Here is a 129,131-nt window from a genome sequence, read left to right on the forward strand (position 1 = left end):
GCGCACGGTCGTTCTTCACACGCGGAACTTGTCAGAGGCAGGACTGTTTTGAAAGCAAGAAGGAGCAAACCCAACTTAACATAAACAGCGTAACGTCGAGTGTTGAGGGGGAAGTTGAAGCACCGTGAGAGAAAAAGACCAATTTCCCTTGGCGAAAGCAGAGGGTAACTTTCACAGTAAACAGATCCACTGCCTTGACCACGTTGCATGATGTTCGCGGCAGAAAATGTAAGAAAAAAACAACGTGTTCTCAATTTCATTAGAAAAGTTTCACGCTAAATTTCTTCGCACCGAAAATGTAGCTGGTATTCTCGGGGTGAAATCAACACCGCCAGTGATGCCTTGCTTTCTTTGCTGGTTGCCATTTTCCCGTTTTGCCCTTTCCTCGTGCTTTCTGCGCGGTATGTAGAACAAGAAAAGCAATCAAGAAAAAGCAATTATTCGCAAATGAAATCATTTTAATCTGTTTGCTTATTAGTGGCGAAGTATTTGGTGTTGTTATACGGTTTCGCGTTGCGTTGCGTGCGTACCAACAAAAAGCGTTTCGCTTCACTGGATACGAGGCTGGCCGAACTGTGGCAACCAGAAACCCCAAGTGCCTTGCTTCGGAACCAGAAATCACAGTTTACGGAAAGGAAATAACCACTGTCTGGCTTGAAGATTAATATGGATGCTGATTCTTGGTATTTCCTTCGCACAGTGAACTGAGGACGGAAAAGAAGCATGGTTTTCTATTTTTCACCACGAGGGTTGGTGATTGCTGAAAGCTGGGTGAAATGTTTACGGACCCGGCGCTTCCGTCTGCCGGTTGAATGAAGCAACTGTTGGGTGGATAATTGTTTTAATTATTCTCCAACCTCGAACGATGGTACAGGCTGCCGCTTGCAAAGGATAGGAAGGATCGTTTGAAGCAAATAACCAACCGACCCTAAAAACAAAGAGTTTCAGCTTCTTTCAAGTGCGGGGCCAGTTTGTTTATGGGATGTTTATTTTTACCACCGAAGTAGACATTAAATTACCTCACCAGGGTGCCTTTTTCGGAGCGCATCAGGAGATTGTTTGACCAAAAGGTGATGTTTTAGGCATTATATTTGAGGCTGACGATTGCTGTTTGTTCGGTTGAAAGGGAATAATGATATTCCTAAATGATACTACTGAAAAAACCTTACATACAAACGTATGTATCTTTCATTCGGTGATTTTGTACTATAAAAAAATATGGAATTTTTCGTCCTTTGAGACTTGACCCTCCCCCTTCAAAATGGCCTTTGTACGTACAGCTCATGCGAAGGTCCTGGCGTTGACGAGGGTACCAAAGACGCAAAATGTTGTTGTTCTCAAATTTTCAAGCGTCATTTTCAACACCCAACTGATGGTGGGGTTCCTTTTAAGGATAATAAAAGCACTCGAATTTAGAGCATACCATAGTCAAAAATTGTCTGGATCAATGCCCGGACAATCAATCATATGCTGAATTTAAGTTGAATAATAGAAATAAAAAAGGTTCCCTTTCTTTGCCCAGCAGAAACCTTCACGCTTTAATGAATGATGCCCGCATTTTAAACGACAGAACAACGTTTAAGGGGAAGGTGAAGATAGCACACATGGTGATTACACGATGTCGATACCAAACCAACGCAAACCGTGACCCGACTAACAGCTACCCGGCTATTGATGGTTTCCAATGAAATGCTCTCCATTGAGCCAAGAAAGACCATGCGCCTCCATTCAGTCGAGAAAGACCATGCGCCTCCATTGAATCCCGGGGTAGACCCAATGAACTGGCACTTTTGTTGCAAGTTAATTTGGATATCTTTGTACCGGTTCGAACTACTTCACTTAACCCAGCAGATGCGATGGTTGTCTCGGTAGTCTTGGATGGGGTAAAAAGGTTTCCTTGAGGTTTTGATAACGAAAAGTTGAATACACTACGTTCAGACAAGCTCTCCCTGTTGATAACTCCAGATTGATTAATTGAGATTACTTAAAGTGGAGTATAAGGAAAACAGAGCTTTATCTACATCTCCAAAAGTCTAAAACATCTCCCAACGATTGGTTCACTCTGTATTAACAACTGGCTTCTGCTTCTATGGCTTAACAAGGTTAATAAAGCAATACCAAAAGTGATTATTCACTCTGTTTCAGGAACGTCTTCGGGGACCTTTTTCAGAATTTTTTTAGAAGAAAACAAAATCTTCAGCAAAATTTGGTTTTCTTCCTTCTCACCATGAGGATCATACTTTGCAGTTCATTCAGCATTAGTACTACTGACAGCATGCTGATTATATGTAAGGTCTTTTCATGTTGGGTTCGACTACCACCGACTCTTTTGCGTCTGGTTTGGCAATAATTTTATTTTTTTGACATCCCTTTTTTCATGACTCACTTCTGTGGGGTGATTAATTATTCATCGTGAGAAAATCTCAGGATCTTTTCGCGTGTTTTTGTGGTTTTGTAAGTAGATGTAGCCATAGAGGGATCCCTCTGCCCTTTTGTGTGACTGAGTTTTCGTATTTTTGTGTTTAAGATAGCTGACGATAAGCATCCGTTTCCGCATTGACCGATTCTGGACTCTTTTCAATCAATTTGACAAAAAACTCGCCATACCATTGCTCATCCAAAAATCGTCATCTGTTTTCGCAACGGGTGAGTTTTGCCCGTCGTTTATTCGAATGGCGCCTCCATTAAGAGTGGTTCAAACAATGGTAAAACTTATGAAATTTTTCATCATCAACCAGCGTTCGCTCTTGGAAGTTTGGGTCGATACACATCGCTTATGCAAGCAAAACAACTCCCAAAAGAGTACGAATATCGAATAAAACTAACCAATAACTTAAACAGTTTTATTGCACCCTAAAGCAAACGGCGTCGGTTCGATTGACGCCACCAGATTGTTGCACATTTATTTGCCAGCCTTTTGTGCGCCTGATAAGCTTTTCCGGGTGGGGCTACCGCTTGTCATAAAACGATCAACCGGGTGGTGGGCGGTTACGGTCTGAATAATGGTACGAATTTGTTTTTGTAATCAGTTCGACGCCCAATCGCTAGCGATAAGCGTCACATTTTTGTGTAAGATTTGAATTTGTTTTCCTCCCAAAGACACAATTTGATTGGCACTTGCGCATGAATAAACCATGAAATGCTGGAAAATGCCATCAGCGTTCACGCTGTTGTCGCTCCAAATGGCATTTGAGATGGATGAAAAAAGTCGGCTTTGCTCGGTTCATCCCTTTTTGCTCAATTTCTAGAAGTTCGGTATTTTTATTATTCGAACATAGCAACCTTCTCATCCACCAATCATCAAACCAATCCAGTCACCAGCGAAGCAAAGAACGCTGTCAACTTTACAAATACTCCAACTCCATCGGACGGAACTGAGGCAATTGTCTGTATCGTCTACCCTCCGGCGCAATGGATTCGAAAGTATCTCTCTCGGAGCTACAATGTCCCGACGATGTGCCACTCGAAGATCGTGAGACGTTGCTAGCGTTTATGTCCGCTTGTGACTGGAAAGCGCTAGCTGTAGAGACGGTGACGGGTGTGTTGCGTAGATGGCAGTCGAGCAGCAACAACGCACCTAACGCCGGTCGGCTGGGAGATTGCGAATGTAAGCAGCCGCTTTTACTGATTACGAGTTACTGGGAAAGTGAGTATACGATTGAAGCAAGATTTCTTCTTTCTTGATATTTTCCAGATTACAGCCTAAGCGATTCGGCCCCACCCAATGGCTCCCAGGCACGCGGTTAAAGGTTGGTCATACGAAAACATGCGATAGATAGAGTATTTTTTTTAGAAAAACTCGCATTGCATACGGAGAAACGGTTTCCTTTCGGTTGCATGGTATTTGAACTTCTATGTTAGAATTTGCCTGAAAATTACAAGCATTGTAGATGTCCATTTCTTTATAAACCTTCAGAAAACTCGTCGATTTGTGTTCAGAAATCATCAGAGATTTAAAAGCTTTTTATTGAATTTGATGATTGCCATTTGCTCAGCGAAACGTTGGTTCACTTGTACCTAACTAAATACTGTTTGTTAGAACCGAAAAAATATTCAAGATGGTATATGACAAAGGGCAAGGGACTGAAAAGAGCCATACAAACGATAAGAGGCTATATCTCAACTCAAACATTCATATAATCTGGTCCAGGATCTGCGAAGTAAGTTACCGTCACAATATGGGTACTAACAATTCCTATAAATTGCCGTCCCTCGTAACGAAGAATTAACTTCTTATTACTTTTCCTATTATTATCATTATTCTTCTTCTTATTCTTCTTCTTGCCATAACGACCGGCTTGGTGCGCTCGTTAAAGGGTTACAAAGCTTTTTCCCTTTGCGGACCGCTCGGCTGTTGCACCACCAAGTAGAGAAATTAACTGTGTGTCCCGTTTTTTAACCTTGCTAACCAAAATCATTTGAGCGCATGAGCGAATCATTTTATCCATCTCGAAATCTATCCACACTTACCATGAATGTGCCGATGTGATTACTCCGTATGAAACTTTCGATCGAAGAACTACACACCTTTCCGGTGCGTAATTGAACCAATTGTTAACTCATGATGATCTAGAATCGTAGTCACTTTTATATGCCAGTGGCTCAAGGTATATTGGAGCTGCTTCAACTGGAGACCTGGATCATCGAGATGAATGTTTCGTGCAGGTTGAGTTTTTCATTAAAAGTAAAGGAAGGAAAGAAAAGGAAAAATTTCAATTCAATTTTCACTCATCCATCAACAATAGTTTTCACAATCCCAAGCTCTTTTAATATAGCTCTGTGGTAACGACGTCTGTCACAAGGCCTCTATTTTGATTTTTCACAAGATGTTTCCCTTACACAGTTAGTAACACCTAAATGAACAAAAATTTACAAACATGTAATAGCGTGTTTTCAGAATAAGTGTACTTCGAATGAACACCGCACAACGTAAATAAAATCAAAACGGGCGACAAAACTAGTTAAAACTGTGAAGCGGTTACATCACATCACTGAGATGACTGAGAGAATGTTAATTCATACGTGTTTGGATGGTTAGAAACTCAAATGCACGCACACAATTTCGGAAATCCGCTAGTTCCAGGTGAAACTATTTCAAGATATTAGTATGATTTATTTTTCTGTATTTTAGAAGGATGGTTTCACTTTGTCTTCCATTGCAACTTTTTTTTAATAAATCTTCATAATTCATTCACTAGCACAAATCACATTACTCGAGCACATATTTAGCAATGGTTACACGAGAAGTAACGCAAACCGGCGTTTTCAAGGTTAAGCTCCCGGCAAAAATATCACGCTTTGCACCCGTGAGGAAAACAAAACACGTGATGTTGCTTAAGCAACCGATGACGCGAATCTCGTGGTACTCACTTCACTTTTACGACGAGCTTCGGCTTGTGGTAAAAACACGCCCTGAAATGGAATCACCAAGTAACACACTTCTCGCGAGCACAGCTGAGGATAAACTGACGAGCGAAAGCGATAAATACGTAGCAGTATGAGTGCTCCTGTTCGGAAAAACGATTCCGTGATTCCGTTCGGATGAACCTTCGACTTCTAAAAAGCGCGAAAAATAACCGCCATTGCTCATGAACATTGTGTGCTTAGAAAGCTCCGAATATTCCCGGGAAGCGGTTCTTTTTCGTTGCCGAAAGGACATATTTCCGAACGCATCACGTCGGCTCTCTGATATCTACGCAGGCGCATCCATGGTTTCGAAGTCCGATGCTGCACAGGTAAGACTAACGCCTTTTTTCGCCCCGGGTTTTGCCGAGCGAATGTAGTTCGTGTTGAGGTAGGACCGAGAGCTTTCGAGCGAAACACCCGGCTCACGATAGCAAGCTTCTTATGTGGATTACTGATGGCCTGATGATGATTTGTTTTCGTCTCACCTCGGACGGTCTTTACCCAGTGACCGAGAGAGTTCAATGATGAAGCCATTAATGATAAGCACAGAGCTGAGCTGGGGTTGTATAAACCCCACATTTTTCTGCTAATGTTGATTCTGTTTTAAGTTCTTAACAAACATAGGCATGGTGGGAAAAAAATTTAGTTTTATAATTAATACATTTTTCATAAGATATAAGGTTTTAAGGCTTTGAGTGAGTTGAAAAGGCTTAATTTATATCAATTTTTTGTTTTGTGGCACGACATCCCCAAGTGGGACAAGGCCGCTCTTCGAGGAGAATTTTCGGTGACCGAGAGACGGTATATTGTAGATCAGTGGTCAGCTGTTCGTAATACCGGGGGGTGCCAGACTCGAGATTCGATCCTACACCTGTGGCGTGGTGTTTCCTCGCGCTACCGCTACGCCATGGGCACCCCCTTAACCGTATATCAATATACGGTTTGCATTATTTAGCTTAAGTTTACTTCGATTTATTTAGATTCCAAGGAACTTGGTAATGACACCATATCAAACAAACACATCGGGAATCCTTCCAAATTAGAAACATAACTGTTTTGAGAGGAGGCATACTAAATTAATAAACATTTTTTTCCAATGCGACAAAACTGCTACAGCCGTCAAGCTGATTGAGTAAGGTCCGTTTCGAGGCTTTATGGGAAATGAATTTGATTGTCATAATTGTTCGAAGGTTTCCAATGGTTGTCGTGCTGGAAAACGAATACTTCACCTTCCGATGGCGCTCATTTCGGATGGGTCACATTTGTCTGAGGGCATAAATGCGGCGAAGGAATACCGCACCGAAGCGAGCTTTAAAACGGGTGTAACTTTTACGTGGCAGTAAGCATCTCATTTTATAGTACAACGTCTGCTGACAGTCCCCAGTACATGTTTGGTGCGGGGTATGATGGCAGGAAACGGTTGTTATCTTGTGCCCGGGGAGTTTTGAAAACCGACCCTATATTTTGACACTCGTGTGTATTTGATGGTCGTCGGCCTTTTGTTAGTGTTTTCGACAGGAAACAAGTGTATTTGCGATAATTTTCAATTGGCAGGTATAGCTCCGCTGCACCTCTCTGCACCGGATGCGGTGTAATAAAAAGGTACATAAAGTGTCCGCGACCTGCTAGCGAAGGTTTTCCACCATCGATATGGTCATCGAGCACAATTGAGCACTTTACTTTACGAACGAAGATATCTGCAAGATATGGTCCAGAGATACTGAACAAGACAAACTGAATAAACATTTTATTTTTACTGTTCACAATGTAATCCACAATAAATCATTCAATTGATGCAAATGAAACATCCAGATGCATGCGTTCCGAAGAGGGCAGGATGGAATGTATAAAAAGAAGTTTTCCATTTTCCGTTATGTTTATAGTTTGCGGAAGGATTACAGAGAAAACATCCATAAAACATGGAGATTTGAGGGAGTTTATCTGTATTTAATTGAACGGCATAACGAGTGTATAAAACGTACTACTCGACTGTATTTGTTCTTAGCCTTGGCTCACAGAAGCTATGAAATACCCTGCTGACTAATGTTCCATTACTTATTTAAATATTACCATGCATAACAAACAACCCAGTGCATCCTACATGCACAAACACTGATAGAAATGAAGGTAAAAAAAAGAATTTATGTTCAATTTATTACACGTAAACACAGGATATTACAGGTGTATTGTTTGTATTGTAACCATGGACGCATATCCGGTTTCTATGAAATTGCTCATGATAAATAAAAAGTTGTTTTTCTTGTATTTGAAAAGATTTCAATGATTATTTTCAACTTTTTACAACTACTGGTCCAAAACTGCTAGTAAAACATGTGTCCATCGCATTACCAAAACTTTCAATGAAGTGAAATGTTTCAAAATTAAAAATTCAATTACCAACAAATTTCAGCTGCAAGCACGCAAGTTCGTGTACCATCAAGAGGGGAGCAGAGAAGAAACGGGACAGGCAACGCTCAGATGAGAATGCTTCATCCAACAACTTTTGCCTTTCAACCTCAACACCGCCGAAATAATTTTCCTCAGACGCATCTTGTCAAAAATTTGACCGACGGTCTGAGGAAAGGACAAACGAAAACGAATGACCATAATAAGCAAGTGAAATTGAACCTAATTTAAATCTTGGAAAACTAATTTTGGACCGCTACAAAAATGCTTCGTTATTCCGACTTTTACCCTACGGCAGGAATGCTAATAAGTGTGCAAGTAGAAGCCAACAGGTCGGCTCAGGCTGTAGGGAGTCTGCTTGAGGCTGATCTGTTGTAAAAACGCAGGTTTACCGTTAAGATGAAAGTTTCAAAAGTTGTTGCATATTCAGTAGCATTTCTTGGTTTATTAATTTTATATTAAAATTCTTGGTACTGCCAATCGTTGGTGAATGTGTGCTTGTAAGAATTTATCACATAATTGATTACCTTTTCAAAATAACACATAATTGACTAACGAAATTTAGCAAAAAGTCACCAATCAAAATGATTTCTAACAAACATATTCTTCTCATACCCTAGTTTTCTGCTGTCTGCTGTTTAAGTTTATAGCAAACCAAACTAACCACAAAAATTTTTTATCTAGCTCATTGGTTTAACTGTAATTCTGTGAATTTTTTCACGCCTCCTTATTTTGAAAAAATTAACGGAAAGGTACTCGTTTCAATTTAATTACGCAAAACCTTTGATAATTCGAATATTATTGCTAAACCCACTCAGCGTGAGCTCATGTTGGCTGCAGCGATTTGGTGCTGGAAAGAGTTGTTTACTAAATCAATTAGACTTTTTCGACCACTTCCATTCGGCAAAAAACCGAAACAGGGAAAACAAACCGAACTGTTTCCATTTTTCAAATACCCTCGACTGCGCAGTCTATTCCTAACGAAACCTTCTTGCTCATATGATAGAGAGTTTAAGTTTTCCCTGCCACCTTGTTTACCCACGGAGGATGGTGGAACCGGACGATGTTTAATAATTTTTTGCAAGCCCTTTTCCTACAAGCTACCGGGACTCATAATCCCAACACAAGCCAAGAAAGATTTCCTGTTTGCTTGCTTTGCTGCTAATCGATTTTATCGCCGTCATATTGTATCGGCCCGTAGCCGATTTTCCCCATCGATGTTTGCTGCTCAACGTGGATCGTTTAAATCGACAGAATTGAACCGTTCGTACGTTTGTTAGTTTTATTTTGTTCTGTGAGAGGGATGGTGGAAAACAGTCCGTGAAGTAAAGCTGAACGTGATCGCAACTGCAATAACAACCAATATTGCTGTCCCTTCTGCCGACCGGAGCAACCAAACGGGATCATCTTACAAAGTGTCGAGAGTCATTAAACTTATTAAGCAGAATGATCTGATAATTATGTAATTCGAGTAATCTCAATTGCAATTGCTCTGAGTCCAGCGCCTGCTTTTACTCGGTGTGCGACTAAATTACTGAAAACGAAACGAGAGTCAATTTGTTTGTGCCGCCTAGGATTGTGTTGGAACATGGCCTCAGACGAATACGTGGTTGGAGATGTTGGAAGGCAATAATACTTTTGCCAAAGTGACAATAAACTAAATAGAAAATCAATAGAACGATAGTAAATGTTCGTTAGTTGGACACATAGTTGGAATCTGAATAGTACAAAGTTCAACGTTACATGGTGGGTTTCGGGATTGGTGATAATATAATGTTTTCTAAATTCAAAATTACACTTTTTTACACGCCCTAAGCGCTATATAAGGGGGTGCCCATGGCGCAGCGGTAGCGCGAGGAAACACCACACCACAGGTGTGGGATCGAATCTCGAGTCTGGCACCCTCCGGTATTACGAACGGCTGACCACCGATCTATAATATACCGTCTTTCGGTCACACAAACTCTCTTCGGAGAGAGGCCTTGTCCCACGAGGGGGATGTCGTGCCACATAAAAAAAAAAAAGTGTTATATAAACTTTAAATGCACAATGCTATTCTTACATTTTATCAATCTCTGATTGCTCAATTTTTATGTATACAAAAATGTGAGTTTTCCGAACAATAACTCCATCAGTTTTGCCAAACTAGCCATTACTTGTGGCCGTAATTAACCATAACGGTTCGGTATGTTGTGGTTTATTTAATTTTTGTTTTGGTTTTAGAACTATTCCCTGAGTTCTACAGAGAACAGAGATTCGTAAGAGCAACCTTCAATGTCCCTACAAGTCAAAGGTTCGACATGCCTGCTGTGGTGGTATGGGCAGGACCTGGAGAATTTATCCGTTATTCTTTATGGATTGAACCAGTCCAGAAAAGTTCCAATCAACATTCCTATCTGTTTGCTTTAAAAAATCATCTTTTCAACCAAATTCCGATACTTTCATGCATTTTAAATATTCGTATAGTTTATTCTTCCTTTTCCTGCAAAAAAAATATGCTACCAACATCCATAAACGTACCCAGGATTTCTATTTTTGCAGCTCTCGACGAAACTTACACCTGCATAAAATGGTTGGTTTCTGAAAAATGTTCAACTTCAATGAGTCTGCACCTATTTCATGGATATTTCTTTCTGATGGAATTGTCAACCGACAACAGAAGCACCATCACAAAGGAATGACAAAAAAAGTATAAAACGAACCACCAACAATGTTGGAACAGAACAAGGAAAACTGCCACGTCCATATCGTTTGTTTTGGAGCATCCCTTCATCACAGTCAACGTTTGCATAGATGGGCATAAGAGCGAACTAGAGTAACCAAACCGGTGGGTTTATTTGATTGATGGATGCAGGAAAGCGAATGCTCCAACCAATTGGTATTTCCACAAATTTCGGTCGGATGTTGGTGCTCTATTAAAGCCACAGAAAATGTATCAGTTTCGATCAACTCTTACTCAAAAGCGCCTTTTCTAGAATCGCTTTCTCGGTTGCTTTGTCACACCGGTTCGTTTTCAAATGGCCAATGGTACAGTGGCTGCGTCTGCGTTTACGGAAAACGACTAGACATATTCTAGCGCACACATGACTAAATGTTGTTTGAATATACGGGACTGCAAAGGACGATTTTTTCAACGTATTCCTGGTTAATCGAACAAGACTGATCCGACCATTACACGAACACTCGAGAAATAAATATCAAATTCATCCACATTCTTTCGATCACCTGTTTTTGATGGCTTCGTTTCCATTGCATGTTGCTGGAGCCTCCAGTTCTGCATTGAATTTTCCAGGTCACGTGTGTGCGATGGTGTGCAATACAGCAAACGTAGAGTGGTGTAAAAAAAACCACTATCACTCCCGTAGCTTACCCATTTATTTTCTATTCCATTTGACCCAAAACACGAAAAAAGGTCCACTTATCTTTTCATATTTTTCTGCTGACGTTCAAGGGCAGAACAATCTGTCAATTCGTCATCGTTATGCTATCGTTATGCGTTATGCGTTGAAAATGTAATGGATAAAAATGGAGCATGAGTAAAACTTCTTACTGAAAACACATCCACATACACTAGAAATAACGTTGGAGTGACAAGTGAAGGAAAATGAGAAATAACATCGGAATCACATGAAGTATAGAGGGCAATGGCTTACTATATAGGTGAAGCAATCACTTTTCAGTACTAGGCAGAGAGCTTTTGCAAACAATAAAACTCAACTTTACTTCTATTCTGGATCAAACTTTAGCCCTGCCTTCTTTTTCGTAAAGCATTCCTAACGTTCTTCGGGAGTAATTGGAGTAAATAAAATAAAACACCAGGCGTCTCCATTACCATGCCCACCCATTAGCAATGTTCTCTGCGAATATACTGGCTGTTTTTGTTTATTAATTTTCATGTTTTCAATGTCATGGCTGCAATTTCCATAACAAAAGTATTTCATATTTAATGATGAAGCGTAATTTTTTATTAAGATAACTTTCATTGTTCCAATATAAAGGTATTCCTGCAAACTTTAAACTTGTTCGTTTTACGCAACATCAAATCAAAGGAGTACAAATTATCGGTTATTAGAAAAGAACCGTGTATTTTCACAGGTACCAGGCTTAGTTGGGAAAATTTCAGAAATTTACGCGCACCACAATAACTTTCATTCTGCAAAGAATACATAATTCATATGCGATGATTGAAATTTATTGTAATACCACTGGGAGGGACGAATTCACATGGTAATCCTCTATCGTATAAAAACTTTGTATTGCTACTTCGTTGCTTCGTTTTCCGTTTGTTTAACCAGCAACTTTAGCACTCACATGTGCAAATCATGGGTCACCCGTTATACTTTCAACCAATCAAAGTTTCAACAAGTTTCAAGCGTACATCGTACATAAATATTCCATTCTTGCTCGAATCAATTGAGACTATGCAGCAGACAAAATAAGTCGATACGACCAGTCCATTTCATTCGCACCGCATCGTTTTGGCTCGAATGGTCACGTAGACCAATGAGAACGATTGATTATGTATGCAAATTATAAGTAAATGTTTTCGCTCGTTTCTCTGTTTAAAACAGTAAAAAAAATACCGTACAGTGGCAGAGATACAAAAAAAGCACTTGCCCGGTCCCATTGTTTTTTTTTCCTAGTAATACTAGACAACTAACGTCAGATAATTGACAACGGTTTGAACAAATCAGCTTAGGGTTGGAAATATAACGTTTGAGAAAGGTACCTAGGTGTCTGTTAGAAAACAAAAAAAGAAACAAACCGTTTTACTTACGGAAAGTTCTCAGAGGGACTACTTCTCTGTTGGCTTCTTTTTACCTTTCTTTTATATCATTTGATGTGAGGGTACAAACGAAATACTACGTGAAAATGCCGCTAATAAGGGAAAGCATAAATCTTACCCCTGTAGCGTGAAGCGCAACAAATTTGAAAGCTTTCCAAATAAATTTGCTGGTGCGGAAAATTCTGCGACCCATTTGTGTCGTTTTATGATCCCCCGCCAATAAAAAAGGTGATTCATTCACCCATCTTGGCGCACCCGTCGTCGGCTTAAACGTCAATGCGTCAACTGAGTTTGGCTGCTTGAGAGATGCCCAACGATTGGGGAAAATTTTGAACACTCTGCAGACACCGTTCGAATGCCTTCGTAACAATTGACGACGGTCATTCGGAAAGACCTAAGTAGATCGTTAGAGCCGGGAATTTTAAATGGTTTGGGAATTTCTGTGAGGAAAAAGTTTCCAATAGTCAAACCACTCTACGCATGACGCAGGAAAAAGTTTCAAGTAGTCAACACATCTACGTGTGACGTAGGGAGCATCTTCCATGCTAGAAATGACAAGAAATGCTTCATAGGTGATTTTAGAACTTAAATTTTGAATCTATTACTACCAACATTTTACAAGATTCCACAATTGCACGCACAAATATTCCTCTAAGCTTGCTAAAGCTGATTAATTTAAAGCATGAAAATTGGAAAAAGTTAAACGATTTGCTCTTCCTATTTGCAACTGTCACTGAAATATGCATAACAATGCCTCATTAGTTTTTAATTTTGAGTCGATTTTTCCATATGATTGCTTCATCTCGTCATCATTCATATTCAGTAAAACAGTAAATGAAAAAAGGACATTCTTTTATTCCAGTCATAGCTGGCGCATTCCTTATCCTGGCTGGGGATTTCCTGGCCTTTTGTTGTTTATTGGCCGTGCGATTAACGTTCTGAGTTATTAAATGCAGAAAAAAAAAACAATGAATCATGACAACAAAAACTGTATCGTGGGGCTAGTTTATTTGGAAAATATGGTTAATTTTGCTGCTTTCGTTCTTAGGTATCAATATGTAATCTTTTAAAGGTTCCAGTACATCAACAATGACTATTTTACAATAGTTTTCCATTTGCACCTTACACAGTTTTTGTTATGTGTTATAAACATAAAAAATCACTTTCAAAAAAGAATGGAGGAGGAAAACAAATCAAACATGAAGTAATGCACTTTTTTTCGTCTGAAGAAAACAATATCAAAGTGCCTTTTCTACATTGAAGATATCCATATGCTGACCTATAACTATTTTATGTATGCATATGAAAAATTAAAGTACAATCCTAAGTTGATAAAATCGACAAGGCATTTCCAAGCACTCTCCCTCCCGACCGTCTATCGTCAAAATCCGAATACTTTTTAATAAAGTCATAAAAACCCCTAATTCCCGGAACATGCACTAACCACTCGTTTACTTGTTTTTACACCCAAAATGCGGAAGAAAACTGGACGCAACCGTCGTATGCTCTTGCGCCCGGAATCGATTGCCATGGATTTCGGGTTTTTATGGTAGAATAAAAATATCATCAGCTTAATCACCAGTCCATAAAAAGTCGACGTTAACCATTAAACCGGAACATAGCACTGCTCCATATGGTAGGAGTCTGGCTTGTGAGTACCCACCAAAGGAAAGAGAGGGTAAGTAATACATAATACAAAAAATCAACACCCATACTCTCTATCCTTCCATTATTTTAATCGGAAAAACATGGACCGCTTAAAGGCACTGTCAAACTGTGAAACAACAGGCAACAGCGACACACTAAAACAGAAGCTTCTACCCCTTGCACCCGATGTGGTCATTAAATTTTCATATTCTTTATTGCATCCCACGCGTTCGATGGTGGCGAGTTGATTCAGCAAGTCAACAGATATCGAGCAATCCCGTCAACCCGTGGATTGGTATGATGGTTGGCCACTGTTCCTGGTTTGTTTTCTCTTATCCACGGGGATTCCTGAACGTTCCAATTGGAGTTTAATCGAGTCAGTCTATGCCCTCGGGTTCGAGGAAGCGGATTCAATCGCTTCCTGAAGCGTATATTTGGGTTAAGTTTTTCATTCACCTATAACTTTACCAATTCTACAAATAAATTACGAGAACAAAATTGGTGACATTATCCGCGTCAAGTCATTTCATGCTCTACTTTAATTCAACATAGGATTAGTCTGTCCATTGCTAGAACCGTTTAAAACTTCATAATCCACGTGACGGGTTAGATCGTGGTAAAAAGAAATGTCGTAACGGAAAATAACCGATCAATTTACTCAAGGTTAAAATTTGTAACAACCTGATGTTGCATGTCTAAAATTTACTTAACATGAAATCTACAGAAAACTTAACATTCATTCTGTTTCCAACACGTGCTTTGCTCTTTTGTACAAAATGGAGACGCATGGTGATTCAAACTACTTTAAACTCCTTACAGTTTTCAACTAAAGAGAAAGATTAAATTTACACTCCGAAGAGTTTTATGAGACGCAGTTTTGTTTATAATTGCTGAAAAACTAACGAATGGAAACAAGCTAATGATGAACCAGAATTAGAATTAGAAATCGTTAAAGCCAACTACACCCCAAGATTCCGTGCTAGGCTACAGGTGGTTCATTATTTATGTTAGTTTGTATATATATGTGGTTTATCAAGTGTTAACTATAAGGTAGCACATTCCAGATATCACGTAGGTCACGGTTGTTACAGTATCACGACTTTCGTTTCGCCAATTGGTCAACGTCGCATAAGGGAGCATCTAAAACGGTAGTGAAAAAGAGAATAGTGTACTTACTCTGCTCCATTGTCTGTGTTGCGAATGTGTATGAGATTGTTTGTTTGCATAGTTGATAAGGGTCACCGAGTGATATGCGACACTTGTGCGATAGAAGCTCACGCTCACGAATATCCATGCAAAAACTCGCTTTAGGCGAAGGAAACAGGTCGGGTCAAATTGCCTTTATCTGTGGGAGAAACTCCCTTTTTTGGGAATAACTCTCGATTCTCAGGCATCTGCTTCGGCTACATTAGGGAACCTTCGTTAACACGGACGAGTTAAGGTGCAACAGATCAAAATGAAGTACTAGAAAACTAAACAATAATTCGCACAACCTATCCATGAAAGAAGGCATTCTTATAATAAATTATTGATTTTATTGCTTGCTTATAATGGAGAATACTTTTAACATTATTGATTGATGATTTATAAGGCAATGAAAAGTTTCAGCATTTACGATTTAATATTTTCAAGAGTCTCGAAAGAAGAACCGAGAAGTTGAGCAAGTTTCTTCAAGAAATTTAACTTTCAGAACAAAACCTGATCTTCTTGCGAAGAGAGACGACTTTTAACAACGCAAAACACCGCGAGCAAAACCAAATTTTTTGATCAATTTTTCCCAAAAAAAAAATCATTAACTTCTAGTAAAACATGTCCGTCGATTATCAAGCGATTCGCGACAAAAAAAAAATAAAATTGACATCTATTCTAATACACAGGGCACATCATCCAGACATGGATTTTGGAATACCTGGAGATAATTATCAGATGGAGCAGATAAAACGGGCAATCATTCGGGGACCTATGTGTTTGTTCCTTTATGTTCAAACAGCTCCACTTGAAACAAGGCAAAGTGTTCGTTCAGCCGAAAACATTATAATTGCGCACACAATTAACGGCCAATCGATGTTGATCGTTGCAAATTAGATCGATTCTGGGGTTGGCAGGATGCGCGTCTTGTCGGATGGTTGAGCTTGCTTTGCTAAAGAAAATTCCGTTTCGTAGTGTTGGGCTATTTGCAATGCAAATGTTGTTTGTCAAACGACCACTTGTGTGAAAGAAGGAAGTGTCATTGAGGAAGGAAGGGAACGTTAGTGTGCATGCGTGCTTCATTCGATGGATGCACACTAAAACAATTTCCCAGCAATGGAAAGGTGTGGAGTAGAACGGTATAACCATGTTGTAGGATAGTTCGTGCATTAAATTGCATCATCAACGACGTCTCCTTGTTGTCTAGGTTTGTTTTAGCTTGAGCAATACATTAATTTCCCGATGAATTGGTCTATTAAACAGGCAGGTTGTTGCACCGACGGCCTCTAGCTGGCAACAGGACATTCTCGGTTGCAGTCTGAAGGTGGCACGTAACTCACTGTTTTAAAAATGGAACTTGAGGGAGTTTGTCGCCAGGAACAGGCAGGGTTCGAAAGAGCGGCTTGAAATAAACCGCAAATCGGCTGCATTGGAAAATCACGCCGAAGGAAATCGGGACGGGAGGATCGTTGAGAACGCTGAAGCCAAGAATGTTGACGCCATCATCGTCATCACGGATGCTCTCCCTCTCTCGAACCGGGAATAGGATTCCCTTGGGAGAAATTAGGCTTGCTTATGCTCGTTTATCAGACAACCGTTTATCGCTTACGGCGCACACCTTGTTCTCCGCTTCCATTTCGACACAATCTGCACAATCCGTGCCGTGGATGTTATCACGATGACGTTTAATCTAATACATTCGATACGCCAACTCTCACTCACAGACACCCGTCAAGACGGACCAGGAAATTCTACAGAACTCCATGCTCGAGGATGACCCGAACTCCAACACCATCCTAACCTGTTCCCGCGGCAAGGAAGCGTCAGACGACAGTGGGCGAACGACGGATGAGAAGCGGCCTCGTTGGGGACCACCGTACAAAGGGGCACAGGAACTAGCGAAGCTGTATAGTAGTGGTAAGTTTCTGATACGAATGTGTTCACATGTCGGTGTCTCCCTCCTTGAATTGGATATGTCATCGCCTCAGTCCCTAGGCTTGAATACCTCTTTAGCTCACAATCTCGTTACGTCGCGCGAACGAACTGTTTAGATCGCGATCCCAGAAATCTGAACAAGGGCCACTGATGGCATAATTATGTGGTGCATTGGGACGCAACTACCTCCCGTGCCCCTGGTTTTTGCTCGTGTTCCGTTGACCTCATCCCTCGATAAGATCTAGAACAATGGCGTTGACGAGTGTATCGGGCGTTTCGCGACCAAGGAAGAGTAATATATATTAATACCTCTTTAGCACTGCATCTGTCACTTGCACGAGTGTTCCGCAAATCTCAGCCCGTACGTCGAGTCGGAGATCGGGGGTCTTTGCCTGATTGAATCACCACCGACTCGCTGACGGTTGCCCAATGGTTAGTGACGTTATTAAATTGTCAAACCCCAAAGTGCCTCATTTCTACTCTCTTCTTGAACTCCTGCAGGGAGAAAATTCCATGTGGTATTAGTTAAGCCACAATCACATGCTTCTGTTGTGACGATTGAATCAGAATAGCATCATGTAATTGCAAAGCCATTACGGTAAATCCAACTACAGTTGAATAATATCTTGTGCTACAATAATTGTCCATGGCGATACTTGCCCCAACAGGTCAAAGTTGTTTCTGTTTTGCTTTTTCTCCTTGGTATCGGTTATAACATTAAGATGCCCGTTAGTATATTGTTACCTTTTATCCTTCACTTCACTTATCATGACCAAAAAAATGATCGATTCATAAAAAATACATTTCGGCTGTACTTTCTATTGCAGTTTTAACTCAAAACTTTACATCGCCTCATAAACCAAACTCCTGCCAGTAGTGGTGCTTTCAACTTTCCCTTTGGATCACGGCCAACCAAAAGACCGTCTCTTCTAGGTGCTTAGTCGTACGGAAAACTTTTCAACTTGGCCTCTTTATTTTAGTACGCAAAAAGGTCTTCAATTCAATTAAATTAGTTCCCCGCTTCTTTGACGGTATGAATGACGTATAAGAAGGTTAAAGTTCGGGCAACAGCAAAGTGTAAATTACGGAGAAAATTTACTTTACCGTTTTAATGGAAGATCATTTTAATTGTAAGATGTTTGCGTTGTAACAAACATAAAGACTAAAAATTTTCGCCCATTTGCCAAAAACTTCAACTATCTTTTGATGGGCAAAGTAAGTTTTCGATACCTGCCGGATTGGACGCTTTAAATTGATCAGTTTTTATAATGAAATTTACGAGATTAAATACTATACCGCCGAGAAATTGTCTAAATAACAGTGTCAAAAAGAATAATGATGAAGGCATTTCCAACCGTACTGTAGCCCAATCCCGGGGGATATTAAGTTGCTGTTTCATTTATTTGCACCAGGTATTTTGTTACATAATTAATTATCATATCAAGTTCCTCGAAAGCTTTACTGCACAGTTGTTTGATTATTTTTGGATGTATTCATACGGTGTTTCAAGGCATAGCTCATGATAGTACAGATTTCATTTTTTTTAACCATAGGTAATTTGTGCATTTTATGATCATTATACATAGGCTGTTTATTGGTACACAATTTTTGAAACAATTTTTTCCCAACTCAACTCAATTTGTCATGTCTGACAGGATGACAAATCGCTTTCGCTGCTACTTTCATTTTCAGAAAAACCAACCCTGGAACTCGTTTGCCTTTTCATCTGCATCAAAACTGCGACGCTTTCGGCATGCGATATCGGTTCCGGGTTGGTGCACTGGGGTGACGACACCTGACCCTCGGTCGATCTGCCATCGACAAGAAACACCAAAGAATATCACTTTTTCGACCATTACTCAGACTGTGTTCATTTAGATCTAGATAGTAGACAGTTTTTTTCATTGGCGCTAAACCGAAGAAATCCGATTCGAAGCATTGTGTTTAATAAGGCGTTTGTCTTTGCTAAATGGTTGAGAAAACTAGCATTGAACATTTTTGTAAAATTTATTCAGAAAAATTTACCTCCACTTCAAATGTATTTAAAAGTGTTAAGTGTTAAGTGATTAAGTAATCAACATCGCTATAACAGGTTGTCAACACGTATTCAGATCAATTGCGTTTTTTAAGTAGAAGATTATGTCGAACCTTGGTGAGATTAATTAAAAATTGAAAGAGATACATCAAACCTTTATGTTTTCAAGTTTTGTTGTGTTATGTTTTGAATACATAACATTGATGGAAAGTAATTATAAAAAATGTGTTTTCTCGAAATCCAACACACAACCTTAAAATGAGATTATTATCATACGTTGAATCTATACCATGTGCCGTTTTTCACGCAATTATAAGTAATTCATATGGGTATGAAACCAGCTGCTCACTAGAACAAACGGATGTTCCAGATTTGTTGAACATTTACGTTTCATTTGGTGCACAGAATTCATACGTTCATGGTGGTAGCAATAGTCTGCTCTATTGCCAAAATTTCCTTTTTCAGCATTACAGCTAGTTGTTGCGTGAGCGATTCAAGAATGGCCACTGTAGAAAGCTATCAGAAGCTACTGAAAATGTTATCCATTAGCTCAAAAATTGTTGGGGCAGAGATTTGGACCGCACCAGGCAGATACCAGCCTGCATCTTATTATCTTTTTTTTTTTTTTTATGTGGCACGACATCCCCTAGTGGGACAAGGCCTCTCTCCGAAGAGAGTTTGTGTGACCGAAAGACGGTATATTATAGATCGGTGGTCAGCCGTTCGTAATACCGGAGGGTGCCAGACTCGAGATTCGATCCCACACCTGTGGTGTGGTGTTTCCTCGCGCTACCGCTGCGCCATGGGCACCCCCAATCTTATTATCTATGCTTCCAAATAATAGTGTACTTCGTGAGTAACATCTACACAATGGTGAAGTATTCTACCGATTATCAGCACCTGATGAAAATTCTCGTTACTGTAGGAACTGCAGTGCAGGTAAACGACATAATTTACTCAAAAATAATATAAAGTTTTAAAAAACTACTCATTCCAGCTGTACGTCAAGTTTTTTGTTGCAATTAAACGAGGCTTCGAATTCAAAGAGTTTACGGAATCAGTTGAGCAAGTACTATTGGTGCCATTTCAGTGTGGGAGCCCGAAAGAAGTTGCTGTCCTGCAAAGAACGGGACGTGTGATGTGGTTTATATTTCGTTTGCTAGCGATCAGTTTCTCATGCTCGGGATTCGTGTTTGGATTGTACCCATTGTATGCATATTACGCCAACGATACGGTTATGCCACTGTTTCTTCATGAACTTCCGTATTACGATTGGAGCACAACTGGCGGCTACGTAGTCAACATGTTATTTCAAGTAAACATCTACACATTAGGTGTCGTAGGTGCAACATACTCAGATGTCTTATTTATTTTGTGTGCATTGTATTCGATGGCTCATGCCGACATTTTTATCTTACATCTCCACGAGCTGGAGGAAATATTGAATGATCCAGCATTTTCGGAGAATGACAACTCAGCGATGGATATTAAGTGGAAGCAGTGCATGTACGATCACCAACAGTCTGTCAAGTGAGTGAAAAATGTAAAACACACAATTCAACCCCATCACTAACCAGTTTTGCCGATTTTCAGGTTTTTCAATACCGTTGATGATCTTTTTAATGTCGTGACATTGGTACATGTAGGAATGGGATTATTTTCAATTTGCGACGGAATGTTGTTGGTTGCATTGGTAGGAGAAAAGTATTGATGGTTTCGTAAAGACCAAAGCATAAACTAACAAACCATTTCTTTTTCATGCAGACCGATTGGTACGCTGCATATTTTTTCCTGCTCATTATATTTTTTCAACTTACCTTATACTTCTTAATCGGACACTATGTAGAGCTGAAGGTACATTGTCGTGATAATATTGCAAAACTTGTTGTATTATTTTAATGAACCAATTTCCAGGTGGATGAAATGTACGACACCATCAACTCAGTGCCATGGTACAAGCTCCCGGTTAGCAATCAGAAAGAGTTTGTCTTTCTTCTCAGCCGCCAACAATATCCACTAACACTGATTATTTATGGATTCGCACCGCTAAACTTTACAACTTACATGACTGTAGGATAATAAGCAAGTTTGAATTATTTTAAGAATGTAACGACCTTTTTCAATTTCAGGTTCTACGAGGGCTGTATCAGTTTTTCGTTATTATCATGCGGTACGTCAGTTAAAGGCTGCAACAGATATACCTGATGATACTAATTTACATTGAACTGTTGTTGTTGTGTGCTTAATAAATTTAATATCAAACATTTCTTGAATAGTTTATGTTATTCCTGCTAAAGGATATGCAAAATCATACGAAAAGAAATAAACATTGAAAGTCACTCATAACAATCTTGTACAGCATGAAACATCCATTATCAAACAAAAGTATCTTTCCCAAAAAGTAAGCTAATAAGATTGATCTATATTATAAAGTGAAGTGTTTGATTACTTGGCTTGTCCATTCACATGTCTACTTTTCTTTTGATTTATTCATTGTACACTCTTCTTGCTAGAAAGCTTAACAATAATGCTTGACAAGCGACTTAATGTGATAAATCCATCAGCCTTGATTTTAATTGCACGTAAGATTTCACAATCTGATAAATAAAATGTCAAATTTTTATCTATTATGTTTTGCAATACGATTACTTACATTTAAATATTAATTAAGTTTTCTATGATACGATAACTATTTTCGGCTATAACGTTGGCCAACTATTTACTTGAAGCATGCATAAATTACATGCGAATCGCTATACAGACAGTGTTAGGTTCCAAAGGGGGCCATATTCCAATGATATCTGAATAAAACATGACACAGCTAGAAGGCCGTTCATCTGAAACGAAGCATCTGTAATAATATTGCAAAATTCAGAAGCATTACTACCAATTCAATCGACTGAAACAATTAGCCTCATTTATTTACAGACCGTTAAGAAATCAGGTTGTTTTTCATAGGAGTTAACACGATACGTTTATTCATGTTGTGACTTTCCTTTGGTTGCATTAAAAAAACCAAAAAGAACAGGTTAACAAAAATGGCCACTGTAGAAAGCTATCGTAATCTTCTAAAATTGCTGTCCATAAGCTCAAAAATTGTTGGGACAGAGATTTGGACAGCCCCTGGTAAATTTCTGCCTGCTTCTTATTATCTGTCCTTTCACGTGATAGTGTACTTCGTGAGTAGCATCTACACAATTACCAAGTATTCAAACGATCATCAGCACCTGATGAAAATTCTCATTACCCTGGGATCGGCAGTGCAGGTAAACGACATAATTTAAAATTAAATCTAAAGTTAAAAGCTACTCTTTATTGCAGCTGTATGTCAAGTTTTTTGTTGTCATTAAACGAGGCTTCGAATTCAAAGAGTTTACGGAATCAGTTGAGCAAGTACTATTGGTGCCATTTCAGTGTGGAAGCCCGAAAGAAGTTGCTGTCCTGCAAAGAACGGGACGTGTGATGTGGTTTATATTTCGTCTGATAGCGATCAGTTTCTCATGCTCGGGATTCGTGTTTGGATTGTACCCATTGTATGCGTATTACGCCAACGATACGGTTATGCCACTGTTTCTTTATGAACTTCCGTATTACGATTGGGGCACAACTGGCGGCTACGTAGCCAACATTTTATTTCAAGTAAACCTCTACGCACTCGGTATCGTAGGTTCAATTTCCTCAGATGTCTTATTTATTTTGTGTGCATTGTATTCGATGGCTCATGCCGACATTTTTATGTTACATCTCCACGAGCTGGAGAAAATATTGAATGATCCAGCATTTTCGGAGAATGACAACTCAGCGATGGATGTTAAGTGGAAGCAGTGCATGTACGATCACCAACAGTCTGTCAAGTGAGTGAAAAATGTAAAACACACAATTCAACCCCATCACTAACCAGTTTTGCCGATTTTCAGGTTTTTAAATAGCGTTGATGATCTTTTTAATGTATTAATATTGGTACATGTAGGAATGGGGTTATTTTCAATTTGCGACGGAATGTTGTTGGTTGCATTGGTAGGAATAAAGTATTGATGGATTCGTAAGTACGCACTAACAAACCATTTCTTTTCCATTTAGACCGATTGGTATGCTGCGTATTTTTTCCTGCTCATTTTATTTTTTCAACTTACCTTATACTTCTTAATCGGACACTATGTAGAGCTGAAGGTACATTGTCGTGATAATGTTGTAAAACTTGTTGTATTATTTTAATGAACCAATTTCCAGGTGGATGAAATGTACGACACCATCAACTCAGTGCCATGGTACAAGCTCCCGGTTAGCAATCAGAAAGAGTTTGTCTTTCTTCTCAGCCGCCAACAATGTCCACTAACTCTGATGATTTATGGATTCGCACCGCTGAACTTTACGACTTACATGACTGTAGGATAATAAACAAGTTTGAATTATTTTTAGAATATTACGATATTTTTCAATTTCAGGTTCTACGAGGGCTGTATCAGTTTTTCGTTCTTATTATGCAGTACGTCAGTTAAAGGTGGCTACAGATATACCTGACGATATTAATTTATGTTAGTTTGTTACAATGACTTAGTTTGTGTTTTTTCTGTCAGAGGATATTCGAAATCATTTGAAAAGGAATTCACATTAAATGTCACTTATAACAATATTGTTCAGCAAACTTACAAAAATGTAAGCTAATAGTATTCGTCTATAAAGTAAAAGATTTAGAGATATGGTTATTAGGCTAGTTCCTTTACATGTCTACTTATTATTTTGATTCATGCATCGTACACTCTATTCACTAGAAAGTTTAGCAATAACTCTTGAGAAACTACGTGTGTGAAAACCGAGAACTCGATGTTACTTTTCTTGTTTTAGATCTGTTAAATAAAATTTCAAACTTAGAAATTTATATTGATTATGATTACTCACATTTAAATAATAATTAAATTTTCCATCCTACGTTAAATAAAGCGTAAAGTCTCTTTTTTTATGTGGCACGACATCCCATAGTGGGACAAGGCCTCTCTCCGAAGAGAGTTTGTGTGACCGAAAGACGGTATATTATAGATCGAGATTCGATCCCACACCTGTGGTGTGGTGTTTCCTCGCGCTACCGCTGCGCCATGGGCACCCCCAAAGCCTCTTTACTACATTTAAAAATCAAAAGAAAATTATCTACGTTAACCGTTTTCCGCTACAACGTTGACCAACGATTTACTTTAATATTGCACGAATGGCATGGGAATCACTAATACATACAGTGTTAGGTCCCACAGGGGGCCATGTGTTATTTTCCAATGATATCTGAATAAAACATGGATGATACGTCTGAAAAAAATGCATCTGCAACAGTATTGCGAAATTCAGAAGCTACAACAATTCAATCGGCTGAAACAATCAGCCTCATTCATTTACAGACCATTAAGTAATCAGGTTGTTTTTATTCAATTCGTGACATTCCTTTGGTTGCATTAAAAACATAAAACAACAGGTTAATAAAAATGGCCACCGTAGAAAGCTATCGTAATCTTCTGAACTTGCTAACCATAAGCTCAAAAATTGTTGGAACAGAAATTTGGACAGCTCCCGGTAGATTTCGGCCCGCATCTTATTATCTGTCCTTCCACGTGATAGTGTATTTTGTGAGCACCATTTATACCTTGGCTAAGTACTCAAACGATCCACTGCATATGATGAAGATCCTTATAACTTTGGGCCCTGCGGTAGCTGTAAGTACTGACGTACAGCATTTCGTATGTTTCTATTTCTTATATTTTCACGGGAGTGTCCCTCTGTATAATTTCAGCTTTACATAAAATTTTTTGTTCTAATCTTCAGAAGTTTCAAGTTTAAGAGCTTCACTGATTTGATTGAGGAAGAATTATTAAAGCCTTTTGAAAACGGAAATGCCGAGGAGGTGGCGGTGCTGGAAAGAACGGGTCAAATTCTTTGGGTGATTGGTCGCCTGATGTTTATTTGTTTCGGCTGCTCAGGAATATTTTTTGGAATGTACACAGTTTACGAATATTACGTCAATGGTGCGCTGCTTCCACTATTTCTTTATGAACTGCCGTACTATGATTGGAGCACAAAGGGAGGCTATCTAACCAACAAGTTGTTTCAAGTGCACCTGTACGCCATTGGTGTGTTTGGGGCGTCATTTACGGAGTTTTTGTTTATTATGTATGCATTATACGCATCGGCTTATGTCGATATATGCCTTGTGCATCTTCGGGAGTTACGATATCTGCTGAATGATGTTGAATTTGTAGAAAATAATAATGGATCTGTGATACGTCAAAAGTGGATGGAGTGTATCCATAATCATCAGCAAGCCTTAAGGTAATTGCGGGAGGAGATGTTACTTGAATACGACCCTAATTATTTGATGTTGTTCTTAATCTATGTTGGCTCGTTTGCAGATTTCTAGACAGTGTCGAGGATTTGTTTAAGCTCATATTTTTGAGTCAGGTATGGAATGGCGTAATTTCTTTATGCGTTGGTGTGCTGTTAATCTTGTTGGTAAGCATGCGCATATGAAAAATTTAAATTTTTCATTTCTTATATGAGAGGGTTATGTACACATGCCTTACAGTATCTTTTCTCATACAGACTGATTGGTATGCAGCATACTTTTTCGTATTGATTATCTTTTTGGATTTTACCTCTTACTTCTTGATTGGACACTACGTTGAACTGAAGGTAAGAAGAGAAAAATATCTTCCCAAAGTAAATTATACCATTTAAAGTCAACCGTTTTCAGGTAGATGACATGTACGACACCATCAACTCTGTTCCATGGTACAACCTCCCGATTAGCAAACAGAAAGAGTTCATTTTTCTTCTTAGTCGTCAGCAACGTCCTATGATAATGACGGTGTATGGATTTGCACCGCTAAACTTTGCAACCTACACATATGTAAGAAACTATGCTATATCCATCCGTTAATTTCACTATTGAAAACAACAAATATGTTTCTTGTTGCAGATTCTTAGAGTATTATATCAGTATTCCGTTATGGTTATGCAATATGTTGTTTAACATTGCAATATGTTATGTCCCTTGCCAGCACCTTAGAAAAGCGATTTGAAAAACACAACTACAGATTTTACAGCATTAAATTTTTTTGTAATAGCATTGCAATGTATTCACAGAAAAACAAACTATGCAGTTTTAACATTCAAATAAAAATAGTTTTATGTGTTGCCTGAAAAAAAATGCTATCTTCCTTACCGCATGATAAATATATTCGACGGTGATGCATACTTGTTAACAGCAAATCCACAAAATAAGTAGCCTTCCATAACAGTGCTTTAAATTATGAATCATTACGGATCATTTACCCAATAAAGACACCAGCCTTGGAATGTTTGAGTTACTATTCCACCATTTCCCAATATTACATTTCAATAGAAGACAAACATCAACTCACTAGTTGATACCATTAGAAAATAATTAACAACTATCATATGTCTCTCTCAACAACAAGTAAATGTGTATTAAAAATACCTGAGACATGAAACATGTAAAAATTATTAATTTTATCCTACCCTTCTAAACTATATTCTACTCACAAACAAAGTAAGTGGTTTAATAGGGTATTTCGATTTCATACCATGCGGAATTGAATGAATTATTTGTTACAAAAAGTTTAATCTTACTGCTGATACCGAAACGAGTTCAACAATTCCCATCCGGATTGGATGACTCCGAAGGAACAGAGGTATGAAAGTATTCGTGTAAAACTGCAGCAGTAATTAAATTAACGTCGTACTCTGAGTGCGTATTTATGATACCATCGGGCACTTTCGGTGTTTAGTGGAGCTTCAGTCCGGTAGTAACAGCTTCAGCAGAAAGACCTGTAGACTCATGTCATTCGTTTTCTTTATCGTACCGTTTCCGTCTCGTTATCGATAATCGGTTGTGGTCAGGCGGGTGCAGTGTTTGGTTTGCGTTGGGTACGGTTTGGATGCCGGATGGCAGACTCTACGACAACAGATGGTGAAGTGGCCGAAGTGCGACGTCGTTCCCCTAGGGCTCGAGCCCGCGCGAAAATTGATGTTTGTGTGCCAACGCAGCCACACCGCCCTTCGTGGGCCAGCGAGGACTCGGACGGAGAGGAAAGTGAATGTGATGACGAACAAAGGTCCGGGTTGCTTCGGTTTCGTTCCGGATCTCCACGACCAGATCCACCGGGAGTAGACACGGTAGACCCATCGTTGGTTCCCGGCTACATCCGGCTACAGGAAGAATACATAGAACCATCGGTGGTGGTGTTAAAGAACGGTATAGTCGCTGATGAAGGCACTCCGGATGCACCGATGGAGTCACCGAGGGCTCCCGGTGGGAAATTGACTTTTAATCTAACCCCGGAGCAGCTTGGAACGAGGAGTGGTACCTCGCGGCGCACGAGTCGAGGTGACGGTGTATCTTCCGCGCTCCCAGTGGACTTGGAAAAGTCATTGGGAAGGTCGCTGGTTGGGATAGGCAGTCCACGAAAGAGTAGTCTGCGGCGTAGCTCGGTCTACAGCAATCAGTCAGAGCTGGACAAACAGCTACAGGATTCGGAGCAGCTGGGACCGCAGGAGCGTACACAATCACTTCCGGGCTGTACGGGGCTACTCTACGATGGACCGCAAACTATAGAAGCAGGTACACGGAACATGATGATGGTGATGACGATGGTAGCCGGTGCGAACGGTGGAAAGGAGGTACAAGGATCCAGTGGTGCGATGCACTCTAGAACAATCAGCCCAACACTGGAACTTGTCGGAGGTCAGCGGAAGGAACCGATGCAGGCGAATAAATTTGACGAGATATCGTAAGTATCCACCACCAGAGTCCAGCTTCACCTCGCAAGAGTCTAACGAATAAACACACCTGACTCACGAACGACACGCCATGTTGCATTCCCAAAAAATCTGAACTCTTCAGCACCGTTTATGACCACTTTCCGACCGATTTTCTGCCTGAGAAGTACCTGTGCGGACTCTGCCGGAAGCTGCTGCGAGAGCCACGTGTGCTTGAGTGCTTGCACACGTTTTGTCGAGCTTGCCTAGGCCGTGTGGCGTCGGAAGCCACGCGCGGACAGGACAGTGCCCTGTTCTGGCATCGGCTGCACAAGAGTGCCGACTTCGACTGGGACCGTAAGCAATAAGAGGTCAAAGAGCCACCACACACACTGAAAACATCTACCCTTTGCATTCTCCCAGTCGTTCACTATACACTTGCAATCTGAAAAGCTGTTCCTCTTTCCTTGGTATTTGTTGTTAGTTAGTTTATTTTTTTTCCCCGCTTGTCCAGGTGTTTGCTAAGTTTTACGGAGAACCGAGTGTACTGCGGCACCTTCGATAAGCATGGATTTATTGTGCCACATGTGCAGCACGTGCTAACGCCGCGGTTGGGTTGTGCCGAGACTTTTCTACGGCTTCGTCTGGTCGCGTTTCCTGAAGGCGCTTTATGTTTTTTTAATTTCACCACAATTCAAGTGTATAGCACGGCAGCAAAAGCGACAAATAAATATACATTAGACGTAAACCGATTCACCAGCTGAGCACATTGAGGGCAGTAGTGCATTTTAGAATAGAATGGTATAATTTAAAACATATTAATAATGGTTTTAGATTCACAGTACAAAGTTGGACCAAATATCATTTTATTGTAGTACGTATTCGTTATATCATGTTATTGTTGTAGAGGTCAACTTTTTCCCAAGGGTCTAAACTGTACGAACCTTATTCCAGCTTATCTAAAGTATTCCTCTAGCATCCCAATGTTTTGCTAGTATCCTTCAACACCATCCAGCTGATGAAATTTCCGGATCTTTACATTTGTTGGGGTTTTCAACTCCATTCTAATCAATTTGTTAAATAAAAAACAGCTTTTTTCTGTTCATTCTCAGTACCGGGGAACGAAAAGAGTGCAGAAAACTCTTTAAGGGTATCATTAAATAATCACATCGATGATGCTGGTGCAGCTGCTTCTCCAATCAGCCCCTTCTTGCTCAACGGTGGAAGCGAGTCACGCTTCGACCAGCTGCGCACCACATTTCAGAGCTTTCGGGAGCAGCACTGCTTACGGTCACCAGTGAGGACCTCCGAAAAGGTACGTAAACGCCAGAACAAAACCTTGCTGGCATTGTGAGACTTCCAATTCGTACCAACCGGCAATAAGCTTTATCTGCTAAGAGGCTTTTACAAGACATGCAGCGGATGACCGCACTGGGGCACAATTAATAATCATCAAGTTGCAGGGGGATTTGCAGACAAAAGTAATCACTTTCCGTCGAGCCAAAGAGTTGAAAGTGTAAGATAAAAAAGTGTCACAATCCGTCTTATTTCATTTTTTGTAGAATGATTGGTTGGTTGGAGTTAGTTTAAATAGCACAGAAAATCACATCACACATAGTGAGCAATGTAAAACTCATGCATATGAAGCGAATGTAATACAGTAATGTTGCATTTTTATGGGATCCTAGTTAAGCGACCGTAGAAGCAGTTAGGTAGAGCGAGAAGGAAATGAAAGGCGAGCCATTCCTTAGAACACATATTCCTTACAATTGCATCCCAACTAGCAGGTGTCACCCAGTTTCCCAGGTGCATTCTTCAAAAGCATATTTTCAGCAGCACATCCCTGCGATCGTCTTCGTATGTCACCACACATGTGCTCGTCGTTAGACGACGCCTTTGCTGTATTTTCTTTCTTTTCCTCCTTCCCTCGTATCGTTGTCAGGACGCCCCGGATAAAGTAAAGGCCCGCGTAATGTACGATGACAAAGAAAAAGTTCTCATCTGTCCCACCTGTAAGCAGCCGAGCGAGCTGCCGGCCGGTCCGTGTGGAGTCAGCCAGCTGCCGCAGCACTTTGTGCTGGCCAGGAAAATCGAGAACATCATTTCCCAACACGGTACATCGTCCGTCTCCACCTCCGCCCACGGGTCTCCCACATGCACACCTACGCTGGCGGTTGGATCGGCCCTCTGTGAGTTATGCTCCAGCGAGGTTACGGTAAGTTAAACAGTGGAGGAAACAGTGCTCTTCTTATCACAGGGATATCAGTTTTACACCACGTTTGTTTGAAGGCGTTGGTTGATGTTTTCGAACCCGCGGGGGAAAAGGTGCAATCGCGAGAAGGGGAAACATCTGGATTGGATTGGATTGGAAAGTGGTGCAAAGTTTTGACATTTATCATTCAACGCATTCTACTGCTTTTGTTCCTTTTTTTTCATGAAAACATTTACCATCGCATCCATGTGCAGTTGGAGTGATGTTCAAGTTCATATATAGATTTTTTTTTTTGCTGTTCTTTGCATAGAGAGAATGAGAATATAAAGCTACCGCAAACCGCTTTATATTCCACTGAGAGATGGTGTGGTTTTGAAATATCGCTCCGTATAAGTAATTGTCACATGAGAAAATATTGTAGCAATTCCCTTGTTTAACGTGTTCAATTTATTTTTTCTTTTTCTGCAGGGAAAACTTCTCACAGTGACACTAGATTCAATTATTTTGGAACTTACTACAATATAGTTTTTAAAACATCATGGACTATACCGAACAAAACCTTTTATTTTAAATTATGTCTAAATTAGTGTTGATTTGATTTATTCAAGAATTAATTATTTCGGTTCAAATACACTTACTTCCTTTAGTTCAGTCAATGAACTTAAATTAAAAGACGTTCATCATCACCACAACCTAAAATCGATGCGATAATTCACTTTGAAAGTACTACAATTGATTTAAAATTAGTATGCTATAAAAATTCAACGAAATGGCAATGCAAAACCACTACCCTTGATTTCAGAACTCAAGTAAAATAACTTGTTTACTTTTCCGAAATTGGTTTACAATATCGTTTCCTCCATTATGACAGAAAGAGCAAGAAAAACTAATGATAATTTATGCATGGCCCGTCACCCAATCCAATTCCATCGGTTAGATAACGATCAGCCACCATAACGTGGTCAACGCAGTCGATAGTAGATCGGGCTACCGCGAGACCAAATTCGCACACCTTCACCAGTCTTGTGGACTTGGGGATTTTTATTTCAGTTTCACACCTCTTTCCGGTGACATTTTTCTATTCTCGTTTCAGCGTGTTTTTTCAGTTTTGTGAATGCTTGTAGTGAGTAGCAGTTCGTTACACACGCTTCAGTTTGCCCGGACCCCGATCCGGAGCCAGTTTTAAACTAATTCGATTTCCCCATGTTCTTTCTCGCACGCTCACTTTTTCGATTCCGATGGGAAAATCGATTTACCAATCGGTGCAAAAACTACTATGTGAAAAAAAATCACAATGGACGATTGCATTGACATTGCGCGGATTTCATTCCCGGAATCTCGGATCCGCCAGGCGACCGTGTCCTGCCAAACGTGCTCGCTGCAGTTGTGCAACTTTTGCAAGGAAGCTCACAAACGGCAGCGCAGCACAGCATCGCATGGCATCGTCCGGCTCGGGGTCGGCGAGAGGCTGAGGCGGAGTTGCACCCGACCCGCACGGCCACGGAGCGTCGGGGAGGACGACGAGCGCGGCGAGTCGATTAAATGTCCGATGCATCCGGAACAGCAATTAAAACTCTTCTGCACCACCTGCCATCAGGTGATCTGCGGCGAGTGCAGCACGCTGTTGCACCGGGACCATCGCTGCACGACGGTGGCGAGGGCGGGCCGAGTTTACGGGCGGTTCGTGCGAAGCGCCATCGAGCAGACGCGGCCCCTGGAGGATTACGCGCTGCAGCAGGTGGGTAAGCTGAACGACCTGACCGTGCGCATCAACAGCCGGTGTGAGGCCGTACAGCGCGAGGTGGACGCATTCGTGGACGAGTACGTGGCCGCCCTCGAGGAACACCGGAAGGCATTGACCGGGCAGATCGGTGACATCCGGCAGGCGAAGACAGACATGATAATGGCGCAAAAGTTGGACCTCGGTAAGTCAACTGCAACACCTTCCATAGAAGCGTACGGGGGTCGGCAACCGTAAATAAAATATTGGACTCTCTTTATGAAGCAGAAAAAAAATTGCAATGTTTTAGGATATTATAAATTTCCTGGCCACTTTTACTCAATTGAGCGGTTTTTGATGATTTCCTGCTAATTTATTTGTATAAACTATAAGGTTGGAAAACACGATTATTGGGATCACGCACCAAAAGCACTATAATGTCAAAGAGAAGACTTGAATGCATGAATAGAATAAACGAAAAAGATCTATGGAACCTGAGGCGAACCTATCTTTCCGTTGAGAGAAAAACTTGCCGATGCATTATTATTTGAGAGATATTTCCACTAACAGTAATATTTGCAGTTGAAACATTATTTTCAAAGAAGCGACTAGAACTTACGTTTAGCAAATAGAAATCCGATATTCATCATGGCTTCTTTCTACACAATTTATAAGCATGCAAATATCGGATGGAACGGGTTTCCAAGAGTTGTTTTGCATAAAGAGTAAAACGTCCTTGAAATTAATCGTAGAAAGAAGTGCATTCTGTTCACACAGAGCAACTCCGTAATAGTATTCTGTCACCTACAGAAAATTTGGTGTTAGAAGCGGAGTTTTAAAAATACAACACAAACAATACCTCGATTGCAATGTGTCAATTAATTTAAATCTCGGCCTCTCTTTCTCTTTCTCTTTTTCTCTCTACAGAGCACCGTTCACAAAATGCCCGTGTGGCAATCGAGTTCGCCGAGGAGTTAATGGCTGAGGGTAGCGACGTGGAAAACTTGGTATTCGTAAGCATCCTGCTGAAGCGATTCGAGCAGTGCCTCAAGCCATCCCGTTCGGTCGACCGCACCGTCACCGACATGCTGCAGTTCCTGGCGGATGAGGAAGCCCCGAGTGCCCGGGTTCAGACCGGAGTTCCCTTGTATGGCATCGTGACAACCCAGAGCGCTGATCCGCGCCATAGCACCCTGGAGCATTCGGTCGGCGAGCTGGCGGTTCTGAAGGCCCACAAGCGCGTCCTGCTGACGCTGGTCGTGCGGGACCACGAGGGGCGCCGGTTGACACACGGTGGAATTACGGTACAGACGGATCTTCGCTTCCGGGACAACGAAGACCACTCGGTTGCGGTTTCTGTCGTCGATAACCGGGATGGCTCGTACGCGCTGTCGTTCGTGCCACCGCGTGCTGGCGTGATGCATCTGATGCTTTCGGTTGACGGGAAAATTATTGAGGTACGCTACGACGCACAACGAACCTCGGAAGCCTAGGGGAACCTACTGGAGATTTAATGAACAAAACACAAGCAGATTGATTGAGGAAATGACTATAGTGATCGATTGGATGATGCTTTCCATCTCGCCTTCCTTCGCAGGAGTGTCCTATCGCCCTACGGATCCACAAGCTGCGACCACACTATGGGGTGTTTCACTGCTGCACGTTCTGCTCGAGCAGCGGCTCGAAGGCGAGTACCTGCGCCTGTGGGGGCATCATGCCCGGAGGCTACCAAGGATGCGGCCATGGACATGACGGACATCCCGGTCAACGGCACTGGTCCTGCTGCGGGAGTCTTCAGCAGCATTCCGACTGCACCGCTAGCCGAATTGGAAGGAAACACAGCGAATAAACAACCGTCAGGACGAAAACAAAATCGTTAGCTCAGCAGGAAAGCGTGTTTGAGCACATGCCGGGTCGCTAAGCATTATCTCACGAGCAACGCCGAGTAACTCGTGGTGTCGTGAAGTGCCTAGCAACGTTCGACTTCCCATTTCAAATAACGTACTCACTCAATCGTGTCCTAGGCAAAACCATGTCATGCATATTCGAGGTGATTAGCCTAGGTTGGGAAAAATGTTTTAGAAACTTAAAGTAACTTTCATGCAATGTAAAGCAACAGAAACCTCCGTTAATAATGATGGACATCATCAGTAAAGTAGCTTTTCCGCTACTTACTTACGCACGGTACGAAGGATAAATTATTTCATTGGGCTGTTATAAATTTCATTCATTGTATTGAGCGCATAAAATATTGTCTCTAGTCAGAACATTTATGTACCGTATCGTTATTGCCTTTCCATAGAAAAGTACTGCTCCAGCAAATCATGAAGTATTTTTGAAGTTTAAATTTATTAAATACAATTGAACAATTTATTGCCTCCGTTCAAATGAAATGAACTGTCCCCAAATATCCTCTCCCACTGGGGAACACAAATGCATCGATGATTTATAACGAGGGTTATTCAATGTTTATTTTATGTATCTGCAATTAGAAGCGTCGAAAACAATCCAGCGCTAACACGGAATGCAATGGTGAAGTGAACATGTACGCAGTTCAGTATCGTAGAGATGAAACTGATAAAACTTGGCATATGGAAGTAAATTTACGTCCTGCAGGAAACTTTTATCATTACAAACGAGGATGAAATCAATATTGGTGCTGAAGTTTATTAGTCAAATGGCGCTGATTTACTTTCATTTCGTATTGAAATCATTGAAACCAAAACTAGGTTGAAGGGTGTTTTTCCTTACCAGGCTATTTAAATCCGGTGCCTTTTGTTTGCCATGTATTTGTTATAATTTTCATCATGTTTTTAATTTAATTGCAGTCGTTTGATACTTCACAAACTTATAAGTTTTTTTTTGTTTACGTCGAAAAACATGGACGTGTTCATGGTTGGGATTTTTATTTTCGTTTTCGCTACTCATCACATTTTTCATTCACAAAACTAACATAATGATGTATGCTTTGCTTATTTGAAAAAGGTTGGCCAATGAAACCGGCACTTATTCAGTTTTCGTTGACATTTATTGCATCCAAAAAACAATTAACAGCTACGTTTTTAGTGCAGTTCCATCTGAAAAGGTCATTTTGAAGATTAACTTCTACCTCGCTAACCCGAGATGGACAACACGGGATGGCAGTCGTGAAAGGTCATCAAATTGTTTCACGAGCAAAACAAGAAATACAAAAACGCAACAGCAATAACAAAATTCAACGTTCCTTTAAACATTAATTACAAGTATCCCTTTGTTTAGGTGTTGTTTGGGTGTTTGGGCCCGTTCGCGGTGGGACAACGGAATGGGCTAATTGATGAAATATTTTATCCTTCCTCATCCCTTCTCAGTTTGCGGAACGAAATGTAGAATCAGTAAATAAAACCTTTTTTTGTATGTTGATGAAAAACCCCATACATCGACCGGGAGAGCGGGTCACCAATGTCCCGAACATCCCAGAGTTAATGGTTTCGGTGTTGTGTTTCCTAATGCTTTTCGGTTCTCTCTTTGGTTCCACCTTCTCCCGGCGCATAGGGTAATTTATTGGACTGGTGTGCGTTTTTATTTCAAACTGTAGCACCTAGCAAAAAAAACAAAGTGAGAAAGTGTGTTTTTAAACGGACAGAGGATTCGGAAGATGTAATTTATGCTGTTTGCACTGGCAGAGAACAAGCTCACACTAAACTTTTACAGGGTCGGTTCGGATCATTTGGTGGGAAAATGATTTGTTACTCAATTAGAAAATGCACAATGTCCTTACGAAGGGTCAAGGGATGTGGTGCTCGTAAGCCGTCATTTTAATATACGTTCTATTTTTAACAATTTGATTACAACGAATCTGTTACTATTACAAATTGATTACTCTTGTTGACATTCTTATTGGAGTTCATCTAAAAGGAAAGCTGATTCGAAGTTTAACGGGCATGACATATTGGCGCACAATCAGTTACACTTTATAGCCTATCATGCGACTGTAGCTGTTGAAAGGCTTCGATTTCTTCAACCCTCTTGCGATGGATGAGTGCAATTTTCATCCTCGCCATAAGTTTCGTCCTCTCAATCGACGAGACATTGGTTCGGTGACACATGACTGCGTTGCGATTATGAATCCCTTCCTTCCGTGAAGTCTCGTGAAGGGATTGAGAAAGATTTATGTTCATCTGGCTCGGAAGAGATTCTGGTCTTCTTCTGCTGCTGCTACTGCTGACAAGCTTGAATATCGATTTCTGCAGCTTCACTGCACTGCAGTCAGTGCTGATTGTGAACTGTTCTACTACATATTTCGTCAGCGCAGGATTTTCCTACCATTGCACTTCTCGAGCTGAGCCCGTGTTATATTTCGATTTCCAACTATTACTCTGCCCGATGAATCAATTATTGATGATGAAGACTGCAGACAAATCAATAACATCCGAACGGGCTGACGGATAAAGCACCGAAGACAATGCACCAGTTTCTTCTGCAAATCGAACTGATGCAACAGTGTATGCAGTTTCCTTACGCCAGAGTATCAGGCTTCGTATGAGCAACGTAATATTGCAGCACACACTGAATTAGCATAAACACACCGGAGCAGGAGGTATGTAATATTCAAATCAACGATTGGATTAGTTTGTTCATGATTGGCTTCCGCCGGGACGCATGGATTTATGCACCCAATCTAATAGGTTATGTAATAAATCTGGATGTCAAAAGCAAACCCGGGGGCGATTTGATTACACGACAGCATGATTAATGCAGGGTTTTGTGTCTGTGCGTCCACTGTTGCGCAAATGTCATTTGAAGCTTAAAATAGTGGGGGAAGAGTGGAAAGCTTAATATGTCATACATATTAGGGCCGAGAATCTATTCGTCTTCCACGCATCTAATTTCAATGTTTATTTAAGCATGTAGCGTTACGTTTGAGTGTTTTTTATTTAATTTGACAATGTACAATTGTTGTCTAATTGTTGTTTTATCTATACTCATTTCTGTTCATGGTGACCGATCTTTGAAAACTTAAAGTCAGAACGAACAGTTAATAAAACAATTTTATTATCCATAAAACAAACAAAACCACGCACAGAATAGTAAAATGTACGATGGTGAGATTGAGGGTTGAGTAAACACTTACCTTTCGTTCGATTATACTGTCCATAAAAAAATTTACCCATAGATCCACAAACAAAACCGTGACCACCTCGTATACCACATACCAATCGGTCTAGTGAGATGTAGGTAACATAAAAGCTTGGTATTTAAATACTTTCGTCAGTTTGATGGCTATGAGCCTTGGGTTCCAGTTTCCTAATCTTCACTGTTCCTTTACCAAACATGTCCTGCTGTCGCTGTCCAATCGATGATAGAACATTCAATGAAACATATAGGCTCCTGACGCCCCTTTCTCAGATATACCAGCAGCGGATATGTTACGAAAAGGAACAACGCTCCGAAGTAGAGTGAGGTTAATGTGTGCCCGATAATAAACAGGGTACAACAATCCTGTACGTCACCAGCAAGCGATACTCGCTAATGGAGGAACTGTAAATGTTCTAAATCTTTTCCTCGAAACGATCGCTCAGTCGACAAATTTGTCCGCGGTTCTGAAAAAAGGAGAATTAATTGAAAGCCAACGTGAACATCGTGAAGAACAAACTCTAAGACAGGAGCATCTCCAGAGCCTTGCAATATCTGAACAGACTGGTAAGTGCAAAGAAACCTGACATTGCAACCAGAATCCGCACTTGTGCTGGAGTAATCCGATAGCTGCTCGGGCGACTCACCGTCTGCAGTCAGTTGACCCAGATTCTATAATGCTCTGAGGCGGTCGTCATTTTGACTTCTACTGTTCCACCACAACAGGCTAGGATAGAAGTTGGTAAGGATTTTCAAGGACGTTCTTTGTTGGAATTGTGGTTCAGAATTGTATTAACAAGGAAGGATTCACAGTGGTGTGCATTTTTGTTTTCATTGCGTTTTTGCAATTTCTTGTGTTTTAAGAAAATAATTGCTTGCTGTCATTCGAGACGACGGGACGAGACGATATTTTTTTCGATACGCCATTCAACATTAAAAAGGCAACTTTATGCATAAACAAATTTATCTTTGCTTTATTTTCTAACTGCTCTGTCGAAACATTTTTGGTTGCAGCTCGCAAGCGATGGCCTTGGCGAACAAAACTATGTTCATCTGTCTATATGCTATTACGGGCTTCGGTGTTGGTGTTGCCTTTCAGTTCCCTTCTTATAAGCCACAAGAGGTGATGCAATAACTAATCTTTCATGAGTTTAGTAAATTCACTCGCGTCATAATGCTACCTCTTGTAACTTTCTTCTTTCAACCTTCAGAAATCTTGCTAAGCCACTGCTCGTTCACACTGTTTTAATTTCCTTGAGTACTAATGTAAGAATGAAAACATCAACAACCTTTATGCGCCTACTGCTTTTGGTAGGATTTGACTTTTTTCTTTTGCTGTACGTGTCACAGTAAAACATTCTTGTATAAGCGTCAGATTTTACATTTGTAGCATTTTCATTTGTATTTGCCTCATTTTCTCGCTGTGCGTGAAGCGAGAGTCGCTTTGCAAAAAATAAAAACATGATTGTACGATTAGCTTTGCACTTGGTCGAAAATGACAAGGTCGCTTTTGTTCTTATTCATAGTGTCTGAGTATTTCTTATACTCTGTACATAACTTTATTTTTCTTACTCTGTTTAAATGTTGTATGAATGTTCTAAAGCATGCCGTATGCAAGCCAGGAACGTGTGTACAAATGTTTAATAAATGAGGTGATCGCCTGGCTAGTGCTGACCCAGATTGTGCCGTTGTGTGTTTTCATACCTATTCACACAAACACTCCCTACATTTGCTTTATTAAATTAACTATTAACGATTATAAAATTACCAAATATTCACAATCATTATCGTATCAAAACTGGTTTAGAAACATTTGAACATAACATGTTTTCCTCGTATACCTGTCCAAATGTAATGATGTCTCTAAGGCGTTGCACGTTAAACATAACGTAAAACGATTTTCACCAAAAAACAAGACATAGAATTAATTAAAAAAATGTAAATTATCTTCCCCAAAGCTGTTCACAGTACAGTAGCAAATTCTGAAGCTTTACTAGCAAAACAGTACTTTGGACTGTTCCGTTATCAGTTTCTACTCAAATAAATCACTTTAATAACATACGGTTGAAGCGTATTCGCAATGGTACTCACAATGGCGACCCAATGTTAGCCACCTCAACTGCGTACATGAAATAATCCACCCTCCAAAGTAAAGTCGACCAAACTGTTCCCTCATCTAAAGTACTTTTATCCACCGCTTTATATTCATTAACTAGCGCTCGAAAAGGCATTATGTGTAACTCATCAACCATATCTTGGTTCTGTTGTGTAAGCGCGCCATAAAAACGGCCAAAACGGTCAAAAGTTACAGTAATGTTGTGTATTAAAAAGTTTCCAAACGCCTGCCAATATCTTTGAGTACGAGTGTTGATGCGCTTCACAGCACAAATGTTGCGCCTCTTTTTACATGCTTCCTGCCATAAAGTTTCCTAATGGCTACCGATGTCCTCGTTCAACTCAGCAACGCCGACGTCACGTGGAACAATCCCGCCAGTAAAGCGTTGTGCCCTGGTACCGTGCTTAACTCGCCGCACGATCATGTTCGCTTTTGAGCCCACTTTAGGTCATCCGCGCGCGGTTTATGCCCGGTCGATAGTTCAATTATAGTCTCAAGCGTGGACCAGAACCTGCAAAGGGAAAATGAAACGTTAGTAAAACTAGCACGACTGAATGAAATCGCTGCGTTCGATTTACTTAATCTTTTCCAACGGCCAATTGAGCCATCCGGTCGTGATGCAGAAGTACGTTTCGTGCGGCGCCACGTGATGGATTCGATGGTGACGTCTCGGGAGGATGATGTGATGGTTTTGCAGAAACAGAACCCACTTCGGGAGACCCCAGTACGTGTGGGACCATTTGTGAATCTACGAAAAACAAACATTTATAAGCTAGGGTAATTATTGAGTGATTTTATTTGACTAATTTATATCTCTAGATGAGCAAGTAATTTTACTATTTAGCTTATACGAAAAACCACCCGAAAATGGTTCATCTCATCTAGATCCGGTTCAGAAGAATCCTTAAGGATCTTTTAAAAGATGATTAATCAAATAAGGATAAACTATCTTATTTGATTAATCATCTTTTGAATTGTTTCAAGACTTGGTAGCTTTCACTTCAACCAGTCAACTAACATATTACTATGCAACAGACGATTTTCTTCTGATTTCGTCCCATTTACCTCCCCCAAAACTTCACCCACCTGGTTTGTCATGGCTACGAAAATCGAGCACAGGAACAGATAAGCACTGATGGCATAGTCCTGTTGGATTTCGGCGTTCGTGCGGGTAAAGAAGTTCCACGCCAGCTTGCCGAGAATTGGCAGCGCCACCATAAAGTTGTCTCCGTTCGTTTCGATGAAGTCGTGCCGGGTGATGGAGGTCGGATCGATGTGATGCTCTCGGAATGGTCGAAGGAAATTCTACCGAAAGAAGAAAACAGCGTGAGTGAAGAAACAAGATGCGGTCCCCTGTGGTTTTGCTCGCCATCCCTACGTACTTTGCCAACGATGGGCAGTTCGACTGAGCCCCAGGTGTCGGCACCCCAGTGCACTAACCCGGAACCGAAGTCGGCCGTCAGGATGCCGAAGAAGGCCGCCACCACGACATTGCTAATCCGTTCGAGCCGAAAGTGCCGCAGTATCAGGCCGAGATTCAGCACCATCAGCGTGATGCAGATGTAAACGCAGATGAGTTCCTGAGTCCGTTTTCCTGAAAATGAAAGAAGCAACGAAAACAATTTGTCATCCAACCTGACACGACTAATTGAATTAAATTTACAAAAAAGTAAGATAAAATAAATTAAAACCACAAAGGAAACCCACGAAGCCGACGGCTGAGTTATTGTGACTCTATACCGCACAAATTAACCGCAGTAAAATCTATGCCGTCATAAGCAATAACTATGGCACGAAAACCACATAAATGAAACTACAAAATGATTATGTCACTACAAAGAAAAGCTTTTGAAAAAATTGTTATAACAATCAACTATGTGACACGCTGGGTCAAATTAACGTAATGGCATTAAAACCGCAACGTAATGCCCTCTGGGGTTAAACTATGTGGTTGAACAACATTATGCTTTGAAGTTCCTTCATCATTATTCGTTTCGTCACTTTAACATGTCACTTTCGTCCTGCTTCATAATTGTATGATGTTCGTTCCTTTTTCATAAAATAAATCTTTTTACCAAAAACGTTCTCAGCACGATGTCAAAATTTACCAATGAGCTGAAAACCTATGCCAGCAAGCAAATGGCAGTTAAAATTTTGCAAAATTGTCCACAAGCCAGTTAACTATGATTTTGTCACCATGCCAAAATCATTTGATAAACTTAACCTGACAATCAAAAGCTCTTCGCAACTTGCGCTTATGTGAAAGCTGTTGCAAAAGCAGTAACCCAATTACGTTTGGATCAAGAGATTGAACAATGGGTGATCTAATTTAGTTTAATTATTTTTGCCAACTAAAATTAACGAGCCAAGTTGAAAAGTTTTCCGTTTGATTGAGCGCCAAGGAGCAATGGTCTTTTCGGTTGGCTTAAAGCCACAAATGAAAGATAAAAACAGTGCGAACAGGTAGCTGGAGAGGCGATGATAAGTTTTGAAAACCGCAAAAAAAGTAAATTTATTTCAATGATTTTATGTGTTCATGAAATCAGTCAGTCATCAGAAGGGTTCTCTAAAGTAAAGCAAAGTCCATTTATCTGCTTACACCTCTATTTTAAAAATTACTTGCAAGTTTATACACGCTTCTCCATTCATGTTCAATTTCAAAGTAACCGGCAATCAATTTATGATATTCACAAATCCCGTGACCGACTAAGCATAGGCCATTAGTGTTGTGCTCCGGTAATGCCACCATTACGTTCATTTCGCCGGACGTAAGAAGGAACAACCCCTCTAACGGAACCACTGGCGAAGGTGGACAGGGTTCACTTGAGCTCTTTTCCGAGCAACAGTGCACACAACGAATAGGAACCCGACGGCCCGAACCCCTAATGGGAGGGTAAAGGGTAAATATCAACAGTCAAATCTCATTTACATAAAACAATCTTTAGACGCTAGCTAATGACCAGGCGTCACCACTGTTGGCCCCCAACAAGTGTTTCCAGGAACAACTCCACGGTGGTCGTGAAAGGGCGAACATGTAGACGTGAATGCGGTAGAAGTTGTTGACCACTGGGTTGCCTGTGTATGGGCTATTAATGTTCCGCCAGCTTGAGAACGAAGTGGGACCCTTGGCAGGATGTACGTTCAGAACGAAACATCACTTCAACTGTACAGCTTTCATTGGTTCTTTTGAAGAAACTTTCCATTGGGAAGGAAACGGAGGAGTTTAGGAAGGAGTTTAAACACATCCGGCTTCAGGGTACCTCGCTACTGACTCCGAGCAACATCGTGGTATTTGAAGGGCAATGTAAGGGCATGAAGTGTAGTCTAAAGAAAAATATAACTTTTTCCCTATTCCGTGAAAACAAAGAGTAAAAGTTGGGTACCATGAAACGTTGTTTGGATAAGTTAAAAAAGTTATGCTTTTTTTTCTTGTGTCTCATAAGTCGAGCTTTTGAAATATATTTGGGTTCTCGTTCTCGTACAGAAATACATTTGATGGTTTACACAACTAGTCGTCTAACAAATAGCTTCTAAGTTGTGTTGACCATCCAGCGTACATTCCGAGAGAAATACGAACGAATTTTTTTATTGTTACAACCGATGCCAAGAAGCCAAAACAATAGAAAGGCATCATACCAACAGCCTTGACCTACAGTTAAGTTCCCCCATCGACAAATATCGTAGCACAGGACATTATCGTACTGTAGCAGGGTTTTTCTTAAATAGCATTGCAGCTGTTTTATCGAAAAGATGCAACAATGATGAGGAGAAAAATGAGCTCCATCCTTCAAGGAAGACTAAATATTCTATGAACACTGAGTCTTTAAAAAATATTTTTAAAATGAAACAACACCAAAGGAAAAGGTGACTTTGATTAGAAAATTAGATATTCAAAAAATTTTATCACTGAAAAAAATAATCCATTTAGTATTAAAATGGAATTTAAACCTTTTGAAAAGTTGATGTTTTTCTTTTTTTTTCTAGTTGATATTTGAAATGTCTGAGAAATATTTTAAGTGTAGAAATTAATAACTATATTGAACTAACATAATAAAGAAGACAAGAGAAGGGTGGGTTTAAGTAAACACACTCGCATTTGTATCACTTAGCTCATGCATGATGTCATTCTGATATCATCAACAGAGGCGTGTGATTGTGGCCTAACTAATACCACAGGAGAGTTTGGTCTTTGGAGTTCAAGCAGAGAGCAGAAATGTGGCACGTTGGGGTTTGACAATTTAATAACGTCACTAACCATTGGGCAACCGTCAGCGAGTCGACGGTGATTCAATCAGGCAAAGACCCCCGATCTCCGACTCGACGTACGGGCCAAGATTTGCGGAACACTCGTGCAAGTGACAGATGCAGTGCTAAAGAGGTATTAATATATATTACTCTTCCTTGGTCGCGAAACGCCCGGCCCACTCGTCAACGCCATTGTTCTAGATCTTATCGAGGGATGAGGTCAACGAAACACGAGCAAAAGCCAGGGGCACGGGAGGTAGTTGCGTCCCAATGCACCACATAATTATGCCATCAGTGGCCCTTGTTCAGAGCTCTAGCATCGCGATCTAAACAGTTTGTTCGCGCGACGTAACGAGTTTGTGAGCTAAAGAGGTATTCAAGCCTAGGGACTGAGGCGATGACATATCCAATTCAAGGAGGCAGAGCGACATGTGAACACATTCGTATCAGAAACTTACCACTACTATACAGCTTCGCTAGTTCCTGTGCCCCTTTGTGCTGTGGTCCCCAACGAGGCCGCTTCTCATCCGTCGTTCGCCCACTGTCGTCCGCTTCCTTGCCGCGGGGACAGGCTAGGATGGTGTTGGAGTTCGGGTCATCCTCGAGCATGGAGTTCTGCAGAATTTCCTGGTCCGTCTTGACGGGTGTCTGTGAGTGAGAGTTGGCGTATCGAATGTATTAGATTAAACGTCACCGTGATAACATCCTCGGCACGGATTGTGTAGATTGTGTCGAAATGGAAGCGGAGAACAAGGTGTGCGCCGTAAGCGATAAACGGTTGTCTGATAATCGAGCATAAGCAAGCCTAATCTCCCCCGAGGGAATCCTATTCCCGGTTCGGGAGAGGGAGAGCATCCGTGATGACGATGATGGCGTCAACATTCTTGGCGTCAGCGTTCTCAACGATCCTCCCGTCCCAACTTCCTTCGGCGTGATTTTCCAAAGCAGCCGATTTGCGGTTGATTTCAAGGCGCTCTTTCGAACCCTGCCTGTTCCTGGCGTCAAACTCCCTCAAGTTCCATTTTTAAAACAGTGAGTTGCGTGCCACCTTCAGGCTGCAACCGAGAATGTCCCGTTGCCAGCAAGCCGTCGATTTGTTGCACCTGCCTGTTTAATAGACCAATTCATCGGGAAACTAATGTATTGCTCCAGCTAAAACAAACCTAGACAACAAGGAGACGTCGTTGATGATGCAATTTAATGCACGAACTACAATGTGGTCATACCGTTCTACTCCACACCTTTCCATTGCTGGGAAATTGTTTTAGTGTGCATCCATCGAAGAAACACGCATGCACACTAACGTTCCCTTCCTTCCTCAATGACACTTCCTTCTTTCGCACAAGTGGTCGTTTGACAAACAACATTTGCATTGCAAATAGCCCAACACTACGAAACGGAATTTCCTTTAGCAAAGCAAGCTCAACCATCCGACAAGACGCGCATCCTGCCAACCCCGGAATCGATCTAATTTGCAACGATCAACATCGATTGGCCGTTAATTGTGTGCGCAATTATAATGTTTTCGACTGAACGAACACTCTCCCTCGTTTTAAGTGGAGCTGTTTGTATATACAGCAACAAACACAATGGTCCCCGAACGGTTGACCGTTTTATCTGCTCTATCAGGCAATTATCACCGGCAAACTGGTGTTTCACGGACCATCTCTGCTTGATGTACTCAATTGTCCCGAAGTACAATTGAATGGCAATGTTATGAACAAGTTAAGCAATACAACTTGGAAAACCATCGTCAATTGATTAGCGAATCGCTTGATAATAATTTAGGATGATAACGACACGTTTGCAAGTATCTGAAGGGTTTCGATAAAAATAGACAAAAATTTAAACCTCCTTAGGTGTAAAGTTTTCCTAGCTTAGATTTCTAATTTTCCTTGCTTTAATTGTATTCTGTGCGATCTTTTGCGTAAAATTGTTAATTCAAGCGGTTTTTTACAGTAATTTGTTGTTATGATAGCAATTTTCTTCATTAGCTCCATATGCAATGTAAATTTAAGTAAAACTATGTTTGCTTTAAAAACTTAACAATTATTATGAAAAATTTTATTTGAAACGATTTTATTAATTTTGAAAACAAAATATGACAAAGAGAACGATCAAAAGTTCTACTGCTAATATATAATTGCAAATCACCCGCCCTGTCCGATCTGAATATCATTTCTCAACATTGTTCAAAGATTTAACACATTCTTTAAAGCAAGACAAGCCTGTTTCCTTCACTTCATTTCATTGGCCACTGCTGACCTATGAATGCCATGATGGCACCAGGGCTAATTATTCATTCCATGCCTACCCTACCGCACGCTGAAGCGCCTGTGTGTACATGGTTTCGTGCAGAAGCACAAAACGCAAGCGAACTATTACCCATCAATATCCCGTTTTACTACAAACGCTAACGAAACTGAGTCAACAAACCGGGGAAAATTCGTGAACAAGGGAAACGAAAAACAGATCGAGAAACATGGAAAGGAACCTCCGGGAGGGATGTAACCATTGGAGGGGAAGGTAAAGTTATTTGGCTCGGGTTTGGTCCGTTACGTACCTTTAAAAACGTCGTCGAGATCTTAATCGCCGAAGTGGACGCTGGCGACAGGGCCAACGGTTGTTCGGTCGCCATCGTCGTCAGTTCCAAGCGTCGGGAGCAGGGTGGGAGTGATATTAAATCCATGGCAAACGTTCCATGAAACCGAAACCACCCGTCTCGTTGGTGTCGCTCGTCCCGCTTCGCTTCCGGTAAAGACGCTCGTGAGTCGCTGCGAAGAAGCTGCACGTAATCCCCGCTCCTTGCCTTCCTTCCTACCACACGGGGTGGCTTCAATGGGAGTCACGATTTACGACCTGAAGCAAGCAGTGGTTGGGGCTTTCCCGTTTTCCTAGCACTTTACTTTCTTCTGTCACACAATTGACACAAATACACACACACACACGGCGTTGTGAGGATAGTAGCCCTCACACGCCAGTTCACACGAGGGTTCCCTAATCCACCCGCAGCAAACGCCCGAAAGTCGTGAGTTATTCCCAAAAAAGGGACTTCTTCCCACCGTCGTAGACTATATTTGACCGGACCTGTTCCTTCCGTTTTAAGCGAGCTTTTGCATGGATATTCGTGAGCTGGGAGCTTCTTTCAACAGGATCGCTTTATCCTTGGGCAGCACAAGTATCGCATATCACTCGGCGACCCTAATCAACTATCCCAACAAATAAACAAACGCACACAAACACAACACAGGCAATGGAGCGGTTAAAGTGCACTATTTATCCTTTTCACTTCCTTTTTGGATCCTTATTTCGATAACGGTAGGCACTCAAGCATTTGCGTAGTTATTTATCCAGTAGAGTGTACATTATATCCTTGCGGCGACCCGATATTATCACAGTTTATAATTTTTGTCTACAAAGGAAAATGAAAAATATAACCCTGATGATATGGTTTATTAACTCCGACTGCCATCCCAAAGTGCCTCTTCTTCGCCTTCTTTGTCTCCAACAGGTTTATTTATATTTTGTCCCCTCCTTTTTGAAGGGAGGTTCGTTTGAAACTCAGTCCCTTGGGTCTAGAAGATAAACGCCGAATAACTAACACGGCGGCAAATGGGTGGAAGGAAAGTTACGATACGAAAACTCCCTCAACAAGGCGAGAGGTCTTCATTATGCTATCCGGTGGTTGACACTTAATAATCCACTCAACACACACATACACACATCCCTGAACGAAGAGAAGGAGGGTAGACTTTTACTTTGTTACAAGGAACCACCTGTAGCATAACGCGAAGTCTTAAGGGAAAAAAGCTTCTACGAAAGTAAGGGGACTGGTAGATGTGTTCCACCAGGTAACTCCGATTTTTTTTATATTTGTTGTATTTGAGAAACGAACTGTTTTTTAAACTTGACTGAAAGTTTTCCACAGTCCTTTTGAACACCAGGGGAGAATCATGGCATTTTTCTTCTTCAATTCTAACACATTTGTAGATATTAGAATGAAAGAAAGAAAGAAAAATCTGTAACTGTAAAAACAATCAAAAAAAGAAATAGAAAGTTGTCGTGGATATGAAGTGATTCTACCGTTACAAAGTTCCTACGGTGTTTCCCAAAGCCTTAAACATCTTTGACTGTGTTTGTTCAGTTAATAACTTGAACCACCATGCGTCTCCATCGTTCGTAGAAACACGGAACACCTGTCATAGATGGAATAAAAAAAATTCCAATACAAACAAATTTTCCACTAAGGGCAGCATCGGGCGACACTTCTCATGATTAAAAATGCAACAACGGATACAGATACGGTACTTATCCCTAACACTCCTTTACTGTAGAGCACTTGGAAGGCGTCAGTAAATCGTAAGGGAGGAAACACGTTTTTAAATGTATTAATTTTTCATTGGGCGTTTTATGCGTTTACAGTAGGAAGCAGGTGTGTTGTTTCACATGTCCACTATCGAATTGAGTGAAGCATTTGAAACAAACAAAAATGCGGTTTGTTATAGATTAACTCGTTATAGCAATGAAAATGTATCATAAAGAAATTCTTTTATTTTTTATTGACTTCCGTTTAGAATTTTGTGATGCTCAATACAAGGGTTTATGGCTAAATGTCACCAATACTAACTTGAAATGCTAAAACAAACTCGACACGAGCTGGGAAACACAAAATGAAGATTTCCTAAAGAAAACCCATCCAAGCAGCTGATACATGTTGGCAATCGATAGACCTTTAACCGTAGCCAGAACCATAAAAATGCCGCTCGTCTGGAAGTCTGTGTCTGAAACCGGCCTTCTCGGTCCATCAACGATTGCCGCAATTCATGACCACACAATGTGTATGCTTTTTTAACAAACTCAATTTCCTTCCCCAACGTCATGCCAACGAATGCTTTCGATTGAAAAAAAAACCACAAAACCATTGCCAACCACTACATGCATACCCGGGACGAATTCATAAATTAAAGAGGTTACCGCATGGAGGAAAACGAGTAAAACAAAGCACTGCAACGGTGTCATTTGAGCTGCTACGACAAAATTCAGCCCTAGTTGTGCTAGAGAGCAAAAAAGAACGTAAAGAACGTACGTTGTTAAAGAGTCCGTGCACTGCTTACCAGCGCTGTATGACGTCACTCAACGAATTCGGTACGTTTGCGGGACATTCTTCAAGATCACACCGAACCCTTTTTTTTACACACCGCCAGCAGTAGCCAGGCTTGCGTGGAACTTTGTAGAAACATGGATCCATTTTCGTGTCCGCTCCCTTAGCGTGTCGCGAAGGCAGCCAGAACACCCAAAAACACCTTACCGCACTCGAAAGACCGTAGAAGTACCTTGACGTGATGGTGGAAAAAAGAGTCGTAAAAATGAAAACCAATCCCATGCCACCATGCTGACGGATTGACGGAGCGCAAAACGTAAGGTTAGGTTCAAGGCGGTCAGTTTTTCGCTACCTCTCCGCTACGCGAACATGAAATGTCAACTGAGCGGGCTGAGAAACAATGTGGCAAGTTGCGAGCGGGGCAACCAGAGGTGGCAACCAAAAATAAAACCTCCAAAATTAGTCTAAGGCAAGTTTATCACCCCAAAGTGTGTGCGAGCGGGACGCGGACGGCGTTTTGCGCGACTTCTTAGCCCGTGGACGCGTAGATGCAGGTGTCGAAGTAGAAGTAGTCGTCTACATTATCGAGTCTGGTGGGCGTTGACGAATGTGGGATCAATCACATGGTCATAAGGTAGAATGAGTAATATTTGTTAGCTATTATTTACCGAGCACGGTTCCAATCGTTATCTGACATGCAAGGTGGACCCAACTTTACTAAAAAATGTTACCAGTCGTAAACTCAATCTACCTAGAATGGATGAAAAAGAGTTTTTCTTAATAAATACGTTATAACGATCATATCCTCATTACACTACTGTATATTTAGCTAGACAACTTATTTTCTTCCACCTGGTCTATTATGAAGACTGATTCCAATGATCAAATTTCTTGTTGTTGTAATGTTATAGGAACGAGCCTATTTCAGTATTTTAACGAATAAAAACAAAACGTAATTTTCTTAAATAAGCTTGAAAAATGTTCCATTAATAAAAAGTAATACAAAACCTATTTATTGAACTCAGCTTTTGTTCCATGATGAGAAAAAAGCTTCGCCTTGTAAATAAAAGCGCTGCCGTATCAATCGTGACGATGTTACAGTGTGTTTATTTAGCGAATAAATGACAGGCAGAGAAAAAATTCTCTTAATTTTACAAACAAGTCATCAATGTAACCTCAAGGTAGGCTTCAATTCGTGGAGATGTTGAAGGAAGGGTTTTTTAATTTGTATTGAAAAAGCGGTGAATAAAAGTGCAAAACAGCAACCAATAAAAATGTAACAACGTGAAGAAACACAAATTTATTTGTATCTTTGTTTTTTTTAGTAAACTGTGAAAGCGTTCTGAGCGTACTTAGCATATGATCTAAATATTTAGTCGAGTATTACAGAGTTAAATAATTTGAAAATTAAAAACTCCAATATTGTATAACATTCTTTCAATTTCAACAAAGAATGAAACAAAACCGTACAAACTTTCCAGCTGACGTTATGTTTCTTGTTATACACTGGCCAACTCTCATTATCTTAATCTTGCCTCGTTTTGGCGACATTTCTTGTTTCATATTCCCTCCTATTCTCGATGTCGCACACTACTTTTCATCCTCGATCTTCATCAACGCGCTGCCAGTTGATTATTACTGTTGTGCCTTATTAAAGTTTTGAGTTTCGCTTGATGAGACATCACTTACCCGGGAGGGCGGAGAAATTGTTAAAACACACACACACTAACCAACACCCAGCCATGGGTAGAAGCGACCGTGGATTTTATGGCCTCTCGGTTGGCCAGTTCCTCGGTTTATTATCTTTCATCCATTAAACTTATGACCCACCCCGGAGGTTGACCAAAATACGTGCGTGATCGTGACACATATCGCTGGCACGAGGGAGGCTAAAAAGTTCCACCGTTTTATCAATTATTTGATCTGTTTGGAGAACTGTGCTTTAGCCACAAAAACCTCGTCGGATCGATGGAGTAACAAGGTCTGGGCAGGAAAGGACTCCTTTTAAGCCATTAGCGATGCAAGGAACGTACTCAGATATGGGCACCCATGTATATAATACCACAGATCGTAAAACTGTAGACATTTTAAAATATCAACATTAAAACTACATCGAAAGGCTAAAGAGAAGTCCAAGCCGAATGCTTGAGAATTTGTTCAAGCACCTTCTTTACTTTCATATCCATAAAGATAAATTACTTCTTTTGTGTGGTACATTCTTGTAATTCATTGCTCAAGTTATAAGACAAGAGGCGTTATAATTTATACCCTCAAATGAGACTTTTATTTACTGTAGAACAACCATAAAAGCAGACACCTGTGTCTTTCTGGAATTTATTGAAAATTGTTTTTACGCCACACTTGTTTCCATGCCCTTTTCGCTTGTTCAAGGGAGGACATTCGATGTTCAACTACAATATTGACTCCCCATGTTAGAACACTAAAGTAAGAAAAGAAATCTCCTTTCGAAGGACGTTTACGTACGAATGTAAAGTGAGAAGCACGTACAACAAGCAAAGGAAGAACAAACAGAGAAAACACAGCTCGGCGCAACGTTTCCGGTAGTCACTCGATGCATTAGCTCATGGTGGCGAAATAAAATCGTCAGAGCATCCACAAACTAACCCCGCTCCCCCTGGGGGTGCGGGGGGGGGGGGGGGCTACCACACAAAAAGGCAAGCCAAAAGTTGTGCCACTTCAACAGTTGGGAATTTTCGCTCGTTTATTTTTGCCCTGCAGTTCTTCCTGCCATCCTCATCCGATTCAGCTTTGCAGCATTATGCGGCACGCGAAAGGGTCCTTCGAAGTCATCCGAGTGCTCTGTTTATTTCGCTATTGACTGTGTAATTTGAAAGTTGGAAAAGTTACAGCTATTCAAACATCATAGCGTAAGAAGGTTGGGGGGGGGGGGGGGGGGGTAGTATGGCTGTGCTTTGAAAAATCAAAAAGGTGAAAAACACAAATAGAGTCGTTTGATGAACAAAAGCACAAACGGCTTTGTAGGATTTCGTTTTTTTTTCTAGGTAAAGAGTACTTGAAGTTTGAATGGCGTTTTTGGCGACCTTTAACGAGAGCCTAAGTGGATATAAATTCATTCCCATTGACGGAAAAATAGAGCTCCGTGCTTCAGTTTAATGTAGATTCAGTATTTAAGATTCTATTCAGTATGGTCGGAAAAGCAAATTGAAACTCAAACCACTAGTCAGCCGCAGCTCGTTGGTTGATCTTTTACGTCAGCTGTCCAACTGATCGATACCACCACTACCTGCTTGTGAAGGCATTGCAGACCATGGCCCGATGCTGAACCATCAGCAGACTTCTATTCTTGGAAGGCAGTTTCGCAGCCGGCCTGAGTATATCCTTTGACTTTAGGCGAAGGCATTTTTCTTGCTGTTTTTTTCCGTTCTGCCCTGCAGTTTTACTTTGCAGAGATTTTTCCATTACTTTTTGCATGTCTGAATAGCTGCGGCTTTGCGTCGCGGGTTTGAATTCCATTTCTAACCGGTCACATTCTTTTGTCGGTGGAGCGGTTTACTTTTTGCCTTTCCACGCAGTATAGTTTATTTCTTCCAAGGCCCTTTATGTGTTTTTTTTTTATATTTCTTCAAGGATAAAATGTCCAGGAAGGATGAATAAAGAAAATCTTTTCTTTATACCGTTTCCTTCTGTTCTCTTGATGTGTATGCACATTTCCCTCGTTGACCGAATTTCGATTGCCGAAACGAGTAAATTAGGTCACAAGTCGACACCTCGCACACTGACACACAAACAAATGACGTCCAAAAAAAAAGCACAACGCCACCTGGATCCCATTGAAACGCCCATTGGAAGGATATGGGTTGGGGGTCCGTTTCCTATTTTGGCTTCCTTTATTTCCACGACGACAAATGGAGGCACCAACAGTTCGATGTCCTCGCGTCAGGATCAACCTGCTAGAGGGGTTGAGTCGGATGGCGTGAAGGGGAGGAAGGGTTGAGTTGAGACGAGCAACCTGTGAACCATGCGACCCCATTCCAGGTTGACCTCTACCACACCAAACCACCAGCCCTCTTTCCCCCGTTGTGTGTGTGTGTGTGTGTGTGTGTGTGTGTGTGTGTGTGTGTGTGTGTGTGTCGCAACGGGGAAATGATTAATAATTCACCAACCACTCACTCGCTCGAATCCCATCGCAGAGAGTAGCGCAAAGCGGCAGAATACTTTTACGTGATGTTTGTCTTTTTATTTAAAATCAAGTTATAATTCACATCACTTCAATATTTCTCTTTTTTACTTTTCTCTTTTTTACAGTGCTAGTATTTTTTCACTTCTATTTGATATCCCTGCGAAAGGGTATCCCATTCGTTTGAGGCGGGACGGACGAAACGAATAAAAATCGAACACACATTTACGCTCCCTTTAAGATGGCCGTACCCAACGATGATCTCATCGTTACGGATTGACTTAACAAAAAAAAACCATAGGAAAACGAAGGAAAATCACAACACAACCATTGCTCATGGCTATCACTCTCACCATGCTCACCTTTCGTACGTCACACGGGAGCTGCACCCGAAAGAAAGTGTGCGGTGAAAAAAAAAAACAGCAAAACTTGGGCAAAAAATACTTGAGGTAAGCAGAAGAGCCGCACGAACGTATACACGCCAAGGGAACGCCACGGAACGCCGCGGAGACACCAGACCGACCGTCGTTACAACGAACGAACTCCTCCTAACCAGCGACAAACGGTGACTGAAAGTCGGTACGGAACGAAATGTTTCAAATCGCTCCAACGAACGCCTCGCGTGCGGCTCCACAACACGCCGTGATGACGCTTGGTTGCCGCCATCGCGACCCCCTCCCACCTCCCGCGACCCCGTTCCGATGGGTCGCCGGATCACCGAACGTGCTAACTGTTGTGCCGCCTCGCTGATGGTTGGTGTTGGTCTTTTTCCCTTTCGGTTGTTTTCTTTCCTTTGCCATGCTCGGCTGTCGAGACGGTTCGTAGCCGGGAACTTTACGGTCCGGAGGTAGCAGGGCGCTCGCTGACACACTGCGTTACGACTCGGCGTCGACGGCTGGACTACCCTGCTGGCCGGTGGTCTGGGACACGAAGGCACTGCAGAAGTATGCGAGAGAAACCAGTAGCTAGTTTAGAGGTCCAACCAGGACGCCCTTTGTGAGAGGGCTCTTCCAATACAAACACAACGTGGTCCACTCGAAATTACTCAATGGAGACGCATGGTCCGGAAAAGTCACGCTTCGCTTCGCTGACATGTGCACGCACACACACACATACATACGCAATCCAGTTGCTTTTCCCATGCCGCTTTTCTTTTTTCCCCACTGTTGCTCATCTGCGAATTGCTTCGAACTTCGATTTTCATTCGGCGCCCCTGTTACTGGCAAACGAAAACAAAAAAATACACTTTCTTAATACTCATACGCACCACGGTGTAAGAGAAAAAGAGTGCACGATAAATAATCGCGAAAAATCACAGCCATATAAAAATTCTTCATCATCCACAAATGGCTTTGCAATAAGGACTAACGTAAGGAGAATTATGGGTACGCTTCACACGACGGATGATATATGCTCTGCTACGATCAGTCCCACGCTTAAGCATTTCAAGAGGATGCCCGGAACGCAAAGTAATTAGTGCATCATTGTTTGTCGCGTATCGGGGTGAGAAAATCGAGACTGAAAGGCCTTGATGATGCACTGTTGACAATCGGTTCGTAATTGGCTGACATCATCGATGAGCAATAATTTACGGTATCTGAGACCGCCTTATCAGTATTTTGGTACGGCATGACCTGCGAGACCTGCGTACCATGTGAGCTTCCTCCACTCGTTCGCCTTATCGCTGGCTTATTCGATATAGCATTCTAAACATAGCTTCGATGATCTTCGACTATATCTTATCAATTTTTATGAGCCTTTAATTTCCACCGTAAAGCCTTAAAGCATTAGCTCAGTCATGCGGCATGCCAATTTTGTTGTGACTATTGTTTTTTGCAAACGAATTTCAAACTGTGTGGTTATAGAATCATATTGAAGTCAGAAAATGATTTTTTTTTGTATATTCCACGACATTTTGTTGTATATTGTGTTAGAGTAAAATTTGAAATTTTACCAATTTTTTATTTAATTTCAGTTAACTCTAACATTAAATTATGTTAACTAACTGATTTTTTTATTGGTAATTGTAATTTAAATCATATCTAAGCAGGCTGTCCACGACTATGGCACATGATTTTCTATTCATCCGTTTTGCCGAGGCAAACGCTTTTAACACATTACGATTTTAACACATGCACAGCCACTTATAGTTCTGCAGTAAATTGATGGCGCATAGATCATAAAACAACGACGATCAATCTCACTAAACATCTAATGACATCTGGTTTCATCTGAACCGTTGTTTAGCGGAACTATTTAGCACAATGTTTTATGTGCTTTTAGTTTCCAAACGCTACTAGCATTCAAATCTCGCCTGCATGTGATGCGTTCCTACGTTTGTTGGACAAAATTTTCGGAGCGTGAAGACAAACTCTTGTGCCATTCATTATCACCTTCGGTCTTGATTCAGCATATAGTAGAGAAAATCTTTTGCTAGCTTGTATGTTCCACATCTATTAACGATCAGAAATTTCTCCGCTAACATCATGCGACAAAGAGCAGGAAAATCTGTAAAGTTAACCTTGCCAAAGTTTTTTTTATATGCATGATTAATTGATTTGTTTTTTTTTCTTTTGTTACCTACAGAATCAAATGTAAATACAATTGAATGAGTAGAAAACTACTAAAGGCGTAAAAGTAGATTGTAATTAAAACATAAAGCTAAATTACGATGGCAGTTCTTAAGCAGATCTATACAATGGAGAATGTTTGAATGCCCAACCTCGCCACCAAAATACAAAATAACTATCAGAAAGTTACATAAAATTTCCTTGAAGATAGGTCAAGTCACTGATGGAGCCAGCCGTGATGGGATTCGATGTGTAATATTTGTGATTGAATGTTAATAATTCTTCAAAATTCCAAGCTAGCAACGGCCAGTTTTTACATAATCGTTTTGTTTCACATTTTAGAGGTTTATAGTGCAAATCAGCATAGGAATCCGAAATTTATTCTCATTTTAGCAATTATATTGGTTTGCTACCACCACTGATTTCAATCGAATTAATCCAATCCGAGGAAAAATCCAATCGAAGTCCGTGCTACCACCGGTCATTTCAAATTTGGACCAAAATGTTAGAAACTTGTTTAAATAACCTTGGTCACAAGCAAGGTTACTGAAACTTTCCATGTCAAACAAACCAAAACAAACAAAACATGTTTACATTTTCGTAAACACCGGCGATTCTTGTTTGCGATTCATAATCATAATGTGGGGTTCAATATTACGTGCATTTGTCGTGCGCCAAGCTCCAACGAGAAGTTTCCTTTCATCAGGATGTGTCCAATATTCTAATCAACGGATGGCCGTACCGCTGAGAAGTAAAAAACCGAAATCAAGCAAACCCACGGTAAGAACATCTGCTCGACGAACAAACAAGTGTGACATGTGTTTAGTCTTTTCATTACCTTCCCTACAGACACAATACTTTGTTGACTCGCGACACGTTCGAACGGTGGGTGGAAACGGTGGCGACGGTTGCGTGTCCTTCCTTCGACTGTGGTGTAACGAAAACGCCGGCCCCGATGGCGGGGATGGTGGCAATGGTGGACATGTGATACTGCAAGCGACACAGGACGTGAAGGATTTCAACCACATTACCGCGCTTCTCCGGGCGGACGATGGAGCGAAGGGTGCTACAAAAGATTGCCATGGAAAGAACGCCAACCACACGGTGGTCAAGGTCCCGATAGGAACCATCGTGAAGAGCACACTCGGCAAGGTGGTCGGTGATCTCGACGCCGAAGGAATGATGTTCGTGGCGGCACGGGGTGGCGCGGGAGGAAAAGGAAACCAATTTTTCAAGAGCGACCTCGAACAGGCACCCCAGGTTGCGGAGTTTGGAGCCACCGGGGAAGAGACGGCGTATACACTCGAACTGCGCAGCATGGCTCACGTCGGTTTCATCGGGTTACCGAACGCCGGGAAAAGCACTCTCCTTCGGGCTATCAGTCGGGCCCGGCCGAAAGTGGCTCCTTATCCATTCACCACGCTGAAACCACACTTGGGAATGGTACAATACGATGATTACGAACAGATTGCCGTTGCCGACCTACCCGGATTGATTGAAGGCTCGCATAAGAACAAAGGTCTCGGTATACAGTTCCTTAAGCACGCGGAACGATGCAATGCGCTTCTGTTCGTGATCGATGCGTCGACCGACGAACCGTGGACCCATTATCACACGTTACTGCACGAACTGGGCATGTTTAGCGAAGAGTTGACCATGAGGCCACGCATTATCATCGCGAACAAAATCGATCTGCCGGAGGCGGAAAACAATGTGGAATTGTTGGCACACCATGTGGACGTACCTGTGCTACCGGTAAGCGCGAAAATAGGAACAAACATTGCTGAGATGTTGCAAGAGATCAGGATTATCTATGAATCTAGTCGGGAACACGAATCGCCTAATAACACGAACGAGGAAGAACAAAAGCGGTAAAGTGAAACACATTGTAGTTATTGTTGAAATAAATGTAAATTTTTATTTAGCGATCCATTTTAGGGCTTGCATAAAATTTAATCGGAAAAAACGATAGCAGAAATATAAAATGCAATTGCATCAAATGCACTTAAGTTTGCGCGGGCAGTAAGCAGATCGGTCTTTAGGTTGGTCGGCGCTTTACTCGAGCTTCGAAACAGCGAAAAGACGAGCCAGCTCCAAAATCTCATCCGCCTTGTCGTAGTTGCCGCCGGATGCTTGCGCTGACTCCGGCTTTCCACCACCCTTGCCGCCCATAACCGGCGCAATGTGCGAGATCCATTCGTTCGCCTTCAGACCCTTGTCGACGGCCGACTTCGGTACACTCGCCAGGCAGAATATCTTCTTCGTGTCCTCGTCGACCGAGAGGAAGAGAGCCGACTGCTCGGGGTTCACCTTGCGTACCTCTTTGAGTGCCGAATCGAGTGCCTTCGTGTTACTGAAAGCTTCCAACCGCTGCACCAGGAACGGTGCGTCACGATGCGCCTGAGACAGCTCCTTCGCCTTCTCGACCACGCCACTCGCAACGGCTGCCCTGGCTACGCGCTCCTTATCATCCAGCGTCTTTTTCAAACCTTTCAGAACGGTGCGCAGTTCGTCCTTCTTCACGTACGGGATCGTCGCCTGCGAAACGTCCTCCGTCAGCTCGACGATCTTTTTCACGTGCTCCTTTGCCTCCTTGCCTGTCGCATCCGCCTCGATGGTGGTCTTCAGCGCGGCCAGCTCTTGCTCCAACAGCTCCGTCTTTTTCAGTGCCTTCAACGCTTCCGGTCCGGTAAGGGCAACGATACGACGGATTCCCTTCGCGATCGCCTCCTCGGTCGTGATGACAAAGTCAACCATGTGCCCGGACTGATGGAGATGAGTTCCGCCGCAGAATTCCACCGAGTTGATCACACCCGCTTCACCGGTCGGATCGGCCTCGAGCTGTTCGACCGGCACACCGAAGGAAATTACCCGCACCGGATCCGGGTAGACCTCATCGAACACCGACCGAAGTCCGTTGATCGTCTTGGCCACGGCCAGGTTGGCCTCTTTCGCGTACACCGGCACATTCTTGCGGACAACTTCGCGCGTCAACCGCTCCGCTTCGGCCACCTGCTCGATCGTCATGGCGGCCTTGTTGGTGAAATCGAACCGAAGCTTCTCCGGCACCACGAGCGATCCTCGCTGATCCGTGTCCTGTCCGAGCACCTTCAGCAGCGAATGGTTGAGTGCGTGCGTGGCCGAATGGTTCTTCATCGTCAGCTGACGCCTTCCGGTGTCCATGTGGCAGTGGACCTCATCGCCAACGCGCAGCGTACCTTCGACAACCCCGATGTGCAGCACGTATCCGCCCCGGTTGTACACGAGCGACACATTGAACTCACTGCTTTCGTCGTTCACCTTCACCAGGTAACCCTGGTCGTAGATCTGTCCACCGCTTTCCGCGTAAAAGTTGGTACGATCCAGCAGCACGCCACATTCTTGCCCGGCCAGTACCTCCTCCACGAACGCGTTGTTGTGACGCAGGGCCACGATCTTACCTGTGCACGGTTCAAACACGTACTCCGCCAGCGGATCGGTCGATTGGGCCTTGTAGCGGTACTTGAACGAATCGTCCGTCGTCGGAACCTTACGCTCCTGTAGGTCCGAGATTGCGTGCACATCCAGATCGATCGTGGCCGTCTTGGACTTTTCCTTGCCCTGCGAAATGATGTACGATTCGTGCTTGGCCTTCTCGTAGCCCTCCATGTCGATGGTCATCTGCTTCTCCTCCGCCATCAGCTGGGTTAGATCGACCGGGAAACCGTAGGTGTCGTACAGGCGCCACGCGATATCCCCCGGAATGACCTTGCTGTTGCCGAGTTTAACGACCGTTCGGTTGAGAAGGTTTCTTCCACGGGAAAGTGTCTTAAGGAACTGTTGCTCCTCCTCGTTGATGACGTTTTTGATGTGCTGCGGATCTTTGCGCACCTCGGGGAATGTGTCCCCGAGCAGTAGCACCACCGTATCGACGAGAGTGGCAAAGAATCCCGGCTTGGCGCCTAGCTTTTCCGTGGCGTAACGGACCGCACGGCGCAAGATTCGTCGCAGCACATAGCCACGTCCGGTGTTATCGGGGAATCCACCGTCGGCGAGTGCGATCGTGATCGTACGGGCATGATCAGCCAGCACGCGGTACGCCATATCCACACCATCCACGTCGGCATCCCCGACACGTCCCTGATACCCTGGTGCTCCCGTTCCCTTCTGGATCGCGTCGAAAAGCGGCACAAAGACGTCCGTATCGTAGTTCGACCGTTTGTCCTGGATGACGGACACAAGCCGCTCGAATCCCATACCACAATCGATGTGCTTCTTCGGCAGCAACTTTAGCGAACTGTCCTGCTCGCGATTGTACTGGATAAACACCAGGTTCCAGATCTCCAGCACGTCCGGATCATCCATATTGACCAGCTCCGGTACGCTGCGGCCTCCGATGCGATCGAAGTGCAATTCCGAGCACGGTCCACACGGGCCCGTTTCACCCATCTCCCAGAAGTTGTCCTTCATGCTGCCCGGCAGAATGTGTTCCTCCTTTACGCCCAACTTGAGCCAAATCTCGCGGCACTCCAGATCCGGCTCCAACCCGGACTCCGGATGGCCGCCGAAGTAGGTGACGTACAGACGCTCCTTCGGAAGCTTCAACCGCTCGGTCAGCAGCTCCCAGGCCCAGGTACAGATTTCTTTCTTGAAGTAATCGCCGAACGACCAGTTGCCCAGCATCTCGAAGAACGTGTGATGGTACACGTCCTTGCCGACGTCATCCAGATCGTTGTGCTTACCGCCGGCACGGATGCACTTCTGCGTGTTGGCCGTGCGCACCCACCGGGCCATGTCACTGTTCGGGTCGACCGTACCGAGGAAGATCGGCTTGAACTGGTTCATGCCCGCGTTGGCGAACAGCAGCGTCGGGTCATCGAGCGGAATCACCGACGACGAGTGCACGTACAGATGTTCCTTTTCCTTGAAGAAGTCCAGGAAAACGCTCCGGATTTGCGAAGCCGTCAGTGAGGTATCCATGTTGGTTGCCACGAAGATTTACTACTGCAAAAGAATGGAAAAACATCGAACGAAGAAAGGAACATGAAAACATTCGTCTACGTAAACCGGTTTTTCGGCCGGGGGAGTGGTGGGCCGGTACTTTCACTTCTTTATGCATTCCGAACGCACGTCTGGCGCAATGTGACACGCGGCTAAAAGGCAGTAGAGCAAGCACTTTTCTAACCACTATATTAGTAAGCCGACGGAATGATTTCGTCATGCACACATCGATCCGGTGAAGAATATTTCCTCCCGACACTGCTACCTTATGTCACCATTTTGCGGAAAGTACAATTCCATTTAATCACTTTACTTACCGTTGAGCGAAGGAAACAAAACTACAATGATCTCTGCGACACTTTCGACCTAAAAATAATCCACAGATAAGCCCCGCAATGCGTAGAAAGGTGTACGGATAAAAAGCGAGGCTTTTCCACGTTTCGACGTGTTTCGTGGATCCGCGAAATGACTGCACCAAGATCAATGGAAAAGAGGTCGCAGCATACCATGTAACGAGAGAAAAACCGAGGGAAAATGTTTGACAGTTGGTTGAAATGTTGTTTGCCTCCTACGAGCAGCCAGGGCACAACTGCAAATATGGCATGTCTCATCAACAGAGCGGTAATTGAGGCGTTCGGAATATGTTCTGCAGTTCCAGTTCGGTAGTGCATCAGAGCGGATGTTAGCAGTGCACAAGTTTCCTGAAGTAGTTAGCGGAAAAGTAAGGTTAGCTTACGGCACGACCGTGTGGTGACGCCGAGCTTGAGCTCAGGTCAGACAAATCCCAGCTGCCGCACATCTCGTGCTGTTTGAGTTAATCAAGCGGACCACGAGTGTTTGTGTCCTGACAACGGAAGGATTTATTCCTCCCGTGGACGGCGGGTGGATATATGGCTATTATAGCCGGTCCTAAAGGACGAGCCCCTTCATAGGAGTTCGGACAGAGTCGGTAGACCTCTGATTACGAGTAAGGGAACAAATTGTTCGACTTAGGCAGCGCTCTGTGAACAGTCCAACAAACACGACAAACACGACTTTGTTCGAAGGGTGCTCTGCGAATTGTCGTGAAGAACTGTCACTCTCCCAGCAGCAAGGTAGCAGAATAAACAAGGTATATACTGTTTCTCCGTGGAATACAGCCCTGCACGACAAAATCAAACTGTTTTGTTCTGTGTCGTGTTTGTCTGACATGTTCGATGCAGGTTGACAGAGCACCTCCATATGATTGCATGGGTTTGATCGTTTTTTTTTTTGTCGTGTTTGTCGTGTTTGTCTTGTTCGATAGCTGACAGAGCGCTGCCTTAGTCTAGGGGGATATACCCCGACTTGCATACCGAAAGAAGAAGAAGAAGACCCGACCTCTCTTTTTACTGATCTTGGGCTGCACGTAGCACACAAGGTGACTGCAATCAAAGTCGAGCTCAAATCCTCCTCGTTCTATTCACCTTGGAAAGCTGACGTCTAATGACAACTGTCACGTTATGCAAAATAGTGAACCTTCAAAAAAATTGTAACTTTGACCACGCCTCGATGCTGTCAGTTTTCCAGGCGGCGAAATATTCTGAAGTTTCTACAATCCTACGTGTCGTCGAAAGTAAACAATCCAAAGACGCGCAATTAATCGTGGAAAAAACTGGTTCTCGGTTCTTCGTTGTGACCAGAGTTTAATAGAAAAACCGGCAAAGTGGCGGAACCACCGAAAATGAAGCTGATCGACTCCGTCGTTCGAAGCTTCAAAGTGGCCAAGGTGTTCCGGGAAAACACGGACAAAATCAACGCCATCGACTTCTCGGCGCACGGCGACATGCTGATCTCGTGCAGCGAGGACGACCAGATCGTGCTGTACGACTGCGAGAAGGGCACGCAGATCCGGACGGTCAACTCGAAGAAGTACGGCGTCGATCTGATCCACTTCACACACGCCAACAACACGGCGATACATAGCTCGACGAAGGTAGACGACACGATCCGCTATCTCAGCCTGCACGACAACAAATACCTCCGATACTTTCCCGGCCACACGAAGAAGGTGATTTCGCTGAACATTTCACCGGTGGAGGACACGTTTCTTTCCGGATCGCTCGACAAGACGCTCCGACTGTGGGATCTCCGTTCGCCCAACTGCCAGGGTGTGATGCAGCTCAACGGACGACCGGTGGCGGCGTACGATCCGGAGGGGTTGATCTTTGCCGCCGGGGTCAATTCGGAAAGCATCAAGTTGTACGATCTGCGGTCGTTCGACAAAGGTCCCTTTGTAACATTCAAGTTAAACCAGGAAAAGGAATGCGACTGGACGGGCCTAAAGTTCTCGCGAGATGGCAAAACCATTCTCATCAGTACAAATGGTTCGATAATTCGGCTTATCGATGCGTTCCATGGAACACCTCTGCAAACATTCACAGGTAGGAAAAGAAACATCGTTTGTTCCGTGTCAACACTTCATCGTTGCCGTTTACATTTCAGGACACCTGAACAACAAAGGCATCCCTATTGAAGCCTCATACAGTCCGGATTCACAGTTCATCTTTTCTGGTAGCACAGACGGCCGGGTGCACGTATGGAATGCCGATTCGGGGTACAAAATCTGCGTCCTGAACGGCGATCATCCGGGACCGGTGCAGTGTGTTCAGTTCAATCCCAAGTTTATGATGCTCGCTTCCGCCTGCACGAACATGGCGTTCTGGCTTCCGACGGGTGACGATGTCTGAGGGGGGACGAAGCTTTACTTTTTTTTTATCTGCACACCGTCCCAAGGGAAACAAGGAACACGACACGGTTCCAGTTCGGAAGTACACTACCATCACCAAAAGCAACGTAGATTTTGGAGTGATGCGGGCGTAAAATGTGTACTGTTTCGGTGAATTTTTATTTCCGAGAGACACATGAACTAGTTTCTTTTTCAGGAAACCAACAGGAATAAAAATAAAACTAAAACAAAACCAGAACGAATTGTTTAGTTCTTTTTTATTCAAATGAGAAAATGGTGAGCCGTGAGCATGTGAGAAAAACTGACAGCATCACCGGCTTAATCAGCTGACGTTCTCACCTTCTCACGTTGCGGGCATAAACAAAACTTTCAATCGTATTTTATTTTTGTTTGTATGATTACGCAGTGCGAAAGTAAAGTTGTGAAACTCTTGTTTTGTTAATAAAGTAGTAAGCATTTAAAATGATGAGATGTAGTGCGAAAACTGTCTTCAATGTAGCAGTTCGATCTACATTTTGCAATGGTGCTACATCCCAGTCGGGACGGGTTGCATGTGATAAGATATCGTGCCACCGGTATTGGTCCCTAAGAACGGTATGTATTGCATCATGTGTTCCACAACCTAGCGAAACAAAATTTACCTTCAAAATGCACCTCATTATTACCAGCAACAAACCATCCGCATGCTGCATGTCTCCACATGCTCAAATCAACTCGGAAAACAAAAAACATGCTCCGAACTAAACGTATCGGATGGAAATGGCACACCGGCAGTTAATCAATTCACGAACCGATCACACAACTGTGGTGAGCTGCGAACGGAACACGTTGGCCAACAGGTGGTCCTATGTGGGTGGCTGGAGTTTTCGAGGATGAACAAGTTCTTCACTCTACGCGATGGATATGGAATCGTGCAGGCACTTATCCCCGAGGAGCTATGCCAACAGGTAACCCTGGAAGGGATGGCATTTGAGTCGATTTTGCGCGTAACTGGCACCGTTCAACAGCGTCCCGAGGGCCAGACAAACCAGAATTTACCGACCGGAGCGATAGAAGTGCACGTCAGTGGATTGGAGGTGTTGAACGAGGCCAAAAAGCGACTGCCAATCAACGTGAAAGATCACAATCGGGCGAAGGAAAACCTGCGTCTCGAGCATCGATATATTGATCTGAGGAATCGGCACATGCAGCATAACTTGCGGCTACGATCGCAGGTGATCATGAAGATGAGGGAATGTATGATCAACGATTATGGTTTCGTGGAGGTGGAAACACCAACCCTTTTCCGGCGAACACCTGGCGTAGGTAGAGAAGATAGTTTGTCAAATGCCATCCACTCACCAATTTTCCAATTCTTTTCCAGGGTGCGCAAGAATTTGTTGTACCATCGCGGAAACCGGGCCACTTTTACTCGCTCGTCCAAAGCCCTCAACAGTTCAAGCAAATGCTCATGGTCGGCGCCATCGATCGCTACTTCCAGATTGCCCGATGCTACCGGGACGAATCGACACGCCCCGATCGGCAGCCGGAATTTACCCAGCTCGACATTGAGCTTTCGTTCACCGATCGTGAGAAGGTGATCGCGTTGATAGAAAACGTGTTGGGCAAATCGTGGCCCTACCGGGAGGATCAACCGATCCAACATCCTTTCCCACGCATGACGTTGAGTGAAGCTATGGAACGGTTTGGAAGCGATAAACCGGACACACGGTTTGGGTATGAGTTGACGAACGTAACAAAGCTGATCGAGAAGCGGCTCGTCCCCGATGGTGTGAAGGAAAAGGATTTCCGATCGTATGCTGTCGTCGTGAGGGCAGAGGAAGCTCGTAAGCTTCCCACGGGGTTGAAGAAATCATTGGAAGAAATTGCGAAAAAGAGCAATTTTTGTAAGTTTACCATGAGTAAAATCACTCCCGATTGGTCCACCGGTTCCATCGTTCGTCTGCTCGGGAATCAGGGAACGGTTTCATTCAGTGAACAACTGTTCCTTAAACCAGATGATCTGCTTCTGCTCGGCTGGGGCAAGGAAACGTACGTGGTAAGTTTGCCTTATTCAATAATAAGCACATGCGAACTTGCATGTTGTATAGACTTAAAAATCGCTTTTGCTTCCCCAGCAAAACATGATGGGGAGACTACGACTGGCCGCCTACGAAGCCCTCGAGGAGTCCGGTGCCGTACCGAAGCGCCTATCGCACGCGCACAACTTCCTCTGGGTAATAGATTTCCCGATGTTCAGCGAAAACGAAGAAACGGGCCAGATCGAGAGCACCCACCATCCATTCACTGCCCCACACCCGGAAGATGCAGACCGCTTGCGGGCGATCGGCGACCCACACCCGGAGGACATCTTCAGCATCCGCTCGCTCGCCTACGATCTCGTGTGGAACGGGGTCGAAATTGGTGGGGGATCCATTCGCATCCACAACAGCCAGCTGCAGCGGACGGTCCTAAAGGATGTGCTGAAAATTGAACACTCCCATCTGCACCACCTGCTGGACGCGCTGGAAAGTGGATGCCCACCGCACGGAGGGTTCGCGATCGGGCTCGATCGGTATGTGGCACTGCTCTGTAATGCCGCCTCCATTCGGGAGGTGATTGCGTTCCCGAAGAGTCTCGACGGTAAGGATCCACTGTCGAAGGCGCCGGTACCGATCAGCGAGGAAGAGAAACGGATCTATCACATAAAAGTGGTAGAGTAGAATGGAAACCGCTAGGTAAATATAATCGCTTGTAATATAAACCCCACTGCCGTTCGTTGGCTTCCCTTGTGTATCGTTAAAGAGAAAGAACAAAATACTTTTTTATTACAAAAAAGGGCGAAAACGGATACAAAAAACATTTTATCAAATTATGAACAATTTTCATCAAAACAATGAACATTTTAGAATGGAATTTCGGGACAAACGGTTCGTTCAACCGTGACGCAGTCGGTCTCTTGTGATGTGTTTCGTGAATGACTGCTAACAGCTAATGGCTAATATCGGCATTTTGGTTTTGGCACAACAAACGGTCCAAAGGCACCCAGTGACCCAGTCTTCGCTTCCTCCTCCGGCTACACCAGCACGTCGTTGTAGTTGGTGATCACATAGTCGTGATAGTACATCATGATGGCGAGCGGTTGCCCCAGGATGATCGACGCCCAAACGAGCATGTTACCCCAGCGCGGCCCGTAAGTAGTTTCCATGTATTTTGCGATGAACGAGAGCGGTATCTGCGCCATCATGCCTGTGAAGGCCCACACCTTGAACGTCTTCAGCGGTACGCTTACCAGGTACTCGTGGAAGAAGGCACTGAAGAAGAACACGATCACCGACGCGCTGATTTTCGAGTAGCCCAATTCTACCACCGGGATGTACAGATGTCGTACGCACCATCTGAAGTGAAGCGAAGCGGGATGTTAACTCGCTACGAAACGTTTGTCCCGTGTGTGCATATACTCACTTATGAACGGGCATGTTCCAGGTGCGCCAGAAGGTGTCGATGTTGTTCGCGTTCCACCAGTCGCTGTAAAAGTTTCGGTCGGCAAAGTGCAACAGCTCGCCCATCAGGTTCAGGAACGAGTGGAACGTTAGGTAGAAGAAACACAACCACATTAAATGGTTCGGAATCTTGGGGTGAGAAAAAACAACTAATAGGTACCATCGAAACCAAGTGGTGTTATCTTCGAAACTTACAGCCAGCTTCAGCAAACGTTCGGCCGTTTTCGTGAGGTCCATGTTGGAGAACGGTACGAGCGAATTCCGTACCGACGGTATCATCCATTGCTGGAACAGACCCATCACAATGTGAACGCCAATGATCACCTCGAGCATGCGCTTGATGAGGAACCGCTTCCGGATGCGGGTCGTTTTGGGGAAATTCAGCTCGTAGCAGAGGGTCGGTGCGAGCAGGAAGTAGAACAGGTCGGCCGGATGCAGGTTGTCCGGGTAGTGTACCAGTTCCGGTACCTTGTCCTTGTCGTTACAGTAACCGGTCGCGCTACCATTGCTCCCGCCCCGTTCGTGCTCCTGATCGCGTCCATTCTCTGGGGAAGGGAATGGAGGGAAATTGGTTAAAAATAGAGAACTTTGTGCGCCATCGAACGTCGCACAAAGCTGTACACTTACGCAACTGAGCAATCGTTATACTTTGGCGCCGACCGGAGCGGCTGTGGCGATGTTGTCGTTTCTCAACACGACACCACAGGTTGACCTGCACGTAGCTCCAGAGCTTCAGGAACAGTATGCAATAGATGAAACATACCGTCATAGCTCCGACTGGAAGGTAAAGGAAGCAAAAAAACAACTAATTACACCAGAGAAGGGCTGCATTGCATGCTTACGGAACCCGGTTCCCATTCGCTCGGGCTTGAACTAATTATAGTTCGACAAGTTCAAGGACGGCTAGGTGCGCCCCGCCGGATGGAGACCGTTGCCACAAACAGTAATTAAAAACCAACCCTGACACGAGCCAGCGATAAGACGGTTGTTGGCGTTTGTGATTCGGATTCGGTAGCAACGACATACCTAAACTAAAGATATGACCCTTCACGTGTATCACAACCATCGGGATGAGCACCAGCACGATAATGTTGATGACGTGCACAGTCATTCCGGCACTGTCGGGGATAATTTCACTCGCCAGACCACGCTCCATCATCAGGCAGATCATGACGGGAACGAGGGCATCTAAAATGGGTTATAACGAAAGGTGTGTGAGGATCGAACAAGGGTAAAAGTCACGTAAAATGGACCGCTCGATGCGATACTTACAACTGACGAGTAACACCGACGGATAGCCTTCACCTTCACCCTTGCCAGTGAGCACCGTGAACCACTGAACCGGATCAACGCGAATGCCGTATCTGGCAAGATCGAACACAAACGTTACAAAGTGCACGTAATCGGGCGGCATTAGAGTCAGTACGTACTTGATAAAGTTCTCGAGCACTAGCCGGATGCCTCCCATCGTGAGCAGGAGAAAACCCCAATTGACTAGACCGGTGAAGTTGTCGAACCCGGAGCTCCAGGAGAACAGCGAATCCCGTGGCCGGTGGCATCTGTGGTGAGCCGTTTCGATGTGCATGTAGGAGAGATGGAAAAACATAATTCGGGGAAAATGTTGTCCCGAACAATGGGCCATTAATGTTCGCCATGGTGATGTGACGGAAGGCTCGTCTGGGCGGAAGGTACCATACTCTGGACTCAGGGTTCGGGAAACTTTGTTTTATGATCATAGGATCGAATGTCCCTTGGTCTTAATCTTACTTTTTAGCTGGATGGACCAGATCGTCGAGTATGAGAACTCGTGCTATTATTTAATTTTCGTTCACAAGTTTGAGGGGTTTGTTAAATAGGATAGAACCACGTAGAAGTTGTACAAATCTGGAATGGGTTGTTTTATCACCGAAATATCACTCGCTAGTCATTGACGAGCCCTGCAAGACTGTAGTTTTAAATCCACTTTGACCTTGGTTCTTGGTACTAAATGTTAAGTGACGAAACGTTAAGGCGGGATCGTGTTACTGGAACATTAAACTGTTGTACATATTTCGACGTTTATTTAGGAGAAGATCATGTGAAAAATGGAGATCGTGCTATTATTTATTTTTTTAAATGCATGTTCTTTTTCTATCTAATTGAAAACTTTCACGAGTATGTCTTTAAGTAATATTGTTCAACAAAAAGTTTTTATTAATAACAACCTTTTTGCTGTTCCAATCTATTACTAGCCTATCACCGGGCTCACGCTGATAACACGCCGAACTTCCTTGACCTGGCGAATCTATGTCATTTCTGCAGGCCGTAATTCATGCTCGATTGCGTGCGGAAATGAAAAAGCTATTTTAGAAAAATGACTGGACACTTTCTTCTTGCCGATCGGACAAAGTTCACACCGATCGGTGTCGCAGGTTTGAACAAGTTCTTCGGCACCGGTACATCAACCTTCGCATCCGCGACATCACCATGTGGCAGGCGTGAGTCATGCCGTTGACAACATGATCGTCCGCCTTATGCCGTACCATTTTGCCTTCCCATGCTGCAGATGCAGATATGTACGATTACTCACGGTTTGTCCGGTTGTGATTTGCGCTGTTCCGACTCCTTTTTGGTGATCTCTTCGGCTCGCGTTACACTTTGTGTCCGCCGGTACCGGACCTTGTTCTCCTCCGTCGCTGATTGTGATGTTTCGCCCGACATGATTTAACTTGGCGCTCTTCTTGTGGGTTTCTTTGGTATCGTATCGCGGTTTTAGGATTACGGACTGCGGGTCCCCTGCCCCGACAAATGGTCTGGAAAGATACGTCAAAACAAATCGGACCGGGCCGTTACCATGCATGGTGAGATAAAACCGAGAAACAGTTTCAATTTCTTATCAGCCAAAGTTGTAAAAGTGGGGGAACGAAAGGTTTCGCCTATCGAAGGGAAATGTTAGAAAAATTATTAGGGACGCAACGTAACTTATTATCGGCGAGAAGTTTGTTAGATATGAAAATCCCGAAGAAGTTAGGAAGAAGTACGCGCAAATGCTTCATTCACGATGACTTTGAAAAAACTCTTCAACGACTATAAGTTGTAAAATACTTCATTGAGATTAGACAGAATGCGAGCGGTATTTTCCAGCTTGAGAACGACTTTTTTCAATCGAACTGTAGTCAGTTTGGCTACTTTTTTTTGTTTCTGTTTGCAGGTAATCCATTTCTAATATGTTCGCATATATCGGTCCATTGCTGTTTTAATAATAATATTTTTTCATTATTTAAACATATTTCAATCACTTTACTTAACATTTTAGTATTGCAAAACTTTTTTTATGTGACACGACATCCCCTAGCGAGACAAGGCCTCTCTCCGGAGAGAGTTTCTGTGACCAAAACTTATGGTTATATTCAAATAAATTCCCAAATCGCATCGTAAACCTAAAAACAACCTTCCAATGCAAATGCAACCGAACAAAGCTTTCCCGCGTCATCAGGTGAATTGCCTCCCCCGTGCAGCTGGTAACATCTTCCCGAAAACAGTTGTTGTCTGTTGCTGATAAGCGGAAAGCAAACATGTCTGCAAAACGAATTCCTCAACTTGCGGTGGGTGGTTGAAATGAGGTCAACAAGATTGCGCTGAAATGCATCCCGTGAATGCACCTCTAAGTGTCGCAAAGTGAACGAAAAAGTGAAGAAAATAAAATTACTTCTTTTTGCCACGACAACCAAAGATGCGGTGAGAAAAGCGGTTCTATTAGCAGGCTTTGCTAGTTAACGTACATTTTAAATTAATGTATTGAATAGATTCGAGAACTCGACAAACGATCATCCATTAATCGCAGTTTATCGCGCCGAACGGTCAAAGCCGGCGTTGTGTTGAACTTGACCCTGACAATGACACCTCGGCAAGAAGGTGGACGGAATGCGTGCGTGATTATCATTTTGTTTGTTTCGTCTACGGGCGCCTCCATCGATTTGCGCTCGATTCTGTGATGTAACGCTCGGACGTGCGTCTGTTGAAACCAGCGCAGTTAAAGTCGACGCCTCGTGTAATCCCATAATTCAATTGCATTAGCCAACCGCCATTGTCCGTTGCTGATTACTGCGATATGACGCCTTCGTTGCCGGTTATTGTTATTAGTATATTTCGCTCGGTGCATTTCATTCGCGTGTTTCCGCTGACAACAATCGCGCCCGGAATATCCACTCATACAGGCACAAACGGTGACTCGTAAACACTAGCTCGAACACCGGCGACACAACCTTGGCACTTTGCGTCGTCCCGCGGGGAGCGATTGCTGTAGCACATTAAACTCCTCAAACCCTGTCCGTTGGCCACTCATTACACTTTGCTTGCCGTTCCAATACTCGCGACCATTCAGCGGTGGAAGGTCAAGCGAGCGCAAGGGCCAGCGAGGGTCTCCCGTGAACTACTAACTTCTCCAAAGATGGTCGAAAAACTGGTTTTTCGTTGCTCTTCAAACGTTGAAACTGCGGTCAGCCGGTACCTTGAGGTATTTTTTTCATTTGCACTCCCTCTTATGGACACGCTAAAATTACGGCCCAAACACATTAAATTGCGCGATGGCATTTCGAGTGTAAACGAAATGGAGGGGAGCTACAGACGTTGTATAAATTATTACTATAAACTCGTGAACGATGACGCTTCCTGCAGTTGAGTATGGACAACAATACTGTCATGCGCCATCTCTTGGTTTTGTCACCGAACGGGATGTGATTGACCTCTCATGCTGGTATTCAACGTTACATAACAAGTGTATACCGTTTCGTAAAGTTGTTGCTCTTCAGTCGTGCCGGATTCTCTCCAGACTAAACTGTTCAATTGTCCATTGGGTTTGAAGTAACACACATGTAGACAAACACTACACTTTCCGTGCGACTGACACGTTTCTAGGAGCACTGCACTGGCCTGCAACCGATGCAACACTGTGCGCCCTGTTTTGTGCCGGCCAAGGGGCATCATCACCATCATTACCAGTCTCTATCTCGCACACCGGGGGCAGGGTGTAAAGTCGAACATTGCTGCGGGGTCTCTTATCAACTTCGTACGATCAAGGAACAGTTTAGCATTGCCGCCCAGTGGCCCTTATCAGTGTCCGGCACACGAGCATCAAGCTGCGAGGGGCGCAGAGGAGGCACCGACAGTTGCGGGACAGAAACAACCAAACAAGAAAAGCGAGAAGCGCACAAACAGATCAATGCGGTTAAGCTACGCGAGACTGGGAGACCATCATCGTATACACTATATCTAAGATGGTTGATACTAACCGGTGTGGGTCAATATAGTACACTTGGTTCACTGGAGCCACCAACACGCTGCCGGGTTTCGGGACGTACACGTACACAGGAAGCGCGTTTCGGGGGGTCGTGCTTTACCGATTAAATTTGGGCCCACAACCCGCGGAAACGGCCACAACGAAGATAACGAACCGGCTGATACGGTGATCGACTGAGCTGCGTATGACGAGGAATTCCGGCCGGCGCGAGACCGCCGCACATTATTATCACTTTCGATCCCGGCGACGCCACCAACCAAACTGACACCGATTAACGGGCGGTTCCTACGGTCGACCGCGTTCCGTTCGATCGCAGGGTGCCCTCGTGTGTTGGTAAGATCACGCACGGCGCATTTATATGCCGGTCGATGGCGAACACAGTGCGTGGCGTATAAATAAGATGTGGTAGTTTTCTAGGTGCACCAAAATACAGGCAGGTTCTAATAGACATCCGGTTCCGCCGGTTAGTGTGGAATAGATCCTTGACGACGTGGGTTCGGTTTCCACCCGGCACACGGCTCCTCCAAAAACTGGCATCCAGGGAAATGGCAATATCGAAAAAGTCGTGATTAAAACATGCAAATTGCTTCTCAAATAAGTGTCCGATGTTGTCTTTCTCATTTTTCTTCATATTTTGTGTTGTAACTTCTTATGTCTCGATTTGCCTATATGGCTTACATTTACGAACTCTGCTGTCATGCTGGACCATTGAGTGTACAGTATACTATCCGTAGTTGCAGGGGAAAATGAGATAGCGGGCGTTTGTTTTTAATCCGATATAGGTTCTCCCGTTACCACCACTAGCACTCTAAAAACCCCATGGAGGGTATGTTGTAATTACGCTTACACCAGGGGTCGGCAAAGGAGCATTAAAAGTTCGGCCAATGATGATCCGTTTAACATCAGATAGTACATAAACACTGTTCTAAAAATACTAAAAATACATGTAACATATGCACCACTTGGGATTAAATGTTATAAAAAAGTTTATCAATCATCATACTTTCGTAGTACGATTTTAGATTTGCTTGAATTTTCTTGACTTTTTGTTTGTTTTTATTTATTTTTATTTTCTTTAATGTTTGTTTATCAATTGAAATAGATTGGGTGAAGAACGCTGACTTAAACCACCATGCACATACCTTTGCGTACCAATACAGCGACCTAATAAAGGATGCAGCCGGCGTTCTCTTGGGGATGAAGTACGAACTCTTGGGTCAAAGTGGGCAAAGAAATGATGACGATGAAGGCAAAGCATCTTGGGCAATGAAAAAAAAGGAAATAACCATAAAAACGTTTGCAAGAAACAGATGTTTTCCATTTCAGCAACAAGTCAAACTCGATAAGTGCATTTCAACACGCAGCGGTGCATGTGCAATTTGGTCGACTTGCTTACTCGCACTCACACTCATCATGTTTCATGCACTTTCTTTCTCTGTTGCGTCTGCTCTTCCGTTTCTCATTTTAGCCTTATCTTCAGGTTGATTTTTCTTTCATGCATATTCATGCATGCAAGTTCGCATGGCATTTGGTTGTGTTGTGTAAAACGAGATGTTGCACCAAACCTGTATACAAAACTTGAGTGCTATGTAAAAAGTAAATTTAAAAAAAGACCGGTAACCGGACGAGAAACGTTAACGTTAACATCAAATGTCCTGCTCATTTAGATAAGTGATTTATTGAGACAAGTGAAATATGCAAAAACTTAGCTATGAAACGGTGATTTTCTGTTAGCAGTATTCATAATTTTGAAAAAAAAATGTTCTGACAAGATTAGGGAAATTTTACATCTTACATCGTTTGTAAAACAATCGTTATTTCACATTTTGTTGGCATAAGACAACAAAATTTAATGTAAATTAATTTTCATATAGCTTTACCAACAGCTACTGAATACAATATTGTGGATATAAAACCACATATTTCCTCTCCTTTTTTTGGGTATTCTTTGAAAAAAAATATCGTCGACAATCCGCTGTTGGATGCCATTTCAATTTCGCTGCTAGTAATTTTCCCTAATCCATCCTCATAGTTTCACCAGTTTGAAGAGGTTTGTAAAAAGTTACCCCTTCCACTTACCTCCCACCCAAAATTGATATGTTTGCCTGGCATCTTTCAAACGTGTTTAATTCAATTGCGTTCGGTAAATGTATTTATTAAAGTTTACATTTAATCAGAAAGAAAAGCCTTCCGTTCGGTGGTCGATTTCGTTGGCGGAGAGAATCTCGGCGGTTCAATCCAATTTTGCATGCTTATTCCCCACACCCACTACGCAAATAAATGTCCACAAAAACTGGAAACTTACCGGCTGCACCTTGGGGTTGGGTTTGCGGTTAGGATGGGCCAACCAGTCCACCCACTCAAAACCACCCCATAATTATGGGCTGATACAGTTCACTCCCATCCCACCCGTGCTGTAAGCTGCTCCCCAAACAGCCCGCATCCATCTTACCTTATGGCGTGTGTCACCAGCCACCAACTCTGAGCCCGACAGACTGAGTTGTTATTAATGTGAAATAATTAAACTAATTATGATTTCGCTTCGCGCAACAGCGAATCGGCAAACTATTCTACCTGGACCGAGCTCCCCCCCCCCCCCTCCTCTCGGGTGGAAATGGGGGGAAATGTATGTGTAACTGGCACTGGTTGCAGAAAACTCGCACCCACACGAAGCGTTACAATACAGGTGCCGTTTTTGTTCGGAACCACCCCGCTGAAGGGAGGGAAAAGCATGGGCGTGCAAAGTGGGATCCCCAATATCATATATATATTTTATTACATCGTTAATTTCACCGTTTTCACTCCCCGGTGTACGGGGAACGGAGGGACGTTTTCCAGGCAACCGGCAAACCCACCGCCGCCAATTAGCGTTTCCCATTCGCGGTTTCCTATTCGTCGTCGGTTCCGTCGTGTGCGTGCGCCCGGGTGTGGACGTTTGTGAGCTTGCTCCCAGGACACGCGGGCCTCGTTAGGTTGCAACATTTCTTTTCAAATAGAATATTACCCTGCAACGCATTGCACTTTTCACGCTGCACTTAGCGTCACGGCGGGCGAAGAGACGGTGCTGCCGGTGCAGGACGTGCGTGTGCGTGTGTGAAGAACTGCATTCAATTAATTAGACGCGAGCGCCATGCCTAATGAGCACGGTGCACGGTGCACTCCGAACAGGGAGCGCTCGTTTTAAGTGGTCGAATTGAAACAATTGACTCGTTTATTGGCTGGAATGGGCACGGTTTCGGAGCCGAACGGGAAAGGAGATTGGGGGGACGGGGAAAACCGGCAGGATGTGGTCGTTGCCAAAGTCGTTGCGGGAAGGTTTGAAATATGGGAGATCATTTCCACGATTAGGTCGCCAACCGGCCGTGCCGAAGCCGAGGAACGTCCTTCCGGTAGGCTGGAGGTGAGTCGGTTTCCGTCCAGAGATTCTTTTCTCTCCTTTGCACTAGTCTTAGTCCCGGCTTCGGTCCGGTGGAAATTGCGGAACAGGAAGTGAAAGTTCTTCCAGTTGGCCCCGACTTCACCGAGCCGGACGACGGGGCCGGACGAAACGACAGGAAAAGATAAATGTTTACAGATTACGAGCCGACAGATTGATGCGGTCGAATCCAGTCTCACAGTGCAAGATGGCTTTGCGAGCCTTCGAGGCTTTGCAGGCAGGTCGGCAGGGAAAGTGTCCTCCTTCCAAGGACAAGAAACCGGAGATTCTACCCAGAAGTGGACGCTTGTAGGCTTGAGTGTGCGAGCTGTTTGTGTGTAACGATTTTGTCAGTAAGCGGTTCCCATCATCGCCTTCATTATTATGGCCATTAACGTTAACAGCTCTCGTCCTGTGCTGTGGGTCTGCCCGAGAAGTGTCACTCCGGCTATATATCAACATATAATTTGCAGAATATATGAAGCCGGAAGTCAAGCGGACGCACGCATGATGATGGCGTCGTTTGGTGGTGTGAAATATCACCACCAACACTCGCCCCCCCGGGCGGCGAGTAAAACAATTTGCCCCAATTTTCCGACCACAGCCGAGAGACTCAATCAATTAACTAAATCAATCACACCTCGACTGGTAGACCCCCGAATGTTTTCGGCCAGCTCGTAGGGCTTATTTCGCGCGAGCTTTAGTTTCGCAGCCTCCTAAGCCGACGGGCTTTAGGAAAACTAACTCATCGATTCACGCTGCCGGCCTTGTTGACTGGAAAGATATTGGATCGTTAAACAACGCTGGCGCCCGACGACGTGGAAAACGTGGTGGCATCGCGTTCGATTGACATTTAGTTTCGCCAACGCGGGAAATCACAAACGGTCGCATCCGGCGCGGGTAAAAAGCGCATAATGGAAGCGGAAACGCCGTGCGCCATGACGAGGTCTGCTTGTTTGCGGAAGACATACGTTGTTTTGTTTCAAAATCAACCGATCACTAATCGCAGGCTGGCTGTTCGTGCTGGCGGGTTTTTGCCCGCATCGGACATCACGTGGCGGTGCCGCGTGTGCGCCTTGATTGTGATCTAATAAGTGTAATTATTATTAAAATATAATCAATTCCCTGTCCCAAGAGCGGCCCCGGTTTGGTGGACGGATGTTTTGCGCACCCCCAATAATGATGCATGCCGGGGGAGGGTTTACTATGGACCTTTGAATGCAGTTTAAAGCAAAAATAGGAGAATCAAGAGAAGAAATGACATCAATGGGAGAACTCGGTTTGGGGTGGCGTGTGATTTGTGCGCGATTAGTGAGCCTTGTCACCAGGCGGAAAATGGCCCGTTTTCCGGGTTGACGTGCGAAAGGCGACAAACCCGTTTGTCACCTTATTTGTACTATCTATCGTTTTGCCTATCGAGCACCCTCGTGTTGGGCGGCAATTGTCTGGCAACGTACGCCCAGAATGTTGTTTCCTAACGAACTGTTGTTTACCGTTTTAATTACGGAGCCGGATTTGATGTGGTTTAGATATTGCATGTGGTTAATCGGGACAAAATTGAACAAATAATGTGAAACACTCGTTTGATGTTTCGTGTAATACTTTTCTTTTGATTTTTCACATCGAGGGTAATTCCAAAAATATTATTAACTTTATATTTATTTAATTTTTACTTATCGGTCTCTCATGCGTTTTAATGAAAGTAGCTTAAATTTAACATATCTATTTCGTACAAATAACTTCTTTATGAATTTTGTATTTGTTTATCACAAAATACTAAAAAGACTTGGAGCTTCGATGCCTAATTTCTTTTGCCTCATTAGGGTTTCGTTTATAACCCGGAACATACAATGCTATCCTCGTGCTTTTCCGAGTGGAATAAAATTCTACGACCGCCAATAAAAGGATTAGCTTGTAAAAGACTCTCGGCTACCATAGAACTTTGCTGGAAAGCTGCTCATTAGATGTGCATTTTTCCTGGCAACACATGTCTTACCTTTTTCATAGCTACCGAAGTCAAGCAAGTAGAAGCAATTTGAATCCAATCCAAAAAAAGGTCTAAACGATAATCCAAAGCGACCAACGATTAAAAAAGAAAATTTCTCTGGGTTTGAATCGCCGGGTGTAGGTTGTATTTATATAACAAACATAACATTTTATTACATCTGTCTGGATCAATTAGCGCCGAAGCATTTAAGTGAATCATTCTGTGCTTAAAAGCAAAAGCAGATCAATTTAATTTATTTTTCCCTCCCCACTTTTTGATATCGCAACAAAAACTAGAATAACCATTTGAAGATGATTCAAAAAATTTCGCAGAGTTCGTGCAAAGAAAACACATCACGTCTCTGTAATCACAGACGCACGCACGCACGCCCCAATTTGTGGTCTCATTTGTGCTGATGGTAATAAACTGATTACAATCAATCATAATCAACGCAATCAGCGAAACGCCAGCCCCGCGTTGCTGGTTCCAAGGAAACCTAGGGTGGATCCTATAATATGTTAGAGCATCAGTTGGTGCCGATGTCTACCCGTCGTATTCACATTTTGGTTTTAAATGGGCGATGCTAGAAAGGTCAAAATAAATTAGTTACGAACAGTTTAAGAGAATGGAAAATTATATAGAAAGCACAAAGAGAATCCCGGAATGACAGGTTGATGATTGTCAATTTCACTGTTACTCGCTTGAATATACAACAATAATTCAACGAAATTTTGTACCGCGCTGATCAAATTAAAATTTCTCAGAAAAACAATAGATAACAAATGCAATTATTAAAACTGAAGGATGATTTTATTAAAATAATCATATTTCATAATTCTTCTCCTTCTCGTTTCCAATTTATAAATTCATTTTTATCAAAGATGCAGTTATGTGTGATGTTCCTTTGTGCTTTGAAATGAAACAGTTAGTGTAAATTGAAGTGTTCTTTATTTGTTTAATAATCAAACGCTATTTTTTAATAGAAAGCCGTATTCTTGTTTCAAAACAAATTCCATCGATCATTTATCACAATCATCATTTTACAACCTGGCGATAAATCGCTCACAAGGTTTATGCAAATCAGACAATTAAATTATTGTTTCCTTCCCGCAACCCTCTCCAATGCTATCACGGGAGGATGCCTTGCTTTGCCCAAATCGACATTCCCATGCGCTGTGACAGTGACAAAAACGATATAAAACCGTCCCCTTTCCCAGCTCGTTTGAAGAGTGATCAATTGGTCCATTCGGGCCGAAATAAAAACGCAGCCCCAAATTATGAGCAAATTTAACGATAACGGCATACACTCACACATGATTCATGTGCGCGCACTTGTCACTCATCGTCGAAGGACTCCGGCCCCGTTCGAACGAACCCCGAGCCGACGGGGGTGGGGAGGAGAACGGGTGTCCGCCCGTGCCTAACGTTGTACCGGGGAAAAAAAACGAAAAAAGCAGGGAAAATGGTGCGGTGTGGCTTATATGGTTTACATGCTTTGAATCGGAGTAAAATTTATGAACGTACGCGAACGGGCCTTCCTCTCACATTCGCTTCGACTCCCTTCCGGAAGGGGGGAAAGCGCGGAAAAATTGGTCCCAAATGTCGGTCGCAGGATTTGCCCGATGCCTGATTGGCGAAGATAAAACACATGTGGTTCTCGGCAATGCGGAGCGTAATTGATAATAAGAATAAGGCGAGAAAGGCGGGGGGTGAAAAAAAAACCCATCGTCGTGCGAATGGCGGCACGGGAAGATGGTCCGAAATTGATTTAATAAATGGGCTCATGGCGTATTTATGCTTGTTTACACACGCCAATCGACGCGCCCGCTCTCGGTCGGTCGGTGGGACCGAAAACGGAATGCAGGAGGAGGTGGAAAACCGGGAAGACAAATTTGGCAAATGGCAGACCTTTTCGTGCGCCACCCGGGGGAGGGAAAAGTCAGCCGATATGTGGCCGGATGAGGTACGATGTGCTTCGGGGTATTATTTTCCTATACATAAAAATTGATTCCGTTGGAGCCTGATTCGATTTCATTTCATTCCGCGTTTTAGCTTGTTTCCTCTTTTGGCCCTTTGCGCGCGTCCGTCGAGCAGGACATAAAATACATTATTTTTATATATCCTTCGTGTTCGTGTTTTTTTTTTCCCTCTCGGGGGCTGGTTTTGGAAACTGCTACAATCGTTTTTCCTTTGGTGCGTTTTTGCGTACGCCGAGCTGGTCGGTTTTCTAGCTTCTTTTTTAACTTTAATATTAATAACCATGCGCCCGGTGCGTTTCGCAGTCCTTGTGATGTGTTTTCTCTCCCTCCATTCAGTGCTCGATAGTTTTCCACAAAATGTGTGTATGTCCGTATAACTTTTGGTACCTTTTTTTGCTGCTGCTCATTGACGAAGCTTATAGCGGGTTCGATAAGGCCCCAAATGGGGCGCCTTCACGCCATTCGTGCGTTCATGATTTATGGTATTTATCAAGCGCACAAGAAGGATCGGTTTGGAAAATCGGTTCGATTTTTCCGGTCCCATTTTTCCGCCCATTGCCGATGCCCTCGACAGCCTTCCTGAGCTAGGGGTGATAATTTTTGGACGGGACCGTAGGCTTCGTCAGTTCACCAAATAAAAAAAAGGGATAGAAACAACATCTCCTCGTGGTGTCATTTTGATGCGTTGTGTACATACATTTAACGCACGCGGATGCGCCCTTCGGTGTGTGTATTTTATCGTTGCGACTTGATTTATGCACTGCTGCATAATATGCTGTTGAGCCCAGGACGACCACGGGGGGTCGTGGGACAACTTTGCCGTGTAATCGAACCATATTATCCATGATCACTCTCTTGCTCCCGGAGCGGTGTGCTCGGGGAAAATTAACCTTCGTCAAACGTGGTCTGCACCAAAACAAAAAGGCGTGAAAATCGCAAGGACACACAATAAAATACACAATTTTCGGTTTCGCGTCCTTTCCGGAGTTAAATATGTGCGAGGACGTGCGCGCAAAATTATGGTCATCGATTTTCCATCTTGAAGTTTATTATTTATACCAGCCGTTCGGGATGGTAAACAATTCGAGTGCCGTCCATCCCCGGGTGGAACTCTTTAGTCACTCCAATGTCAACCAAGGATTGACCGTAGGAAGGTGCTGTACCAGCCGGGTTCATCCCGTGCAAACGAATGGTAACGGGGAAAAATCATCACGTTGTTTTCCGTCTTCCACTCCGAGGTGAGGAGCAAAAAATCCCAAAACGCAGGAAGTAAAGGAATCGGCACACGCGCCGCACTCACCGCGGGAAGGATGTCGATACCAATAAAAGAGCGATAAACGTAATTGACAATTGATCCCCCTAATCGTCTCTCCATAAAAGCGGTATCAACCAACCCACCCTTACGGGAGAAGGATAGAGAGAGAGAGAGACAGAATGGAACAGAGTTTGGAGAATTCGGAAGGGAAGAAGAAACAGCAGATTTGAAATCGTTCCACAAAACGTAGGATCCTTGGTCGGATCCTCACGCGGGCCGTGGGGGGGGTGCCAGGCTCTGAGCCCTAAGTGAAGGGGGGGATGGGTCTGTATGGTGACAATCGGCAGTGGTTTGAGGGAGCAAGCACCTTTGCATCCAGGCCCCGGAGTGTGACCCACGCTAGGCGTCGTCGGAGGGGTTTGCTCTTCATTCTGTTGAATATCCATAAAATCAGCAAAAAATCGACTGAACCATCCACCGCCTTACGACCCCATGGGTGGAGCAGGAAGCGGCATAGGGAGGGTAGTAAGCGGTGAAATCCTGGCGGGATGCCTGGTTTATGGATATCTCTTCTTTCTCGCTCCAAAATGGCACTTCAGGCAGTGTGTATCTTCTCGATTACTGTCATCGTTTCCTCCGGTTCGTTTCCAGTGGTTTTTTTTCGCTCCCTCCATTCTTCTCTTTGGGGTACCTCTCAGGCGGGGAGGGGATTTTCCTCGGCCTCCCGCGGTGGCCGGTGGTTGGGCACGTAAAGTGTCGTAACTGTCGTTACGGGGCGAGAATCGGCGATGAGTTGGCGATGAGGACAGCGTTATAATAGCATTACTTGGTTTTGGTACAATGCTATCTGAAGTGTTCTGTCGAGTGATTTAGTTTTCGCTTCAAATGAGCAATGATTGTAGGATTCTTTTTTCATTCTATTTTTTTTCCTTCTTGTTATTGCTGTGATTAAGTTCAGAGAGCGTAATTTTATTTTATTTCTTAAATATTGTTCTGAATGTTACTTGAACCATTATTGAACCAATATTGTTCTGAATGTTACTTGAACCAATAGTTTTATTGGTGTAAATTTTTTCTTTCGTTATCTTTTCGTGTGTGCTAACATGCTGTCCAAGGTTTTTCCTACAACCAATTTGATTCGGGTGGCGCTGGACTGACAGTCCATTTTCCAACAAAAACCATAAAGAAGAGAAATGGGACATGATTAAATCCACCCTCACGGAAGTGGACATTACGGAAATCCTCATGCATGTGACGGAGACAGTCCGGTAAGTAACTTTCCACAAATCGACTGCTACCGGCAGAATCTCGGAACAATCTTCGAGCTACGGTTTCGCAAACGCTAGACTAACGTTTGGTTGTTTGAAAACTCATTTCATCGATAAAATCTTTCGAACACTCTTCTTCCCCCACCCCCAGCCCCGCAGTGGTCGAATTGCTGCAGTGGCGATCGGACAAATGGGCATCATGTAATTTTATTGCTTTTGTTTCACCAATCCGGGAAGCAAGTGGAGTATCTTACGTCTTGATGTCCGGTGGTCCATTTGTTTGTTTTTTGTTTTACTTTTTCTGCCAACTTTTTCCGCCACCACTTTCTTTGTTTTGCTCGATGCGATCGTCCTTTTTCCACTCGGGCTGATGATGATGGTCTTAAATCCCGGCTCCGGATGATGGTGTTTACAGCAGCCCGCCGGGAGCGGACCGGACACTTTCGTTCTCGATGATAATTGTTGATGCTTATCGGAGGCTAATTTTGAGTAGTGTGGATGGAATGGAGAAAGCGCAACAAAAAAACCTAGTGCCAGCTAGGGGAAAATAAAAACGGACAAAGAAAATGGCACATGCCGACGAAAAATGACATCAGCAATCGTTCGAGCGCAAGAGTAGCAAAATGACGACAGTAATGGGAAAAACTTTCCCTGTCGATCATTTCCCAAGATATGCACTCCATGTGTATGAGTGCAGATGGTTGTACGTTTGTGTCGATTGTGTTTTGGTGGTAATAATAGTAAATTAGAGTGAGATTACTTTAATGTCCTAAGCGATCCAGGTCCGTCAGCGGACGTTCGAGTTGCGCAGTTCGTGTCGAATTCACCATATCTCGAGCGTCAATCGGGCTGTTGTGGGTCATTTTTCCGTTTAGCCTCCAATTGGCGCTGGCCATTCTCTTCCTATCGGATGTGTTTGCTGCTAATGCACACATTTACACTCGCAACGCATGTCGGTTGGGTGTAGAGATGCAATCAGTGGGATTCAACAGCCGCAAATCAAGCTGTTTTTATGCGATTTGCCATTTTGAAATACGAATGAGTAGAAACATCCGCCGGCAAACGTGCCCAAATAATGAGGAGGTGAAACTATCCTTCCAACCGATGGTAGCAACACTCATACTGGAGTTTATATTTTGAATTTAAAAAACTTATGACAACACTCTACTCTACCCAGTGGTGTTTTAAAGGTTTACATTGCCACATGAAACAAAGGTATGACTGATGAAGAGATGTCATAATGTGAATTAACTGATCGTAACCATTCAAGCCCTGATTTTTACTGTAAAGCGTTTTCATTTGTGGCCAGCAACCAAGCAAGGTTTTCAACACTCTAATTTAGTGGCCCGAAATGTTTCTCTGACATTTTTTAAAATTTTGAAATGATAATAGAGTAAAAAGTTTATTTAAAGCGCTCACCAAGTGTCATCAATAAATCGAAATATCAATCAACTAAAACTGTGTTACAATGAAATCTCATGAGGAGTAAATATTGTTCCTAGTTGATTTAAAACTAGAACACGCAGCTTTCAATGAACCGTGAGTTGTGTAATTTCTAATAAGTAATTAGATCTGATTCATGATTGATTAGTAAAAAATCTCTCGAATTTAGCTTTATATGAAGCAGGTTTCAAACTGAAAAGGATAAATTGATAGTAGATATAACATTTACATCATTAAAATGAAAAGCTGGCATTAAAAAAAAGCTACATATCAGATGAGTTAATATATTCTTAAAAATACACTTTATGTTTTCAAGGTAATATATTTTCTTGTTTCTAACAAAACTAGTAATATTTTTCGCTATTTCTCTCTATATTCTTTACCTCTGATAGACTCAAGATGATGATGATGATGATGATGATGATGGTTGCTTCTGTTTATTTTTATTATCCTGAAACTAAACCATATGGTGAGGATTTACATTTTGCTATGAAAACCCAAAATTCTTGTATGATATGAAAGAATCATCAAAAGTTCATCTTATAGACGTCGTAAGAGTGAATTATGTCTTTCTCTTCTACGTTGCTGCAACGAATTAACCTTATACAATTAAACTGTAGCTGTCAAGTTCAGGGCTGTCAATAGCAGAAGCACAATACCACAAGCAGCCACAGCGGAAAGGGCGATAATAATTTAAGAGGGCATGCTGATCGTTTGGGAAAAACAGAGAGAGAAAAAAAACCAACATAATTATTATATAAATTATTGCAAAAAAAAAAGTAGACAGCGATCATTACCGGAATCGACAGTACAATAATTCATGGGCAGCGGAGGCTAAAATTCAATTATGGTGCCCTGCAACAAGCTAATTAAAAAAGGACCTTCACCGCTTCATCCCGTGGTCCGCTCAAACATAACTCGTCCTACCGCGTGGGACGCATTCCGCAAAATGGCCACTTGAAAGGTGCTGTTCCGCTTGTGTGCCAAGCGATGGGAGTGGGCGTGAGCCACCGGGTGACATCCATTTTCGAGTGGATTTGTGTGGCACAGCAGCGCAAAAGCGCAACAATGCGCGAATGTTTCCGCCGGACTTGTGAACATTTGCCGTCCACAAAAAGCAAAACGTCCTTTTGGTGGCCCGAGTTGGCCACAAATAGGTGAACGATGGGGTGAGAGGATGAGGAGAAGAAAATGAACAAAAATCGTGAAAAAAAACCAACAACACCACGTTAATAGCTGCTCAACAACCTTGTGAAACGTTCCTTTCCATCGGAAGGAGGACTTTTTCGCCCCCGAAGGCCCCCCTCCATTTTTCCCTTCCCGCGCGCGGATGAGCCCACGAGGTAAATCAGTTGTATCATAATGAGGATAATAACAACGATATAACAATAATGATAATAATAACGATAAATTTTCCTCCACCGTGCCTTCCCCGGTTCCGTACAGGTCCTGTTTGGTTTTTCGTATCTTTTTTTTATGCGATTCTTTCACGTGCCGTCCAGGATGCGGCTCGTCCGAAGGCAACGTTTTAGGACGAAAGGACACACGCGAACGTGCGAACGTGGGGCAGGAAAAGCGACTTTATTGCGTTCATTCTCCGAACCGCAAGGGAGGGCGGGCCAAGGAGGTGGTGCCGAGGGGCGGAAAATGCGGCTGACGTGTACAATTGTAATTTTATGATATAATAAATGTGCAACATCAACAGTATGTGCCACCACTGTCCAGAGTGCCGAAGCCGGTCGTCGGCCGTGGGAGCTTTCACTGTCGAAGGGGCGGGCTGGCGCCACGAGGAGTGGATTATGTTGCCGAAGTGATGCACTGGAACCGGAACGCCGCCCGCCAGCAACAGGGAGAGGGGACGGAAAACCCCTTTTTAAATTGTGCAATTGAATTTTATGCACAGAAATTTCCAACGATCCGTTCGACACGCGCTGAGGGTGTACAAACACACGCAGACACACACGCACCAACACGGATTGGGAGCACTTTTTCCGTTCCATTCGGGATAGTTTTATTTCGGCCCCCATCAATGGTACCACCCGATGGGGTGGGTGAGTGTGGGGAGGATTTTCGAGTGGTTGCCACACTCCACACTTCACAGTAATTTTCCTCCCCAAACCTCCCGCCTCCCCACCCTCGTTCGACGGTTCAACTTTTGTTCATTTGATTTTGGATTAAATTAAGCTTAACCTCAATCTGACTGGGGACGGGGAATTAAGGGCAGCGCGCCGCAGATGAATGTGGCTGCGTATGTATGCTGTACGAGCGACTGCAGTGTTTGCGGAAAATGGCTATCTCTGGCAGTGACTTTTCATTGCCGTACCGTGGAAAAAGTGCTTGTTTGGCCGAGGCGTTTGGGGAAGGGATGTCGGGGGCCGTGGTAGAATGGACGAAATCCGGCGCACCAGCGATGCCGACAATATTTTCAATTGTTTTAATTAATGAAACCACCGAATTATTATTAATTTCGTTTGATGCCTTCACTCCCGCCGCTCTAATTTTCTTAATTAACAGCCAGATTATAAATGAGCTTTTATGTTGGCCCGGTGTGGGTTTGGTGTTTGCGTGCGGCAAACGGGTAGCGATGGGAGCGCCCGGTGGCGTTTGTTTGTAATTGGATGCTTCGAAACCGGGCACCCAGATGCAATTTTCGTGCGCGGCCCGATGCTGTTGCATGTGCATGTGCATGTGGTCCCAATATACCAGATGAAAATGCCGCTGGAAAAGGTTTAGCTTTTGCGATTAATAAAATAGTACAGAAAACAAAAAACGATTCAATATTTAAGCCACGGTGTTTTGCAATTCATCGTGTGGGGAGTTAATGGAGCGCCGCCAGTTTTGAGGTGGAAGAACAACATGGATTTGCATGTCCGATTATTACTGAACATGCAAGCTGGGCATTTCGCTATTAGTTTTATTTCCATTTCTCACCCGACATGTGTTCCGATTCAGTTCGAGGGAAATCTGACCCACTGCGAGCGGTGGAATTAGCATATTTTGAAGCTGATTTAGTGGCCGCATTGTTAGGCCTCTGCACCGGAAGCCATTCTCATTGACAGCATTAGTGGCAGTCGAGTAGGATTATCTTCTCGGGGGGTGGGTTTACTTAATGTCAGGCGAACATATTACCACACCACGGGTGCATATGGCCGATGATGAGTTTAGGTTTTTTGATTTCTCGATTTTGAATTGTTTAGAGATTAGGGAAAACCAACTATTGAGTGGCAGGATTATCACTAGAGCTTGCAAACACAATTCTGCTACCATATGGGATCAACGAATTGAAAAATAGTGTTGTGCAATAACGGGTGAGGTCCCATAACCTCCACTTCCATTGGCCTGGTTTTAGGATAGCATTAACAGTGTTACGAACGCGTAACGCTCGTAACGCTCCGTCCCACAGACAGGAAATATTTCGTTATCTTCGGGCCTGCATTCAACTTCGGGCTAAGCCGGGGGTGGGGGCCAACGTGCGTTCGGCCACTATAAAAGCGAAAGCAAGATCATTTGAAGTCCTTTTTCCTGTACCCAGAATAAATAGAGTGAAGTTTTTAAAACGTGCCACAAGGCCGTTAACGAAAATCACCGTTTTTATTTCTTAAACCCCAACAGGAAAGAAGCAGGTTGCGTTCGCAACAAACAGAATGTTTTCACATATGAGTATTTCAAAAGAAAATTCTAAAAAATACTTAATTCTTTATTGGTGTGGTGCCTTATGAATGTATTGCCGAGGTTCGTTTATATGAATGTTTCACCTAAGATTCATTCAGATGGATTCATGAATCTTTTGGGATTCGAATCTTCAAACGTTTATGAATCTTTCGCAACCTTAATGAATCTTTATCAATTCAATGTTTCATGGACCTTTCACGAATCTCCATGATTCTTTCATTGGCGTGGATCATGCGACCAACAAAAAAGGAGTCCCTCTACCCATTTTTTGATCATCATTTTTCATCAATTGAAGAATCTTTGAGATTCATGAATCTTTCAATGAGAGATTCATTCTCCTCTCTAAAACCCACAGAATCATTCAGATTCATGAATCTGAATCTGAACTCACAACTCTAATCTTTATTTTTAGGTAAGAGATTTTAGCTTCATTTGAAACTTTTTGATGTTTTGATTTCTGTTTTGATCATTCCGTTCCTACGTCGTATGTCATGATAATTGAATTTTTCGATAAGCAGATTTCTTTTTACATTTTTAGATATTTGATGTTAATTTTTGTCTGTGTAAGTAATAGAATATCTTTGTGTTTTAGGTAAATGAAATGTCCTCGAAGTCTTGTGAACACTCAATTTGAAACATTTTTGTTGTTGTTGTTGATGAAAACCTTAAGTAATATTTTTCTATAATTTAGCTTGTTGAGAAACATAAATATAAACATAAAGTGAATTTTTCAAACATTCCGTCCTCTACAATGGTTCATAATGGGCATTCGAAAAAAGGGTTTCCAAAAAAAAAAAAAGAGTTGAATTTTCCATCTGCTAGAATCATCGGCCGGAAAAATGACTGGCATCGTTGCACCATGAACACAGCGATTCAATGGACGTGCACAAAACGAAGGGGCTGTGAAGACATAATTGCAGGAAGCGAACGGAAGGGTCAACGGAGACCGGTTGACAGTAGTTTATCTAAACACAAGCACAAATCAATGCGTAACCTACCTCCACCCAAAGCGCCGAGCCGCGCCGCAAACCCTCCCCAGTTTCGAGTAAGTATACAATCAAACTCTAATCTCAAATTTCCCAGTCCTCCAATTTTCCGTCTCACTCCTGTGGCTGTTCCACTCTGTGCTCCCACTTCCGCCGCTGGAAAACTGGAGTTCAATCAAGGAAAAGTGAAAGAGATAGCAAAAGTGCGGTGGTGGTGAGTGGGTGGTGAAAACAAGTCCAGCACAGGAGGAATATGTGATTCCGTTCGGTTCCTCCCTCGGCACCGGCTGCACTCTCGTGTGCGGATGAAGAACCGGCCGGGTTCCCCTGGACGGTCGAACGGTCCAGTCTTCGGCCGGTCGCCCAAAACCGAGCGGCGCATCCGAGCCCAAGGAAGACGGGACCAATAAACGTGCGGCGAAATGCACCTTCATTAGTGAGAAATAGTTCTCCGCTGAATAGGAGCTGATGGTGATGATAATGATGCCAGTGTGTGCGCCCCGGGGAGCCTCGGGAATCCCGCGTGAGTGACGATGCCGTTGAAAGCCGCCGCTCCCTCCTCATCCGTCTGCCTGCACCGGTTGGCGTAGGTTTTTCCCGAACCAGCGCTCTGGCTTGCCGGGAGCGCATGGAAAAACCGCACGAGATGACATTACCGTCCCATCTCCGTCCCGTGCCAGACCAGCGTCCCGAGCTCGGTACCGGTCCTGGATCCCTTAATGTCTCATCAATGAGTAGTATCTATAGTTGTTTCCGTCCGCTCCTACCAAGTGCTTCGTTCCCTGGAGGCCACCCATTCTCCGTCGTACGCCGGACATACGTAGACCGCCGGTGGACATCATCAGCTTCGGAGTCCTTCTTGCGACGAGGACGTCCTGGCACCGTGTAAACTAGAACCTGAAGGCGATATGGAGCGGTGGCCAACGTTAGCTTTAGGAAATCTGCGAAGCCAATGGAAACGGCATGGCGAAAGGGAACGTTGGAATGGAAGCCAGCGCAGGACTGGCGAGTGATAATGAGGAGGCGATTATTCTGCTGCACCAACTCCGGGCTTCTAGCCGCGTGTAGGCTTCGGTACGACCGTTCGGGAGCTCTGGAATCCTACTTCTCCTTCCTCCAGATATCTCGTGTCCTCGTGCATTGGAGCAGTGTGCGTCGCCGTTTCGGCGTGGCTAGGTAAAACTGGTGCATGGAATTCGGTTCCAAAATACCCGGGAAGGCTCTCCGACCGTTCGGCCCCGTCCAGCTTGCCGGTGGTTTAATTGTACATGGACGTGAGGCGTCTCTTAACGCCCCTGTCACCAGGTCCTGGTTGGCAAGACGGTTTGTGAGGCCTCGCTGGATGGTGCCGGATCCCTTTCGCCCGACGTTGCGGACAATTAACGGGCAATGCTTCGGTGTGTCTGTGCTGTCTTTTGTTGCCAACGCCGATGTTGCTCCTGGCTGATCATCATGCGGCGCTCTACTTCTTCTTCTTCTCCGTCACACCGGCTCATACTACAATTTACTAGACACCTTTCCCTTTCGTGCTCCCTTGCCCCTGCCCAACACCCTCGCACATTTGTTTCATACATATATCGGCATGCTCAATTAGATCAAATTCTAAATTTACATAATGAAAACTGATAATGAAACTCACCACCAGCGCTCCCTTTGCCTTCCACTCACCCACACACCTCACGCCGGATGGGTGAGATGGAATAAAATATTTTCAATGGAGAAATTTAATTAACAAACGCTATGTGAAACTCAATCGAGTTGAAACCGAGCTTTGTAATGAATTTTATTAGATAAAAGCACGTGTGCGGTGGGTGGATGGTGACTGTGGGCGTCTATGCGGGAAGGGTGGAATTTTCCGGGCAAGGATTGCGTTGGAGGGCTCGCACACACGCAAACCATTCGCCCAAGCCATCAACTCACTTTTCGCACACACCAACAACGCCGTGCTTCCCGTGCTTCTGCACCCAACGCACCTAGAGATTTCTAAACAAACTGCTGGAAATTTTAATTAATTAGTTTTACCGAGACACCGAGCACGGTGGCAACCATACCGCGTGCGTTTTTGAAATGGGACCACCGGAGTGGCGAGCGGGTGTGGCATCGGGTGCGTCCCGCGCGGGGCGAGAAACCGACACGGAATGACACGTTGCGATGCGGAACAGCCCGGGATGGCGATGGATTGGCCCGGTTGGGCGGTGGTTTGGAGAGGATTTTTCCCGTGTGTGTTGTTGCCTCGTCGCCCCGATCACACCAGTATTTCCAAGCCCCGAGTAGTGTGTGGTAGCTAACTTCACCTTACCGAACCATTCCTGGGTCTGTTTTTACGCCAATTGGCTCAAGAGGTTCTCCGAATCGAAGGCAGAGGCAACGGCTCACAACAAACTAACCTCCACCAGCTGGAAAATGGGAACGACGGGGCAGGTGTGGTGGTGCGCAGCCAACGGCAATTATAATTTTTCTTCTCCCCGTTAAATGTGCATTATTATTTTCGAAGCAGAAAATCAATCCCTTATTGAGCTGCATCGGAACCCCTGCGAACGACAGCGACGTTGATAAGGGCTTCAAAAACGGTGCATCATTTCAGTGGAAAACTGTCGGAAAACATCCACAATGGTACACACATTGTATTGTTCTTCACTCAGCGAAGCGATGCATCCAACACATCAATAATACCTCCGGTAAGGCGTGCACATATCTGCATCGGAAACTAATTAGGTGCGTTACATCTCCGGTGGACTCCGGTTTTCCGCGCCTTTCGCGCTCGCCGCTTGCAAAGCGGACGGTGCTCAAACACCGGGGAAAATACAACGATATCTTTCCCTTCCCTTGGCAAGCGCGATGACTGACTGGCGGGCTGATTGAATTAATTAATTAAACTCACCTTCCGTAGCAGCAGTATCAACTACCGCTTTCACCTACACGTCGTTCGGTTGATCCCTGCAGGATACCTTACATGCCCTCACGTGTGTGTGTGTGAGTATGTGCGTATGATTGGGGTGCAGCACCGGTGGCCGTTCATCGTTTATCGGCAGGTAAGCATTATTACGTCAAAATTGTGAGTTGGTGGCAAAACCTTTAAAAGGTAGAGAATGTCAGCCATTGTTTGGATCATTATAAAATTGGAAACAAAACAATTTTTCAAACAAAGAGTCGAAATATACAGTTTGACATGTGTTGAGTTTTATTACCTAATTTTTAATTGATTGTTTAAATTTCACGAGAAATCTGATAATGATGCAGACACGGGCCTGCAAACCACCAACCACATTAACTTATTTACTAGATTTACTATAAATTAAACTGTATGTCACGACAGAAAGGAATTTAAAATTATAAACAAATTAGTTTAATTTTTAGTTATGCATTTTAGAATCAGTATGATAGTTAAAAACGGTTAAGATTAATCGAGAGCAGTTAACCCAAATGTATATCTTATTGATAATGAAGGTTTTTAGCTAATTTCTTATATATTTCTGTGCAGAAGTTCTTAACATTTTTCTCCTGTGGTAGGACTGATTCACTCGATTTCAGATCATTTATTTGCTGCTTGTTTCGATCATTTGAGAAAAGTTTAAAAATTACATGCATATTTTTCTTTAAGTTCGACTAAAGTGGCGAGAATTTCTTGGATGTAGAATTTTAGTTTAAAATGGTGAGAGTCTAAACATTTTATGGGATACTTAGAAGAAATGAGAGGTTGTTCAGCATTTGTGGAAAAATTGTAGAAGTTACAAAAAGATAAAAATAATTAGTTAGGCGTGGAAAACTGAACTGAACTGAAATAGCTGGATTTCGGCTGGAAACTGAAATAGCTGAAATACGATAAAAAGTGCAGGTTGGTTTTTGAGATAATTTTTCACACTCATTATCCTAGCATACGGTCAGTTAGCTACCAGTGAATGTATAAACCGAAAAGAGATAACATACAAAGGGAATATAAACGGACGTATTAGCCACACCAGGCAACCACCATTACCAATTGAGCGGAAGTTGAGTTTGAGGAAAAACGTTGTGGTAAATCTGCTTACCGTTGACGGCTAAACGTCCGCCATCCCAACGCTCCTGTTGGTGCGATCTGTGGGTGGAGACGACGAAATGTCTGCTGCTGCTTTTCCGAATCTTCCCTCCCGCCGAGAGTGTTTTCCACGATTTATATTCTTCCCTCCTACCCCCGCGCTTGATCCTATCTCCGTTTCAAACCGTTATATTATTGCGGTGCATGCCCCGGATGGATGGAAAATTAGGAGAACGGAAAACGCATTTCACACACGTCGAAAGTTCCCCCGTTTCACGTCTCACGGGGAAAACCCTGGGTGCAAACTCCCCACCAACCAGGCACCAGGCGGCAGGGAGTAACATTTCGAGCCGTGGGTAATTCTTCGCTTCCGTATGAACAAAATGTTGCTGCACAGGGAAGATGGTGGTGCGGCCACCGATCAAAATCCCGTCAAAAGCAGAAGCCCATGTTTTTCAAACGGCCATTCCCGTTTCGCCAACATGTTTTCCGTTCCTTTTTTCCCCCGTAAAGCTGATGTTTATTGAATTGTAATTAATGCGATTCGTTTTGTTGGAAAATTAGTAGAAAGTTTTGTTTTTGAAATTAATCATACTTTCACCAACATTGACCTCCTGTTGTTGGCATGGTTTGAGGTGAGTTTTTTTGCAAGCCAATTTTTTTTACGTCGATAAAGCATCCACGTCATTATTATGCCCAGTTTCGAGCGCAGTCCGATCGGCTCCATTTATGAGGCAGTTTGTCGGAGGGCAAAAATACAAAACCATGCTGAAAAATCGTGTTTGACTTTTATGCTCACTCAAAAACAGCAAAAAATACGATTTGATGATTTCGGGCCAGTGCTTTGGCGCTTGTTATGTTTGGTAGAGAGAGGGGTTTTTTTCTTTTTTTCGTTGTTTACCATGGCGTATCGCATATTGTTCGTCAACAAACCATCATAACCGATGGGCATATGAGCTTGTGTTTATCGGAGCACTTACGCAAATGATTTTAAGTTATTTTTTGTTGTTGTTTTGCTTCTCATTCCATTCTGAGCGGAGATTACCTCGACTATTCGTTCGTGAGTGTTGCTTGTGTTTGGGTTTTATCAGTTTGATTCCGATGTTTCTTTTATTAGCCCTATCGCAATGAACGCTTCACACTAAGCGGTCTTGTTTTTCGCGTTTATGTTCAAACTTTGCTTTTTTTGGTTCAGAAATTTCTCCAAAAAGCAATACACAAACACCCGCCAATTGATGTGGAGTGTTCCTGTACCTGCCACCGAGGCATCCCGGCGTTTGGTCGGTGGATCTGATTGTTTGGAAAAATCATTTTTTCACTCCAACCGTCTGCTGGTGATGTTTATTTATTCAAGCTTTAGCATGAGATCAAGCGAATTAAATTTCCACCGGTTTGATCTGCTGAGTTGAGTTTGAGTGCGGAACTTGCTATGTGTTTTTTTTTGGTGCTTTGAAGTGAAAGTTTCTGGAAGGATGCCAGCTAAAACCGGGAACCCCTTTTAGATTATGAATGGCAGCCGGGTGGACAATCGCCTCGGATGTGACATTTTTGCTCCGGTGCCAAATGCCGGCGCGCGTTGAAATGTGGACAGCATTAGCACTCTAAATTATGCAGACCCAAACGTGGACCACTGGGGTCGGCGTTTCGCTTCAGTTCCGTTCAAGATTACCGTCATTCGAACCACAGACTATTGATTTGACAGCAGGAGGACGATGAAAAAACTAGAACGATCTGAGGTTATTTGAATCGAGTAGGAAAAAAACGGCGAGCAAACTGGCTCGACGGTTTGATTGGGGGATCAAAACCACCGATCATTTGTTCAAAAGATTAAGCATTCGAGCTCGATTAAAGAAGCTGTAAACGGTGTCCCCGTCGACGAATCGGTTCCGGTCAGCCGTGTATTTACCTGTAAAATTAAACTGGATGACATTTTTCTCGTCCCTCGCTGCAGATTCAAACCCCGCTCCATCGTTCACTCCCGGGCTTGGGCTTCCGAGAACCGACTTCAAAGATCTTTCCACACCGTTAGACGACATTATCCTTCGGAGCGCAAAATGACGCCAGGCGCTCCGGCTAGTGGTCATTTTCGGTACGCCAATTAACTCACCGGTGGCCTTCGTACCGCTCTTCAACCCCACCACCCGCCAACGGGGGTCGGAACAATGTGAGCTAATGAAGTTATGTCTTATTTATGTTTCACATTGTATTTAATTAGTAGCTCTTTCGTCTAATGACCCACCGTCTGGATCCTTTCGGATCGTTCTAGAATCCTTCATTACTATGCCCTCGCTCGGAAAATGGGAGCATCTCAACTCTTTTTCGCACACATCCAAACGCACACAAACCCCCCCTTTGTTTTCTCATTCTTTCGCTTCCGCTCTTGGGTTTTCGGTGGGCTTTTTTAGGGAGTGAGTAAGCGCCATGTTAGACAAAGTATTCTCGGTTCGTAGGCGAAAAACACCACTCACAACCCACGGGAAAGTGTGACACGTTCGGTGAATACTTTTGCCTTTCTGGTGGCACACACGCGTGATACCCGGACCCCCCGTAACCCCGACGCAAAACACACGTGTGATACTGGTGTTTGTGTGTTGTATTTCGGTCCGTTAGCCCGTTTAGCGATCCCTTTGAAGCTTCCATCGACACCGCCAACCGGGACGGGAGAAGGAAACACGGTGGAAGGATTTTCGCTCAACCGTTTGACGTTCCGTTCGGATATTGTCAAGCCTTTTTGCCTACTCGCCTCCTCTTCCATCCAATCCGCTCATCCGCTCATCCAACCGTATCCGGGCAAATCGAGTGCCACATTCCGGCGTAAGGTGACGGTGCACGGAAGTGGTCCACACACATCACCCAGTTGACGAGCTGTGTGTGTGTATGTGTGTGTGTGAATGCTAGGTGTTTTGAAAGGTGCCATGCGTTGGTGATGCCTAGGGTTGAGCGTCTTCCGACACGCTGTTCGACTACGGCCCCCGCCTTTTCCCGGTTGGCTGTTTTGATGCTCTCCTTGAAGATCACAGGGAAAACACATCACCCTGGTCTCCCCCACCACAGGAGGAGCAGCTAAATCCTCTCCCAGGTCCTTCCCTGGCCCGTGGACGCTTAATGAAAGCGCCGTAGCCTTCATCCGCACCACCAGGACGAGCTTCGTGTTTCGGCACCGGTCCGGAGATTAACAGGTCACTTATCAATTCATCAACAAATACAATTAAATGTGTTAATTATTGTTTGAATATAATTAAGCAGGATTTTGCCCCCTTTTTTCGGTCTGCTCGGAGGCGCAGGGCTTATCCGGTTTTATCCCCGACTGACCGATCGGGTGCGGGGGTACGGGTTTCGGGGTGGACGAAAACTACGCTACACAGCGGCACAAAGGTATCCCCCGATGAAGTAACGTTCCGGTAATTTTTTTTTTCTCTCGCACCTCGAAGTATAAGTGAGTGTAGGGGCTGTAAGCCCTTTTAGGAGGTATGGCGAGTGTTTTGGCAACGATGGAACGGGTAGCCAGATAGAAGACTGGAATTAAAATTAATTATCCTCACTTTGACGATGCTTTGAAGATAATGGATCCACTGGCATGGCAGCCTTTACCCCCGGGAGCGGACGATTAGCGAACGGAAAACACGTACACGGTGACGTATTTTTATCCCCCTCTCGTAGAACGTAATCTCGTGTCCGCATTTTCCCGGCCGGTGGGCGTGAGGGGCATCATTGGGGGGCCACATCCAACATATTACACGTCCACTAAAGGACGGACGGCAAGGAACACAATAGAACCGATGCGAGAGAGAGAAAAAAACGAAACGATAGGGTTTCCTTTACCGCCCGGTGCCTAGCGAGAAGAAAGTAAGATTAAGGAGCTTAGCACGTGTAAATTAATTTGCAGCAATTAATAGACGCTACAGTGAGAGGATATAAATGATGGTAGCTTGAAATATTGCACCGGCACTAACCGGAAAAAAGTGCGAGGGTAGGGCACTCCGAGGCGCCCGTAATGGCGCTCGTATGTTTCGTCGTTCGTTTGGGGCCCAAATTTTCGCTCCCTCCATCAAGCTTTTACCGCCAGGGACAAGCTTAATGCCCATGGTCGACGTAGGTTAAGCTGAACGTAGCTGCCGGACAACGTTTGTCGTTAATTTTGAATAATGCACACGCCCCCCCCCCCCCCTCCCCTCCCCCACACATACAACGAATTACTCGTGGCCAATTAAGGCGTTTCGTTCATTTAAAAATAATTGCATTTAAATCTCGCAAGATTGAGGGAGCGCTAAACAATGAAATACGATTGAAACCATTGTTTGTCTTCTTGAAATGTTAAAACTTGTTTCTCCTTACTCTTATGGTTGCAAATGCTGAATTATCATCATGCTGAATTTTCTTAAGTCAGTTTAAAGATACATAGAAAAACAAGCAATAATAAAACTATTTTAAAATAAATTTTATTTAATGTAGCGACGTTGAAATATCTCCTAAACTAGTAGTTGTTTTAATACATTCACTATAACCTGAACGAAAATCAAATAAACCCGATTATTTTTCGAGGATTAGTGACATGGACACTGAAGTAAACTTTGGAGCTTGAATTAGCCGATCTTGTACTGAAGGAAGAAATTCTTTATCGATCAATTTTGAAAATCATTCTTTTAATATCCCCGGGCCCTAGGACTGATCTGTGAAAATGGATGATTTGTAGAGAAATTATACACAACAAAAGGCCTATGGAATAGGTGGGTTAATGAAGTATATGAGCAGTTTCATGATTGAAGATCATTTTTCTTCTTTTTTTACTCGTTTAATGTTCTTTCTCAAGTATTCAATTAAAAAAATTTGTTGTTAAAAAAATTTGTTGTATTAAAAAATCTTTTGTTGTTCTTAAACAGCTGTTTCTCTTGACATCAGCTTATCTTAGGAATTAACCTGGAAAACTGCACACAATTGTGGCTATTTTGTACTGAAAATCTATCTCCGCGAAAGGATCGAAACTCTCATCAGCAGTGTTGTTTGGTTGCACACGCATTTTTCTCAAAATAAAGATCAATATGGTCTGGAATTGGCACAAACATTCCAATTAATAAGGTAAAGGTTCAAGGTATTTCATAAATAAGTGTTGGAGAGTATTTGAAATTTCATTTTAAAACAAAATCTGTTTTTTCTCGATGATAAATTGCAAAAATACCTAAGTTGTAAATCGGTTTAAGTTTTAATTCGTATGAATATTGCATATCTCATTGCATATTTCGGATTTGAGTTATCCATTCGACAGTGGCATAATTCAACGGTTTTGTGTAAATAGTCAAGTCTAAATTGCTCATCTGTCATGTGACAGTGTGTGTGGTGTGCATTTTTGCATGCCCTGCGGCCACGCGAGTTGTAGCGAAGATGCAAACAAGCAAAAAAAAAAAACAACACCTTGCGAACGTACTCTCGGTCGGTGTTTGCGTTGTCACCATGGCCTAGCTCCTTGGCGTTGATTTGCTAGTGGAAATTGGCGACAAAATGCACACAAGATATAGCCACATCCACGAAAATTCACTCACCCGTACTCCAACACACACATACCCAGGCACACACACACACAACTGGCACTGCTGAGTTGATAGAAGTCGTTCGTTTCGTTCGTTCTTCCGCGCGAGGTGTACCGTCTTGAAGACACATCATCCCATAATCGTGCCTCGTTAACGACGGATTAGGAGGACGACGTGTCCTGAATCGGGAAACATTTATTTTTCACCACTCCTCCCTCGATGGCGGCTGCGAGATGGGGCTGTCTCTTCTTGACGGGTGCTTCCGTATTATTATTTTTCCTTCGGTGGAGTGTTATCACGCAGCTGCCCGAGTTCCTTGCGATGGAGTTTTCCCGCACCGCACCCTGCGGAAGCACCCGGGCCCAGTGGCCAGTGGAGACGCTGGAAGGATGGTACTACCACTTCTCCATTCAGCAGGATAAGCGAATCAAGAGTGATAGACCGACCGCCGGCCGACCGACGCGCGAGCAGGAAAGTTTTCCAAAGTGTGGGAAGTGGGTAAAGTAAACGACTCCTCAGTACGGGCACCGTCGCGATCGTCTTCATCTGCTTCTTATTGCCTAACCACAGGACCGGGCCGTGGATCGTCCTTGTGTTGCGCCATTTTGTTGTAAGCAGTCCGCACTTCCGGACTCACTTCGCGGGAAGCTTGGGCGAAGAGGGAAAGAAAAATTCACCACCGACGACGGCGACGTGCATGCAAACTCAATAACGATGGAGCTAATACATTATTTCTGTACCATTGAAATTTATTTAACGTTTGATTATCATCCGTCCCGCGTCTGGTGGGTTTTCCCGGCTTTTCCTTCTTCGCCTTCAAAGGCACCTTGTGGTGAAGGATGTCTTTTTCCTCCGAGCGCTAGAAATGTGTCGCGAGCTGCGGAACTGTTAGATTGTGGTCGCTTTATTCCCTCCAAATGATGCGCATTTTGTCACCTTTTTCTCCACCCCGCCAAACCAATAGCCCCACGCGGGGTCGTGATTTGACGATGACATTGATTTACTCAATTTATTACGGAACATTTCCATCCCCACCGCTCGCCCGGTTCGTTCGGTCACGGTTCAGTAGCGAGCGATAAACGGGAGATATTTTTCTTCCAACCCTCGTTCGAATTTTCTTCCCGCTCCGAAATGAAAACCCACCGTACGAGTGGATTATCACTCACTCACTCACTTTGTCCCGACCCGCAGTGTGTGTGTGTGTGATTTGATTTTTGCGGTTTTTGCCTTTTGGCTCATTTGAATGCACATAATCAATCGTATTTGTTCCGCTGATTACGGACTCCCTGCCATCCCGCCGTTGGGCGGATGTTGACTTAGCGTTTAAATTGGGACCCAAATTAGTTGTCAGACCAGCCCCGACCCCGACCCAACCGTGCTTCCGCCCGGCAGGATGCGATGCTGGTGCACTTTACAACGAACGAAACCGCACCCGTGTCCTGAATGGCGGTGTGGCACGACAGCACACAGATGAATATAAAATTATGAACCGGCACAACCTTGTAGTGAGTGAGTTAGTTAGTGAAGCTTGTAGTGAGCGAGTGGGTCAGCCGGGGGGGAGGGATCGAAGCGCCACGCTAATCAACGTTTTGCTTGATCAGTGGGATGGGTGAATTATTTCAATCAGGGTCGGTATTCACTGGCCAAATCATGTTACAACCACGCAGCGGATGGTGAAGCAACTTTAGCAAAAGATGGTAAATGAGTGCACTTAACGAAACGTCACAACTCCGGGTTAGCAAATCGTTCGAAAAGAACTACTTCAAAATCTTTGCAACAAAGTTGGGCACAAATCAAACGCGTCAAATTAAAAACAATCATTAGAGAAGCCAACCTGCTTGCTCGTCCCAGTGGTTTTGGAAGGAAGCAAAAACACAAACTAAAAATCTCCAGTGAATAACGAATCATTAAAATGCTTCCGATGCGGCCGCGTGTGCATCCTTTGCTGTCCCCAAAAAAGGGCGACAGTAACGAACGAGTTAGTTAAAATACCTGCACGCCACTCGCGTTCAGCGTTGGTGACGGTTTGCCGAATTTTTAAATCTTGCAGACGGATCGAACGCCGCGATCGGCTCTCGGAGTGGTCTGAGCGCTTAAACAGGGGCGATGTCTATCCGAAACCCTCCGGAGGACCTTATCGTCGTGCCAAGTGAAGGAAGCGTACACACATCATTAGCCGCGAGTTAATGCGATTCATCAAACAAACCTGCGGCCGACCGGTTGAGTCCAATTATATCGTTCTGGAAGGGTTTATTTTTTCACTCTCCTTTCGGTGCAACTTCTTCAACCCGGCCCCGGTCCGGGGTTTTGGTGGTGGTTGCCTAAATCGCATCGTTGCCACCGTCGAGCGAGCATTTGATAACGTTGCACACGGAAGAAGACACACTCGTAGGGATCGTGTTCATGTTCGCGGGCATTTGCCGGAAAAACGGGGGCCCAATCAACAGGGTCGCAGGCTTGTTCACGTTCCCAAATCACGTGTGTCCTTCCCGAATCCATCCGTTCCGAATGGAGGTGTTTTTTTTTGTTCTTTTATTTTTCCCAACCACATCTTCACTCATATCGAGCCAGTTTGCAATCCGGTCATTTAAAATCGGACATCCTTTTGCGGACGATAACGTGCCGGTCGGTCGCGAGGAGCGTGCGGCATGATCAACAGAGATCATCGCGTCGGGCGAACGGGCATCCCGACAACGGGACAAATCGTCACCCACAGCCGCGTGGTCCCACCATCCCTTCTCCGTGCAAGACGGGATGTCAAGCGACGAACCTGCCGCGCATCGAAACGGATCCGGGAAGATGGGAAAGATAGGAGAATTAATTTTAATTGAACATTCAATCGAGTCGGTTTTCGGGAGCGGCATGCGATTCGGGAGGCTTATGTTTTAATCAAACGGGAAATTAATTAACTGATTATTTCCCGTACCTGCTTCGCTCGGTTCCACCGGGAACGGGTCCATCGTTTTACATCGTGCATTCATTTAGTGACTGCCGATGATCGATAAACCGATACTAGGGACTCGGTAATTGTAACGACCTCCGTAAAATGATTTTCAATGTTTAAGAAAAAATGTTTTTTCTTATTTTTACCAGTTTTAATAATTTAATTTAAATTCCAAAAATCAACAAAAAAGTCAATTAGTTGTCAACAAATATGTCATTTTTGAACTAAAAGGAGGTCGTTATATAGGAAAAGTGCGATATTATTAAGAGTTTGAAACGAAAATAAAGCAAATTCCACCATTTCTTATTTATTCGATTAATGCAATGAATAATTGGATAAAGGTAAAGCTAGTAATGATACAACATGATTATAGGACCAAATTTGATTTAGTTGGAAAATGTATAATTTTGAATCGGATGAATTATGTAGTTTCGAGAATAGAGCTTAAACATTTAATTAGCTTCAGTATAAGATACATTTCATCGTACAGGAAAAAAAACTGCACAACCTTCAGAATATTCCATTGACGGTTGAGGCCACCAAAGGGAAGCAAAACGGATGCCTAATTTATTTATAAAAGTGCAAGCAAACCACACCATCGCTCGTTCACGACGACATGGCACACGGAGGCGATTTGACGACGACGACAACAAATAAACAAGTCTCTAGAGTAAATAAAGTTTATCGCCACCGGGGTTTAAGTTAGCAAAAGCGGCGGACTCCTCAACGGTGCGGCCGACATGTCGGTTGCCTTCGGATGCCGGCGGGAATGCAAAAATCGAAGCGAACGACAACGAAAAAACTGCATTCCCGACTGCATCGAAAGTGCAGCGAGCAGAATGCCTCACTCGCGACGGATGACGCCAGACGAATGGACGACCGACGCGCCCACGAAGCGTCCCCGGCTCGACCGATTCCGGTCATCAATTGATCCCTTGCCGCGTGCAGCGAGAGCAACGGAATGGATGGAGCCCATCCCGAGGAGAGGGCCGGAGGAACAGGGCGAGTGGGTGGAAGCACAAACGCAGCAAACGAGGAAAGGACGATCGAAAGTGTGAGGAAAAAATATGGCTCCAATTAAACTGACTCGTTGGTAGCCAATTACTTTGATTCGGACATAATGGCGAAACGGAACGGTCAAGGGGTCGGATCCGATCCGGTTTTAATCACTGCTCGCGAAAAACGGAACGGACCGCGCCCGGGACGGGGAGGGTTGGAATCCACGAGGGAACTGAGCGACTTGTTCGGATCTTTCTGGTGCCGAGAGACGTCGATTATGGCTTCTGCTGCCCGATGCTGACGAAGCAAGAACGATGATCTGCATCGTTTCGGACGAGGATCGGGGCGTTTTGGGATGAAACCGATGCTCGTTTGGCGATTGACGCTTCCGAGGACGATCCATCGTTGGATGGGGCGTTCGAGAGGCCAAAGAAAGCGTTATTTTAACGAGGTGCTCTTGCCACTGTTGGTCAAGTGGTTCCAACAATGGTGGAGCTGACACTAGCCCTCACGGGTTCAACGGAAAGCAAAAAAGTTAGACTTCACGTTGTAAAACTATTAAAGTTATTTTAAAGATAATTAGAAAATGCAAATCGCAGCTAATTTTGTAGTTTATAAAATCCATTGTCAAAATGACCGGAAACAACATGCATTTGATTCGCTCAATAAAAATCTAGGGGAGCATTTAGAATTGTAAAAATAGAAAGTTAGAACATATGGTCAATTTATAAAGAACACTGAACGCGAAAAAGTAAAAGGTAAGGTAGGCAAATTATTTTTACAACAATAATTTTGGAATAACCAATAAGTTTAAACCTGTTGGTCACTTAAATGTTACTGAATTCTACATTGTTCTTAGCGAATAAAACAAGTTAAAACATGTATGAAGTAAAAATTTTACAAGTAAATTATAAGAGTAGATTTTTAATAAAAAGAAAACTAAAGAGATCAAATTTAAAAAGTAAATAATAAGAATAGATATTTAACTTTTAAAAGTTTATGACAAACGGGAAACATAAGATAACGGATTCTGTTAGCGTAGAATACAGATTACTACACGATTTCTATACTTCGCACTGTTGAAAAATAGCTATTCCTAGCATATTTGTCGCTATTGCCATCGACGATACAATGTCATATTTCATCGTTCAACTTGCATTAGAAACAATCTCACGACCGTCACTTGCAAGCATGACATGCTGTCCTACAGTCGCGTGCTCGCGTGTTAACGCATTTTAGTGAACCAACAACAACATTCAGGCCAATCTCGGGAAGCTCAACAATAACCAATAAGGCAATCGCGATTGTGAGAAAAATGGTCGTGCTAAGAAAATAAAAAAAATCTGGATCACTTTAGTAAACCGTTTAAATTAAGCCCACGTATTGAGATTGACAGTTTCCCGTTTGGCCGTTTTTTCCAACCCCAACGATTTCACCCGATCCGTTCATCCCGGCTGTGCTGGCTGTTGGAGTTAACGTATAGTCTTTTCCGTTAAGTCAACTCAAAGTGAAACCCTTTTGAACACCTACGGGCACGGGTGTCAAACGTTGGCGTAACTTCTGATCGCGAAGCAAACGCTTTGCTCGGCGTGAAACCTGGTTTGTCGCTGGGCGCCAATGGAGAACAAAAAGGCAGGGGAAAACTCATCCTGCAACAGTTAGATTAAGCCTCTAAACAACGCCACAACATCGGCGTCGGAAATGAAAAGGACCCCGCTCGACAAAGCTCGACTAAACGCACCCATGGACGGCATCCGCTCGTCGAGTTTCCGGCGCTCAGGGACCTCGAGTGGCCGAATTCGGAACCGGTGACAAAGTTTTCTCGCCGGTGTTGAAACAATTCCCCGGTCGACGTGGGCCATCGTGCGTCCCGCGGGAAAGCTGAAAGTGACTCGAAATATGTTGGCGCCGAAAAAAAGCACATGCACATTTAACACTTTTCCTCCAAACCGGTGCACCGGCGTGGGCTTACGGGAAGTCTAGGGTTGCGGGCCGCGCAAGGACTCCGGTGCCTCGGGACATCCTTTAACGCCTACGGTGCGTCTGGCGTCGAATGGTGGAGTCATTTTTCGGAGGGATTTTTTCCTACCTTCACTCTGCAAATGATGGCAAAAAAAAACCCAACTCCCAAAAAGTTCCCCACAATATACAGCGTACACAGGAAGTATATATTTCGCCGTCGGTGCAAGGTGGTAAAAAGGTGGAAGAATGAACGAAACGGATGGACACTTTCGACCGGACGATGGTTGACGCGTTCGGTTCCGGTTCCGGTGCAGCTTGCAGGGGGCCGTGTCAGTCTGCCGTCAGCCCTGATGCGGCTGACAATGATCGAACCGGCCATAATTGAACCGCAGAAATTATTCATAAGGATAAGTAAGACCGGAAATACACCGGCGTCGGGGTAGCGTGTTGAGCTGGCGTCCCCGGTCAGCTTCGGAGATTGAGTTGACAATATTGAATTTTGTCGCCTGGACCGTTCGGCCAAAGGATGGCTCAATCTGGCGTTCTTCCAACCGGACGTATCGAGTGCGTATAATATTGTCCGAGCGGTTCGGATGGGGGTAGGTTTTTCGTTGAAACTGTATTGAAATGCGAGTGTTGGAGAGTTTCTGATTGGAAAAGTTTGAATAATATTTGATATCTTCGTTATTCGACGCATTTATGATGGTGAAATAAAGAGTTAATAATTAACCATATCGTCTATTACCAAAACTTTCCTTAAATTTAAGTTTCTCTAGTTCCATTGAATCCGTAATCCTTTTTCAACACCACAAATCGAATCAAGTGAAACACTTTATCTGAACCTAATATTCTAATTTAAGGTGTAAAGAGTTATTCTAAAACAGGAGTTAGAAATGGAAAGTTCTTGACTTCTCACGAACAGATTTTGAATGAGCACTGAACAGTATATAGAAATTTAAAAATAGCATATGACCGTGTACGTGCACAATGCATTGCTAACCGATGTATTTCGTCGGATGAAAAAAACGAACGACTCAGTTTTCCATTCGCGGAACATTTGCATCCTGGATGCACGCATGCAGCGCATCGGTTGCGTATGCAAAGGCTGCAATCTGCTTTTGCCCTGGCCAGGCGGGAAAAGGGTCCTCTGGCCGTCCGTTCCCTGCGCGTATGCGTTTATTCAAGTTACCGTACGCCAACTTCGCAACATCAGCATCGCTCCCACGATGCTCACGACGACGCGTGCGGCAGCCCGTAAGCCACCGGCAACACGATGCGCGCATAGAACGCAGCGTCAGCACCGTTCCCACGGGAGGGACACATAGGGACGCAAGATCAAGAGAGCAAAATAAAATTAAAATTAGTCTGAATAAGACCGTCAACCAGGACGGTATCTTTTTTAAAAATACCGCCCCTCGGTTGAAAATATAACTGGCGCCCGAAGTCGGGACCCTTGTGCAGTAACAGTATAACAGTTGCACCCAAAAACTGAAGACACCTCTAGCTGCCTCTATAACGAGAATTCGGTAACCGGACTATTTTCCATCGCGGATCAACTCTACGATTTGCGTTACCGGAGCGCGACCAGGTGCGCTGCATAACAAAGGGCATGAATTTCCTGATCACCATCTTATTGTGAGTATTTCCAAATTCCGAAAAGTGAAAAGTGTTTACTCGCATAAATATTAAGAAGTGATTAGTGAAATTGTCACACATTGAAAGGCAAGTAGCTTTCATACAACGTGGTGACGTAAATGAAAGGCAAGTAGCTTTCATTGGAGGAAATATTAGTAAAATTGTCACACATTGAAAGGCAAGTAGCTTTCATATAACGTGGTGACGTAAATGAAAGGCAAGTAGCTTTCATTGGAGGAAGTGAAGTGATCGAAAGGCAAGAAGCTTTCGTTTAGGAGGAAGTGACGATAGTGCAAGGCAAGTAGCTTGTATTCTAGAAGGTCACATAAGTGAAAGGCAAGAAGCTTTCACCACAGGAAGTGAAGTAAGTGAAAGGAAAGAAGCTTTAGTTGAAGGATACTGAGCAAGATGGCAAACCCAAACCCAATCATCTTCCCAGCACGCCTTAACGCGTCAACCCATGTACCGATAGCTGATCCATCGGCCTCCGGACCGATAGCCGCTCCTCGGTTTACTATCGACACAACTATAAGTTTCGAAGATCGTGGTAAAATCCCGCAGATTGTGAGAGATCTGCCCGATTTTAATGGGAATCCACGAGACCTCAGTCAGTGGATGTTGGACGTCGAAGATGTCCTAGAACTCTTTGACGATCTAAAGGATAGTTTTCAGTACCATCTACTGATTAAAACTATTCGTAGGAAGATAAAAGGGGAGGCAAACGATGCCTTGATAACAAGCAATACCCCTACTAAGTGGGAGAACATCAAAGAAGTGCTGAAGTTGTACTATGCAGATAAGAGGGACCTTATGACCCTCGATAATCAACTGAAATCGTTAGTACGAACCAAGCAGGAGAGCATAGAGAGCTACTACTCTAGAGTTAGGGAGCTCGTAACGCTCATTAGTTCAGCCATTTCCATGGATGACCAGTGGAAAGGGCACGAACTTGTGCTAATGCGATTGTACAATCAGATCGCACTAGACACATTCATTCGTGGACTAGGTGACCCGCTCTCCAGATTCTGCAAAAATTTCAGACCACAAAGCCTCGCTCAAGCATACAGCTATTGCGTGGACTATTTGAACCTGGATGCACGTAACGCCCCTGTTAACATACCAGCGTGGCATCCGATTCCAACTGCGGCACCCCGCCAATTGATCGCACCACCCAGACCAAACCCCATTGCGAGAGCACCTGTCCCGCCACCGAGACAGTTTATTGCTCCGAATAATTTCACAAGGCCACCACCAATCCCACAACCCCGAAATTTTAAACCAGATAATGGACCGAATGTATTTGCACCAAACAGAACCTTTGTTCAGCCACAAACACGTCCGGAACCAATGGACACGAGTACACTTCGTACACAGCAAATTGACTACGGTAATAGACCAACAGGGCAAAGGCGAGGGCCAAGTGATTCTATGAGAGCTCATGGACCTGACGCAAAACGATTCGCGCATGCGTTGGAAGAAATATTTAGTTCCGAAGAGTACGAGAAATGGTACGATCAACAGTACGAACAAACCAAGGAACCGATAAGCATCGATGAATGCCTTGAAACCCTCGGTAGTATCAAAATCGAGGATAAGGAAGACGAACCCATTGAAGTAGAGGTACACCAAGCCGAAGACGGGGGAAAGGAAAAAGATCCTTTTTTAGAAGAAACGGAATGGGTATCGAAGTGGTTCGGGTAAAACCTCTTCCGTACATTTTGATACCCACGTCTAAAGGACCCCTCAAAATGCTTGTTGACAGTGGGGCCAACGTTAACGTTATTTCAAAAAAATGGGCCTTAGCATCGGGAAAACCAATAGAAACCACAGGAGCACAGAATGTAAGAGGAGTCACGGGAAATCAAGAAATAAACCAGTCTGTGACACTAAATTTATTTCAACCTCTTTTAGACACAAAATTCAAATTTCTAATTTTTGACTTCCATTCGTTTTTCGATGGAATCATAGGAACCGAAATAGTTTTTGGAAATAGGTTTAACCTATCTTCCGGAGCAAAGACACTCCAGATAAAATGCAACTCAGGAAAATTAAAAACCATACCATTGGAATTTTACACGCCCACTCCAACCCTAAGACGGACCATTAATAAAGCTGAAAATATCGATAATCTGAACAAAATTCGAATATCCCACCTGAATGACACTGAGAAAGCTTCGCTTCTCAAAATCCTAACCAAATCGAAACCAGTTTTCTATAATCCTGACAGGAAGCTTACTTGTTCAACTAACGTCGAATGTAGCATTCGCACTACAGACGACATCCCGGTGTATCAAAAAACATATCCATACCCACTAGCATACAAGGCAGAAGTAGAGAAGCAATTAGAAAAACTGCTTCACGATGGCATAATAAGACCATCTAGGTCAGCATGGAATTCACCTGTGTGGGTTGTCCCCAAAAAAATGGACTCTTCAGGTGAAAAGAAATTCCGACTAGTAATCGATTACCGTAAGATTAATGAAAAAACAATTTCAGATAAATACCCCATGCCTGAAATAGCTAACACCATAGACCAACTAGGCGGCAATAGTTATTTTACTACTCTCGATCTCGCGTCGGGATTCCACCAAATCAAAATGAAAGAAGAAGACATCGAAAAGACAGCATTCTCTGTCAATTATGGTAAATATGAATTCGTTCGTATGCCATTTGGCCTGAAAAACGCGCCTGCAATTTTTCAAAGGGCCGTGGACGATGTATTGCGAGACCACATCGGAAAACGATGCTTCGTTTATATTGATGACGTAATAGTCGTAGGTAAAACCCTCGAAGAACACCTGGAAAACCTAGAAATCGTCCTAAAAATCCTGCACGAAGCCAACCTCAAAGTCCAGTTGGACAAAACAGAATTCCTGCATAAATCAGTAGAATTTCTTGGTTACATCATTACAGACAGAGGCATAAAACCAAATGAGAAAAAAATAGAAGCAATTAAAAAATTCCCTGAACCCAAAAATCTTAAGCAGCTCAGAGGATTTTTAGGAATGATGGGATACTATCGGAGGTTTATTAAGGATTTTTCTAAAATAGCCAAACCCTTAACTAAACTCCTAAGGGGGGAAGGAGACTCTAAGAGTGCGAAAAGAATAGATTTAGACGCAAAACAGAGAAAATGCTTTGACAACATGAAACAAATTTTGTCTGGGAACGATATCTTAATGTACCCAGATTTTTCTAAGCCATTCTGCTTAACTACAGATGCATCTGACTACGCCCTAGGAGCTGTTTTAAGTCAAGGCACCACTGGAAACGACAAACCAATCCACTTCGCTTCTCGAACCCTTAACAAAACCGAAGAAGCATATAGCGCCACTGAAAAAGAGCTTTTGGCCATTGTCTGGGCCCTAAAGGTTTTCAGAGCGTATCTTTATGGGCAGAAGGTAAAAATCTTCACAGACCATCAACCACTCACCTACAATCTCTCCTCTAAAACTTGTAATAGAAAACTAATGAACTGGCGAAACTTTATTGAGGAACATGACTATGAGATCATGTATAAGCCGGGAAAAGCGAATGTAGTAGCAGACGCTTTGAGCCGGATCCAAATAAATTCATTAACGCCCACCCAACATTCCGCCGAAGATGATGATTCGCATTACATCATCTCTACCGAAGCACCTTTAAACAGTTTCCGCTCACAAATAATTCTCGAACAAACGACCAATAATCCGGAAACAGTGGTTTTACAACCCTTCCCTGGTTATCGCAGAATTTTGATCAAAAGGACCAAATTTAATGAACAAATTTTGACCACCATTTTAAAAGAATTTTGTGACCCGTCAAAAACCAATGGACTATACACCTCTGAGAAAATTCTGGGACAACTTCAGGAAGTATACAAAAAATATTTCAGCAGAGCTGGTCTGCTCAAAATTCGATTCACCCAAACACTATTGAAAGATGTTACAGAAGAAGCCGAGCAAGAAAAAATCATTCGTGAAACTCACGACAGAGCTCACCGCGGTATACAAGAAAACAAATTTCAGATTTTGCGTGAATTCTATTTCCCGAAAATCACACAACATCTGAAAAAGTACATACGAGTTTGTGACAAATGCAACACGTCAAAATACGATCGCCAACCGTTAATTATCCCAGTCCAGGAAACCCCCATACCAAACTATCCCTATCAAATTATCCATTTAGATATATTCCAGATAGAATCAAATTATTTCTTATCATGCGTCGACAAATTTAGCAAATACGGTCGCATGATACCGATAAAGTCACGACACAGCATCCACGTTGGAAAAGCTTTATGGAACGCAGTTACTTCCTTTGTAATACCAAACACAATCGTAATGGACAACGAACGAGCATTCCAATCACCCGACATTAGAGGGAAATTGCTTGACTTGAACATTACGGTTTACCTAACTCCCAATAGCAAATCCGAAGTGAATGGCGCTGTCGAACGATTTCATTCCACCATCCTCGAACTATATCGAATCCAAAAACAGATCACCCCACATCTACCACCCCGTAACCTCATCCATATAGCAGTCGAAAAATATAACAACACGATCCACTCCTCAACACTGCGAACTCCGAAGGAGATTCTTTTTGGCAAACAACGAGACCCAGACAGACAGACCGACCCAGACACATTAGAACAAATACGAAGCAAATTACATGACGAAATAATTCTTAGATTGAAGGAAGCACAAAGAAAGCAACTTAGAACTACCAATAAGGATAGGACGCCTCCTCCAATACTAAGACCAGGCCAAACAGTATACGTAAAAGATAAGATCATCAAACCCAAGCATAAAAAGATATTCAAAAAAACTGTTGTCAAAAACAATAACGAAGTAACATTCAGGAATCAAGGTAACGCTAAATTACATAAGTCTAACGTAAAAAACATTGATCTTTCCACAGAATCCCAGCAGCCTTAGGGAACCTCAGCATACAAAACCTCAACAATGATCATGTCGCGATAGTCCACATAGCGCAAAGCAAAATAATCCAAGGACATTCAAAAATCATTCATAAAATTAACACAACCGAGCTACGACACACAGTTGACGACATCAAAGACAAAATATTAACACTCGACTACAACGACACCCAAATCACTGACTTAATGACATGGAAGTTGAACGAACTCGAAGCAAACCTCCAAATTATCCAACCAAACCATCAACGGCAAAAACGATGGGATGCGCTTGGCAGAGCCTGGAAATGGTTAGCTGGTTCACCTGACGCTGACGACTTACTTTACATTAACAACGGACTAACAAACCTATCCGAAAACAGCAATAGGCAAATAATCATTAATAACGAAGCTTTCGAGGGAATCAACAACATTACCGATACAATCAACAGCATAATAAGAGAAGAGGAAAACATGTTAGAACAAGTTAAGTCTGTAAACGTTCTATTAAAAATAATTCTTAATCTAGACATCCTGAACCACGAGGTAATTAAAATCCAGAATGCTATAACATTCTCAAAGTTAGGATTAGTTAGTAATAGAATGATAAAACTAGAAGAAGTAGATTTTATAAACAGAATGCTCTCTGATCAAGGAATACCAACAGAACTCCCCGATGAAGCAATAGGTTTAACTACGTCTACCGTAGGAACGGACGGAGAAACTATCATCTATGTAATCAACATACCGAACCTGAGCAACGCATTATACCAGCTTTTGAGAATCGAACCGATAATTTCTCAATCAATGCGGATAAAACTGGCAGGAAACGAGTACCTTCATGGCGACGGTAAAATCTACCTTAAAACCAACCCCTGTTCTGGACTAGGCAATTGGAGCCTCTGCAACTTTAACAACCTGAAAGATGTTTCGTCGGATGACTGCATAGCCAATATAGTTAAAGGGCATGACAGCAAGTGCGTCTACGAATCCACCGAAGACCACCCGATCGTAACCGTAATGAGCCAAACCATTCTACTGCTGAATGACGTGAACGAGACGCTCATCAACGATTGTGGAATGTCCAACAGGCATCTTTTGGGATCATTCTTGGTCACATACAAGAATTGCACCATCTCGATCCGAGACTTCACTTTCACAAACCAAATTGTGAACACCACAGAATACCCTATTTTTTCGTTGACCACAGGCCTAAACGTCACCAAACATTCCATCGAGCAGCGAACCGATCTTCATATGCTGACGAAGCTTCAACATAGAAATTTAAACCACCTCTCGGATCTTCAAACAACTGCAGCCAACCACCACTGGACAATCATGGGAGGATTCACTTTCACCACCCTCGTCATCATAATTCTGGCAGCCTATATCTTTTTTCACTTCAGAAACCAACCGCGCACCATGCTAATCAACACAGCCACCCCGGTCCAGTTCATCGGAAAAGAATGCGCCAGCCTGCCACGTTCATACAGACCTCCGTCTTTGAACGTTTAAACATCGAACCAGGAGGTTCGACACTTCAGGGGGGAGCAGTTACCGTACGCCAACTTCGCAACATCAGCATCGCTCCCACGATGCTCACGACGACGCGTGCGGCAGCCCGTAAGCCACCGGCAACACGATGCGCGCATAGAACGCAGCGTCAGCACCGTTCCCACGGGAGGGACACATAGGGACGCAAGATCAAGAGAGCAAAATAAAATTAAAATTAGTCTGAATAAGACCGTCAACCAGGACGGTATCTTTTTTAAAAATACCGCCCCTCGGTTGAAAATATAACTTTCATATTGATAATATTGTGAATGTTTCATGGAAACGTAGAACTGTTCGGGCAGAGCCAGCTGTACGCGAGTCCAAAGAGTCGTAGCGCGTGGGGAAGGATGCAACATTTGCCTGTAGTAAGCCGGCATGGTCGGGACTTCCTTGCATGTTCCTCGATTCGATGGTGCTTCTTCCGTGCAATTTAGAATTATTCGTTTGCCACACGGACGGCGATCGACGGAACTCGATTGCCGGTGACCGAAGCACGGCGCTGAACAGAGCGAACCGCTTGTGCTGTCAGAATGATAACCGTCGTCAGAATGCGCCTCCCATCGCGCCGTTGTTATGACAGGCTTTGGCGGCAGTTCCCTGCATACGCTTTCGGCCGCCCGGGAAGGGGCAATTCATTTTATTAAATTATTGCTCACCAGCTGACAAATGGTTGGCAAATGGGCGGAAGTCCGGCAACGTTCCGTTGCTCTGCGCTCTGGAGAACGACGGAATCAATCTCGTTCTCGATGCAGTTTGACCTGATGCTAAATCTGCACGCGGACCGCTCGCGACAAATTGATAAGCTTGAGCCAACGGGAGATTTTTGTTCCGAGGATAAACCGTGTTATTTATGATGCAAATTGGAGTGCGCGTTTCGTGCGAATTTCTTGCTCGAATCCGTCCTCGACGATGATGAATTGAATATATTTTTGACACATTTAGCTCTTTCGGAATAGTATCCTGTATTCGGAACTTGTATTACGAAAATAATACATAAAAGAATTTATTTTTGTAGAAGCCATTGAGCAATCCAAATAATTGAAATCACTTTAGACGAACTGAGAAACGCAATAAAAAGTAGCTAACTGAAAGAAAATGGTTAATAATACGCTTTTTTTAAGAACAGTTGAAATCATTTTCTATGGGTTTATGCAAATGTTTATTGATTTTTGCAACAACAAATGATGTAGCAACTTGTTTTTCTTTTTCTACAACTTAATAGTTCATTTCCAGAGGCTTTTCAGGGTTATTAACAAAACCAAGATCACATATACACACACACAATATGAACCCAGAGTTGATCATCGCAAAAGAACGTTACGTTGTTTGCCTTGGTGCACCCAAACAACTAATTGCACAGTTTACTTTCGAATCGTCGAAAAATTGCATACGTCACGGCATATTCGCTGGCCCTGGAGGAGTCTGGTGCACTAAAGGTGGCTAGAAAAAAAAGCTCCCGGTCCAGGTCCTACGCGAACGCTTTCTGCTATTCCGGTTCGGTTCCTGTACAAACAGTGAACAGCAAGTCCGGCTGGAGGCTGGCGAGCGTTTGTTTCTTTTTTGGCACCACACAAAAACATCCGATTTCTAAACATTTCCAGTCGCGTTGGGAAGTTGTTTTGGGGGTAGCTTTTTTGGTCATGTTGCTGTGGTTGCTGTTGTTGTTGTTGTTACCAGAGTCTCAGTATCACAACTGGCGCCGGAAATGGGACCTGGGTTGCATAGGCCGTACGCACTGCTTGTATGAGCTTTCAACACACGGGCGCACAAAGGTAGTGAAAAAACACATCAACATTTTCGCCGAACGAACTGTGATTTGGCCACCCGGGCACCGACCGTTCGCGTTTTGTTAGTCCAAAATGCACCTCCCGGATCGACTGCAGCCGGGTGCATTCGAGTGCAAAACTTCCACACTAGGCAGTTTAGTTAGTGGCCGCGAGCAGCCGGGTCTTGCCGCCACGACCCTGGCACTGTGTAAATTGTACGTCTCGATGGCTGCCGGCCCTTTCGTCGATGTGCCGTTCGGAGTTCGTGCGAACGTGGGGGAGGTGTTGGAAAGAACCGAAAACTACAGCTCGATCCGGCGAACCTTGCTGACTTGCCGAAAGTCCGCACGGTGATCCGGTCCGGACGCACCAAATCGGAACCAACGCCGAGCCTCCAAATTGCAGTCAATTGGCAAAGTGTGTTTGGGACTGCGTACGACTCCCCACGATCCACCACCTTTCGGTCGTCGCTTTTTGCTCGACACCTACTCCCCGGGTGGACCAGCCCGGAGCAGTTCCGACGGTCGCGTCGTCAACCGTGGCCGAGAGTCGAGACTCTGTGTATAATATTTGGCGAAAATGTGAATTTGATTAGTCGCGAATTGAAATTCTAAACTCAATTTAACTTCTAACGATAAATAAATAATGTAGTCCGGTCAGGTTTCCCACTGGCACGCGGAGTACTTGGCGCGATTGGAGGCACATTCGTACCTCGGTTTTTCCCTTTCGGCAGAGGAAGAAAAACAGGTACAGTCGAACTTCGTTGGTCGTTCCAATCGGAACCGTTTGGAGGACTCGCTTCAAGATACGTCGGTGGACATGAACGCGGCTCGGTAAACCAATATGTACGATAAGCGTGCGTTGGTGGGTGTCGTGCGTGAGTTGGATCGAACGTGGAAGGTGGAAAGTTCTACCCTTAGGCTTGGAGTTTAGTGAGCTGGCAATGTCCCAAATTGGTAGAACGATGATACGCAGAGTTTCGCAAGGGATCACACGTTTTGGTCTCTAACAATTGGAGAAGTTTATTTTATTTGCATTTCTACACTTTGGCCGTTCGATCGCCTTGTTCAATTTGAGGTTATCTAACGGCATTGATTGTATGAAAATTAGTATGATGTACATTGAGTTATTGTTTGTTTTGGTACGATGATTCGAATTGGAGGAATATTATTTCTATTCCGATTGGTACACGTTTTTAAAACATAAACATTTGTTTGAAATTTTGTCATTCTCTAGCCAGATACTTTAACGTCTTACTAAAGCAACTTTTACAATTTCAGTTAGTTTCTAGTTTCTTAAACCAATAGTTATGGAATTTTACTTGCAAGCACTAAAAAATAACACGTCTGGAATAACCCAAAAAGGTATTCATTCTGAAAGGTTTAAAAAATTAAACAAGAAATTCAGGCGGGTGAGGAATTTTTCTAACCATTAAAATTCAACTGCATTCAAAGAAGCTCGAAAATAAAAGTAAAACAACAAACACTTCCCATTCGAACGCCTTCAAAAATGCATCGACGGGTCGGCAAAGAACCACCAAATACGTCCTCATTCCGAATCGACATCATTAAAAGCTTAGGTTTGATATAAATATTCATTTTCAATCACCTCGGCCGCTTTTTCGGACAGTATTTTGATTGTCTTGCCGTTTGCCATTCCCGTATTGATTTGCTGCTCACTTGCGTTGTTTCTTTCCTTTTTGCAATGCGGCTGGGAAGAAGGCTGGATTTGGGAACCCCAAATAACCGAGAAAAACTCACATTATATTCACATTGTTAAAGAAAATCTTTTACCGATTTTGCTACTAGTGTTGGATAAATTTGAGATGTTATGGTTTTGCGGTAGAATCGAACGGTGTAATTAGTTTCCGCTGTACGGATCAAATGGAAACCATTATCGATTCACTTTCACGCCCAAGACACCTTCATTTAATAAATAACAAGGACACAAAACACTCGTTTTGAAGTTTGCAGGTCGCACGACGGCCAAAATGGATGAGCGCAGGGACGAAACATCGCGCATCGCTCAATAATTCCAATTAAACATCCCATCCTCAATTAGAACATTCCACGAGGAAAGTTTTCAAATTATTGTTCTTCTTCATTATCGGCGGATCGCTTCCTGGACGGTTCGTATACGCTGGCTGCGTGTGTTTTTGCTTTCGTATCCTATCTTTCTCAACCGTAATTTGACTCTAGTTGTCTGGTCTGGTGGCGTTCCGATCGACGCTCGAGTCGTCCAACTTTTGCGTTCGTTGCTTGGACCTTTCGGTCGCGTGAGGCAGCGTACCTTGTTCGCTTGATAATTTGATTCATTTAGCCAGGGAGAGCAAACGCCGCTGGAAGGTGTTTTAAACTCCGCAAATCGATGGAGTATTGGAGGAGAAGTCAAAAAAAAGGGGCATCCGTCGTGACAAAACAACGAAATCATTGACGAGTCGGACGAGACGTCTTGCTCTATGTTTGTCTTTTCGTTAGATAAATGAATCCCGATTTTTCGCTTTCGTTTCATTCTTGTTGCTTTTTATATACAAAAACAAAGAGTTCGATCGCTACTCAAACTCATCCGAAGATGTCCGTTTCGCGGTGTCGATTCGCGAACCTTTGTTTCTTGATAATTGACGGATGCATTCGTTCGACTGATGATGTTATGCTGCTGCAGGTTGTCGCGGATTGACTCGGTACACCAGAGACTGACTAGGTCTGCTCGGTATTTCCTTCGTTCGACAAGTTTTACGGAAAAGTGACAATGAGGCCTAGTTAATTTCGATACTTTGGGGATACATTGCGCTACGCTGCTGACAAGATAGAAAACAAGAAAAAAAACAAGAGAAATTGACGCCAAAGAAAAGGACTGTCTGATTCGCACGATCTCGCTGGAGAATTAGTCCACTTGTCGAACCTGTCGAACGGCATCGTAACGGATAAGGTGGAAAGTTCGCGCGTCGTGTCAAGCGATGTCCTGCGCGAACCACATTAAACCTTTCTCAAAGTGACCATAGAACGCTACTGCAACATCAAAGAGTCAACCAGGGAACAGGGATTTGAAAAAGAAAGCGCTCTTTGCGTACCAGCGATTCGTCAAGCAGATCCGCACCGTATGGCAAATTGGCGAAAATGCGGAACACAATGCGTCAACCGATGCAGTCGAAGCGAAACAAAAATGTTTGCATTCGATGATATGCCGTCCGCTTCTTGTGCGACACAAGATTGGTGGGTTTTGCAAATGCTTGTTCGAAGGGGTAGAATCTCTTTTTTCGGTTTTCGACTTGTAGGACAAGGTTTCAGTAGGTGCGAATTTTGGGGTAGATGAATTGTGCCGTAGTGTTCCACAAACAGCTTGCGACAGCGTTCGTTTATTTTTTGCTTCGACAAGCGAGAAAATCTCATCCGTCACGAGAAAGTGTCGTCGTTCGACGAATGACGAAACGACACCTTCTGCCTTTTGCGCGGATATTTTCGCCACCCTTTGGGAGGCCACACACGTATGCGAAAATGTCCCCTTGGTTAGGTTTTCTAATCTCAGTCGTCAAAACAGAAAGGGGAGCAAAAAAAAGATACAACAATCCTTGCTGCAGAGCCGATCGAACTGACCGAAGCGGTGACAAGATGATGTCCGTTGGGTTGGCATGGCACGGCCGTGACAAAACATGCTTAAAACTTTCGGGTATATATGTGCGTGGCGCATTCTCACTTTATTTCTTCTCCACGGAAACGCACGATCGCACGAGTGATGGAAGGAGGTTCATGTCGACCGGTTCTTAGGGAACAGTTTTCGGCAACGATGGCGTGTTTTAATTAATCTCGCAAAACACGGAACGATCGCACTATTGGAGGCGATTTGATTTCGTTGGAAAAATACGATTAGCCACCGAGCCAGGGGACAATACGGTAGGATCAAAGAAAAAGCGGACCCAATGTTTGGCCGGCCAACACAATGGCGAATGGTGACGAGGTTTCTTTTTCACTGTTGGACAGGCATAAATTGGATCCTTTCTTTGAACGCGACTGCATCTGGATCGTGCAATGTGCAATGGAATGGTGTTATGACGACACTGTCAAGTTGCGGAAAGAAAATGTTCCTGTAATTGGGTTTTCTGACGGCGGGGAATTTCAGTGTGATAGAAGTATGCAAATTTTATTTTTCCAAATTAGCTAATCTTTTCAGTAAGTTTATTTAGTTTGGTATACCTTTGGCGCCGTAGGTAATGTTTTTATTATTTATTGGAGTTTTGGAATATCATTCCAACTTGAGATCATCGAGTGACCAAATTTTCAAGATCAGTCTCGGACCGAGTTGTAGGTTTATTAGATTCGGTAGTTAGTTTCAATGTTGAACATGCACTAAAAAGTGATTGTACTCATAGTCTCATCCAAAATTGGAGATGTTTTTTATTATCAACCAGCGCGTTTGTTGTAATCAAAATGTTTTATTCATGGAATGCTGAAGGATAACTGAAAATTTACTTTTTAATATTCGTACCTGCTATCAATGATGTATACTGAACAAACCTTAATTTGATAGTCACACATACGTGGAGTTATTCATCTTCGTGGAGTTATTCATGAGGAGTTCAGAATCCGATCCTAGGTGTTAATTTTCATACCTATCACGTCAAAGAAAACCTTGGGTAAGGCAGGTTATGCTTGAAAAGCAACTCTTATTTCCGTCAACATGTTGTAAAGAAAATATAACGCTACAAATGGGTAAAGAAACAAACGAAACGAAAATCTTCATGTTTGGTATTCACAGTAGAATAGAAGGAAATAGATTTTCAAAGTGTGTAGTTTTGAAACGAAGCTAGTAAAGAAACATGATGAAAACATATGATTATATCAGAACTATAAAACAAAATATTTGTTAACACTTTTGTATTATTTCAGAAGAATTGTGAAGTGGTTTAAAAAGGCATATCAATTATTTTAGAAATATGATGTTGGGTACAAATTCGGCTTAAAGCAAATTGTAGCAGCTGTATTTGGTACACATTATAATATTTTATTTTCTTCTAATCCATTAGTTTCAATTATTTTGTTACTGAAAATAGAGAAGACCATTCAAAAATGCACGTGCCTCTTCCTTAAGAGAAAGTCAAACTTTACCGTTGATGCGACTTTACTGCGAAGTCCTCACAGAGCTCTTCTACAACAATCTGGTACACTTTGATAATGTAATGAGCTAAGTTTTGTTCTTTTTTCTGTGGAAAATAAAACCCTATCTGGTCCATCCGTCTGCGCAACCTTTCCCATCCAACCAAGACACCTATCCTTCCGACCCAAGGCTGCATGGTGAAGGCCTATTTTCATCTCGAAAAGTGCTAATTAACTAATTCGCCCCGCGCAGAAGGCGCGCGGTCTCCGGCCTCGTGCTGCAATCGTGTTGGTGCCTTGCGCGGTGGTTGAGTGACAGAAGGCTCGAACGGGCGGCCCATCGAAAATCATCCCCGTTCGCTGCTGCCAATCGGGCCATTTTCCACCCCGAGGAAGGGTGCACTTCCTGCGATTGGCCGGTGCTATTTCGTTAATTAAACTTCCGGAATGATTAATCAAAGCGTGGGAGAAACGCGGCCCGCTTTCAGGCGCTCTATGAGGGGCGCGGATTGCCAGGCGAAAGAGCTTATTCTTCACCAGCAGCGGCAACAAAGGGCTAGCAGTACTGTGTGAGTTGGGAATGGCTAAAACGGGCTAGGCCTTCCCGGAACGTCCTGGCAACGGATCGCACCATCGCGTAATGATTTCCACCCGCGGTGGAAGCCAAGCTTACGTGCAATTCCCGTCGTAATGGGTTTTCCGCTCGCTTCCCGAAATTCCCGGTTTTCGTACGCAATTGTCCCATCCATCGTCTCCCGTCGACGGACTCGTAAGGATCCCTCGTTCGACGTTCGACGTCGATCGTCGTTTACCAACGTGAAAATGCGACCTCGCCAGCGTTTCCCTGCCGGTTGTCGTTGATTGGTGGTAAAATCAGCAAACCCTTTCGACTCGAGTGGGAGGTGGCCATTCAACTCCTGCTCGGATCCAATGGCGTCCAGTGGTGGGGTTTTGCCAAACAACGGTCCACTTTCCGAGCCGTTGTGCAATCGCCGGACGCCCGTTTGTTATAATTCTGATCAGATTAAATCCAATCCACGCGGAAACTTGTTTACCGGGTCGCGTGCATTCGGGTGGAGTTTTAAACCCCACGAAGCCAGCAAGCCAATACAACATCAACAGCTGTAATTCTTAATCAATGTCCAGGCCTTCAGTGGCCACGCCAAGTGTAAGTGTGTGTGTGTGTGTGTGTGTGAGTGTGTTTGTGTATGTATTCTTCGAATCGATTGGTCCCTCTTCTGGACTGCTTGTCCCCAAATGTGCTGTAAACGTTCACGAAACGTCCTTGCTCGTGCTGTGGTGAACGAAATTAAATCGACCCATCGTCGCTTTCGCCCAATCTCTCCTCGTGATGAGGTTGTTGAAGTTGCACCGTTGAGGACACTGTTAACCACGGTGCAACGATGCAACGCCGATGCAGTCAGTGCGCTGAAAGGGTAGAACACCGTTGAAATGCAACCAACGTTGAAGCTCCGTTTCGGCCGTGTTTCCTTGCGGGTTTCATTTTCGACTCTCGGTAAAATATACCCAAACACTCAAATGAACTAAAGCTATTTGTGTTTCTCTTCTCACGGTCTTTGGAGCTCGAGGAGGCTGGAATTCTAAACCATCCACTCGCCAACCTCTTCCAATATCCAACCTCCGTTCACTAGTTCCAGGGCTTCTTCATTGGAGAAATTCAGGTATATGGGAGAAAATATAAATATAAATATAAATATAAGAATGGTGCACTTTTGAACAAAGAATAAACCCAAACTCTGAATTCACTTTCTGCCACCTTGCGCATTATCTAGTTCTAGAGTTCGATTTAGTGATTAGGTTGGTTATTTAAAAAAAATGGTTAGAGTTGGACTTATCGATATCGAACAAGTGATATAAATAAAATGATCTCAAGTTCAATGTACTGTGCACTTTCAGTGAAGCAAACAAATATTTTTGGAAGCCTGGAAGTAGATTTCAATCAGTGTCGATTTAGGTAAAATTCTTTAATGAATTATGCAAACAGATTTTGAAATAATTTACCGATAGGATAGGAAGTCTTGGAAAAAAGTTTTTCATAATCATCAATCAATATGATTCCTCATTGATTTCAATTTAATATGATTCCTGATTGATTTCTAAACTAAAACCTTCCGAAGAATCTATTTTAAGCTAAAGTGGGCACGTACTGTTTTTTGGGAGCAATGCTATGGGTTTGAAGCAATAAACTTGATTGAATTAAGTTTTTCGAACGGTTCTTTTTTCTGCACAACCTTGCATTGTATCGATCGATTCGTCAGAAATGTCAAACGTTGTCACTTTTAACGTTCATATGTAGGAAGGAAAATATATAAAAAAAACTATCACATAACTTCGGTGTCGTCAAAATAAACCAATTGTGCTCTCTCACTTTGGAATGCATCGGTCATGCATTCACTTGATAGGATGCACCGGGAACTCGCGGGTCAACATGCATTTAATTTATTACCGATTGCCGTAACGTCGTGGTTTATTATTTGCGGGAGCCCTGATTTTCACGACCCGAATGAATATTGCCATTCGTTTCATGGTTTGTCATAGAAATAATATAATAAGACTCACAAATGGCACGTGGCCCGTTAAGGTCGGGGTTAATAATGTATTGCAGGGTGGAAAAATAAAAATCATATCGCGGCCCATGGAAGCGACAGCAGAAAAAAAAATCTCAAAATGAATGAAACAAAACAAAAACCCGGCACCATCATTTTTGACAAACACTTACGCTCATAAAACATACCATCGCACATGTGCGTACCCAATGGGGGAGACGAATCGTTTGGGGAATGCAAATTTTATTTTCCCTCTGAATATGTGAGAACACTTCTCCTTTTTCCACGCTTTTATCGAATGAAACATTCCGTCGAATCACTTCACGGTGTTGAACAGAGGTCCTTCCTATACTGTGCTTTACAAACTTTTACGGAATGTAGATTGTTTTTTCTTCTATTCTTTCCATTAATTTGAAGTGCAAAGACCAAATGAAAAAAAAACACATACACACATAACGAAACAAATTACAAGCTCGTTAATTCCTGTTTCCGATTCTCGGAGTTGTTGAACATGTAGCCGCTTTCCAGCGGAATGTCGATACCAGTACATGGTCACGGAATTATGGTTATCCCGGGGGGGATGGCCTAATGGAGCGGAAAATGTTCGTGTTATTTTTCCGCGACGCGTGTTTTATTTCTATCCTGGGGTTTGATTTTATTTTCCTGTTTCGACGCCGAAACACAAAATACAAACAAATCTAACCGTTAGCGCGTTAATGTTGCGCTACATTTCAAACGGGTCGATGAAATTATGCTGCATGTGATGGAAACAATGTGGAAAACGTGGAAACACATTAATGGATACTCTGCTTTCAAAACGCTGTCGGTGAGGGAAAACACAAAACAAAATTCTTCAAAATCAAAGACGATGAGTAACACAAAAATGTAAATTTTCACTGTGTCACCCTTCGCGCAACCATCAACAGTTTGGCGTCAGTCTGGAGCGTTCGGGCTGATTCTCAATCGAAGGGTGGGTCAATCGAGTAAACGCCAACGTTGGTCGACGGTTGAATACGAGTTTTAGTGTTTTCGGTGGTGGAACACAATAGAACGAGCGCTCAAATCATCAAATCAACCATAAATCAATGGCAATAAAGATCGATTTGAATTGAAGAAAACAAATAAAATCTCATTTAGTATTCAAATCACCTCGCGTTCCACTGAATCATAAGAATTTTCTTGTAGACGATTTGGATGTATGGTTTCTAAAAGATTCGCTCACAAGAAGAAGTTACATATAAAAATATTCTAGAAGAATTCATCCAATTGTTACGGGTGCTTCGAAAAGAAAATAGATTTATGTAGGATTAATTCGATTTACATTCTATTTTTAATGCCATTAAAGCTAAGTGTTCATTAATGGATACCTTAAATTGAATCCTGCTTTGTTTCACTAAATATACAATTCTATGCACCATTTATTTTCTCTCACACCTTCTTGTGTTATCGTTTGTTTTAATGAATTCAAATGAGAATACTACCACTTGCTACCGCTGGGCTTTCAGTTAGATAGTGGAGCACTGTCGCAAATTTTTTGTTTAAAGTTTTACCTCAAGTTAGATTACGGAATGTGGTTTCCATTGGTATCCGTTTGGAACCACATCGAAACACACATACACCCGCCACCAAATGCTGTATACGGTAAGCAGTGACAATCGAACGATATCATTCGAGCATACCGACTAGCTATTGTGTGTAAGGAAAAAAATAGGGATGAAAATGGGCTGGCAGAAAGTTACCCACCCTTAAAGCAACCTTAAACCCTCAAACACCCTTCGGGTATCGATAGCCACGAGAGCACGCCGGGTTTGGCAAGCTTACACTGTATCACTGTGGCAAGTTCACCACACACACAAACGCACACCCATACACACACACTTTTCCAACCAACACGGGAAAACCACCGATCCTCTTCGAGGTTGCGAACCGGTTCACGCTCCGAGTGCACGGGAGCGAAATAACGAAACCAATTATTCCACTTTAAATAGTCCAATAGTTAAAATTTAATTAAGCATACACTACATTGAATTTCAAATCTTCGGCTAAGCTTTCCCCAGGCGTCTCCCGGGCCGGGCGGGGGTTTATCCGACCCACGGGGAAAATTGTCGTGGGCGGGGATTTCGGTGTGCAAAATACGTGTCGAGTATCCGTTGTCATTGAACTGCTTCAGCGACCGAGACACCAGGGCACGTAGTCGATAGCAGGACCGCCTTTCCACACCCGGATACCGATGAGGGAAAACAGTTTACAGTGCAGTGCAAATTTAATGGAACACGTCAAGAGAGGTGAATGAAACATAAACAATAGGTGATCTTTTCGATAGGGGCTTGTTTCCGGAAATTTTAAAATTTATCGCTTCAAACAAGAAGCGGTTAAAATATTTAATCAATAAATGATCTAATTTTGTTTAGACAGATCCCTATTGAAAGCAAAATTGTTTCAATGCGAATTTCTTTCCAGGAGCTTGAACTTTTACGTGACGTTTAGTTGTAACTCCGTTTTAGCAAATTCGTTTGTACGACTTAAACTTCTTAAACGAGGCGTTTTGTTAAGTTGGCAGGCCGTTCTTTCGGGTGCCTTTCCAAAACTTCAATTCTATTATTCTGTTATATCCATCCAGACGTGTACACTGGCGACCTCCGACCGAACGCCTAAACCTCTACCACACACCGATTGGCCGGGCTTGGTTGAGGTCGGTATCGACCGGGGGAAGGATGTAGTTTTTCCACCAGACACACACACACCATAATCGCCATAAAAGCTGACCTTCCGATGTTTTCCTCGGCTGGCTGCGGCCACTGAGTGCCGTGGCCCACTGCCAAGCCAAAGCGTCGGAGCAGGCGGGAGGGCCTTTTACGAGGGGGAATAGACACGTATGTGTTTTCTCTCCCGTTTTTACCGCTGCAAGTTGTCGAAAACTTATTTCCTACCACACTTTTGCCGCCATCGGCATCGGAGGCAAAAGGAAAACTCTATCGAAAGGGTGGCAGGTGGCAATGGAACCATGAGACACGGTCGGCTTTTTCTTGTATTTAGCGCTGGTAAGACACGGGAATGCTGAGGTTCATTGAAATTGTATGAGATCACGTAGATTGGCGGTCGGTATGGCTGGGTTTGAGGGATTTTTCCCTTGAAAAGCTGCATGCTTTAACCATACTTTCAGCCTTCTAAAATACGTTGATAATTGCGGGGAAAATATTTAAAAATGTATAATAGTTTTATAGTCGTTGTGGGAAATTTCATAAGAATCAGGCTTTTGGATGCGCATTTTCGGTTCATTGAATTCTAAACAACTTAACAACGCTAAATAAAAAGACTGGTGGAATTTCCATTTTATTCTTGTCTTATTTGGCCCTAGAAGCGACACATATATAAAAGTAAATGGTAAAGATTAAACAAGTATTACGCGACAATCGATTTAATTGTCTCGAATGATGTTAAGCTAACATTGACTAAACATCTCTAAGTGAGTTTTTTAAATTTTGTTACGGAAATAAGGGCAAAGAATAAAGCTTCTTTTTCAGCTCAGTTCTGTTTTGCTCTTATGGATGTTTCAATAGTTCTCACTTAAAGGTGGTCTGTTTCACTTGAATCAATCCAAACCTTTTTTCACCACATCGGTTTTCTGAAATGTGTTATGTTTAAAACTATGTTTTCATATAAATAAAACCGTGGAATTAATTACTAATCAATTGATTTGCAGTTGAAAACATTCTCCTAACGGAACAGAATATTTTTCTCCTCTTTGAGCGTCTTTACCGTCGACGATTTTTCGATTTCTCATTTTTAATTAGCAAAATTGCGAATTACTTCGAATCTTCAGATAAAGACGACTAACGTTGATGGGCCATATTTGCGTTCCGCTTACCAACATTATTCTGATGTGTCAATGTTCTTACGATCCACGCACAAAAGGACGTCGGGTTGGAAGCAAAAAATAAAGAAACACCAGATCCCATTTCCTACCACCAGCGCAAATTATCACTCCAGTAATCATCATCATCATCATCACTCGCAATCGGTTAACATTTGCCAATGGAAATGAGTGTGTGTGTGTGTTTTGGGTGAGGAATATGCCACCCGAAAGCGTCGTGCCGTTCCCTACCTACCCTACCGAGCCCGAACCAACGCCCACAGTCGATTCCAACTTTTCCAACAGCAACGGCCCGACTCCTTCCACTTTCTGCCGGCCCTTTGGCAACCCTCCCCAACGGCAAACGCCACTCCCACTGCCCCCCGGCAGCACTATAATTAATACCACTTTTGCTAATAGGGCAAAAATTTTCATTTCCACTAATGTCCAATTATACTAATGTACGCCATGTTCTACATTAATAGACGTTGCCACGATGCATACATGGATGATGTACATCATTAGGCTCCTGGTCTCGGAAGGCGTTAGGAGTGGGCCGGGTGGGAAACCCCAGCGAAGAGGACATCCGCCGCTACGACTCTTGCCGTAGGGGCTTTTCCCCGGGCGAGATGAGGCGTTTGGGGATGATGAGGACGGTGGCATGACGAGGGGGAAGAAATGAGTTGTTTTGCAGCTGGTTAGAATGAAACGATCGTACCGCCTAACCTACGCTTTCTCTCTATTTCTTCCTGCCTTCGCTTCATTCCTCATTGCCAACGCCAAGCGCGCTTGACAGACGTGACAGCGTGAGGAAGCTGTTCGCTGCAGTTCACGTTCATCTCATCGTCGTCGCGCTCGCCTTTCGGACGCGAGTGAGCGAGTGAGTGGGATGAGATCATTAGCAGCGTTCATGCCTTATTACGTGCAATCATCCCGAGTCCGTTGCCTGGATGCTCCCGCGTGGTGGACCCATCGTTCGGTGGCCATTATAACCGCTGTGGTTTGGTGCCGGGAAAGAACGGACTCCTTTGGATGAAAGGCGACGGTAGACAGGAGTTGAACTGAACGACGCTTTCTCGTCAGTTGAATAATTCTTGCTCACCATGGTTGGTGCGCGTTGATTGTTTCAAGCCAATTTATGCTAATGCTATTTAGAGGAAGTCTCTCGTTCGGGGGTTTTATTTCTGTCCCTCTACGGTACAAGAGTAATCCGCTTTTCCTTCGGATGAGTCCTTCTCCCCCAAGCCATCCCGTTTGACCGCCGTACGTGAGCGGAATCGTGATCGAACGCGGAAGCGGCTCCCTTTGGGAGGTGTCTAAGCGAAGACCTTTTTCTTCCACCGTGGGGAGGTTTAATGGAGACGCCTGGTTGTTCACTCAGCGATCGGCGGTCACGCTGTTTAAGTGACCCCAAACGGCGCAACCAGGAGGTATGGATGGGGAAATCGAATAAGAAAAAATAAACCTCCACAACAGAAGTGCTCGAAAAGTGAATCGAATGGCGAGAATCGATCGGGTTTGCTCGGGCGGGTAGAAAATGTAGGCAAAATTGTTGGAAGTGCGCTATAAATTAAACAGCCGCTTGCGTCCCAACTCATCCGTGCTGGGGCGTGATCGATCAACTCCCAGTTCGTTCCTTCCCATGCCCGAGGACGTTGATTAATAGATGGAAAATGAACTTATTCGGTTGGAAAAGGGTTTCTCAAAGTGAATGGAAAATTGGACACCGATGTATGCTAAAAATTGCAAGAAACATTCACCCGCGGCATGTGCATTCTAGCAACTGCCGGCTCGATTCTAATCACTCCGGTTTGCAGTGTGAACTTGTGCCGTAATGAAACATCTGCAGCAAAACATATTCCTCTTCCGAGCGCAAATCGAGGCACAACACGACGACTACTCCGTCTGTCAAATCATCAAATATTCATCGTCGTCGGTTCCGGTTCCCAGCGCTGCCGGGAGTCTCGGAAGATGAATTGAATCTTTCTGGAAGCTTGTAACGATACGATCACAAAACGGAGATACGGCTGGATGAGATTTCCTTCGAGGTGCCAAGAGGGTCGGAAGCTGTGGTCCCAGAACATTACAACCACAAGACGCTACCGACCGTTCTAAGACACAATGAAACGCAGCGACAACCGATGCCGATGGTTTCGATTGCAGCTGCCCCGATGCAATTTGCATCGTTTTTCGGCCCGGGTGCGGTAAGACGCAACAACTGCCGATTGTCGGCGCAGTGGTTCTGTAACTAAATTATGTTTTGCAAAATTTCGGAGCCTGTTGGAACATATTTTCCATGTTTAATGCTTTCAAATATGCAAACAGCTGTTTTGGGTGAATCGAGAATGAATTGGACCAGAAAAATACATGCTTCCGGAGTGATGCTACCAGACGAGAGCTAGAAGTATCGATTGAAAAATGGGACCTCTGGGCAGAAAACATGCAACGGTTTGGTTTACCCGTCTTGAGAATTTCGACAATTGTAGCAGGGGTGAATTGGTTATTCAGTTGTATGGTTCAAAAACTATGTTATGTGTTGACTATGATTTACATCATTTCCGGCAACAGGATGCTAATTTTGCTCCCATTGTTAGTACCGTTTGTCGGGTTAGTAACGAAATCGGGAAGAGTTTTGATGTACGGAAATCGATTGCAAATAAAAAAATCAATGATTTAATTTCTTCTCTCATAACAATCTTCTAAAAAGCGAATTTACATTCATACCGAAAGTAATAAAATACTTAATAGTAATTAAAGAAAAGAATACGACAATGCTACGTCCGTTGGTTTTTCTGTTTTCTTTAGAGCTCTTTGGAAAGTTTTGTCGCCTGAAGGTATGCAATGTACAAAGCATCATCAACGCAATTTGCAATTCAATCTTTTCTGTTAAGCTGGAGTCAAATCATATTTCGACAATTTGATGTCTAATTTTATTGATGATGAGCAATTAGCTAAAGAACAGGGTGTGCATAGTGAAAAATATCATAATCTACCTATCTGTCCAATCAATAGTATCCAACGCTCAGTCAATACTGTCCATTTTGTTAGCTATTTTTCGTTCATACAGGCAACCGAACGCTAGCCACCGCTAACCAGCAGTCCCAGTAAATTAGCATTCCACTAAAGACAAAGCGAGTCTTCGAGCCATCCAATTGCAGTTCGTGCAATGTGTAACAAAAGTACGCTGCGCAAAATAAATTCCTTCCCCCGCTGCCCAACAACTCGGCGCGGATCCGTTGCGTAAGGATGCTTTTGAAAATGGTTGTCTCCCGTTTGTCCACCCGCACTATGGTTTCATGTAGTGCTCGAACGCACATCAATTACTTTACAGCGAGCCACCGGCCGTTCGATGCTCAATCTCATCTGTCAAAAGTTTGCCTCCTTCCGATCGCGACCGGGGCAGGGGATACTCGGTGGAAACGTTCCCCGTTTGATTAGGGGAAAACCATCCGCTCGTACCAACCACGGTGTGTCGTCGGCCCACGAGACCCGTCCGAGTGGTCCTGCATCAATTGAATGTCCTCAAATGAAAAGGCATCATTGTACTGGGCATCCTTCTCCCAATCGGTTGCATCTAATCCATAGTGACGCTCCTGGCAACCGGTAACGTTCTGTAATGTGCCACGAGTCGCGAGTCGTCCAGTGGGCAATAATTGTGTTTGATTTTCCGTGCCTCTCTCCATTCCTTTTTTTCTGTGTTGTGTGAACGAATGGACAGATCGCGTTCGATGAAAGGCTTTCCGTCTCAATTGGAAGAAGAACAGCATCATTTCCGTTAGTAGTACCGGGCTGTGTTTCCGGTTCTCATTATTGGACGATTGATAGAACGAGACACCGTAGAAGGAGCAGTAGGCATGGTGTAAACAATAATCACAGTGTTTGATGGAAGATTTTCAGATAATTTGACGCAATAATCTTTGGATCTTGCAATATTTCTTGGAATTCATCATATATCATATCATATGTTTTGAAAGCAAGTGAGTTAAATTTAATGATGCACGTCATGCAAATGAATTAATATTTATTTTCAATACCAACATTGCAATTAAGGGTAAATGATTTTTCAGTAAAATCTTCTCATGATTACTATAAAACGTGTAAAATGATAATTTAAATGAGTTTTGGTAATCGGGACATAAAATAATGCATAAACACTTCTTTAACCTTTATTTTACAAAATCAAAAGTATTCAGAATAAAGACAAGTTAACAAAAAATGTTCTTACTAGATTGTTCTTTTATATGCATTTACTTAATTGGTTGTTTCCAGACTTTTTCAATCAATTATCTTACGAAATGGTATTAAAATTGACAAACAGGAACAAAATTTTAGCCTACGATTACAAAACCTAATTGTCTCATAACTATTTTCCGAGTATCAGTAGAAACATAAAATTCATAGTAAATAATCCTTTACAAAAGGTTTATGTTTTACATTTACTGCACTCCAAACTTCCAACCTTCCACAAACAACC

At 43.4% G+C, this 129,131-nt stretch overlaps 10 protein-coding genes across 10 annotated transcripts; 7 read left to right on the top strand and 3 right to left on the bottom strand.

Moving 5' to 3' along the window:
• The first annotated feature begins 5,708 nt into the window (after positions 1 to 5,708).
• LOC131293327 (putative odorant receptor 83c) lies at positions 5,709 to 21,586 on the top strand. Its single transcript, XM_058321407.1, has 8 exons — positions 5,709 to 5,735; positions 17,158 to 17,350; positions 20,242 to 20,342; positions 20,401 to 20,933; positions 20,997 to 21,096; positions 21,168 to 21,257; positions 21,318 to 21,473; positions 21,533 to 21,586. Exons 1-8 carry the CDS (start codon positions 5,709 to 5,711, stop codon positions 21,584 to 21,586), a joined length of 1,254 nt encoding a protein of 417 aa, XP_058177390.1.
• An 855-nt stretch (positions 21,587 to 22,441) lies between these two features.
• LOC131293329 (putative odorant receptor 83c) lies at positions 22,442 to 23,902 on the top strand. The gene is made up of 5 exons (XM_058321408.1): positions 22,442 to 22,463; positions 22,575 to 22,669; positions 23,484 to 23,573; positions 23,634 to 23,789; positions 23,849 to 23,902. The coding sequence occupies exons 1-5, from the start codon at positions 22,442 to 22,444 to the stop codon at positions 23,900 to 23,902; spliced, it is 417 nt and encodes a 138-aa protein (XP_058177391.1).
• Positions 23,903 to 24,874: 972 nt separating this feature from the next.
• LOC131293330 (uncharacterized) lies at positions 24,875 to 26,415 on the top strand. The gene is made up of 6 exons (XM_058321409.1): positions 24,875 to 25,041; positions 25,212 to 25,715; positions 25,796 to 25,895; positions 25,986 to 26,075; positions 26,137 to 26,292; positions 26,362 to 26,415. Exons 1-6 carry the CDS (start codon positions 24,875 to 24,877, stop codon positions 26,413 to 26,415), a joined length of 1,071 nt encoding a protein of 356 aa, XP_058177392.1.
• A 935-nt stretch (positions 26,416 to 27,350) lies between these two features.
• LOC131293331 (uncharacterized) lies at positions 27,351 to 33,944 on the top strand. Its single transcript, XM_058321410.1, has 7 exons — positions 27,351 to 28,195; positions 28,309 to 28,520; positions 29,276 to 29,478; positions 30,106 to 30,378; positions 31,727 to 32,300; positions 33,023 to 33,552; positions 33,693 to 33,944. The coding sequence occupies exons 1-7, from the start codon at positions 27,351 to 27,353 to the stop codon at positions 33,942 to 33,944; spliced, it is 2,889 nt and encodes a 962-aa protein (XP_058177393.1).
• Positions 33,945 to 39,743: 5,799 nt separating this feature from the next.
• LOC131281544 (plasmanylethanolamine desaturase 1) lies at positions 39,744 to 46,257 on the bottom strand. The gene is made up of 6 exons (XM_058310883.1): positions 46,132 to 46,257; positions 44,027 to 44,216; positions 40,706 to 40,917; positions 40,410 to 40,628; positions 39,902 to 40,071; positions 39,744 to 39,834 (listed from the first exon to the last, which is right to left on the bottom strand). The coding sequence occupies exons 1-6, from the start codon at positions 46,255 to 46,257 to the stop codon at positions 39,744 to 39,746; spliced, it is 1,008 nt and encodes a 335-aa protein (XP_058166866.1).
• Positions 46,258 to 56,037: 9,780 nt separating this feature from the next.
• On the top strand, positions 56,038 to 57,273 carry LOC131293332 (mitochondrial ribosome-associated GTPase 2). The gene is made up of 2 exons (XM_058321412.1): positions 56,038 to 56,178; positions 56,248 to 57,273. Exons 1-2 carry the CDS (start codon positions 56,038 to 56,040, stop codon positions 57,271 to 57,273), a joined length of 1,167 nt encoding a protein of 388 aa, XP_058177395.1.
• Positions 57,274 to 57,299: 26 nt separating this feature from the next.
• Positions 57,300 to 60,833, bottom strand: LOC131283127 (alanine--tRNA ligase, cytoplasmic). Its single transcript, XM_058312702.1, has 2 exons — positions 60,696 to 60,833; positions 57,300 to 60,381 (listed from the first exon to the last, which is right to left on the bottom strand). The coding sequence occupies exon 2, from the start codon at positions 60,355 to 60,357 to the stop codon at positions 57,454 to 57,456; it is 2,904 nt and encodes a 967-aa protein (XP_058168685.1). The 5' UTR covers positions 60,358 to 60,381; positions 60,696 to 60,833; the 3' UTR covers positions 57,300 to 57,453.
• Positions 60,834 to 62,030: 1,197 nt separating this feature from the next.
• LOC131293197 (WD repeat-containing protein 82) lies at positions 62,031 to 63,172 on the top strand. Its single transcript, XM_058321276.1, has 2 exons — positions 62,031 to 62,780; positions 62,842 to 63,172. Exons 1-2 carry the CDS (start codon positions 62,081 to 62,083, stop codon positions 63,084 to 63,086), a joined length of 945 nt encoding a protein of 314 aa, XP_058177259.1. The 5' UTR covers positions 62,031 to 62,080; the 3' UTR covers positions 63,087 to 63,172.
• Positions 63,173 to 63,768: 596 nt separating this feature from the next.
• Positions 63,769 to 65,793, top strand: LOC131293333 (aspartate--tRNA ligase, mitochondrial). Its single transcript, XM_058321413.1, has 3 exons — positions 63,769 to 64,386; positions 64,449 to 65,123; positions 65,203 to 65,793. The coding sequence occupies exons 1-3, from the start codon at positions 63,769 to 63,771 to the stop codon at positions 65,785 to 65,787; spliced, it is 1,878 nt and encodes a 625-aa protein (XP_058177396.1). The 3' UTR covers positions 65,788 to 65,793.
• A 345-nt stretch (positions 65,794 to 66,138) lies between these two features.
• On the bottom strand, positions 66,139 to 69,311 carry LOC131285338 (diacylglycerol O-acyltransferase 1). Its single transcript, XM_058314195.1, has 8 exons — positions 69,137 to 69,311; positions 67,998 to 68,126; positions 67,840 to 67,931; positions 67,594 to 67,755; positions 67,195 to 67,344; positions 66,763 to 67,112; positions 66,530 to 66,696; positions 66,139 to 66,462 (listed from the first exon to the last, which is right to left on the bottom strand). The coding sequence occupies exons 1-8, from the start codon at positions 69,265 to 69,267 to the stop codon at positions 66,141 to 66,143; spliced, it is 1,503 nt and encodes a 500-aa protein (XP_058170178.1). The 5' UTR covers positions 69,268 to 69,311; the 3' UTR covers positions 66,139 to 66,140.
• Between the last annotated feature and the right edge of the window lie 59,820 nt (positions 69,312 to 129,131).

Source organism: Anopheles ziemanni, chromosome 2, assembly GCF_943734765.1.
Source record: "Anopheles ziemanni chromosome 2, idAnoZiCoDA_A2_x.2, whole genome shotgun sequence".
Classification (NCBI taxonomy): Eukaryota; Metazoa; Arthropoda; class Insecta; order Diptera; family Culicidae; genus Anopheles; species Anopheles ziemanni.

Coding starts and splice junctions, on each gene's coding strand:
- LOC131283127 (XM_058312702.1), bottom strand. CDS start 60,357: ATGGATACCTCACTGACGGCTTCGCAAATCCGGAGCGTTTTCCTGGAC.
- LOC131293329 (XM_058321408.1), top strand. CDS start 22,442: ATGGCCACTGTAGAAAGCTATC. Junction 22,464..22,574: donor GGCCACTGTAGAAAGCTATC/GTAATCTTCTAA, acceptor TTCACGTGATAG/TGTACTTCGTGAGTAGCATC. Junction 23,790..23,848: donor ACTTTACGACTTACATGACT/GTAGGATAATAA, acceptor TTTCAATTTCAG/GTTCTACGAGGGCTGTATCA.
- LOC131293197 (XM_058321276.1), top strand. CDS start 62,081: ATGAAGCTGATCGACTCCGTCGTTCGAAGCTTCAAAGTGGCCAAGGTG. Junction 62,781..62,841: donor ACCTCTGCAAACATTCACAG/GTAGGAAAAGAA, acceptor TTTACATTTCAG/GACACCTGAACAACAAAGGC.
- LOC131293333 (XM_058321413.1), top strand. CDS start 63,769: ATGCTGCATGTCTCCACATGCTCAAATCAACTCGGAAAACAAAAAACA. Junction 64,387..64,448: donor TTTTCCGGCGAACACCTGGC/GTAGGTAGAGAA, acceptor ATTCTTTTCCAG/GGTGCGCAAGAATTTGTTGT. Junction 65,124..65,202: donor GGGGCAAGGAAACGTACGTG/GTAAGTTTGCCT, acceptor TTGCTTCCCCAG/CAAAACATGATGGGGAGACT.
- LOC131293330 (XM_058321409.1), top strand. CDS start 24,875: ATGGCCACCGTAGAAAGCTATCGTAATCTTCTGAACTTGCTAACCATA. Junction 25,042..25,211: donor ACCATTTATACCTTGGCTAA/GTACTCAAACGA, acceptor TCTAATCTTCAG/AAGTTTCAAGTTTAAGAGCT. Junction 26,293..26,361: donor ACTTTGCAACCTACACATAT/GTAAGAAACTAT, acceptor TTCTTGTTGCAG/ATTCTTAGAGTATTATATCA.
- LOC131293332 (XM_058321412.1), top strand. CDS start 56,038: ATGTGGGGTTCAATATTACGTGCATTTGTCGTGCGCCAAGCTCCAACG. Junction 56,179..56,247: donor CGAAATCAAGCAAACCCACG/GTAAGAACATCT, acceptor CCTTCCCTACAG/ACACAATACTTTGTTGACTC.
- LOC131293331 (XM_058321410.1), top strand. CDS start 27,351: ATGGCAGACTCTACGACAACAGATGGTGAAGTGGCCGAAGTGCGACGT. Junction 29,479..30,105: donor CAGTGAGGACCTCCGAAAAG/GTACGTAAACGC, acceptor TATCGTTGTCAG/GACGCCCCGGATAAAGTAAA. Junction 33,553..33,692: donor TTGACGGGAAAATTATTGAG/GTACGCTACGAC, acceptor CTTCCTTCGCAG/GAGTGTCCTATCGCCCTACG.
- LOC131285338 (XM_058314195.1), bottom strand. CDS start 69,267: ATGTCGGGCGAAACATCACAATCAGCGACGGAGGAGAACAAGGTCCGG. Junction 67,932..67,997: donor GTGCTCGAGAACTTTATCAA/GTACGTACTGAC, acceptor CGATCTTGCCAG/ATACGGCATTCGCGTTGATC. Junction 67,756..67,839: donor GTCGGTGTTACTCGTCAGTT/GTAAGTATCGCA, acceptor AACCCATTTTAG/ATGCCCTCGTTCCCGTCATG.
- LOC131293327 (XM_058321407.1), top strand. CDS start 5,709: ATGGTTTCGAAGTCCGATGCTGCACAG. Junction 20,934..20,996: donor GATCACCAACAGTCTGTCAA/GTGAGTGAAAAA, acceptor GCCGATTTTCAG/GTTTTTCAATACCGTTGATG. Junction 21,474..21,532: donor ACTTTACAACTTACATGACT/GTAGGATAATAA, acceptor TTTCAATTTCAG/GTTCTACGAGGGCTGTATCA.
- LOC131281544 (XM_058310883.1), bottom strand. CDS start 46,257: ATGGATTTAATATCACTCCCACCCTGCTCCCGACGCTTGGAACTGACG. Junction 44,217..46,131: donor TCTCGACGACGTTTTTAAAG/GTACGTAACGGA, acceptor TCTCACTCACAG/ACACCCGTCAAGACGGACCA. Junction 40,072..40,409: donor TCGTAGCCATGACAAACCAG/GTGGGTGAAGTT, acceptor TGTTTTTCGTAG/ATTCACAAATGGTCCCACAC.